The 144,179-nt window shown below is 51.1% G+C and overlaps 2 protein-coding genes and 2 long non-coding RNA genes across 5 annotated transcripts; 2 read left to right on the top strand and 2 right to left on the bottom strand.

The window, feature by feature from the left end:
• Positions 1-2,784: 2,784 nt before the first annotated feature.
• LOC144947039 (zinc finger protein ZIC 1-like) lies at positions 2,785-17,843 on the bottom strand. The gene is made up of 3 exons (XM_078876187.1): positions 15,285-17,843; positions 6,625-6,788; positions 2,785-4,105 (listed from the first exon to the last, which is right to left on the bottom strand). Exons 1-3 carry the CDS (start codon positions 16,411-16,413, stop codon positions 3,791-3,793), a joined length of 1,608 nt encoding a protein of 535 aa, XP_078732313.1. The 5' UTR covers positions 16,414-17,843; the 3' UTR covers positions 2,785-3,790.
• Positions 17,844-31,722: 13,879 nt separating this feature from the next.
• Positions 31,723-58,615, bottom strand: LOC144947044 (uncharacterized). 2 transcript variants are annotated; one of them, XR_013639967.1, is made up of 5 exons: positions 58,513-58,615; positions 43,175-43,320; positions 39,771-39,808; positions 37,040-37,210; positions 31,723-33,384 (listed from the first exon to the last, which is right to left on the bottom strand). It is a non-coding gene; the product is annotated as an uncharacterized LOC144947044 (long non-coding RNA). The 2 variants fall into 2 exon arrangements; XR_013639968.1 differs by lacking the exon at positions 58,513-58,615 and adding an exon at positions 43,511-43,549.
• A 19,011-nt stretch (positions 58,616-77,626) lies between these two features.
• On the top strand, positions 77,627-79,641 carry LOC144947040 (uncharacterized). The gene is made up of 2 exons (XR_013639964.1): positions 77,627-77,883; positions 78,753-79,641. It is a non-coding gene; the product is annotated as an uncharacterized LOC144947040 (long non-coding RNA).
• Positions 79,642-84,099: 4,458 nt separating this feature from the next.
• LOC144947041 (zinc finger protein ZIC 5-like) lies at positions 84,100-115,200 on the top strand. Its single transcript, XM_078876188.1, has 2 exons — positions 84,100-85,542; positions 107,933-115,200. Exons 1-2 carry the CDS (start codon positions 84,330-84,332, stop codon positions 108,451-108,453), a joined length of 1,734 nt encoding a protein of 577 aa, XP_078732314.1. The 5' UTR covers positions 84,100-84,329; the 3' UTR covers positions 108,454-115,200.
• Positions 115,201-144,179: the final 28,979 nt, after the last annotated feature.

Raw genomic sequence — 144,179 nt, forward strand, 5'->3', positions numbered from 1 at the left:
TACATATCACGCCAGGTTACTCGTTTAAGACTGAGTCGACATTGCGGATGACCATGACTCTTTCAAATATTCGCCACTGACATGGGTCCTGAAACACACACATGTACACAGCATAGCATACACCTACCCTATGTAGAGAAAACAGCATCAGTATTTTCACACACCATGTACAAAGCAGAAATCATGCATAGTGTTTACACAACACATAATGGCGTATACACACAGCATGCACACAGCACAGCATATACACACACAGCATGCACACAGCACTGCACACGTACCACCGGTGATATTGTTGCAATGAAACGGCTATGTGTACATCTAACACGGTTAGCATCGTACATACACACACACCACGTCCACACACACACCACGTCCACACGCGCGCGCGATTTCGTATTCAGCTGTTGAACGCGACGGCCAGCTATTGTAGAACAGTTCTCTGTACCCCGTTCTGTATTCGTACACAAATTAAACAAATTTAACATTTACTCCAATTGCGAAATGGCGTGTTTTGTTTGACGCGACAAACCTTAAGAACGGGCCGTGTCGGGTGGTGGCGGGTTTCACGATACATTTACATCTCGGAGGTCACATTGTGGTCCATTAAACCTATTCGTTTTTGTGGGACACGATTTGATCAAGTGGCATTATTTGATCAGGCGAGGTCACTCTGGACCGGCTTCGGCCTTCTGGGTCTCATCAATAGAACCAGACCCTTTAAAGAAACGCCGCCGGATGAACACGGGTTGTTGGTGAGAGCACTCCATATACACCGCGGGGAGCCACCGGTTCAACGCAATAACGCAATGAATGGCGTGCAAACGCACCCTCAACCTCGTTATACGTTTGGTGGGTGAGCACGAGGGGGTGGGTGGCCAGTACCACGGCCGGCCGCCTTTGTCTCCCCCAGTGGCGATGTTTACACGCGGCACAAGGGTACTCATTTGAGGCCGAGTCGACCTAGGAGAGGCCCGGAACCGATTCAGATAACATTGGCCGTGAGCGGGAATGGAACTCGGCTCGCAGGGTTCGGAGCGCAGCGCGTTAACCTTTTTGCACTAAACGCGCCACCCCCCCCCCCCCCCACCATAAGCACATATATTTGTATTGTAGAATAGAACATATATGGTGTATAGGTAACCCATTGCAGCCTGACACTCCCCACAACTCAACACCAACAAATCTCGTAAAGACAAAGGCGGCGGGTGGGGGGGGGGAAGGGGTTGGCGAAATAACACGATCATGTCACGGGTGATGCATCTGGCCCTTAAGGTTTTGAGTGCGGGACAAGTGAATTAAAAATTACGGGTGAATAGGGTAATGCCGATGTCAACGCTAACCAAATCCCAGATGCATTCTCAACCCACAACCCCCCCCCCTTCCAATCCGCTGCGGTGTCGCATGAACGGGATTGATACGAACCGGTCGATGTACTCGGCCGAGACCATTCGCAACTCGCAACTCGCGTTTATGATTTTTTTTCAAAAGAACGACGGATAAATTTTCGGAAATAATTAATGCCACAAGGTAATTGACTGGCTAAAGACGGCAGGCAATTTAAGCGACTGCAATATGGAATTGCTTGGAGGTACAATGTACTTAGCAGGGCGATTAATCATAGCTAGACCCCCCCCACCCCCCCACTTGGCTTCTCAAGGCAACTCAACGCAACCCATTCCGTTTCCCTCCTCCTCTGGCCTGCCCGCCCGCCCTCCTCCCCCCCTCAATACATTACAGCGGTAATTAATGTGATGCCTCCTGTAAATGCTTCCGAATTAAGCGACGATACGAGCGGTACATAGTTAACGTAATTGTAAACACGTGTTTCCGTGCGCGAGGTGGCGGTCGTTTGTTGATTCATTTTTCCAGCCCTCCTCCTCCTCCTCTCTCTGTCTCGCGTGAACGGCCGAGGCCCTGGGATTGAAAATTTGGTCGGTGCGCGTTCACGTGGCCTCCCCAGGTTTGGAGGAGGAGGGGGGGTGGGCGGGACACTGCCAACACAAGTATTATAAATGTTGTTGTTGTTGTTTGTTTGCAATCGTCAGCGTTGTGTTTATATAGCAGGGAGGAGGGAGAGAAGCGTGATCGTACACGGGAAACAATGAGCAAAGCGAAAGCAAACTGTAAACCAGCTTCCAGGACGGTGCGTTTGATAGTACGATGTTTATTGACATGTAGACTAAAGACTACCAATTACAATGCACCTCTTTTTGTGATGAAGACAATTAATACTGCACACGTCGTTCAAGACCCACCCCTCCCCCAAACCCCCCCCACACACACACCGCCCTTAAAAACATATAAATATTGACTGACCTATTGTGATGACTAATACCAGCTAATAAGTTACATTCCAATAAATAGGATAACCGTGTAATGTATTTTTTTCTTCACATTTAAAAGTTATTCACGAACAATGACGCCTACGATAATGTCCGCTATTCCATGACAATCACTATGCCTATATATATATAAAAATGTTACCAGACAATGAAAGGAGATATTTTTTTTCCAACATCTAAATATATACATTACAATATACTCTGACATGTGGTACTGAGAATGACTTTGGCACGATGTAAATTTGTTTGTGTTGTGTTTTTTTTGTTGTTTCCTTTAACATTACAGTTATATAGTTATCTTTTACAAAACAAGGAACAATAAAATGTCAAGATCCATTCCTGGGGGAAAAGTATACCCATCCGCCCCCCACCCACCCACCCACCCACCCCACCACCCCCCCCCCCCCAAAAAAGCACATCAAATATTCACATCCGCACGTGAAAATAATATTAATAATTATTATAGCAACATGAACATCAACAGCAACATCAACAATCGACAGCGACACACAACAGCGACATTAACGACGTTTGAAATCAAACTCTGCACCCTCTAAACGTCAAATTAAACCATCTCCGTACCCCCCCCCCACCCAAATAAAAAGAAAACAATCCTTAGTATAACAAACAAATTGTGTCACTGCAATAGTATATAGGGCGTTATGCCCATCGCGGACAATTTACAGCACAGTTATGTACACTCGAAAAAATAAATACTCCAGTCGATTAAATTAATACGTTCCAGTGTTCCGTGTGAAGGGAGAGAGGTGGTGGGGGTGTTGGGGGTGGTGGTGAAAATTCGGGGGCAGGGAGGGGGGGCTCATGAAGTTGAGCGGATGAGTTTGGAGAGAGGCGGGGGGGGGTATGATGGGGTGGCAGAGATGAATTTCCTCGTTTAATCACCGCCACTGTGCCACCATCCTTGCCCACAACCCCATCGCGCACCGCATCACTGCCCGACGGCGTGCTTGCCCCCCTCTCTCCTCCTACCGCGTCTCTCTCTCTCTCTCTTCCCAATATCTCTCTCTCTCTCTCACTTGGCTCGTAAAATGAAAAATCATAATAGTAATCGCAACAACTGCGGCGAAGGACTCATTGCAAACGTAATCAGGCAGGAGGCAGCCTTAGTAGCGGTAATTGCAGAGCGCCGGGCATGTTTGCAAATGATCATTACGTGCGCGTTCCCAGTCCAATTCCCAGAGCCCTTGTTAAAGCAAATATCGGGGGTAGGGAAGGAGAACGGGGGGGGGGGATGGCGGAGGAGCGTGATGGGGGGGGGGGGTGATGGTTATGAAGGAGAGAAAAGAAAGCCGGAGCGAAGCAGAACAGGGGAACAGCGCGTTGGTGTCTCGGGGCCAACCCCACGGCAAGCGATGCCGGGTGCCCGCGAGTCTCCGCGTCTCTCTCTCTCTCTCTCCCGTTGGGCGGCGGCGTCGGCGTCGGCATCAGACGTACCACTCGCTAAAGTTGGCCGAAAAGAAGGGGGTGGCGGGACAAGGGGGTACGCCCGTGTGGGCGCCAGGGACCTGGGTGGGCTGCGACGACTGGTGGGAGGGGGGCGGCCCCCCTCCTACACCTCCTCCTCCTCCCCCCACGACTGCCCCTGGAGGTTGCTGCTGCTGCTGCTGCTGAACCCCGGCGTTTGCGGTGGCTGCCCCTTCGCCGCCGGCGGGGGAGACGAGGGAGGTCGGCGTGGATGACTCGTAGCCCGAGCTGGTGGCTGGGGAAGGTTGCGAGCCCTGCGGGGTTGATTCGTGAACCTGGAAAGAAAGAGCGAGGACCGTATTCGTTGTTATTTGAATGCTCGTTGTCATCATTTGGCGTATTGCAGTTTGGTGAATGCTAATGATGTCATTTGAGTCTCGAGGTTGTATTCTTGAAGAGGGGCGATTGCCAGAAACGTCGCCTATATATGGTTACACACACCACGAGGCACTCATTTGACGGCTGAGTCGATCTAGCGGAGGCCCAGGGCTGGTTCAAATAATCGTCAATGGTTGTCGGTGACCGTGAGCTGGATTCGAACTTGGGTCGCCAGGTTCGTAGCGCAGCGTGCAAACAACTATACTTCCGCTCCCCCATCATCCCCCCACACACACACACACATTTGTAAGTATTTGACTATGTACACAATATAAATTCGTACTCATTTAAGGCTGAGTAGCTGGTGTGGGTGTGTGAACATCATCACTACAGGGGAGACAAAGGCGGCCGAGTGTTGGTTGCTGACCCCCCCCCACCCAACCTCCGTCGTGTGCCGTGTCGGCCTTCATAGGTTCTCGCAAACAACACTTGCCCCCAAAATCCCGTGCGGACTATACGGGGGACCTTTGTCTGTGCACCTACATATATGTGTGTAACACGTGGAGCGGTGGGCGCAGTGGCTAAATCACTGCGACTTGGAACCCGCGCCCGACCTGATTTCCGTTTCATGGCCAATGGCACAACGTTAGTGGCGCTTGGATATCAGAAGCGGTGCCGAGGCCTCCCTCCCCTAGGTCGACTCCGCCCTAAACAAAACACGAGCGGAGACATCGGGGGTTGTAATGTTTGAAACCGGCCGCACCCACCCACGAACCCTCGTGCAGGCCTCCGTGACGGCCTCAATAGGCGCTCGCAAACTAGCGCGCCCTTGCCCCCGCAGGCTACACACGGGGGATATTTGCGTGCGCGTGCGTGCGCGTGCGTGCGCGTGCGTGCGCGTGCGTGCGCGTGCGTGCGCGTGCGTGCGCGTGCGTGCGCGTGCGTGCGCGTGCGTGCGCGTGCGTGCGCGTGCGTGCGCGTGCGTGCGCGTGCGTGCGCGTGCGTGCGCGTGCGTGCGCGTGCGTGCTGCACCGCAGTGGAAGAAGACTCAGAGCGGCAACACGCGAATCTCTTTTCATTGCAAAATGGCCACGCTGCTGAGCTGCGCGATCAGCAACAGCAGCAACTTTTAGGGTGTCGGGGGGGGAGGAGGAGGGGGGAGGAGCGGGCAGGAGGGGGGGGAGGTACCCCCCCCATACCCCCACCACCACCCCTCAACCCCCACCACCACTCCCCTTCACTCCCATCCCAATCACCCGTCCCCTCCATCTTCCCCAACCTCATCGACTGTTCCCCGCGTCTCAGACCTCCCCCACCCCTCCCCTCGCTTCCTCGCCTGGCCCCCTCGCTCTCGTGCGTGTGAGTACACGTGTGTGTGGGCACGTGTGTACACATGTGTGTACGCATGTATGTGTGTGTGTGTAGCGGTTAGCGCGCTGCGCTACGAACCCGGCGACACGGGTTCGATTCCCGCTCACGGCCAACACCAGTGACGATTATCTGAACCGGTCCTGGGCCTCCCCTAGGTCGACTCAGCCTCAAATGAGTACCTGGTTCGGTGTGTAAACATCACCACTGGAAAGACAAAGGCGGTCGGGCGTGGTGCTGGCCACCCACCCCCTCGTGTACCGTTCCGGCCTTCATAGGTGCTACTCGCTAACGGCACTTGCCCCAACAGTCTGTTAAGGCTATACGGTGGATCTTTATCTTTGTCCACAACGTGTGTATCCGCGTGGTTGTGTGTTCGTGTACCGCGGCATTGTTCGACCGGAAAGCCAATGTCGGCTACACGGGGGATATTTGTCTTTGTGTACACGTGAATTGCGCGGGGAGCTGGGGGTCTTTGTGTACACGCGTGGGTTTGTGTGTGTACAGACGTCTGCGTTTACACGACACTATACACGTGGCGTGGGTGTTCGTGAGTGTGTACGCGTGTTATGTATCCGTGTGTGTGTGTGTGTGTGCGCACGTATGTACACACACCGGTGGCGATTATCTGAACCGGTCCTGGGCCTAGCCTAGGTCGACTCAGTCTTAAAATAGTACCTAGGGAGATCAAGGCGGCTGGGCGTGGTGCTGACCACCCACCAACTCGTGTACCGTGCCGGCCTTCATAGGTGCTCGCTGACAGGACTTGCCCCCCCCCTCCCCCCTCCCCCCAAGGTTTGTTAAAGGCTATACGGGGGCTCTTTATCTTTGTGCTTGCACACCGCGCCAGGCACTCGTTGAAGGCTGAGTGGACCTCAGGACCGGTTCAGTAGCATGCGTGTGTGTACGGACACGTGTGTGTACGTGTGCATACGTACACACACGTGTACGTACGCACACGTGTGTATATGTCTGTACACACGTGCATGCGCACACACATACGCACGTGTGTGTACACGTGTGTATGTGTGTGCGCACATGTGTGTGCGTGCGTACACACACATGTACACGTGCGTGTGTGTGCGAGCGCGCGCGTGCGTAAATTAACCTTGAGGTGCTTGCGCAGGGAGCTGGGGTGCGTGTACGACTTGTCGCACACTTTGCAGAAGTAGGGCTTGTCCGACGTGTGCACGTGCATGTGCTTCTTGCGGTCGCTGCTGTTGGCGAAGCGGCGGTCGCAGCCCTCGAACTCGCACTTGAACGGCTTCTCGCCTGCATCGGTGGGGAAGGGGGGGGGGGCGTCAGCGGAGGGGGTTGAGGTGCACCACTCGAGTTACGCACCAGATGAAGGTTCTCCCGTGTAGCCTCAACAGGCCTTCGGGGGTGGGGGGCAAGTGCTGGGAGTAGCAGGGACCAGTGAAGCACCGCAAAGACACAAAGACTACACACACGCGTACAAAGACTCCAGTCGGAAAGCCTTCAGACTGTTGGGGCAAGTGCTGTTAGCGAGCGCCTTTGAATGCCCGAACGGCACACGAGGGGGTGGGGTGGCCGGCACCAGGCTCGGCCGTCTTTATATCCCTCGCGGCGATGTTTACACGGCGCACCGGGTACTCATTTGAGGCCGAGTCGACCTACGGGAGGCCCAGCATCGGTTCAGATGATCGCCGCTGGTGTTGGCCGTGAGCGGGAATCGAAATCGGATAAGCCGTTGCTCTTGGCATCGGGCGCTAACCACAACACCACAGCTTGGCACACTCATGCATGTACACACATATACACAGTATACACATTCATAGACACGCACACGCACACATACAGGACAATACAACTAATTACGGACGGGCAAGTGCTCTGAGCGAGCGCCTTTGCCTCCCAAGTTCCGTTTGCTGGTGGTGGCCGTGAGTTTGACTCGATCTCGGACCACCGAAATCTGTTGCAGCTGTGCCGCCCCCCCCCCCCCCCCCCAAGCTCTCACACTCACCACGACACTGCCGCTCGCGACAATCTGCACAAAGGTCGCCCTTCATCGCTTCACGAGACCTTTGCGGCAAGCGCCGTTCGCGAGTGCGACTGTGAAGGTGGCACGGCGCACGATGGTGCACGTGTAGCCAGCAACCGCACCAGCTATACCCACTTCAGGCTGAGTCGATATAGGGGAGGCCCAGCACCGGTTCTAGTCGATCGAGCGCCAGTTACGCGGCCGCTCGCGTCAATGTGGTTCAGGTTGTCGCCACTGATGTTTACTGTGAGCGGGAATCGAACTCGGGTTTTCTGGGTTCGTGGCATAGTGCGCTCATCACGCACAACTACCCCCCCTCTCCGCGTTACACACACACACACACACGTATATATATATACTCGTACACATATATCCTGATGAGCACACGTATAGTACTGTACTGTACACGAAGACGTACATACATGAGTATTACTCACATGTAGGCAAATTCAAAAATAATAAATCCGCTAACATAGGTTCGCACGACGTGCATACGCAAATCAACAGCGTCTCTTATTTCAACACGCGCATACATGCATGCATGCGCACATGTATACCTACATACAAAATACAAACATCACCCCGTATAGACTTTAAAACTGTTGCTGCAAGTGCTGGGAGCGAGCACTTATACAACAAAGAAAGAAGACCCCCGGATAGCCTTAGCGTACTGTTGGGGCAAGTGCTGTTAGCGAGCGCCTATGAAGGCCGGCACGGCACACGAGGGGGTGGGTGGCCTGCACCACGCCCGTCACACGCACGCACGTATACACGGACACAAATGTTCAAGCACCGATTCTATTTTTCGATTTCAGAAACGTGTAGGGGATGTTGATTAAGTTCGATCTCTATTTTTTTTTATTCTTCAAAGTTCGCTAAAATAACGTTCAGAAACTTGCATTTCAATCTAAATAAATAGACACAAATCGTATGATTGACAGATACGTCTGAGCGAAACCAATACACACAAAGACAAATTTCCCTCCTTATAGCCTTAGCAGGTTATTGGGGCAAGAGCTGTTATTGGCGAGCACCTATGAGGGCCGGCACTGTGGCACACGAGTTACCAGCACTACGCCCGGCCGCCTTTGTCTCCCTAATGGCGATGTTTACTGCACACGCGCAATTCGGGATGATTCGACGCACACACACACTCGTTAATAATATTATAAACATAAATTACATCGCCTTTCCGACCCAAGATCAAAGCCTCCCCCCACCCTCTCAATCGCGATGAACCGAACCACAACCGGCGGTACGCTGCGCGTCTATTGCCACTCATCAGCAAGCCCCGTGTACGCATTGCTGTGTCGATGAGCGGTATTCTGTGCGCCGTTCCCGGGTAGGCCGGGAAAGAGTTGAGAGAAGCAGTTTGAGTGGAGAGTTCACAACGTGTCAGTACTTAGTCCGACTTGGCGTTCTCTCTCTCTCTCTCCTACGGGAAGGGTCAATAATGCGTCTTCATTCATGGCACCTGGGGTCTGTCCCCGTGACCTCTTACCGTGACGTCCTCAAACTGAACCTCAAGCTAAACTGTATATTTTTTATATATTTTTCCTTCATATTTTATCAGGTAATGCCCCACTGAGCTGTATAGCTCTTTTTTAGAAACCACCTGGCCACAAACGATAGCTCGACGAAGTGGCTTATCACGTGGAAAACGCGATGTATAGCAGCCAAAACCTCTGAACGCGTGATGTTTGATTTCATATACAGAGGTTAAACCCGGAGGACCCGGAGAACATTTCACGCCACCACTGCGAGAGACACGCAAAGTCCAAATATACAGCAGCAGGCATCGTCAGGGTCGGGATGGAACCCACGACCTCCTGCATACCAGGCGAGGTAGTTAACATCTCCTAGCCACCGTGATGGTGATGAGAGAGACACGCAAAGTCCAAATGTACAGCAGCAGGCATCGTCAGGGTCGGGATGGAACCCACGACCTCCTGCATACCAGGCGAGGTAGTTAACATCTCCTAGCCACCGTGATGGTGATGAGAGAGACACGCAAAGTCCAAATATACAGCAGGCATCGCCAGGGTCGGGATCGAACCCACGACCTCCTGTGTACCAGGCGAGGTAGTTAACATCTCCTAGCCACCGTGATGGTGATGAGAGACACACGCAAAGTCCAAATATGCAACAGCAGGCATCGTCAGGGTCGGGATAGAACCCACGACCTCCTGTGTACCAGGCGAGGTAGTTAACATCTCCGAACCATCTTGCTCCCCCCATCCCGTCACGAGCGCCGTGGTGACGTCACCGCCACTTAGTGGCGAACGGCATGGCGTTGTTTGTTGTTGTTGTTGTTTACGCACTGCGTACGTTGTCTTTGTGTATTGATGCCCCAGCTAGTCGGCTCAGGTTAAACGTGGGTGTATTGGCGTGTCTCTATTATCGATGCTCGCATACAGCACTTGCCCCAACAGTCCGTTCAAAGGCGATGCGTGGGTGTCTTTTTGTCTGTGCGCATGCATGTGCGTCTGCGTGTGCCCACGTGTGTGTGTGTGCATGTATGTACGCAATGATGTATGCGTTGGGGCGTGTGTACGTTGTGTGCGTTTGTGTGTTTATCGGTCAGTACGCATTGTTTTTTCTTTAATGTGACTCAGTATGTGTGAGTGTGATTGCAACGATTGTATGTATATCTCTGTCTTTGTGTGCGTGTATAGGTTTGTGAATGTGCGTGTGTGTGCACGGTATCTTCTACACTGCTGTGTGTATGTGTGAGTGTGTGGGTGCGTGTATCGGTGCGAGTGTCTGAGAATGCGTGTGTTTGTGTACGTGTGCTCGCGAATCGGTGGACATGCGTACATCAGTGGACATGCGTGTGCGAGCGTGGAGGGAGTTTGCGCAGTGGTCTGGCGCTACGCTGCGCTACAAACCCGCTGAACCGAGTTCGATTCCCGCTCACGGCCACCAAACCAGCGATTATCTGAACCGGTCCTGGGCCTCCTCTAGGTCGATTCAGCCTCAAATGAGTATCTGGTTCGCTGTGTAAACAATCGCCACTGGGGAGACAAAGGCTGCCGGGCGTGGTGCTGGCCACCCACCCCGTTGTGTGCTGTGCTGGCATTCAGAGGTGCTCGCTAACAGCACTTGCCCCTACAGTCTGTTAAGGCTACACGGGGGATTCCCGCCGATACCAGTGACGATTTTCTGTACCGGTTCTGGGCCGAGGTCGACTTTGGCTCGTTAACCAGCGTGGTGAAATATAGTTAAACAGACCCCCGTGTGTATGCGCGTATGTATATGTGTGGAACGACAGTGTAGCGGTTAGCGCTACGCTGCGCTTCGAACCCGGCGACCCCAGTTCGATTCCAGCTCACGGCCAACACTGGTGACGGATATCTAAACCGGTCCTGGGCCTCCCCTACGTAGACTTAGCCTCAAATGAGTACGGTGCGCTGCGTAAACATCGTCACTGGGGAGACAAAGGTGGCCGGGCGTGGTGCTGGCTACTCACCCCCAGGTGTGCCGTGCCGGCCTTCATAGGTCCTCGCTAACAGCACTTGCCCCAAAAGTATGCTCGAGCTATACGGGTGATCTTTGTCTTTGGAGGCGGACAGTTTCTAACACATCCCCTAACAAAGTTTAAGCCTACTGTATATACATAAATGTAATTTGACATAAGCTGTTACTGCTATATAATACAACGAATCGGTGCGCGGTAACGTCTCTTAACTGTGAAACATTTGCGCTCATTAAAAAAACTGTTGCGGTTGAAAAACGTTAATTGAGTTTTCCCTTTCGATTACCGTATCCCCCCTTAATTGGATCTCATTTATCGGAGCGTCTGCACAACAAGACACGGAACGGCCATTTCAGCCCCCCATCTCGCCAACTTTAAGCAAACTCGCTCGCCATGTGTGTTTTTTTAATCATGCGCACACACACTTACGGAGGATAGGATAATGTGATTATTAATAAGACGAACAATCTATGCGCTGCGATGGTGTACCGTGCAACGTGTAAACATCGTCACTAGGGGAGACAAAGGCGGCCGGGCGTGGTGCTAGCCACCCGCCCTGCCTTCATCGCTGCTACTCGCTTGCATCACTTGCCCGCAACGTCTGTTGATGCTATACGGGGAAGGGGGTGGTCTTCGTGTCCACGCGCGCTCTCAATTAATTATCGAACGGCTAATTATAATTCAGATAATAATTACTATGATAATCAATTGTCATTTCAAATGTTGTAAAATACAAGCCACACAAGGCAGTCCGTCATGGTATTATTGTTATTAGTGTATTGACATTCAAAAGCACAAGCATCGGCCGGGGCGATAAAGCAGCTACTCAAGAGTGGTCAAACGGCAGACTTTAAAGTTGGCTGTCTTGTCCAACGCGATATCTAACGCAGCCCTTGAGAATGCGTTGTTACGGACTAAAATTAAATAACATGATTACTCGTTTCATGGTTACCGTTTAAAATTAAACCAAGGTGTTAGGTTAATATACGTATGCGCATTTCGCATGTACTTGCATGTACAGAGTAGTAGTATATTGTGAATTATGTACGCAGTGCATATGCGTAATTATTATATTGCCCTTATATATTGCGTTTGTTTTTAATTTGTCGAAATTATACGATGTTACATTGGCAATAGTTGTGAAATTATCATGGATTAATATTCTTCAAATATCCGCTATATACTAAATACACGAAATTCACGGTCCAAAAATACAAGCGATTTAATTGCGTCAATAAATAATATAACGCCTATTTCTTTTTTCTTTCAGAGTGCAAACTTAATACACAATTACGCAAAATATATATCTGTATTTCGTACAATTTATTAGCAATTTTTTTAAATATCTAAATAAACTTAAAATACAACACGGTCCTAATCACGAAAACAAATAATTCCAAAAATAAATATTACCACTTCGATAATATATACATATATATTAGAGCATGCTGCAATTTCATCACTACATTCTCGCTAAATAATGCCCCCCCACCCCGACGTCCAAAACAAAACAATTGTCATTCACAAATAGGGGGGGGGGGGGGGCTCGTGCTTACAGAGTCTACTCACGGATGCCCTGGCCCCCACAGTGGACCAGCCCGCCCCTTGCCACCACCTCGTTAGTCCAAAGATAAAGACATCAGCTACCCCCAATTACGGCTGCCTACGAGTGCACGTCTTGAGATGCAGCCCTGCGCTGTGTTACGTTAGCGCCAGGGGTTAGCGGAACGCGAACCCCGATCGAGCCAGCCTCGTGCCCTTCACATCCCCCCCCCCCAACGTTATCGTCTCGCTTCCGCGCTCACTCGCTACGTGCCTAGCCTGAGTTGAACACCAGTCCCAGCTCTTACCCCCCCACAACACCTCCACCCTGAACCCACCAAATCATCCCTCAATAACAAGTCGCTACCCCCCTCGACTTGCGCACGATAGCTAAGGTTCGTTGTCGACACGAGGCACGCCTTGTACTTCGAGCGGGTCGCCATCATGGCTTCGACGGAGCTGATAAAAAGGACGCAAGCCCTGCAATGGTTCGCGTGTGTTGTCCACGACTTCTCACATCCCAACACACCCCCGCCCTACTTCCTCCACTTCTCTACCCTTCTCCCACCCAAACCCATGCGCCCAACAACCTATCGGCAGCATCTGCTTTCCATTTCGACGCCGTAAATTCATCCAGAACGGCAAATCTCGGCACGCTTCGTGAGCGTGCCGAGAGATACCAGCCACTCGAATCCCCGCCTCCTCTACAAGCATCCAACAACCATCTGCTACACGCAGACACGCAACTCAGCCGAGATCCCTTCTCTAACTCAACCCCCCCCTCCCTCGACACACACACACACAAACTCCCCTCCTCTCACGCCTCTCTGAGTGTCCGTCACCCGGGGACCCCAACTCGAACCGTGGCCCACGGCCCAGAGGAACGCAAAAGGCATCCCGACCCCAGCACCGCGTCGGTTCGGGCCCATGTTATTGTTGTTGTTTTTGTTGTTGTTGGAAGTTCTCGCAGGCGACTCGCTTATTTACGTCCCGCGGTCAGTTTGTAGGCAATGCGAGCGAGCAGCCGATTTTCTTTCTTCAACAATAACAACTACGAAAATAGGGATTTATCGGCGGCGGTGACGAATAACCCGAAGTGACACATTGAGGGCTGGTGCAGCAGCAGCGGCTCACACTCGACCACGCGTGCCCACGTCGCCACGTTGTGTACACTCGTGCTTGTGTCTCTCTCTCTCTCTCTGTGTATATACACACAGAGAGAGAGAGAGAGACACAGACACATAAACAGGTGCTACTCGCCAACAGCACTTGGCCCAACAGTCTGTTACACGCGCGATCTCCGTATTTGCATTATAATCGGGGGGTGTGATACACATTCGCGCCGCGCTGTGTACACAACTAGGGAGCGGGGGGGGGGTCTAGGCTATAGGCTAGCAGTAGAGAGTGTGGCGGTGGTGCCTGCTGACCGTGGGTGGATCGTGAAGCGCGACATTGTACCAATGGGACGAGCACAAATCGACGACGACTTCACCGCGCAAAGATTGCCGGGGAAGCAGCAGCAGTAGACGATGACGCCGCCGCCACCGAAAGAGCCGCAAACGCGCGTTTCCAGATTGTTTGTAAACAAGAACACAGCAATACAACCCCAACCACCACCACGGCCGTAGACTTTCTCCCGCCCCCACAAACCACAAACAACCAAAAAGTTTGACAGCGCACTAGCTGAAAGCAAAGCGCATAAGGAAATTTAAATAATTGTACAAATTATTTTTTTGTTTCTGCTCGATGATAACAGGACGGCGAACGTAACAGCAAAGAGCATTCCAATAATTATAATTTAAATAATAATTGTTGTAATTTTAAGCCAACAAAATAATGTTTGTCTCAAACGTGAAAACGTCATTTCTATGTCTGTACATCACTACGTATGTATTATGTGTGGTTTGTCTACTTGTGTATGTTATGTATATGAGTACGAATGTGTATGTTTACATTATTTTTGTGTGTATCTGTGTGCACGTACGTATGATTGTGTGCATTTATGTACGTATGTTTGTGTGTATGCATGTGCGTGCGATTGTTTGTGCCTGTTTGCGTGTGCGTGTGTGTATGTAATGTGTGTGTGTGTATGTGTGTACATGTGTATGTTAACACATTGACTTAAAAGCTGTGCGCACACCGCCAATTCCGCTTGTACTCGCTAAGTACTTTTGCACATTTCTCGTGAGCACGTGTACACACACTCACACACCCGTAAATACACAGACGTGAGCGCACGTACACACGCGTGCACACACGCACATCTCGTAAACAATCGCGTACGAGTTGCAACTGCGAGAAAACACATTATACATTGCACGCACGCCCACACACTTGTAAACAAACACACACACACATGCAAATAATGTACGTACACACTGGTAAAGACACACACAAACACATGCGTTATCACGCTTAAAAACACGCACACATAGGCGTGTGTTAACACTCAAAACACGGCTCGCACACATTCACACTCAAACGCACGCATGCTTACACACACGTACGCATAAACGTGTCCACACACGTGTGCACACGCTCACACCTAAATACACACACGTGTGCACACACACACTCGAGTGTACACACGATTAAAAAAACACGTTTAAAAACACACGTGTACACACACACGTGTACACACACACGTGTACACATACACACACGTGTACACACACACGTGTACACACACACACGTGTACATACACACACACACGTGTACACACACTCTCGCAAGCGGAGTGCCGTTTACCTGTGTGCGTCCTCTTGTGGATCTTGAGGTTCTCGGAGCGAGCGAACACCTTGCCGCAGGCGGGGAAGGGGCACGGGAAGGGCTTCTCGCCCGTGTGCACCCTGATGTGGTTCACCAGCTTGTACTTGGCCTTGAAGGGCTTCCCCTCGCGGGGACACTCGTCCCAGTGGCACACGTGGTTGGCCTGCTCGGGCCCACCCACGTGTTCCACGCTCAGGTGCGTCACCAGCTCGTGCATGGTGCTGAACACGCGGTTGCAGGGCTGCTTCTTCACCAGCTCCGGCTCTATCCACTTGCACACGAGCTCCTGCTTCAGCTGAGGGCGCAGGTAGCGGAAGAAGGCGCCCGCTCCGGCCGCCGGGTGATGATGATGGTGGTGGTGATGCGCGGCCATATTCACGTAGCCGTGCAGCGGCGCCCCAGCCGCAGCCGCGTAGGGGTCTCCTCGTCCGCCGGCCACTTGTCCGAAGCGATCAGCCCGTCCGTAGGAGTCATTGGCGAGGCCGAGGCGCAATTGCCCGCCGAGCAAGTGCGCGTTCGAGGAGTGGTGGTGCGCGTGGTGGTGCGGGTGGTGGTGCGGATGGTGGTGGTGGTGCGGGTGGTGGTGCGGGTGGTGGGGATGCTGAGCCGCGCTCGCTTGCTCGTGCAGTCCCGGGAAGAGGAGGTGTCCGGCTGCGGCCGCGGCCGCGTCCAGAGCCTGCTGCCCGGAGAAGCTGCCCGTGGGGGCGAAGACGCCGTGCTGAGCGGGACCGCCCGCCGCAGCCGCAGCAGCGTCTCCGAAGCCGCAGTTGCGGAAGAGAAAGTCGGAGCGATTGGCGGCCGAGGCGCCGAAGCCCGCAGCGGCAGCCGCCGCGGCCGCTCCGTACGAGCCCACGGGCGCCGGGTGCGCGTGGGGTCCGTGAGCGCCGATGGCCGCGGAGTAGCCGGCCGACGCTTGCGACACGAACGCCGACGGCTGCCCGGCGCCGAGCTCCGAGCCCAGCTTGAGCGCCGCGGTGTCTCCGTAGCCGTCCATCGCCGCCGAGTCGCGCTCGCACGACTCGCCGGACGCAGCTGCGTAATGGCGCACGGACGCCGGCCCGAAGCCGAGACCCAAGGACGGGTACTGGGGCGCCGCCTCGAGAAGCATCGCGTGCGGTGGCGCTCGATCGGCGCCGCTCGGGAGAAGCCCGAGTGAGTGCGGGTGCTGGCGTGTGCGCTGCGTCGTGGGTGTGTGTGTGTGTGCTGTGGCGAGAGAGCAGCGTGAGTGTGTGTGTGTGCTGGCGTGTGAGCGCGTGTGAGTGTCTGCAGCGTTCGCGTGCGTGTGGTGCGTAAGGGGCGGGCGGCGGGGGGGGGGTGTCTCTTATGGTCGTGCGGTTCGTTCGCTGGCTGTCGATGCTGGCTGGCTGCGTGTCGTGCGCCGCGCACTCGATATATATCTTCTGTTTGAACCTTCCGTCGATGCGAACAGACGGGAGAGGAGAGTGGAGAGAGAGAGAGGACGGGAGGTGGGTGGAGAGGGGGGGGGGAGATACGGGAGCTGTCGCTTTGAGGCTATCCGCTACCTTCGGAGCGGTGCGAGAAGGGAGAGAGATCGCGGCGTCTCGCAGTCACTTTAAGTCGACGCTTCGGTAAGTTCCCTCTCGCGGCTTCTTCATCAACTACGCCGACTTTACACCGCCGCGGTGTTGTTCTCGCGATCTCTCTAACGCTTTACCCTCTCCCCCCCCCCACCAGCACCTTCTTTATATCTCTAAATAATAATAAGAATACACCTTCTGTCGTTACGGAGACGCGCAAACGTCTGTTGAGCGCGTTCGCAAAATAAAAACAACAACTACGAATGAAGATCGATTCTAGAAAAAAATAGAATAACTTGAGAATAGTAAACAACAATAACAACGACGACGATCTGCTATGAATTCGCGACGAGAGCGCGGAGGAGATGGTGAGAAAGACGCGGAGGAGAGACGAGAGAACGGGACAACGGAAATAAAAAGGCAGCCTCCGTTCGCAGAATAGTTTTTGTTGTTGTTGCAACAAACCGAATAACAGTAAGTAAACAAAAATTAAAAATAATATATTCCTACTGCCTATCTAATAATGCCCCCCCCCCTCTCCCCGTTTTTTTTGTCGATGGGTTAACCGAGTCCGACGCTCGCCCCGTTAAGTGCGGGCGGAGTGAAGAAGCCGCCGCCGAGAAGTCTCTGCGATGGATGGGATGGCGAGAGAGCGCTGAGCCTTGTGCAGAGAGAGAGAGCGCACGAACGAGAGAGAGCGAGCGAGCGCGCACACTGCACGAGAGAGTAAGAAGAAGAGGCAGAGGCAGAGAGCGTAGAAAGAGTAGCGGGAGAGGAGAAGCGGGGGGAGATGCGAGCCGTGGTTTGCTCGACGGCTAGGGGATGATCGCCTTTGACGCTTCCAACAGATAAATGCGCGCGACAGATAGGCGCCTCCCGCTGATGTATGCCACTTCAAAGCGGTTTCCGCCGCGACACGTGACTCGCTCCCCGCTTTCCCATTGGCGCACTTCGTCCAAAAAACGTGGCGAGAGAGAGGGGGGCGAGAGGGAGAGAGAGAGAGAGAAAAAAACGAGGACGCGGAGGAGTGGAGGGGGGGAGAGAAAGAGGAGGGAGGAGGAGGGAGCGAGCGAGCGGGTGATGGGGGGAGTTGGATGGAGAGGCGAGGCAGGGTGAGGAGGGAGTGAGGCGGGCTAGGGCTGGGTGCCTGCGAAAGTGGGCGTTGGGGTTTGTGGAGCTTTTTTTGTGTTTTTTTTTGGGGCGGGCGGGCGGGTGTATTGAGGGAGGGAGCAGAGGGGAGGGGGAGGAGGGGGACGTGAGGATGAGGATGAGGGGATTGGGAGGAGATTGGGGGAGAGAGGTGGGGGGGGTGATTCGAAGAGCGGTGGTGGGTGGTGTTGGTGGGGGGGGGGGACTAAGGGGGGGGGGGGTGGTGGGCTTCAACATGCAGTTTGGTCGCCGCTTCTGATTGGCCGTCGCTGACAGGTATACACCGTCTAGAACGCGCTCGAGGAGCGAGCCTGCGCGCGGGGTGTGCACGCGCGGGGGTGTGTGCACGTGGGGTGTGTGCACGTGGTGTGTGTGCACGCGTGGTGTGTGTGCACGCGTGGTGTGTGTGCACGTGGTGTGTGTGCACGCGTGGTGTGTGTGCACGCGTGGTGTGTGTGCACGCGTGGTGTGTGTGCACGCGGGCGGGTGTGCACGCGCGTTCGTACACAACACATGATTTTATATCATGGTGATGCATTTACATCGCCGCCGTTAGCGATACGGGATTTGTCGTGGGGATTTTTGTTTGTTTGTTAGTATTTTGAAATATTCCTCGTCTTTCAATTACAATCTGATGATGATAATGATGATCGTGAATAGTCCACTAAATAACACGCACGCGCACCCAACGACGGCTTGCCAGTAGAAGTTGCCCGGTTGCCCTGCGCAGGTTTGGTTCGGTTTGAACGTTCCCGGCACGCACGAAAGTTTGCATCACTGCTCTACTGCTGCCCCCCTCGCCCTCCCTCGCTCCCTTGCAGCGAAGTCGCCCGGGCTTTTGCGGCGACACGATTTGGAACGTCGCGGGCAACAACAAAACATTTGCATCGCCCGTTGCTCGGTGGAAGGAGACATCTCGAAAGTGATGATGATGTTTTTTCTTTCCATGTTGTACTCAACGCAGTATGCGGGTCCTGCCCGCTCGCTCGCTCGCCCGCCCTTTCGAGACGCGAAATGCCCCGAGCGAGAAATGCCCCCATCGAGAAATACCCCCATCGATAAATGCCCCCATCGAGAAATGCCCCTTATCGATAAATGCCCCCATCGAGAAATGCACCTATCGATAAATACCCCTATCGATAAATGTCCCTATCGAGAAATGCCCCTATCGAGAAATGCCCCTATCGTGGAGACGGGCAAAGCCGATTTGCTCAGCGGAAGAAATCGTCGCTCGCTTAGCGCGTTGGCAGGGCGCTCAGGAGTGGCCGCTGTTGCCGCCGCCGCTCTCCGCCTCCGTCGTTGTGAATTCGCTGAACGCGGTCGTGTCGGTTGGAGATGCACGCAGAGCGAAACACAGCCGCGTCCGTGTGTGGGCGCGGTGCTATACGAAGACGACCTTCGATGGCTTCCGACCACTTAGCCTGGCACCACGGGTAATGAATGTAGCTCCAGTCTACCACCATCATCATCAATGCATCATCAGCCATGATCAATCCCGCTCTCTCTCTCCCCCATCACCACTACTCGCACCAAACAAAAACCTTCCCCGTCTCTTCGCGATCTTGCACTTCGGGTTGAGCGTAAATTTAGTAGCAGCGACGGGTACACGTCCCAGCGTATTTACGTACGCGCACATCCATACCGTACATACAATCGGCAACAAACGTGCGCACATTACGAAGCGAGCATGTATGTATATATATATGTGTGTGTGTGTGTGTTGCGTACTGACATACGCAAATGCGTGGCACGTTGAAGAACGCGTGGGAGCGTCGCAAGCGAGTGGACGTCCCGTTGCATTGCGGAGGGCAACGTGAAATGCATTGCGACGTTAGATTTATAGAGCGGCGTCTCGTGTTGTGTTGTGTTGTTGTTATAAATGCGTGTGCGGGGGAGCGGTCGCGTAGCTGCGCTCTGTCGGTTCCGGGACAGCCCCCTTAGGTCGACTGAGCCTCAAATGACCACGTGGTGCGGTGTGTAAACAGCGGGAGACAAAGGCGGCCGGGCGTGGTTCTGGCCACCCGCCGCCTCGTGTGCCGTGCCGGCCTTCATAGGTGCTCGCTAACAGCACTTGCCCCAACAGTCTGTAAAGGCTATCCGGAGTGGGGGGGGGGTCTTTGTGTTTGTGCGTGTGTATGTCACGCTACCCATAATGCAGTGTACAATACAGAGACAGACCGGTGGTACCCGGTGTGTAAAAAAAGGTACGTGGGGAGGACGCAGCTCTGAGGTTGGCAATTTTTTTAATTTCAATTCCAAACGTTTGTTTTTCAACTACGAACCAATGTTGTGCCGTTCAGAAAAAAATCTCACTGGAAATTAGAATTAGCCCCCGCTGTCAAAAAAAATCAGTTCACTCCGAGGCGAAATCTTCTCATTCTGCCCGATGTGTGCGGCTCCCGTAGAATGTTTCGTATTTTTCTCAGTGATGCTAAAGATACGAAAAAAAACCGACAACAACAACAACAAACACCATCGCGCACATTTTCTCGAAAGTAGCCACAAATAGGATGATGCTAATTGTCCGCAAATGCTAAACATAGAGAGACAGGCACTGGCTAAAAAATATTCGCACGTGCCGAGAGCGTGGGCGCCTTGCAATGTAGAATAAGGTGAATCTGATGTGTGTGGTTTGTGTGTGTGTGTGTGTGTTTTACGTGTGTGCCGGCCTTCATTGGTGCTCGCTAACAGCACTTGCCCCAACAGTCTGTCAAGGCTATACGAGGCATCTTTGTCTTTGTGGTATGTGCGTGGTGTGTGTGTGATGCATCTGCCAGTCTTCTCAAGCTAGCCAACCCGTAGCACCTAGGTCTGTTCCGTGACCTCCTGCTGACAGCTACGCTGTGCGTGCACCTAGCCTGGCACAATCACTGCGGTGGCGTCACCTCCACTCAGTGGCGAGCTGGAGAGAGGTACGTGCCGATTGACGCGTACTCAGTGCTTCGTGGTGTGTCCTGGGTGGCGCGTATCGCGTGAGCGCTGCGCTGCGCTACGAACCCGGCTCCCCGGAGTTCGATTCCCGATCACGGCCACCCACACCAGTAACGATTATCCGAACGGGGTTTCGTGGGCCCCTCCCCTAGCTCGACTCGGCCTTCAAACGAGTACCTGGTTGCGGCGTGCAAACATCGCCACGGGGGAGACAAAGGCGGCCCGGGCGTTATGCCGTTCAAGCCACCGAGTCGTGTTCTGTGCCGGCTTTGCTCGCAAAACAACACTTGCCCCCCAAAAAGTATGCCGAAGGCGATTGCTGCGGGAGCTTTTGTGTTTTCATTTTGTCGCGCCGGCCAACATCGTCGCCGTGTCGGCGATTAAACACGGAGCGACTTTGCCGCGCTTAGCGTCAAACGCCGCCGGTAACCCCACCCCACCCCCGTGAGTTATCGTTCCACTTAAAGTCGTGACATTCACATTTGCGTAACCTATTACAAGTCTAATGCATTTTGAGTAATGCCCAACGTCGGCCCCGTGTAAGCACGGGTGGACGTGCGCGCGTACGCGCGTGCGTGTGTGTCTCCGTGAGAGATGTGTGGAGAGCGGTGGCGCAGCGGTTAGCGCATTGCGCTACGAACCCTGCGAACATTTTTTTTTTTATAATTTCCCCCACCCCGGCTCACGAGCAAAAACAGTGACGAATATTTTGAACCGGTCCTGGGACCACCTCCCCACACCCCCTCTAGGTCGACTCAGCCTCAAATTAATACCTGTTGCGATGTGTAAGCGTCATTATTGGGGAGACAAAGGCGGTCGGGCGCGGTGTTGGCCATCCACCCCTTCGTGTGCCGTGCCCATGTTCATAGCTGCTCGCTAACACACTCGCCCCAACACGGGGGATCTTCGTCTTCATGCGTGTAATGTCCGTGACTAATACTACGTACAGATACATTATTATATTGCACGTGCGTTGCACACACACACAGGGTACGCGTATACGTACGCGTGTACGAATGTATGTGGTGTTCATGTATCTTAAATTTTCTATGTGCGTGCATGTATGCATGCACACGTGTACGTACGAACGTACGTGTCGTATTTATGCCTGTGCCCATGAATGTGTGCATGCATGAATGTGTGCACGCACGCTTACCTACTCGGCGATGAACTAGTTCCCGTTCTCCGAGGAGGCCTTGTTAATAGGTGCTCGCTAACAGCACTCGCACCCAACGGGAGGATGGCATTGTTGCCTTGTTGTGTGTCCCACCGTGGGTATGCAAGGCAGTGTGGGGAGTGGGTGGCGCGGTGGTTAGCGCACGGGGCTACGAAGCCGGCTACCCAGGTTCAATTATCGCTCACAGGTGACAATTTATCTGCAGCCGGTCCTGGGCCACCCCGAGGTCGACTCAGCCTCAAATGAGTAGCCGTTGCGGCATGTAAACATCGCCACTTGGGGAGACAAAAGCGGTCGGGCGTGGTGCTGGCCAACCACCCCCATCCCCTTTCGTGTGCCGTTCCAGCCTTCAGAGGTGCTCGCTAACAGCACTTGCCACAACAATCTGTTAAAGGCTATACAGGGGGGTGGAGGCTTTGTCTTTGTGTATGTATTGATGTGTATATGTTTTTATCTGTAGGCTTCTGCAATTGTGTTTCTTGTTGCGTGCATTCGTGCGTGGACGTATCTGCGCATGTAAGTTTGCGTGCGTGTGCACGTTTGGATGAGTACGTTGCGTACGCGTGCTCGCTAACAGCACTTGCCCCAACAGTCTGCTAGGGCTATACGGGGGGGGGGGGGATCTTTGTCGCAATGTTCACGGATGCATACAATACCATTACCGTGTACACCACTACACCACGCACGCGTACCATAGACCTGCGTGCCTACAAAGCCCTCCACGTGTGCGCGCGCGTGTGTATATGTCTATGTGTGTGAACTGGTCCGGAGTAACGCGCGTTTGACGCACGATTTATTTACTGCGCACATTGAAGGCCGTAACAGTTCCACACGATAGCGATATGCGGAGTCGTAATATAGAATTATAGCTCGGTCGTAAAATGCAACAACCGCTTATGTGTGTAATTTATACTGGCGTGCGAGTGTGTTTTATATCGGTGTATAAGCGTGTGTGTGTGTGGGGAGTGGTAGTGTAGCGGTTTGCGCGCTGCGCTATGAATCCCGGCAAACCCGAGTTCGATTCCGACTCACGGCCAACACCGGTGACGATTATCTGAACCGGTCCTGGGCCTCCCATAGATCGACTCAGCCTCAAATTGAGTCCCTGGGTGCGGTGTGTAAACATCGCTGCGTGGGAGACAAAGGCGGCCGGGCGTGGTGCTGGCCACCCACCCCCTCGTGTGCCATGCCGGCCTTCATAGGCGCTCGCAAACAGCACTTGCCCCAACAGTCTGTTAAGGCTGTAAGTATGAACTTTTGCCTCTATATCGTAGGGAGCGGTGGCGAAGCGGTGAGTGCACGGCGCTTACCAAACCGGGCACCACGCGAGTTCAATGCCCGGCCACAACATCGCCTCCCACAACTAGGTCGACTCAGCCTTAAAAAATAAATGTTGCACCTCGACATCGGGCGTCGTTCTCGCATCACCCCGCAGCCACCACCACGTGTACCGTGTCAACCTTCACTTCAATATGTGCTCGCAAACAACGCGCACGCACACAGTCTGACGGGGGGGGTGGGGGGGGGTGGTGGTGGATCTGTGTTGTGGTTTTTGTCGTCGTGAATACGTAAATCGCGACATGGCACGAGTCGCGATCGGTGGGCTGCTGTCGATCTCTTCGGACCCGCGGATTGCCGAGCCACGCGGCCTTCGCCGTCTCTGTCGTCGTTAACATCGCCGAACTGTGGCGGCGAAATCGATGGTAGGCCGTCGCAGAAGGCGATCGTCCCCTACACGCAGAGACACCGCGCGCGGAACCCCACAGGACCCCACAGGACCCTACAGGATCCCACAGGACCCCACAGACTTCACGCGCGCGCATTTGCCGACACTGTCGCCTCGCCGATGCGCACCGTAGCGCGTGTACTATTAGTCGTGTACTATAAGCCGTGTACTATAAGCCGTGTACTATAAGCCGTGTACTATAAGTCGTGTACTATAAGCCGTGTACTATAAGTCGTGTACTATAAGTCGTGTACTATAAGCCGTGTTCTATAAGCCGTGTACTATAAGCCGTGTACTATAATCCGTGTACTATAAGCCGTGTACTATAAGCCGTGTACTATACCCGTGTACTATAACGGTGTGCCATTACCCAATGCACCTAAAAATAAAGACGCGAATCTGCAGCGAGGCGTCGCGACTCTGGGTACAGATGTTGCCTTCTGACTTGGCGGTCTTTGCTTGATATTTTGGGATCTCTGTCCTCATCGAAAGTTCCCGTGCTGTTGGGATGTTCGTGTGTGTGTGTCAGTGTGTTTGTGTGTGTGTGTCAGTATGTGTGTGTCAGTGTGTGTGTGTATCAGTGTGTTTGCGTGTGTGTGTCAGTATGTGTGGGTCAGTGTGTGTGTCAGTGTGTTTGTGTGTGTGTGTCAGTGTGTGTGTGTATCAGTGTGTTTGTGTGTGTGTGTGTCACAGTGTGTCGCGTGTGTGTGTGTCAGTGTGTGTGTGTGTCAGTGTGTTTGCGTGTGTGTGTGTCAGTATGTGTGGGTCAGTGTGTGTGTGTATCAGTGTGTTTGCGTGTGTGTGTCAGTATGTGTGTGTGTCAGTGTGTTTGCGTGTGTGTGTGTCACAGTGTGTCGCGTGTGTGTGTGTCAGTGTGTGTGTGTGACAGTGTGTTTGCGTGTGTGTGTGTCAGTATGTGTGGGTCAGTGTGTGTGTGTCAGTGTGTTTGTGTGTGTGTGTCAGTGTGTGTGTGTATCAGTGTGTGTGTGTGTCACAGTGTATCGCGTGTGTGTGTGTCAATGTGTGTGTCAGTGTGTTTGCGTGTGTGTGTGTCAGTATGTGTGGGTCAGTGTGTGTGTGTATCAGTGTGTTTGCGTGTGTGTGTCAGTATGTGTGTGTGTCAGTGTGTTTGCGTGTGTGTGTCAGTGTGTTTGCGTGTGTGTGTGTCAGTATGTGTGGGTTAGTGTGTGTGTCAGTGTGTTTGTGTGTGTGTCAGTATGTGTAGGTCGGTGTGTGTGTTCGGATGTTCGCGTGTGTATGTTTGTGCGTGTGTATCAGTGTGTTTGTGTGTGTTTGTCAGTATGTCAGTGTTCGCGTGTGTATGTGTGTGTGTGTCAGTGTGTTTGCGTGTGTGTGTTAGTGTGTTTGCGTGTGTGTCAGTGTTCGCGTGTGTCAGTGTGTGTCAGTGTATTTGTCAGTGTGTTTGCGTGTGTGTGTGTCAGTGTGTTTGCGTGTGTGTCAGTGTTCGCATGTCAGTGTGTCTATTCGCTTGTGTCAGTGTGTTTGCGTGTGTGTGTGTCAGTGTGTTTGCGTGTCACTGTGTATGCGTGTGTGTCAGTATGTCAGCGTGTCTGTATATTTGGGTGCGTGTCAGTGTGCGTCTGTGTGTTGTCTGTATGTGTGTGTGGCTGTGTGTGTGTCTGTGTGTGTGTGTGGCTGTGTGTGTCTGTGTGTGTGTCTGTGTGTGTCTGTGTGTGTGTCTGTGTGTGTGTCTGTGTGTGTGTGTGTGGGGAGCGGTGGTGTAGCGGTTAGCGCTACGCTGAGCTACGAACCCACGAACCCAGCAACCCGAGTTCGATTCCCGCTCACGGCCACCAACACCGGTGACGATTATCTGAACCGGTTCTGAGCCTCCCCTGGGTCGACTCAGCCTCAAATGAGTACCTGATGCGGTGTGTAAAAACATCGCCACTGGGGAGACAAAGGCGGTCGGGCGTGGTGCTGGCCACCCACCCCCTCGTGTACCGTTACGGCCTTCATAGGTGCTCGCGAACAGCACTTGCCCCCTGCCCCCCAAACATCCCGCTATGGCTCTACGGGGGATCTTTGTCTTTGTGCGCGGCCACGCGCGTGCACCGCTCCGCGCGTGCACGCGTACGTAACAAAGACAAAGATGGTCCGTATAAGCTTCGTCGTGCTGCGGGGAAAGTGCGACGAGCGAGCGAGCGAGCGAGCGGGCGGCGGCGTTGACGCGGCCGACAATCACGCCCGGCCGCCTTTGTCTCCCCCGGATATTTACGCAACGAACCAGATGCTAATGCGACGTCGAGTCGATGGAGACGGAGAGACGCCGGGACCGGCTTAAGATTATTCGCTACTGATGTTGGCTGTGAGCGCGAATCGAGTTTGCGGTTGTGTCGTGTTCGAGGCGCAGAAGCGCTAACCACTGCACGACTCCGCTCTGCATAGAAATAAAGACAAAGATCCCCCATATAGCCCGCATAGAATTGCAGGGGCAAGGGTCGTTAGCGAGTACCTATAAAAGGCCGGTACGGCGCACGAATGCGGTGATGTGGCTGACACCCCTTACACACAAGCGCGTGTGTAAGTGTGTGTGCGCACGTGTGTGGGGAGCGGTGGCGCAGCGGTTAGCGCTGCGCTGCGCTACGAACCCGGCGAGCCGAGTTCGATTCCAGCTCACGGCCACCAACACCCAGTGACGATTATCTGAACCGGTCATGGGCCTCCTCTAGGTCGACTCAGCCTCGAATGAGTACCTGGTGCGGTGTGAAAACATCGTCACTGGGGAGACAAAGGCGGCCGGACGTGGTGTTGACCACCCACCCCCTCGTGTGCCGTGCCGGCCTTCGTAGGTGCTCGCTAAGAGCACTTGCCCCAACAGCTTGTTAATGCTGTACGGGGGATCTTTGTCATAGTAATAATGCTGCTGCTGAAGATGAAGCTGGTGATGGTGCTGCTGATGATGAAGCTGGTGATGGTGCTGCTGCTGATGATGGTGGTGCTGATGATAATTGTGTTGAAGATGATGATGCAAGATGATGGTGGTGGTGCTGATGATGATGCTGATTATGCTGACGGTGATGATGATGGTGGTGCTGATGATTGTGCTGATGACGGTGGTTGTGGTGCTGATGATGATGGTGCTGATGATAATGATGCAGATGATGGTGGTGGTGCTGATTGATTCTGCTGGTGGTGCTGATGATGATGGTGCTGATGTTACTGATGATGGTGGTGCTGATGACAATGATGCAGATGATGATTATGGTGGTGCTGATGGTGGTGCTGATGATGCTGATGGTGCTGATGTTGCTGATGATGGTGGTGCTGATGACAATGATGCAGATGATGATGGTGGTGGTGCTGATGGTGGTGCTGCTGATGGTGGTGCTGATGATGCTGATGGTGGTGCTGATGATGCTGATGGTGGTGCTGCTGCTGATGATGATGGTGGTGCTGATGATAATGATGCAGATGATGATGGTGGTGGTGCTGATGATGCTGATGGTGGTGCTGATGATGATGGTAGCGAGGAGAGCGCGGCTCGCTAAAGGACGTGCTGTGGATGAGCGAGCTGCGTGCGTCGCTCGGATTTTGCTGATTTCGTCTCCGGCTTCGGGCAGCAGAAAAAGTTCAGCGGCTCCTTCGCACGCAACACTCGTGTAAACACACAACACTCGTGTACACACACACAACACTCACACACACACCACTCACACACACAACACTCACACACACAACACTCACACACAACACTCGTGTACACACACAACACTCACACACACAACACTCATACACACACACCACTCACACACACAACACTCACACAGACACAACACTCAGACAGACAACACTCACACACACACAACACTCACACACACAACACTCACACACACTCACCACTCACACACACACAACACTCACACACACACAACACTCACACACACAACACTCGTGTACACACTAAGACTCGTGTACCCAGCTAGAATCTGTCGAGCCACGGGGAAAGTCGGGCGCTTCGATCGTCTTGAGCCCACGTGGTGTGAGTGTGTGTACGTGTGTGTGTGTACGTGAGTGTGTGTAGGTGTGTACGTGAGTGTGTGTACGTGTGAGTGTACGTGAGTGTGTGTACGTGAGTGTGTAGGTGTGTACGTGAGTGTGTGTGAGTGTACGTGAGTGTGTGTACGTGTGTGTGTGTACGTGAGTGTGCGTAGGTGTGTACGTGAGTGTGTGTACGTGTGAGTGTACGTGAGTGTGTGTACGTGTGTGTGTGTACGTGAGTGTGTGTAGGTGTGTACGTGAGTGTGTGTACGTGTGAGTGTACGTGAGTGTGTGTACGTGTGAGTGTACGTGAGTGTGTGTACGTGAGTGTGTGTAGGTGTGTACGTGAGTGTGTGTACGTGTGTGTGTGTACGTGAGTGTGTGTAGGTGTGTACGTGTGAGTGTGTACGTGTACGTGTGTGTGTGTGTACGTGTGTTTGTGTGTGTACGTGTGTGTGTACGTGTGTTTGTGTGTGTACGTGTGTGTGTGTACGTGTGTTGCTGATGATGGTGGTGCGGTAGTGCAGCGGTTAGCGCGCTGCGCTATGAACCCGGCGACCCGGGTTCGATTCCCGCTCACGGCCAACACCGGTGGCGATTATCTGAACCGATCCTGGGCCTCCCCTAGGTCGACTCAGCCTCAAATGAGTACGGCACTTTGTGCGGTGTGTCGTAAACATCGCCACTGGGGAGACAAAGGCGGTCGCGCGTGGTACTGACCAACCACCGCCCTTCGTCTACAGTCCGGGGCTTTCATAGGTGCTCGCCCTTCGACCCAAGTTCGAATCTCGCCCAAGGTCAACATCACAGAGCCCCGCCCCCCTGGCATCACACCGAGTGATGTGTGGGATACAAAGGCGGTCGGGCGTAGTGCCACATCACCCACGTGTTACGTTCGCCATTCCCCGGTCTTAATAGGTGCTCGCCAACAATCTGTGCAGTTCTACGGATATCTCTGCGTTTGTCGTTGTGTCGCGCGCGTGTCCGTTTGCGAGTGTCTGTGTGTGTGCTGTGTATAGTCCGTGTCTGTGTGTCTGTGTGTGTGTGTCTGTGTATAACCCGTGTCTGTGTGTGTCTGTGTGTCTGTGTGTGTGTCTGTGTGTGTGTCTGTGTGTGTGTCTGTGTATAACCCGTGTCTGTGTGTGTGTCTGTGTATAACCCGTGCGTGTGTGTTTGTGTGTGTGTGTGTCTGTGTCTGTGTATAACCCATGTCTGTGTGTCTATGTCTGTGTGTCTGTGTGTGTCTGTGTGTGTCTGTGTATAATCCATGTCTGTGCGTGTGTCTGTGTATCTGTGTGTGTGTCTGTGTGTCTGTGTGTGTGTATAACCCGTGTCTGTGTGTCTGTGTGTGTGTCTGTGTATAACCCGTGTGTGTGTGTGTCTGTGTGTGTGTCTGTGTGTCTGTGTGCGTGTCTGTCTGTGTGTGTGTCTGTGTGTGTGTCTGTGTGTGTCTGTGTCTAACCCGTGTGTGTTTGTGTGTGTCTGTGTGTGTGTCTGTGTGTGTGTCTGTGTGTGTGTGTGTCTCTGTGTGTGTCTGTGTGTGTGTCTGTGTGTGTGTGTGCTGTGGAGAGCGGTGGTGTAGTGGTTAGCGCGTCGCGCTACGAACCCGGCGACCCCCGTTCGAGTCCCGCTCACACCCAACACAGGCGGCGATTAGCTAAATCGGTCCTGAGCCTCCTCTAGGTCGACTCAGCCTCTAATGAGTACCCGGTGCGGTGTGTAAACATCGCCACTGGGTAGACCTTTGTTGGTCACCCACCCCCCTCGTGTTGCCGTGCAGGCCCTCATAGGTGCTCGCTAACAGCACTTGCCCCAACAGTCTGTTACAGGCCATACGGGGGATCTTTGCCTTGGTATGTGTTTGCAGCTGTTCACCCGAGCATTGAAGGGGTGCTGGCCTACAGTTCACAGAGCCCTGGGCCCGTGGAATAGATTCCACATTCCTATGACGGGGATGGAGTCTGAACAGAGCAACAACGACTGTTGATGCTCCCCACAAAGTGGTACTCATTTAACGACCCCCAACACCCTCGTTGCTGTGCGTGTGAGTGTGTATCTGCGTCTATGTACGTGCGTGTGCACGTCACGTGTGTTTCTCTATCGCTGGTTATGCGTGTCATTTGTGTGTGCATGCGTCTATGTGTGTACGCGTGTGTGTCTATATACAGCTGTGTGGATGCGTATACGCGTATGCGTATATGTGTAAACATATGTGTGCACATGCGTGTAACGTACACATGTCTGTGTGTATATGAGTGTCCGTCTAGGTGTTCGCTAACAGCACTTGCCCAAAAAGGTTGTTAAGTCTATACGGCTGATCTTTGTCTTTGTGTATGTGTATATACACACGCGCGCGTATACGGGGATTGTATACGCATTTGTGCGTGCATATCCATGCACACAATGGTTCACATCTGCACGTGTGCACACACGACACAGACACACAAACACAAAGACCCCCCCCCCCACCCGTGTAGACTTAACAGACTTTTGGGGCAAGCGCTGTTCGCGAGGGGGTGTGAGTAACCAGCACCACGCCCGGCCGCCTTTGTCTCCCCAGTAGCGATGTTTACTACACACCGCACAAAGTGCAGTACTCATTTGAGGCTGAGTCGACCTAGGGATAGGCCCAGGAACGGATCAGATACCCGTCACTAGGTGTTGGTGGCCGTGAGCGGGAATCGAACTCGGGTTTGCCGGGTTCGTAGCGCAGCGCGCTCACCGCCATACTACCGCTCACACACACAAAGACAAAGATCCCCCGTATAGCCTCATTAACAGGGGCAAGTGCTGTTAGCGAGCACCTATGAAGGCCGGAACGGTACACGAGGGGCTGGGGAAGCCAGCCACACACACACAAGGCGCGTGGAGCTGACGCTTTTTATATATATAGAATTATACCAATACTCGCATACTCTGTATCAACATTAGCATTCGTGCCCACACGCGCCAAATCTTTTGTTTCCGAAACACAAACACAGCCAGGAGAGAGAGAGAGAGAAGAGAGAGAGGGAAGAGAGAGAGAGGGGGAGACTCTCTCTCTATTGACGGACTTCCAGAAAATCTCTCTCCTGTGCGTCTGGGTTGCGGATCGGGGAGTTTTTCACTCGGGATCTCTCATTTCCTCTTAGCCCCCTTTTTGCCGCACCGTAAGTCGCGGGTCCCGTATGCCTCCCCACCACCACCCCCCCTCTCCGCCGAGCGAGAGGGTACAGAGGGAGAAAAGGACGATGTATGTTTTGCAACAACAACAACAACACAAATATTAATCGTAAAAGTAAAACGTTGGGGGGGCGGGGTGGGCATCGTTCGGTTGAGCGGACCGAAGATGAATAATAATAATAATCACGCGACACGATCGAGTCCACATCTCATCGTGCGTAAACTCACACCGCGCGCGCATCACGACAATTCGCGGCCCACATCTGCATAATCACCGCGACGATGTGTGCCCGCGCGCGTGCGTTATTGTGTATGTGGACGTGTGCGTTCGCGTGCGTTCGCGTGCGCGCGCGCGCGCGCGCGCGTGTGTGTATGTCGAAGAGGCTCTCGCAATGTACGTACGAAATGTCGTACTTAATTTGTCGCGCGATGTTATTTAAGCGATCGTTCGTCAATCACGTATCGTCATACAGTACGGCGCTGTGTGTCTGGTTGGTGCACACTTGGGGAGACAAAGGCGGACGGGCGTGGTGTTGGCTGCCCAGCCCTCTCGTGTGCCGTGCCGGCCTTCATAGGTACTGCTCGTCAACAGCCCTTGCCCCAACAGTCTGTTACAGGCTATAGGGTGGGGGGGGGGTATTCATATCTGTTCGCCGTCATCTGAGTTTGAATATCTGACAGCGCTAACATCATTGGCGAACGCATCCTCTTTAGGAAACTCCCAGCCACCCTCCCACCCTCCCTTCCACCCTTCCGCCCTCCCACCCTTCACCATCCCCGCAATGACCAGAGTGGTGAAGTATGCTCAAGCAACTACTTCGTCTACTCGCCCTGTCAAAGCCTCCCCCACGCCCTGGCAGTGATTGCGAGAGGCCTTCATCCAGCGGTGGATTGGCATTGATTTACATGTGTATATCAATCTGTCACTTATGTAGATTTTAGTTAATTGAGATATTGAAATACGTGGTCCTAATTAATTCTATTACCGATCCTCCTTGAGCTGCGGCAGTTGTTAAAACTGCTCCGGTAAATATTTAATTTCATGCAATTAACAGCGCGTCTTCTTCACATATCTCTAGAATTTTTTGGCGTTTTTATCTATAAAACCGTACACACACACACTAAAGACAGCATTTCTCGGCATTGTTATTTAATGGCAACATTTATGGAAAACCACGGACGGCTCAGACGCTGATTTTGTCGTAAATAATATTTGAACAATAACTTGCTACATATATGTGTGTGTGTGTTTTACGTGTTGCATTGTATCACCACGGACAGGCCCGTTTGATATCGCTATCCGAATAAAACTAAGCGCTCACACACACATACACACACGCGTGTTCACGGATACGTACACCCCCCCCCCCCGCTCCCCCACGTACCCAACCAACACGCATAGCCATTACAGACTGTTGGGGTGCCCGCAAGTTAGCGGAAACAGCACACGCGCATATGCCGTAATACGCACACGCATACATATGCGCGAATAACCCCTTCACACGCAGAGACACAAGCGTGTGTTGGACAGGTGTTGCGAATTCACACTCAAAGCACGCACACACACACACACGAAGACAAAGATCCCCCTTACAGCCTTAACAGAGACTGTTGGGGCAGGCGCTGTTGTTGGCGAGCACCTGTGAAGGCCGACACGGCACACGAAGGGGTGGCTGGCCAACACCACGCCCGGCCGCCTTTGTCTTCCTAGTGCTGATGTTCCCACACACTGCGCCGGTGTACTCATTTAAGGCTGAGTCGGCCTTCGGGGATTCCCAGAAACAGTTCAAAAATGTTGTCACAATTTATTGGACGCGAGCGGGAATCGAACTGCGTGTATTCGTAGCGCGGCGCGCTAATCACTGCGCCACCGCTCCCCGCAGTTGCACGCGATGTGGCCACCAGACCCCGGCTCCCTCGTTCCTCGCCGCGCCCTGGGAACGGAGAGCGGGGGGGGGGGGAGGAAGAAAGGAGAATAGCGGAACGAAAAGGGGGGGGGGAAGCGGTGAAAGCTGGGAGAGAGGATAGCAAGGAGCGGATATGGAATGGGCATCGAAGAGCGGCAGAAAGCGGAGAGTGTAGAGCAGAGTGGAGAGTAGAGTGTAGGGCTGATGAGAGAGAGAGAGGGGAGCTCTGCATGCAGATATGAGCTACCCGTCGGAGGCCGTCGGACTGCGAGAAGGGCTGTGTGCAGAACGAGAGAGTGAGCGAGAGAATGAGCGAGAGAGTGAGCGAGAGAGTGAGCGAGAGAGTGAGCGAGAGAGTGAGCGAGAGAATGAGCGAGAGAGTGAGCGAGAGGTGGGGGTTTACATAAGCAAAGTTATTATTAAAAAAAAATTACGAAATGATGAACGAAGCAAAGTGCCGACTACACCGAGCATCTTCTTGTTTCCACTGATCGTAAAAAAAAGAGAGCAGAGTGGAGAGGAGAGTGTAGGGCTGATGAGAGAGAGAGAGAGGAGATGGAACGGAGCGAGGGGAGATGCGAGAGAGAGAGAGGGGTAGAGAGTGAGATACTTTTAAACTAATTTTATTGCCGCCAGCAGCAGCAGCAACAGCTCTGAAGCCAATTTGGACACGGGGTCACTAACATCGAGTACAGCAACGTCGCCATTGCCACAACCGCGGCACGCGCATCGCCCGCTTCAAGTCGACCGGTCAAAACGTGAAAGGTTGCACTGTTTGTGTAGTGAGAGAGAGAGAGAGAGCGCGAAGTTGGGAGTGAGTGCGGGAGGTGACCCCTGACCCGAGTGACCCCCCCCCCCTCTCTCCGGGAGCCTCTCACCTACGAGTCTCCACGCCTCGATCGACAGCGATCGCGATAATTACCTCCGGCGAGTGAGCGCACCGAACAGCGTGGCCCATTTGTTTAAGCGTGGCAGGCCAGCGTGGCCCACGTGGATGATGGAACGGGGCTTCCCCCTTCACCGTGTTTCAGTCGCCCGGCTACGCGCGTCCCCCCCCCCCCCCCGATGTTGAAGTTCGTTGTGCGTCGCCGCAACTCCGATTGGCTACGTGCGGTGCGAAAGAAGTTCACCAAACGGGCGTACCGTAAACAACTACGTGTCGCTTTGTAACGGGCTGTTGGGGGAAGTGCAGTCAGCGAGCACATGTGAAGGCCGAGGGGGTGGATGGCCAGCACCACGCCCGGCCGCCTTTGTCTCCACAGTAGCGATGTTTACACACCGCACCAGGTACTCATTTCAGGTTGAGTCGACCTAGAGTAGGTGCAGGATCGGGTTCAAATAGTCGCCGCTGGTATTGGCCGTGAGCGGGAATGGAACTCGCATCGCTGGGTTCGGAGCGCAATGCCCTTGACACGGCATGGGCGCGATCTCAGAGGTTACAACACCCAGTGACACACACACGTGCTATAGGTTACACACACAGCCACGTACATACACCCGCACACCTGCGCTATAGATTACACAAAAGGCAAATGCAAAGATCCCCCATATAGCCTTTAACAGACTGTAGGGGCAAGTGCTGTTCGCGAGCACCTATGAAGGCCGGCGCGGCACACGAGGGGGTTGGGTGGCCAGCACCACGCCCGACCGCCTTTGTCTCCCCAGTGACGATGTTTACACACCGCACCAGGCGCTCATTTGAGGCTGAGCCGACCTAGGAGAGCCCCAGGACCGGTTCAGATAATCGTCACCAATGTTGACCGTGAGCGGGAATCGAACCCGGCATTCGTAGCGCAGCGCGCTAACCGCTACGCTACCGTTCCCCACATGGGTTACAAAGACAAAGGCCCCCCGTATAGCCTCAACAGACTGTTGGGGCAAGTGCTCACACAGCTACACACGCGCACTGTGAGTTACAGGCGAATTCAAATCCAATCGCAATTGCGACTTATCCACTTTCCAATCATATGCCGTGCCGTTTTAATATAACTTCCTTTTTGCTGCTACTGCTGTTGTCAAATCTGTACGATGGTGATGATCATTTAAATTTTGTTCTTTCTGAACTTTGCCGATTTTTGTATTTCCACGCGTGTCTGTTTTAACCGCAACCGTGTGTACACGCGGCGTGTACTCATGCGCCTATAAGTGTACACGCACGCACGTGTACACGCAGCTCATTGTGCGATTTGAAGAATAAAGAGCAAATTACAGACGATGAGAATTTGCACCGGTTGAATGGCACATTTTGATGATGATGTAACAATAATATAATAATCGCGCACTAATATTTTGCTCGTACTTAATTTTTAGCCTGAATGTAAGATTAAAAAAATACATGTTTTAACACGAAAAAAAATAGAAACCTTGCATATATTTATTTTTACTGTGGTTATCTTGACGGTCGTCATTTATGCTTAAATGAATATTGCGGTGGTACGTGTTGCGGTGCACGTAACAGCGAATCTGACTGTGAACCACGTAATTTACGATTCCTAATGTACGTGACTTTTTTTTTTAAACGCACTGCGGGATCAAGGTCTAACAGAACGCCGTGTTTTTCCATGGGAGGTGGGTGGGGGTTATTTGACCATACTTCACCATGCTGGTCGGTGCATGTTGGTGAAGGGGGGCGGGGGAAGGAACAGTTCACCACCGATATGAGCCATGACCTCGGATTTGAACTCAGATGCCGGGGCTGTAGAGCAGTGCGCTAACCACTGCACCACCGCTCGTCGCGAGCCTGTTATTTTTTTTTTCCTTGAACAAAGACAAAGATCTCCGGTATAACCTCGACAGACTGTTGGGCCAAGTGCTGTTAGTGAGCACCTATGAATAAGGGCACGGCACACGAGATAGGGCGCAACACCACGCTTGGCCGCCTTTGTCTCCCTCGTGGCGATGTTTACACACCGCACCAGGTACTCATTTGAGGCTGAGTCGATCTATGGGAGGCCCAGGACCGGTTCAGATAAGCGCTGGTGTTGGTGGCCGTGAGCGGGAATCGAACTCGGGTCGCCGGATTTGTAGCGCAGCGTAGCCCTAACCTCTGTACCACCGCTCCCCACACACACACACCCACACTGCCACCCCAACAACCTTGGATATTGTATGTAATATAGCTGGCACGAATTTTCTTGACAAACTGTATGCAATATGGTCAAGAAGTATGTTAAGCATTCGCCTTTTTTTTTATTAGCTCCGCGAAAATTAATTGCATTCCGTAAATAATGCAACGTTTCAACGTGTCTCTATTAATTAATCAAACGCTGCAAATGTTTGCGTGTTTTTATTAATTAATGCGGAAATTAATATATTACGATGAAGAATATTAAGATTGATATCTTTGAAAGCCTATTTTAGTTAATCCGTGTGTCTGTATGTGGCTGTGTGTTTGTGCGTCACTTTAATAGGCGCTCGCTAACAGTACTTGCCCCAAAAGACTATTAGGGTTATACGGGGGATCTTTGTCTTGTACGTCTATGTTGTTTATATCCGTGTCTATGTAATGTGTCTTCTTGTGTCTGTGTGTGTAAGGCCAATATCGGTGACGATTATCTGAACCGGTCATGGGCCTCCCCTAGGTCGACTCAGCCTCAAATGAGTACCTGGTGTAATGTGTAGCAAACATCGCCACTGGGGAGACAAAGGCGGTCGGGCGTGGTCCTGGCCACCCACCCCCTCGTGGTGCCGTGCCGGCCTTCATAGGTGCTCGCTAACAGCACTTGCCCCAACAGTATATGAAGGCTATACGGGGGATCTTTGTCTTTGTGTATGTTCATGAATGTGTGCTTGCGTGTAATCTGTCCGCGGGGAGCGGTGGCGCAGTGGTTAGCGCGCTGTGCTCCGAACCGGTCCATGACCCGAGTTCGATTCCCGCTCGTGCGATGTGTAAACATCGCCGACAGGGAGACAAAGGCGGCCGGGCGTTGTGCTGACCCATCGTGTGCCGGACCGCCCTTAGCAGTGCTTGGCCCGGCATTCTGTTTAAAAGGCTACACTGGGGATCTTTGTCTTTGTGATGTGTCCCGCTGTGTCTATGGACGCGCGCACACGTGTGTGTGTGTGTGTGTCCGTGCAGGTGCTTCTAACTTACTAGATCTCCATGCGCGTGTGTGTGTATATATATACACACAAAATTTCACCGTTATCTACACGTACAAATCATCATCAGCCATGATCGATCCACTGCTGAATGAACCCCCCCCCCCTCTTCCAAGGCGCCACCGCCTCTCACGATCTGGCGATTCGAAGATCCACTCATCATCAGCTGCACACCGAGATGGCTTCACCTCTCCATCGCTCACATCCTCTCTCTGACGACATCGCATACACGCGCACACACACATATATATAGTCGCGTGAAAATAAAATCGAAATGTGAAAACGCGCACGTTGTAATGACTGGAGAATCTCCGTTCTTTACTCGTGAAAGCGCGCACATATATATGTGCAGTATATTGCAGTATATTGAATGCAACGCGTTGCATGTATGTGTGTGCGTGTGTAAGCGTGGGGAGCGGCAGTGTAGAGGTTATTGCGCTGCGCTATAAACTCGACGACCCGAGTTCGATTCCCGCTCACGGCCAACGCCAGCGACGATTATTTGAACCGGTCCTGGGCCTCCCCTAGGTCGACTCAGCCTCAAGTGAGTACCTGGTGCGGTGTGTAGTCATCGCCACTTGGGAGTCTGTTACGGCTATACGGGGGATCTTTGTCTTGTATATAGGCGTTCGTAAACGTTGCATACTAAATACAAATACGAAAGATCCACCGTGTGACCTCTAGGAGCTCCTGCGGACAAGTGCTGTTAGCGAGCACCTAGGAGGGCACACGAGGGGGTGGGTGGTCTTCTTCTTGGCGTCGGTGTGTATAAGTCCTTAAACGTCCACGTGTGTGTGCGGGTTACGGTGTGTCTGTACACGTGCGGCACACTACACAATCCTCCATTCGTACACCATTCCGGCCTTCATAGGTACTCGCTGACAGCACCTACCCCAGCAGCCTCTTGAAGGCTATCCGGGGAACTTCTGTATTTCGTGCGCGCGCACCACGCGGCGTGGTGGTCGCCTGCGACTCGCAGCCGACACCTGCGCGCTCACCCACACAGGTGAGCCCTTGCACGCGCTCACCCAGACAGGTGAGGCCTTGCACGCGCTCACCCACACAGGTGAGCCCTTGCACCCGCTCACCCAGACGGTGTGGCAGCGTGACGCGCTGTATCGGCGATGTCTTTGTGCCGCTGTGTGTCTGCGTGCTAGCGTGCCACTTGCCCCAACAGTCTTGTTGGAGGCTACACGGGGGATCTTTGTCTTTGCGCGCGACTGAGCTCATGGCGAACATCGAACCGTTCCTGGGCACTCACCTAAGTCGACTCAGCCTTAAATTAGTAACTTGGTGTGGCGGTGTGGTTAAACAAAAACACATCAGTACTGGGAGACACACCCCCTCGTGTACCGTTCAGGCCTTAATAGGTGCTCACTAACAGCACTCGCCCCAACAGTCTGTTACAAACTACATTGGGGATATTTGCCTCTGTGTATTCGTGACTCACAAGTTGCATCGATATACACACGCGACACGTGCGCGCGTAAATACCCAGGCAGGCACGCACGCACAATTGCACAACCGCGCAGACACATGCCCGCGTATACACACACACACACGCACACACGGACTCGTACTCGTACGCACATACACACACGCACATATACCCATACATAGACACGCAACGTACAAAGACAAGACCCACCCCCACCCCCCCACCCTCGGCGTTAAGCTATCACAGACTTTGTACTGATGATTTGTTTTTTTATTAAGCACATCCAGCGAGTACTCTTTGCAGGCTGAGTCGACCTCGGGGAGGCCCTGTGCCCGGTTTGGATATCGCCTGTCACTGATGTCAGCCGGGGGACTTGCAATCGAACGAAAGTTAATATCAGGCTGCGTAGAGCCACCGCTGCCCCAAAGACAAAGATCACCCGTATAGCCTTAACAGACTGCGGGGGCAAGTGCTGTTAGCAAGCCCCTATGGAAGCCGGAACGGCACACGAGAGGGTGGGTGGGTGGCCAGCACCACTTCCGGCCGCCTTTGTCTCCCCAGTGGTGATGTTTACACATTGCACCAGCTACCCATTTGAGGCTGAGTCGACTTAACACACAGACACACACACGCACGCACCACCAATACGTCAGGACTGGTGCAGTTGCATGCGTTGCCTGGGCATCATCATCATCATCATCTCGAAGGGCTATTACCAATGTAAACAATTAAGGCGGCTTTACGATCCCAAGCACCATGGGGTCATTTACCGCAGCATAATACCGCGATTTATGCCACAATCAGCGCGCAGCGATATTTGCAATGGGAAGAGACGCTCATGCTCCTGCTGCTGCTGCTGCTGCTGTTGTTGTTGTTATTGTTGTAGCTGTTAAATAATGAACGCTGTCTCGAAATTGGGTTTTGTTCCACGCGCGTTCTCACCCTCAAGCACTCACTCGCTCCAAGACAAAGATCCCCCGTATAGCCTTAACAGCCTGTTGGGGGCAAGTGCTGTTCGCGGCACAGCACGCATGGCGGTCCGTCTTCAAGCGCCACGCCTGACCGCCTTTGTCTCCCCAGTGGCGACGTTTACACACCGCACGGGGGTACACATTTGAGGCTGAGTCGACTCTAGGCGGAGGCCCAGGTCCGGTTCAGATAATCGTCACCGGTGTTGATGGCCGTGAGCGGGAATCGAACTCGGGTGGCCGGGTCCGTAGCGCGACGCGCCAACTGCTACGCCACCGCTCCCCCAGAGTGGACGCACACGGACACAGGCAGAATTCATTTTCTTCGGCTTCAACATTGAGACGAGAACAGTGAAACATCCTCACATCCCCACCCCCTTCTCTCTTCTTCTGTGCTGTCAGTCCTACAACAACAACATTACACAAGCCCCCGCGAGCGAGTTTACGCATTAGTCCGATCTGCATAAATGTAACTTAATTAGTCTCCCTCCCACCGTACGAGTCTCGAGCATGACACACGCAAACACACCCCGTTAACACACAAAACGCAAAAGATCCACCGTATAGCCTTCAACAGAATGTGTCGGGGGGGGGCGAGCGCTGTTAGCCGATGAAGGCCGGTCACGGTGGTTCACGATGGGGTGGGTGGCCCAACACCACGCCCGGCCGCCTTTGTCTCCCCCCGTGACGATGTTTCTACACAGCAGCAACCAGGTACCCATTTGAGGCTGCTCCCCGCCTCCTCCCCCCCCAGGTGTGACCGGCTTCGATAACACTGGTCAAAAAAAAAAATGTTTTTCTGGCCTGGACTTTTGCAGCTGTTTTAAACTAATTTCAGGGTGCTGATTCCAAATCTGATCTCAGATTTGCTGTATCACATCTCCTTTTTATGCTATCGGCATACCACATTTTCATTGATTTTACCCGAAATTAACTCTGTTACTTATGATTGCAAGTTGTTGCCAGTCAGTGACTGCTTTAGTGTTAAAATATGGTGCTGTATTTTTAGGATAGTGTGTTTATAATATAATTTTATGTAGATATCCACATTTATTTAATCTTTTTCTTCTGCAGTTTTTATTAAAAATGCAATATTTGATATCTCAAAAACCTGATGTGATAGACAAAAACTGATGCCAGATTTGGAATCAGCACCCCAAAATTACCTTAAAACCGTTGGAATACATTATGCCAGAAAAAGTGTGTTGACCAGTGTAATCGTCACGGATGTCGATAATCCTGATCGGGAATCGAACTGGGGTTCTCTTTCCCGACTCGTGCCGTTCACGAGGCGTAGTCCAGCCACGCATCCGTTGCGCCAAACCGCGTGGACCTCTCACGAGAGCGTTGATCGCACGAACTTCCTCTTGACTGCCGGCCATACACCGGCATCTACGAGTTTATTTGTTTGGTTCGCGTTTCCACACAACTCCGCTAACCGCTACGCTACCGTTTCCCCCCCCACCACCCACACACCCTACACATATGGGACATGTATGCATACGCGCAGATATACAACGGCAATCGACGTTCACAACGAAGTGGCGGTGACGTCACCACGACGCTTGTGCCAGGCTAGGTGCACGTTGAGGCCACGTGAAGTGTCGAACGCCCGCTGGCAGGAGGTCACGGGGCAGACCCAGCAGGTGCCATGGGTCGACTGACTGAGATGACTGAGATGACTGGCCGATGCACCACCTGTGCCCACGTATATACTACAAATACCAACCAATACCCCAGCCATTCGCCACTAAGTGACGGCGACGTCACCACGGCGCCTGTGCCAGGCTAGGTACACTTTGAGGCCACGTGAAGTGTCGAAGGCTTTTTATACAGGAGGAGGTCTCGGGACAGACCCAGCAGGTGCCATGGGTTGGCTGACTGAGATGACTGGTAGATGCACCACTAGCTGTACCCCCTACTGTGCCAGGCTAGGTGCAGGAGGAGGTCTCGGGACAGACCCAGCAGGTGCCATGGGTTGGCTGACTGAGATGACCGGTAGATGCACCACCAGCTGTACCCCCTACTGTGCCAGGCTAGGTGCAGGAGGAGGTCTCTGGACAGACCCAGCAGGTGCCATGGGTTGGCTGACTGAGATGACCGGTAGATGCACCACCAGCTGTACCCCCTATTGTGCCAGGCTAGGTGCAGGAGGAGGTCTGGGGACAGACACAGCAGTTGTCATGGGTTGGCTGACTGAGATGACCGGTAGATGCACCACCAGCTGTACCCTCTACTGTGCCAGGCTAGGTGCAGGAGGAGGTCTCGGGACAGACCCAGCAGGTGCCATGGGTTGGCTGACTTAGATGACCGGTAGATGCACCACCAGCTGTACCCCCTATTGTGCCAGGCTAGGTGCAGGAGGAGGTCTCGGGACAGACCCAGCAGGTGCCATGGGTTGGCTGACTGAGATGACCGGTAGATGCACCACCAGCTGTACCCTCTACTGTGCCAGGCTAGGTGCAGGAGGATGTCTCGGGACAGACCCAGCAGGTGCCATGGGTTGGCTGACTGAGATGACCGGGAGATGCACCACCAGCTGTACCCCCCCTACCGTGCCAACTTGCTGTGTGCCGTGCCGGCCTTTATAGGTGCTCGCTAACAGCACTTGCCCCTACAGTCTGTCAAGGCTATACGGGTGATCTTTGTCTTTGGGGCAGCGGTGGCGCTACGCAGCCTGATATTAACTTTCGTTCGATTGCAAGTCCCCCGGCTGACATCAGTGGCAGGCGATATCCGAACCGGGCACAGGGCCTCTCCGAGGTCGACTCAGCCTGCAAAGTGTACCCGCTGGAGGTGCTTAATGAAAACCAAATCATCAGTACCGGTGGGGAGACAAAGGCGGCCTCGTACGTGCTCGCTAATTACCCCCCCCCCCCCCCAAAAAAAAAAGTCTGTGATAACTAACAGCACTTGCCCCTACAGTCTGTTTAAGGCTATACGGGAGATCTTTGTCTTTGTTGTAAGTATAAGTCGCGTATGTACTCGTGCGTGTGTGTTGCGTGTGAATGTGCGTGTGGATTGTGTGTGTGAGTGTAAATGCGTATCATGCGTGCCGGTGTGCACTTTGGCGTGTGTTATGTGCGTCTGTGTAATATTCATGCATGCGTCTGTGTTAAATGAGCCTTGTGGCGGTACCCCGGTGTTCCGTAGGACCCCGGCTCTCGCACGATGTCCGTGATGCAGTCACTTTTAGTCCGCCGATGATCGGCGATGCGGCAATGGACTCATCTCGACGAGCTATACAGGATGCGCTATTCAAAGTTGACATTTTCGATGACGGATTGTGTTATGCTGATGTGTGGCGTTTCGACATCGCGAAGTAGCACCGATTGCGGATTGATTGGTACTCAGTCGCAGAGTTAACTACACCCCTGGGAAAAATAGTGTCCCAGAAATAACATCTTTAATTGCCTCGGCCCATTTTGTATTATTTCGTACCCCGGGTTACCGCCCTAAGGATCAAATATGCAAGTGTCTGAACGTGGACGGACATATGTTTATATATGTGTGTGTGTTTGTATGTATCACACGTGCATAGGTGCGTGTGCATATACCTACATATGTGTATGTGTGCGTGTAACAACGACCGCCGTTCGCTATTAAGTGGTGATGACGTTACAGGTCGCTTGTGCAAGGCTAGGTGCACTTTTAAGCCACGTGGAGTGTCAAATACTCTGGCAGGGAGTCACGGGACAGACGCGGGTGCCATGGGTTGATTGACTGAGATGACCGGCAGATGCACCACCTGTGCTCTCCACTGTACTAACTTGCTGCGTTTTATCCGCCCGGCGCGCCGCTCGTTGTTGTGAGAATCGCTCCTCCGTCTCCGTTGTTGCTGGAGGGCGACTGCCTCCAACTGCCAAGCGGCGTCCTTCACGAGCCTCCTCCTCCACAGAGGCCGACCTCGACACCGCTGGTAGCAGTCCATACAAGTCATCACAAAAGATACAAAGATCACCCGTATAGCCTTAGCAGACTGTTGGGGCAAGCGCTGTTAGCGAGCACCTATGAAGGCCGACACGGCACACGAAGCAGTCGGTGGCCAGCAGCACGCCCGGCCGCCTTTGTCTCCCTCGTGGTGATATTTCACGCACCGCACTCACCCTCTGACTCACCACACCTGCAAGTTGCAGCAACACCCCTCACCCCCACTCGCCCCCCCCCCCCCCACTCACCGACCCACTCGCCGACACCGCAGCTAAACTCACCTCCCTTTGCGCATCTTCCGTTCCAAATCGGCTCGTTCCCCACCTTCCCACTCCAACAACCCTCAAGCACGTTCGGTGCAGCTTGTTGCTGGCGCTCTGCGATGCTGTGTTCGGAGCCTCTGCTCCGTAACCCATGATAATAATAATAATTATCGTAATAAAAACAGCATTATCTATACGGCCCGTTATCTTTCACTTTCTCCCAAGCGGGCACGGAGCTTGTATACGCACATGCAACCACGCGGGGTGCAACAGAATTGCTGGACAACAAACTCTGCAAGGTGCACTCACGCTCGTGTGATGTTATCTCTGCGGACGGGTTCGTTGTCATAGCGCACGCACACCTTCGCAGTGTGCACGTGTGCGTGTTGTAATAGGCGACGTTTCGGGCACTGGACCTTCTTCATAGCGCGTGTTAGGCGTCGGGCACTGGCACGTCTTCGTAGCGTGAGCATCCAGCAGTGGATTGGACATGGCTGATGATGATGACGAGAGTAATCGCGCGTGACTGTGATTCTAGCCAGTGAATGTGGGTGTACGTGTGTGTGTACCTGTGTGTACATGTGTGTGTGCGTGTATGTGTGTACGTGTGTGTGTACGTGTGTGTGTGTGTTTTTGTGTACGTGTGTGTGTACGTGTGGGTGTGTAAGTGTGTGTGTGTTTGTGTACGTGTGTGTGTGCGTGTGTGTGCGTGTGTGCGTGTGTGTGTACGTGTGTGTGTGTGCGTGTGTGTGTTTGTGTACGTGTGTGTACGTGTGTGCGTGTGTGATGTGTGTGAGGAATGTGCTGAGTGTGGTGGTCATCCATAATAGAGGGTGTTTTTTGGGGGGTTAGATGGCCTAAATAAATAAACGTGTCGTTAAACCCGCCACCACCCGACACAGCCAACTAGTAAGGTTTGTCACGTGAACGACACGTGCCCATTCGTCACGACCACAGCACACCGGAGTGTTGGAGAGCAAATCCACAACATTTGCAATTCAAGTACGACGTTTCGCCAGCAATTACACCGGGCATCATCAGGCGGCAGGCAGATTTGTGGTGGGGTATTGATGATGGTCACGATGGAGAGTCGATTGCCGATGGTTTTGTGCGTGAGCTCACGGCCAATGACGGTGGTGAATATTTGAACCGGTTCTGGGCCGCCCCTAGGTCGACTCGGCCTTAAATTAGTAACTGCTGCTGGTGGAGACAAAGGCGAATGTGCGTGTGCCGTTCCGGCCTTCGTCGTCTGTTGAAGGCTACACGTTTGCACTAATTTACGTGTTTATATATGTCTATATATAGTACAATGAACAGCACTATTCAAGATGTATGTGTGTTGAACTTCTTTCGCACCGTACACAGCCAACCGTGCGAATCGGAGGTGTGGTAGAAGGACAGCAAACTAAACACGCGAACAAAAAACTGTTCTGAAGATGCAGTAATGGATAAGAGTTGCCGCGTGTATTGAATTGGAGCGTTGTCATGATTATTATCGTCATCATCATCATCATCAGATACTTGCGAATGGAACGGCAGCGTATCGGTTAGCGCACTGCGCCACGAACCCAGTCACCCGAGTTCGACTCCTTCTCACGGCCACCAACACCAACGACTCATTATCTGACCCATGTCGCGAGCCTCCCCTAGGTCGACTCAGCCTCAAAAACGAGTACCTGTTTGCTGTGTGCAGACGTATGTTTGTTGTTCATATATGAACGATGGCTTGGGAAGGCCTTCATCCAGCGGTGGATAGACCCTGGATGATGTTGACGATACATCGATTAGACTCAATATCCCGTTAAGTTGCTCTTCTCAAAGCATACCAATGGTGCATTTCGAATGACATCTCTCTGTATATATGATCCACGACCATCTCTCACTGTTCTGCGATGCATTTAAAACAAACCTGAAATCCAGCGAAGTGCTTTAATCGCTCCATCTCCCAGGCGGGCGTCCTCTCTCTCTCTCTCTCAGACGCGCTCCATTCCTCGCCTGCACTCCGCTATTAATCTTGAACATTGGCCATCATCATCGATCATCATTATCATGATACACCATCAATCATTCATTATCGATCATTATCATCATCAATCATCATCAATAATCACCAATCATCATCATCAATCATACATCAATCTTCATTAATTATCAATCATAATGACCATACATCCATCATCATCATCATATGTCATCAATCATTAATTATCAATCATCATCATTAATAATCATTAATAATCATCAATCATCAGCATCCATCATCATCATCATCATATGTCATCAATCATTCATTATCAATCATTATCATTAATAATCGTTAATCATCATCAATCATACATCATTCATTATCAATCATCAACATCATGCATCCATGATCATCAATCGTCATCATCCATCATTATTATCATCAATCATCATTAATAATCATCAATCATCATCAATCACCATTATTAATAATCATCAATCATCATCAATCATCATCCATCATTATCATCAATCAGCATCATCAATCATCATTATTAATAATCATCAATCATCATCAATCATCATCCATCATTATCATCAATCAGCATCATCAATCATCATTATTAATAATCATCAATCATCATCAATCATCATCCATCATTATCATCAATCAGCATCATCAATCATCATTATTAATAATCATCAATCATCATCAATCATCATCCATCATTATCATCAATCAGCATCATCAATCATCATCATCATCTCTTCCAAGTCACGACTCGTGCCCTTGTCCAAGCCCGGCCGACTTTTCTTTATGGATGACTTCACCAAAGTCTGGCTATCGTCTTGTCATCCACGTGCTTCTTCCTTTGCTGTCGCTTGATGTCGTTTTAAACGCGTCTCTCTCGATCTCGATCTCTCGATCTCTTTCAAAGCTCCTTTGCGCACTTCTCAGCTTGTCTTTATAAACAGGTTCCCATCACTTCGCCCGATTTCGGTCCGTGCGATCTCGCGCTGTTTATGCGCCTAACATATTTCGACCCAGAAAGTATCTGCAGTACGCGGTTTCAATTGACTCTACATGCGGCTCTGTGGTGTACTGCGTGTGCAACTGTGTGTGTGCTACTGTGTGTGTGTACTGTGTGTGTACTGTGTGTGTGCTGCTGTGTGTGTACTGCGTGTGCTACTGTGTGTGTGTACTGTGTGTGTACTGTGTGTGTACTGTGTGTGTACTGTGTGTGTGTACTGTGTGTGTTTACTGTGTGTGTGTATTGTGTGTGTACTGTGTGTGTGCTGCTGTGTGTGTGTACTGTGTGTGTGCTACTGTGTGTGTGTACTGTGTGTGTACTGTGTGTGTACTGTGTGTTTACTGTGTGTGTGTATTGTGTGTGTACTGTGTGTGCTACTGTGTGTGTGTACTGTGTGTGTGCTACTGTGTGTGTGTACTGTGTGTGTACTGTGTGTGTACTGTGTGTTTACTGTGTGTGTGTATTGTGTGTGTACTGTGTGTGCTACTGTGTGTGTGTACTGTGTGTGTGCTACTGTGTGTGTGTACTGTGTGTGTACTGTGTGTGTACTGTGTGTGTACTGTGTGTGTACTGTGTGTGTGTACTGTGTGTGTGCTGCTGTGTACTGTGTGTGCTACTGTGTGTGTGTACTGTGTGTGTACTGTGTGTGTACTGTGTGTGTGCTACTGTGTACTGTGTGTGTACTGTGTGTGTGTACTGTGTGTGTACTGTGTGTGTGTACTGTGTGTGTACTGTGTGTGTACTGTGTGTGTGCTACTGTGTACTGTGTGTGTACTGTGTGTGTACTGTGTGTGTGTACTGTGTGTGTGCTACTGTGTGTGTACTGTGTGTGTGCTACTGTGTACTGTGTGTGTACTGTGTGTGTACTGTGTGTGTACTGTGTGTGTACTGTGTGTGTGCTACTGTGTGTGTACTGTGTGTGTGTACTGTGTGTGTGCTACTGTGTACTGTGTGTGTACTGTGTGTGTACTGTGTGTGTACTGTGTGTGTGTACTGTGTGTGTGCTACTGTGTACTGTGTGTGTACTGTGTGTGTGTACTGTGTGTGTACTGTGTGTGTACTGTGTGTGTACTGTGTGTGTACTGTGTGTGTACTGTGTGTGTGCTGTGTGTGTGTACTGTGTGTGTACTGTGTGTGTGCTGTGTGTGTGTACTGTGTGTGTACTGTGTGTGTACTGTGTGTGTATTGTGTCTGTGTACTGTGTGTGTACTGTGTGTGTGCTACTGTGTGTGTACTGTGTGTGTACTGTGTGTGTGCTGTGTGTGTGTACTGTGTGTGTGTACTGTGTGTGTACTGTGTGTGTGCTGCTGTGTACTGTGTGTGTGCTACTGTGTGTGTACTGTGTGTGTACTGTGTGTGTGCTACTGTGTGTGTACTGTGTGTGTACTGTGTGTGTACTGTGTGTGTGCTACTGTGTGTGTACTGTGTGTGTACTGTGTGTGTACTGTGTGTGTGCTGTGTGTGTACTGTGTGTGTGTACTGTGTGTGTACTGTGTGTGTGCTGTGTGTGTGTACTGTGTGTGTACTGTGTGTGTGCTGTGTGTGTGTACTGTGTGTGTGCTGTGTGTGTGTACTGTGTGTGTACTGTGTGTGTGTACTGTGTGTGTACTGTGTGTGTGCTACTGTGTGTGTACTGTGTGTGTACTGTGTGTGTACTGTGTGTGTGTACTGTGTGTGTACTGTGTGTGTGCTGTGTGTGTGTACTGTGTGTGTACTGTGTGTGTGCTGTGTGTGTGTACTGTGTGTGTGTACTGTGTGTGTACTGTGTGTGTACTGTGTGTGTGTACTGTGTGTGTACTGTGTGTGTGCTACTGTGTACTGTGTGTGTGCTACTGTGTGTGTACTGTGTGTGTACTGTGTGTGTGCTACTGTGTGTGTACTGTGTGTGTACTGTGTGTGTACTGTGTGTGTACTGTGTGTGTGCTGTGTACTGTGTGTGTACTGTGTGTGTGTACTGTGTGTGTACTGTGTGTGTACTGTGTGTGTGCTACTGTGTGTGTACTGTGTGTGTGCTACTGTGTACTGTGTGTGTACTGTGTGTGTACTGTGTGTGTGTACTGTGTGTGTACTGTGTGTGTACTGTGTGTGTGTACTGTGTGTGTACTGTGTTGTACTGTGTGTGTGTACTGTGTGTGTACTGTGTGTGTACTGTGTGTGTGTACTGTGTGTGTGCTACTGTGTGTGTGTACTGTGTGTGTGTACTGTGTGTGTGTACTGTGTGTGTACTGTGTGTGTGTACTGTGTGTGTATTGTGTGTGTGTACTGTGTGTGTGCTGTGTGTGTACTGTGTGTGTGCTACTGTGTACTGTGTGTGTACTGTGTGTGTACTGTGTGTGTACTGTGTGTGTGCTACTGTGTGTGTGTACTGTGTGTGTACTGTGTGTGTACTGTGTGTGTGTACTGTGTGTGTACTGTGTGTGTACTGTGTGTGTGCTACTGTGTACTGTGTGTGTACTGTGTGTGTACTGTGTGTGTACTGTGTGTGTGCTACTGTGTACTGTGTGTGTACTGTGTGTGTACTGTGTGTGTACTGTGTGTGTGTACTGTGTGTGTGCTACTGTGTACTGTGTGTGTACTGTGTGTGTACTGTGTGTGTACTGTGTGTGTGTGTACTGTGTGTGTGTACTGTGTACTGTGTGTGTACTGTGTGTGTACTGTGTGTGTGTACTGTGTACTGTGTGTGTACTGTGTGTGTACTGTGTGTGTACTGTGTGTGTGTGTACTGTGTGTGTGTACTGTGTACTGTGTGTGTACTGTGTGTGTACTGTGTGTGTGCTACTGTGTGCTGTGTGTGTACTGTGTGTGTGCTACTGTGGGGAGTGGTAGTGTAGCGGTTATGGCGCTGCGCTGCGAACCTGGCGACACGAGTTCGATTCCCGCTCACGGCAAACGCCAGTGACGATTATCTGAACCGGTCTTGGGCCTCCCCTAGGTCGACTCAGCCTCAAACGAGTACCTGGTGCGGTGTGTAAACATCGCCGCTGGGGAGACAAAGGCGGCCGGGCGTGGTGCTGGGCACCCAAACCCCCTCATGTGCCGTTCTGGCCTTTATAGGTGCTCGCTAACAGCACTTGCCCCAACAGTCTGTTACAGGCTATACGGGGGATCTTTGTATTTGTCTTTGTACTGTGTGTGTGTACTGTATGTACTGTGTGTACTGTGTGCGCTACTCGGCAAGCAGCCGTCTCGTGCGATTTCGCTTTGTTCGCCCCTTGTTTTTGGAACGCATCTACCACTTCTGCTGCCCGCATGAAGCGAGCAATATCTACATCATGCATATATTTAAAAACAACACGTACTTTTCCAACGTCATATCGCAAGGCGCCCGTACACATTGCTTATATATATGTCGTCAATTTATGTGTCACTATTTATACACACGCAACACACGTTCGTTGCTTTTGTACATATCGAGTGCGAGCCGAACGTGGATCGCCAAAAAAAACTGAACGATAAATTTGATTGTTTCACTTATAGAACCGCGGCTGAGATTGTTCCAGGAGGGACATGGGGGGGGGGAGGGGGGGCTGGCGGGGGGGGGGGGGCTGGCGGGGGGGGGGGTGCTGGTGGGGGGGGGCTGGTTCTGTATGGGAGCCGGCTCCTTTCATCATCATCATCAAGGAACAGCAGCAGCTTTTTAAACCGCGTGTGGCCATCTCAACAATGCGCGCTCCTAATTGTCGTAATGAACTCATATCCCTTTACATGACTTTAGCCTCTCACTGATCCGGTCCATTGATTGAGACGCGCGCCTCGAAGTTGTTTAGAGGAGCAGGGTGGAGTGGAGGGTGGAGGAGGGTGGAGTGTGAGAGATGGTGGAGTGTGAGAGATGGTGGAGTGGAGTGTGAGAGATGGTGGAGTGGAATGTGAGTGATGGTGGAGTGTGATAGATGGTGGAGTGTGAGAGATGGTGGAGTGTGAGAGATGGTGGAGTGTGAGAGATGGTGGAGTGTGAGAGATGGTGGAGTGTGAGAGATGGTGGAGTGTGAGAGCTGGTGGAGTGGAGGGTGGAGTGGAGTGTGATAGATGGTGGATTGGAATGTGAGCGATGGTGGCGTGTGAGAGATGGTAGAGTGATGGTTGAGTGTGAGAGATGGTGGAGTGTGAGAGATGGTGGAATGTAAGCGATGGTGGAGTGTGAGAGATGGTGGAGAGAGGGTGGAGTGTGAGAGATGGTGGAGTGTGAGAGATGGTGGAGAGAGGGTGGAGTGTGAGACATGGTGGAGTGGAGTGTGAGAGATGGTGGAGTGGAATGTGAGTGATGGTGGAGTGTGATAGATGGTGGAGTGTGAGAGATGGTGGAGTGTGAGAGATGGTGGAGTGTGAGAGCTGGTGGAGTGGAGGGTGGAGTGGAGTGTGATAGATGGTGGATTGGAATGTGAGCGATGGTGGCGTGTGAGAGATGGTGGAGTGTGAGAGATGGTGGAATGTAAGCGATGGTGGAGTGTGAGAGATGGTGGAGAGAGGGTGGAGTGTGAGAGATGGTGGAGTGTGAGAGATGGTGGAGAGAGGGTGGAGTGTGAGACATGGTGGAATGATGGTGGAGTGTGAGAGATGGTGGAGTGTGAGAGATGGTGGAGTGTGAGAGATGGTGGAGTGATGGTGGAGTGTGAGAGATGGTAGAGTGGAATGTGAGTGATGGTGGCGTGTGAGAGATGGTGGATTGATGGTGGAATGTGAGAGATGGTGGAGTGTGAGAGATGGTGGAGAGAGGGTGGAGTGTGAAAGATGGTGGAGTATGAGAGATGGTGGAGTGATGGTGGAGTGTGCACTACGGGCAGTGAGTGAGTTGTTAAGTCAATTCGAGTGAGTGATTGTTGGGGCAGCTGCTGGTAGCGAACACCGAGAGAGTGGGTGGCCAACACCCCGCCCGGCCGCCTTTGTCTTCCCAGTAGCGATGTTTACACACCGCACCAGGTGCTAATTTGAGGCTGAGTAGACTTAGAGGAGGATCTGTATAGATAATCGTCACTGGTGTCGATGTCTTTGAGCGGGAATCGAACTCGAGTCGGCCGTTGTTAGTACACAGCGCACGAACTAACCACGTTACCGCTTCCCACACACAACAAAAAGACAAAGATCCCCCATATAGCCTTAACAGCCTGTAGGGGCAAGTGCTGTTAGCGAGCACCTATGAAGGCCGGAACGGTACACGAGGGGGTGGGTGGCCAGCACCACGCCCGACCGCCTTTTTCTCCACCAGTGGCAATGTTTACACACCGCACCAGGTACTAATTTGAGGCTGAGTCGACCTAGGGGAGGCCCGGGACCGGTTCAGATAATCGTTACTGGGTGTTTGGCCGTGAGCGTGAATCGAACCCGTGTCGCCGGGTTCATAGCGCAGCGCGCTAACCGCTACACCACCGCTCCCCAACTACTATCGCCCACACACAACAGACACACACGTGTACACATGTACACGCGCTAGAGACACGCGTTTAGAGCATTTGGTTGCTCTAAATGTCCACGTGTTGATGAGCCGCTTCGTTCAGCTATCATCTGTGATGGCGTTGTCGCTACTGTGGACGAGCTCAGGTAAAATAAAATAATAAAACACAGTTGCAAGTGCCGCACGCTCAACGTCTTGAGTTCAATTCCAAACACCGATCACAGATCACAGATGTTCATCTCCTCGGTGTGGGAGCTTCTAGGTACGGTGCGAAAGAAGTTTGACGTACAGTGTCACCATCACACCACCGATTAGTAGGGTTGACTACGTACGGCGCGAAAGAAATTCAACGTCCATACTTCATTAGCGCGCCTCGGCACATGGGCGAGAGAATTGCCGGAGAGGCATGGAGGTTGCAGCACCCAGGTGCCCGAGATGATCGTTTCAACCAAGATCTCTCCCGTGTATCCTGAACAGACTGTTGGGGCAAGCGCTGTTAGCGAGCACCTATGAAGGCCCGCACGGCGCCCCAGGGGTTGGGTGGACTACACTGCACCGGCCGCCTTTGTCTCCCGAGTGGGAACGTTGACGCGCCACGCCAGCTACTCATTCGAGGCCGAGTCGACCTTGGGGTGGCCCAGGACCGGCCCGAATATTATTGGGTGGCGATCGAGACATCGAACCGCGGCTCGCCGGTGTTGTCGGTGTTGTAGCGCAGAGCACGAACCCATCGCGCCACCACAACCCTCGTCACACACACACTTGCTACACACACTTGCTACACACACTTGCTACACACACTTGCTGTACACACTTGCTACACACACTTGCTACACACACTTGCTACACACACTTGCTGTACACACTCGCTACACACACTCGCTACACACACTTGCTGTACACACTCGCTACACACACTTGCTACACACACTTGCTACACACACTTGTTGTACACACTCGCTACACACACTCGCTACACACATATGCTACACACACTTGCTGTACACACTTGCTACACACACTTGCTACACACACTTGCTGTACACACTCGCTACACACACTTGCTACACACACTTGTTGTACACACTCGCTACACACACTTGCTGTACACACTCGCTACACACACTTGCTACACACACTCGCTACACACACTTGCTACACACACTTGTTGTACACACTCGCTACACACACTTGCAGTACACACTCGCTACACACACTTGCTGTACACACTCGCTACACACACTTGCTACACACACTCGCTACACACACTTGTTGTACACACTCGCTACACACACTTGCTACACACACTTGTTGTACACACTCGCTACACACACTTGCAGTACACACTCGCTACACACACTTGCTGTACACACTCGCTACACACACTTGCTACACACACTTGTTGTACACACTCGCTACACACACTCGCTACACACACTTGCTACACACACTCGCTACACACACTTGCTACACACACTCGCTACACACACTTGCTACACACACTTGCTACACACACTTGCTGTACACACTCGCTACACACACTTGCAGTACACACTCGCTACACACACTTGCTGTACACACTCGCTACACACACTTGCTACACACACTTGCTGTACACACTCGCTACACACACTTGCTACACACACTTGTTGTACACACTCGCTACACACACTTGCTACACACACTTGCTGTACACACTCGCTACACACACTTGCTACACACACTTGCTACACACACTTGCTACACACACTTGCTGTACACACTCGCTACACACACTCGCTACACACACTTGTTGTACACACTCGCTACACACACTCGCTACACACACTTGCTACACACACTCGCTACACACACTTGCTACACACACTTGCTACACACACTCGCTACACACACTCGCTACACACACTCGCTACACACACTTGCTACACACACTCGCTACACACACTTGCTACACACACTTGCTACACACACTTGCTGTACACACTCGCTACACACACTTGCTACACACACTTGTTGTACACACTCGCTACACACACTCGCTACACACACTTGCTACACACACTCGCTACACACACTTGCTACACACACTTGTTGTACACACTCGCTACACACACTTGCAGTACACACTCGCTACACACACTTGCTGTACACACTCGCTACACACACTTGCTACACACACTTGCTACACACACTTGCTGTACACACTCGCTACACACACTTGCTACACACACTTGTTGTACACACTCGCTACACACTCGCTACACACACTTGCTACACACACTCGCTACACACACTTGCTACACACACTTGCTGTACACACTCGCTACACACACTTGCTACACACACTTGCTACACACACTTGCTACACACACTTGCTGTACACACTCGCTATACACACTCGCTACACACACTTGTTGTACACACTCGCTACACACACTTGCTACACACACTTGCTACACACACTTGCTGTACACACTCGCTACACACACTTGCTACACACACTTGTTGTACACACTCGCTACACACACTTGCTACACACACTTGGTGTACACACTTGCTACACACACTTGCTACACACACTTGCTGTACACACTCGCTACACACACTTGCTGTACACACTCGCTACACACACTTGCTACACACACTCGCTACACACACTTGCTACACACACTTGCTACACACACTTGCTACACACACTCGCTACACACACTTGCTGTACAAACTTGCTACACACACTCGCTACACACACTTGCTACACACACTTGCTACACACACTTGCTACACACACTCGCTACACACACTTGCTACACACACTCGCTACACACACTTGCTACACACACTTGCTGTACACACTCGCTACACACACTTGCTACACACACTCGCTACACACACTTGCTGTACACACTCGCTACACACACTTGCTGTACACACTCGCTACACACACTTGCTACACACACTCGCTACACACACTCGCTACACACACTTGCTGTACACACTCGCTACACACACTTGCTACACACACTCGCTACACACACTCGCTACACACACTTGCTGTACACACTCGCTACACACACTTGCTACACACACTCGCTACACACACTCGCTACACACACTTGCTGTACACACTCGCTACACACACTTGCTACACACACTCGCTACACACACTTGCTACACACACTTGCTGTACACACTCGCTACACACACTTGCTGTACACACTCGCTACACACACTTGCTGTACACACTCGCTACACACACTTGCTACACACACTCGCTACACACACTTGCTGTACAAACTTGCTACACACACGTGGCACATCGACTGCACATTTTGCTGCATCTTAGCACGGCGCGGCACGCGAATGGCATTGTCTGACCTCGATTCCATCATCCGTGGATGTAATCGTACACGTGTCTGTGTGTTTGTGTGTTGGGGTTTTGTGTTGTTGTTGTTGTTGTTAGCGGGTGCATTCGTGATGATTGTCACTTCGATACAGACACGACGTGTGACTGCTACTCTCTTGGTGTCGTTGTTGTTACGAAATGTCGGTTGGCTTTGTGATTCAGTGAGAACTTTTTGTTCAAGTTGCCATCGGTGGAAGGGGCTTGCGGGGAGGGTTGGGTTATGTTGTTTTAAGACCACTGCGACATCTGCAGGGACTGTCACTGCCAATACTAAGCCGTCATCGACTCCAAACTCGAGGACCCTCTCCATGCAGACGACGATCTGGAGCCTTAATTAAGTGTTTTTTTTACGAGAGAAATAAAATCTAAATGTGTGTATACACATAGATAATTTTCATAATAGTTACGTTACGATGAGTATCAGAGTTTAATCAGTTCAGGTCAGAGGCGGGAGTTTGACTTGCATATATGTGGGGGGGGGGGGGGGGGGGGTCTGGGGGGTGAGGCTGAGGTTCGCTTTGTACTTCACATTAAGAATCTGGGGTGCATCTAATTGATTGATTTTAAATCTCAATTATAAACTACTGATTTTTTTTATAGGTGTCCAGTTTGGGTGGAGCGTTGCTCCCCTCCCCTCGTGACCCCCTCGTGACCCCCCTCGTGCCCCCCTTCGTGACCCCCCTCGTGCCCCCCCTCGTGACCCCCCTCGTGCCCCCCCTCGTGCCCCCCCCTCGTGACCCCCCCTCGTGACCCCCCCTCGTGCCCCCCCTCGTGACCCCCTCGTGATCCCCCTCGTGCCCCCCCTCGTGACCCCCCTCGTGATCCCCCTCGTGACCCCCCTCGTGCCCCCCCTCGTGACCCCCCTCGTGACCCCCTTCGTGACCCCCCTCGTGACCCCCCCTCGTGACCCCCCTCGTCACCCCCCCTCGTGCCCCCCCTCGTGACCCCCCCCTCGTGCCCCCCCTCGTGACCCCCCCTCGTGACCCCCCCTCCCAAACTGCGGCCATGCTTCAGGTGGCTTCGTGCGTGTGTCCATTGCAGCAGAGTGAACGCTGAGCGGCAGCCTTGGAAGGCCGTCATCATCCAGCAGTGGATTGACCATGTCCGATGACGATTGGTAGAAGCATTTGGTATATATGTATGTAATATCGATGCAATTGTTGTTAGAGTTCTAGGAAATAACAACAAACATTTAAATTACACTACTAATCACCATCAGGCCTGAGTGACCAAAATTAATATGAAGTCTGTTTTAATCACGAACATTATGGGTTCTCACGATGAATATAAAAATAAAGGCATTTTTCATATATTTCTGTGCAGCTTTTAAACGTATACTACAATTGGGCAGTAGTCTAGTCCTTCTAGAACATCGTTAGAATGTACGTCGTTGAGTCAGTAAGGTCACTAAAACCCGGTCTATACCCGTTAACAAAAATAATCAACACATTCGTCAATAACAAAAGCGCCGCGCGCGTGCGCGTGTGGCCTTAAAAGGAATAACTATGAAAATGAAATATACGGTAATAGGCGACGTTTCGGGCAACCGTCCTTGTTCAGCAGCACATAAATCACTGTGCGTATTAGATCGCCACATCCCACTCACTGGACGAGGCCTACGCATCCGCATCAGCAGCAGCAGTCTGCGTGTGAGAAAAATACCGACGACAAACCACCATGTACCCCAAGCCGTAATGTAATCAACCCACAGAAAGTATTACGGTAAGAACAACAACAACAACAACAAACAACGTAATTGCATCGGCACTTTGTTGATCAGTAATTAAGACGCGGAATTGTGCCCGCCGCTAAAATACAAAACCCACAATGACGTCTCGCCGCTCATTGCTTCGTCCCCTTTGCAAATTCTCTCTCCCCCCCCCCCCCCTTCGTCGTTGCTTCTGTGGCCGAGTTCCGAGGTCACAAAACCCGTGCAGGCGCGTCCCGTCCTCATCCGCTGCCGAGTAACAAAACCCCGACGAGCCATCCGAACGTTGCCGGCCTTGCGCTCAGCTTGAAACGCGACGGCGCAACAGAAGCCGATGAACGAACTGAATAAACAAACAAAACACACGATACGAATCTCACTTCCCCGATGAACTTCACCGCTGCTGGTCACTGTGGGTCGGAGGTGAGCACCGTTAGGGGGGTGGTGGTGGTGTCAGATGCGCGCGGTGCCCCACGTCTCGCCACGTGCGTCATCCACACACACCCAGCTGACGCCACGGCGCTTCGCTTGACGGGAATTGATTGCGCGTTGTGTTCCTAATTAGCGGTTGACAACTCCCATTTGCTGATAATTCAATTTAACGAGTCGCAATCGTCCTTCATTAACCCCGCTGACCCAACCGGGGCCACGACGATTTATGTTGTAATTTTGTACCGCCACCGCCACCATCATCATCATGGCTGCCACTCTGATCACCCATGATTATCTTCATCATCATCATGCCGGCTATAATCGTCGTCGTCATCACCACCACTATCATCATTATCATCATCACCGTCACTAAATTCATTGTCATCAACATAATCATCATTGCCACTAAGATGTTCACTAAAATCATTATCATCAACGTCATCACCACGATCATCACCACCATCGTCCTCATCATCCTTGATATCATCGTTATCACCACCATCGCCACAACCATATTCATCACCACTATCGTAACCAACATCATCATCAATCAACATCACCACCACCACCACAATTGACATCAACCCTTATTGACATCATCACCATCGAGGGCACGAGTTCCGATGTCAAAACACCGCGAGATCCCCAATCCACTCTTAAGCAAGCGCGTTTCCAGCGCAAAACCCCCCACCCCGTAGCTCCTCCACCTCCTCCTCCTCGCTAAACCCTCGCTCACGGCCCGAGTCAAATATAATTGTTGAGTCAGGCGTAATGGATGGAGCTATTGTGAGCGATGCAACTTGAACTTCTACAAAGCGCCGTTCGGTTGAGCACGCGTAATAGCCAAGCCACCGACAGACCCCCACACACCCCCCTCGGGAGGGGGGGGGGTAGGGGGGGGGGGGTGCGTGGGGGTGGTGTGCGACCTCAAAATAAAAAAAAACCTCGACCTTGAACCCCGAGGAGCCAGAGGTCGGATAAACTTACCCGACTCGCACAATCGTCGCCGCCACCGCTATTGATTACGGCGGACATTTTTATTGTAGCGATCAATTGATGTTCAACTGATCCCTGTCGCTCCCGCATAAAGGACAGCGCCGATTCAACTGTGTGGGTGGATGTGGCTGGGGGGGGGGGGGGATGCTGGGATGGCAGGGGGGTGGTGCGTGGGGAGGGGGTGGAGATGGGGCGGTGGTTCGGCTGGAATTCCCCACACGGACAGGAAACTATTAAAACAAAAGTCAAAAAAGCAACGCATTCTTGGCCTGTGAGTAATTTCTCCCAGGCTCAAACGGACATTGGTTGCTCATCTCTTGTTTATAGGCCCCCGCAGAGCCAGTTGCATGCAAAGGACACCCGCTGTTGACTAACCCACGACGTGGTACTAATTTTATCGACCCGGGTGAGATGATGATGATGGTGGGCTGAGTCAAGCAGGATTTGAACTCGCGACTTTGGGCTGACGTGGACAATTTATCGAGGGCAATAAAATAGTACAGCCTCGTTGCTAACGTTTCAGGCGACGATGCCTTTTCCATTTATACGCTACGTAAAATGTCCCAATTATAATGGTGCGTTATGATGATGATGATGATGATAATTTGTCAATCAACTGTTGGATAAAGTTCTCACCCACGCCACGTCACGGGGGTTGCGTGTCCACACAACACAAAGATCCCCCTTTATAAGCTGCTGTTGGTGGCTCTGTGCGAGCGTACGTTGTCACAGGGCGAGTAGAACAATCCAGTCGGCATCACACCCGGCCGCCTTTGTCTTCCCCAGTGGCGATTTTGACTCATAGCGTCACGTACTCATTTGAGGCCGAGTCGACCTACGCGAGGCACAGGACCGGCACACACACATACATGTTACACACACACATAAACGTTACACACACACTTTACACACACACTTTACACACACACACTTTACAAACACGCACGTTACACACACACACACACACGTTACACACACACACGTTACACACACACACACGTTACACACACACACGTTACACACACACACACGTTACACACACATACGTTACACACACACACACGTTACACACACACACGTTACACACACACACACGTTACACACACATACGTTACACACACACACACGTTACACACACACACGTTACACACACACACACGTTACACACACACACGTTACACACACACACACGTTACACACACATACGTTACACACACACACACGTTACACACACACACGTTACACACACACACGTTACACACACACACACGTTACACACACACACGTTACACACACATACGTTACACACACACACACGTTACACACACACACGGTACACACACACACACGTTACACACACACACACGTTACACACACACACGGTACACACACACACACGCACATTACACACACACACGTTACACACACATACGTTACACACACACACACGTTACACACACACACGGTACACACACACACACGTTACACACACACACACGTTACACACACACACGGTACACACACACACACGCACGTTACACACACACGCACATTACACACACACGCGTTACACACACACACACCCACGTTACACACACGCATTACACACACACACGCACGTTTCACACACGCGCGCGTTACACACACACACACACAGACGCGCATGCGGTACAGCTCTGCACACTCGAACTTGTTGGCTGTGGAGGATGATGATGGATTTAACACCAAACTTGTTCGCGATGTTCACGGGTGTTAATTGCCCGCGCGTGCATAATTAACGACGCGACAAACTGCGACAAACACCGTCATTCATTCGCCACTAATGCCGCATGGCCACTCCAGGTGATGCCTCTCTGCTGCTTGTTGTTGTTGTTGTTGCCGCCATCGATCGTTTTGCACCGCGCGATATTTAAACAATTAAAGGAGAACGCAGTTTGAAAGTCTTCCGTTCGATCACACACCACGCGTCCGTAAGCGCGTGTCTGTGTCTGTACGGAGCGGTTCGAGTGGGGAGCGGTGGCGCAGCGGTTAGCGCTACGCTGCGCGACGAACCCTGCGAGCCGAGTTCGATTCCCGCTCACGGCCACCAACACCAGCGATGATTATTTGAACCGGTCCTGGGCCCCCCCTCCCCGCGCCGCCAGCCTCTAGGTATGCTCAGCCTCAACTGAGTACCTGGTGCGGTGTGTAAACGTTGAGCGAACTGGGTAGTGATAAGGCGACGAAACCATCCCCATACTGCGACCTTTCGTAGGTGCTCGCGAACAGCACTTGCTGCCCCCCCCTTCCTTGGCAGCCTTTGCAGGCTACACGGGGGATCTTTGTCTTTGTGTACACAGCCACCGCGTCCAGACAATGTCACCTCCACGCCTGCGTGGAGGTAGGGGATGGGTCTTTAACGTCGGCTTTTGCCGGGGAAGCTTTGTTCTCCGTGTTTGAACACGTGGTATAAGCTTTTGCGTAAATATATAAATGTGTCGTTAAACCCGCCACCACCCGACACAGGCGATTAGTGCGCCGGTGTGTGTTGGCGAGCATTAACAATGTTGCGGCTTGGCTCTCCAACACACGCGGTTAGTGCTGCGCCGGTAACGAATTGGCCACCTTCTGTTTACGTGACAAACCTTACTAATTGGCTGTGTCGGGTGGTGCTGGGTTTAACGACACACTGATATATTTATGCGATCTAACGCAAACACCCCCGCCCCCCACCCCTGTACCCTCTGTTATTGTTGTTGGTGTTGGTGTACGAGAGTGATTAGGCACAACACTGGTTGAGATCAATACGCGCGGTCGAGGTTTTGACAGTCGTGGAGCAGACGCAAACGTCTCCCTCCCTTGTCATCTCGAGGTGTCTTCACGTCGTGCCCCTTGACGTCTTCGTCCGAAGACGCACGATCATGAGACAAAGATCCCCCGTATAGCCTGTAACAGACTGTAGGGGCAAGTGCTGTTAGCGAGCAGCACCTATGAAGGCCGGCACAGCACACGAGGGGGTGGGTGTGCCAGAACCACGCCCGGCCGCCTTTCTCTCCCCAGTGGCGATGGTTGCGCATCGCACCAGGCTACGCATGTGAGGCTGAGCCGACCTAAGGGCAGGCCCAAGACTGCGACTCGTTCAGATAATCGCCACTGGGGTTGGCCTTGAGCGGGAATTGAACTCAGGTCGCCGGGTGCTGAGCACAGCGCACTCACCACCGCACTATCGCTCCCGAGCCATACCACGCACACGCACTGCGACTGGGTGTGGTCATTGCGTTTATATCTATACATATGATTGAGGTCGTTTTGCTGGTAACTTTATTATCGATCTGGTGAGAGCCTGTTGATACTTGTCCCGATACTTAGTCTGTTAATGTGTGTGTGTCTGTGTAGCGGTTAGCGCGCTGCGTTACAAACCTGGTGACCCGGGTTCGATTCCCGCTCACGGCCAACCCGAGTGACGATTATCTGAACCGGTCCTGGGCCTCTCCTAGGTGGACTCAGCCTCAAATGAGTATCTGGTGCGGTGTGTAAACATCGCCACTGGGGAGACAAAAGCGGTCGGGCGTGGTGCTGGTCACCCATTCCATTCTGTATCTTAGCGGCTTTCGTAGGTGCTCGCTAACAGCCCTTTCCCCAAAAGTATGTAAAGGCTATACGGGGGATCTGTGTCCATGGTGTGACGGTCATGGTCTGCAGATGATCACGCGATCTTTGAATAATCTCGAATGTATTTGTAGAATTTCTTTTTGTTTCCCATTTTCAGTGAAACATTGAGAGCAGCCTTGAACTATCTTACCTTTTTGGTTATCTCGTAAGGAGCATGAACCACCATCACGCGAAATCCGGTTATGGTTGTCCTTGCAGCAGAAGCTGCTGCTGCTTTGGTCACTGCATAGCGCGGCGTTTTCAGATGCGCTTCTGCGGCCGTCTGGAACGCTCTTTCCTTCCGATATCAGGAAGCTACAGGAGCTATGCACTTTTAAATCATCATCTAGATTCACAAACTCATCTCTTGCGAACTGCTTTTTTGTGTGTTTAGTTTGTTGTCCTTCCCTCGCAACCTCCGATTTGCACGGTTGGGTACGTACGGTGCGAAAGAAGTTCAAAATACGTACGTGCATTTGTCGGGCAAACGTGTGCGAGTGAGTGTCTATCGTGGTGGTGTTTTGATATTAAGGCTACACGGGTGATCTTTGTCTTTGGTATGTAGCTGCAGTGCCGGATTAAGCTAGTGCGGGGCCTGCAGCATATGTTGTTATAAAGGGCCCCTAAATAAATAAATAAACACTTAAATTTATATATTTTTAAAAATACTTGCATGATAAAGTAATTGTATTTTCATTTGCTATGCAGCCAGATAATACGACACATCGCTAACCTTAAACACTCGGTCGTTCATAAAAGTTGAAGGCAGTATAGTACTATAGTAATAGAGCAAGTGCAGAATCACTGAACCGGAATTTATAGCTTGAAAGCGTTTAGCGCGGGGCCCGTAGCTGCATGTGTAGCTACTTGTGTAGCTACTTGTGCTCCTACGATAATCCGGCACTGTGTTGCTGTCGATTTCTCTCGGCGTTCCCATATCCGACACATTCACGAATCCGCCTGCAGGCTCGGCAAAGCCGGGCATGCGACCGTTGTGCTTGCAAACGACTCGCTACCCGCATCACACACGAGCAGAAGGAGTGGATTTGCCAGCATTCACAGTCACCGTTACAGTCTGCGTACTGTGGTCAAGTTTAAAGTGCGTGTGTGCAAGACGTTGCTTGGTACATTCGTGTTAAAACGACAACAAGTACATCTCTTTGCCGAAAACTATATAAACTAAGAAAACTACATATTCTTGGTGCTTTCGGTAAAGTCACGTAGAAGAGAAATAATAAAATAATAAAAATATAAAATAATAAAAATGCTCACGACGTTTCGACTGCAACACAAGCAATCATCATCAGGTGTGAAATCCACAGCAAGAAAATTTGAAATCCGCTATGAAAGCGGATTTCGCACCTGATGATGATTGCTTGTGTTGCAGTCGAAACGTCGTGAGCATTTTATTGTTTTAAAATTGTATTATGTTATTATTTCCCTTCTACGTGACTTTACCGAAAGAACCAAGAATATGGATCCCTGCAGTCCAGAGGCGTAGCTAGGATATTTTGCCCCCGGGGACGAACTATAAAATTGGCGCCCCCCCCCCCCCGCCCCGTTTAATCACATTTTCCTATTACATCGAATAAGGAATAACAATTTTAATGAAACATTGTATTTAAAGGAGCAAATTTATAGAAATTATATTACATGGCTCACTCAGTCACTGTCGTAGACTGGTTGACATGGTCTACAACAGATACATTTTTCTTGATTTCACTGTCGCAAACTGGTCAATCACGTAATCAAAATCAGTTTTTTCCAATGTTTCTCTTTCAACGCTAAGTAGAGCAAGATAGCTGAGACGATCTTGTCCCATTGAAGCCGCAAATACGACAAAATAAGTTTCAATTTGCTGAACGACCGCTCACAGCTTGCAATTGAAACTGCTATTGTTAATAAAATTTGCAGTGAAATTCGCAAATTCGGAAATATGTCGTCTCCATAAAACACAATAAAACCAAGAAGATCCAAAGGAGTTTCTGGTAGAACTTTATTCTGGTTACTGAGCAGCATTTTGCAATCTCCAATTTCTGTGAAAAGTTCGTGGCCATTGATGTCGGTGTCATAGAAATTTCCAAAATCTGTGCAATTTCGACGAATTGCATCGACATCTGTGTCGGATAGAAGAGTTTTGACGTCCAGCAGAAATCCAAATTTTGTGTCCAGGTCTTTTAGTCGTAAAAACCGTGTTGACATCTCCTGTTGAAGTCGATAAAATACACTTCATAACGCGCACAATTTCTTCTTCTGCTGAAAGTCCTGCATCTCTTGCCAGTTCTCCTGGCATCTTCCGACGTCGCCTAATTCGTCTGTCCACATCGATCCCCCAGGCTGTGCATCTTGTTTTGGCGTTTTCTACAGCAACTTGGCTCAAATCATCACGAAGCTTGACAAATTCATGCTCCAAAGATTTAAGATCAGTTGCTGCTTCCTTAAAATTCATAGTAGGATCCTGTAAGCGCTTCTGAACACGATCAATTTATCCAAGAATGACATTCCAGAAATGTAATAAAACTATGAAGTTAAAATTTAATACGCATGCTTGTGTAGTGAGTTACACCTGTAACTGTTCTGCATCACTTCTGGTTTCAGGCGTCATAGTTACGTCCTCCGATAATTTGTCTAGCAGCCCTACTAGTTCATCCAGTCCTTCATAGATAGCTTTACCAGCTTCTGATCGTGCACTCCAGCGTGTTTAAGATTCCCGCTTTACTGTGATGGGCACAGCTTTTTTTAACTCTTCCCAACGAATTGTTGAACGAGAGAAAAACAAATATATACTTTCAACTGTTACAAAAAATGTGACGACAAGTGGATCCTGTTAAGCTGAGTGTACTCCTGCTAAGTTTAAGCTGTGGTTGTCACAGTTGACAAACAATGCTCTGTGATTTTTGTCACATATTCGTTGTTGAAGGCCGGATATATGCCCAGTCATCACAGCAGCATTGTCATAACATTGTGCCCGACAGTCGGCTAGAGGTATGTTGTCAGATTTCAGTCTCTCGACGATGACTCTTTCTAGGCTTGCTGCATCTTTTGCATGTATCTCGATATAACCTAAAAATGATTCTTTGATAGTTACTTTTTTAGTTTGAAAATCCACATCCACAAATCTTACGACCTGAGAAAGCTGTTGCCGATGTCCTAGATCAGGAGTTGAGTCAAGTAAGATACCGTAGTACTTGTTTTTCCTGATATCACTCAACAATTGGTTCTTTACAGTCGACGCAAGTATGTGGATACATTCATTCTGGATTTCCGGTGACAAATAAGAAACTGATCCCGGATTTCCTCCTGCGTGCTGTACGTGTTTTGCTAACAATGGGTCACACTGAGCAACGAGTTTGATCAGCGCGAGAAAGTTTCCAACATTTTTATCCTCATCCGTATTCAAATTTTCCGCGTACCAAAATGTAATTACATGACATGTAGGCTGTGTGTGGCGGGATATATACACTTTTAGGTTGAGGTGTAGATTTGTGCAGTAGTTTCAGGCTGCCGCGCCCGCCGCAATAAGTTATAATGTAAAGTTGTAAGCCTTATTTTGGCGCCCCTTTACCTTGGCGCCCGGGGACATATGTACCCCCTGCCCCCCCCCCCCTAGCTACGCCTCTGCTGCAGTCACGAAAGCTTTAAATCTAAATTTAAAAAAACCACGTTACGTGCAGTATGTAAAATAATAAATTCACAATTCGTAATTACATTTCACGAGCATTTTAGCTTGCGCTCTGCAATGCGCATACACAACTCAACGAATATGTATGCACACTGGAGGAATCCGATGAGCTGTAAAGCTCTTTCACCGATATCCATTCCCGAGCCTACAGAGGTTGGAAGCTGTTCTGGTGTCACGGCCAACACACTCGATCTCTCGGCGCGGCAGGAAGGACATTGTGGACATTTTCCTTCAAATCCACCGCGCACACCCCCATCTCTGCCCCCCCTCCTCTTCCGCGTCGATACTCCCACCCGTATTCACCAACCCACGCCGACCAGAGTGGTGAAGTATGGTCACACAACCTCCGCGAGCCTCACGGCGTGGGGAGGCCCTCATCCAACCAGTGGATTTACAAAGGAGCTGCGTGGCGTGCGTATGTGTTGAACTTCTTTCGCACCGTACGTTATCGGAGGGAGTGTTGGTATAGCCCGTGTCGTGATCTGCGTGTTCGGGGTGGTGGGCGGGGGGGGCAGGGATTGGCGTAGTGGCGACACACTTGCCACACAACAAGGAGGGCCTGGGTTCGATTCGAGAGTCGGGGCTGCCTCTCCACGATAAGTGTGTCTGTTATGGAGCCCGAAACGGCTTTCCTCAATCTTTCATTATTTCACGTACCAATGTCGCCCTCAATAAAGTAGTGCCTCGGTGCGCAACACTACAACGGGACGGGAGCGGCGCAGGAGGGGGGACACGGGGCAACGGGAAGAGAGAAACCCCCGTCACGACCTCGGCGGCTAACACCGCGAACGAAAAAAATATATACGCACAGAAAGAAATAAAACACACAGAGTAACTGACATTGGCCAAACAAATATCCATGCATCGTTCGAACATTCCCTTCAAGTGTCTCAATTGATGCTGTTCGTTGGCTCGGCACACAGTGAAAACCTTAATAATAATAATAATACATTGGGAATTACACGCAGCATTATCGACATCTTGCCCCAACTGCAAAAAAAAAAACCTGGCAAGGACCTTCTTGAAAAGTAGTCCTGAGGCTCAGCGAGGTTGTCCCGGGCAATCGAGGGTAGTAGCGATGAGAATCAAAATTACAACCATGCATTGTGTGTATGATGAATCATCGATCTGTGCCATCGTCGAATTCAATATCAGTGTTCAGACAGCGCCTAGGTGTTGTGATAGACAACAGCAGGTGGGTAGGGATACATCACATCATCGATTCATTTTCTTTAATGTTTGATGCCAACGACTCACGCAATCACCTGTCGAATCGCTTGTGTAAGAATCACATATGCTGCTGTTATATTTAGGCCGAGATTGCGAACACGTTATTCCTCGTCTGCCTCTCCCGTCAGTCATCGACGTTACCCTCTCGTCCAGTCGCCCGTGCTGCTAATTCCCTGTCCCAGAATTCCCGTTCACTGCCTCTGCCTCGCCTGCTATGCAGGAGGTCGTAGGTTCGATCCCGATCCTGATACCTGCTGCATATATTTGGATGATGTGATTGTTCTCCCCGTGGTCGCTGGGAGTTTCCCCCCGGGTCCTCCGGGTTTTCCCTCCACATTTAGAATCAACGTCACGCGTTTAGAGTATTTGGTTGCTATAACATTTCCACACGATGGAGAGCCACTTGGTTGAGCTATCATTTGTGGCCAGGTGGCTTCTAAAAAAGCGCTACATAGCTCAGTGGGCCTTACCTGGTTAAATAATAAATAGCTTACTTTAATAGTCTCCTCCAGCATCTACAGATGCGGTCGCATCTTTAGACGATACATTTACAGCTGCATATTAAATACTGCACAAGGCGTGGGCTGTTAAGTAGCCAGTGCGGATATTTGATGGTCGGATATGCGACGTTGCAATGTATATACAAAACCCACACTTGAAGCGTAATAAAACGAACGTAACAAAAGGCTGCCTCTCCACGTGGACATAAACATATAATTATTGTATCGCCTCGACAGCAATGATTGGTCCTCTGAGTCATTGATATCCAGTAGCACGTGGGTTTCCCATTGGTCCTCTGAGCCATTGCTATCCAGTAGCACGTGGCCCTCCCATTGGCTGTCTGAGCCATTGCTATCCAGTAGCACGTGGCCCTCCCATTGGCTGTCTGAGCCATTGCTATCCAGTAGCACGTGGCCCTCCCATTGGCTGTCTGAGCCATTGCTATCCAGTAGCACGTGGCCCTCCCATTGGCCCTCTGAGCCATTGCTATCCGGCAGCACGTGGCCCTCCCATTGGCTGTCTGAGCCATTGCTATCCAGTAGCACGTGGCCCTCCCATTGGCCCTCTGAGCCATTGCTATCCGGCAGCACGTGGCCCTCCCATTGGCTGTCCGAGCCATTGCTATCCGGCAGCACGTGGCCCTCCCATTGGCCCTCTGAGCCATTGCTATCCGGCAGCACGTGGCCCTCCCATTGGCCCTCTGAGCCATTGCTATCCAGTAGCACGTGGCCCTCCCATTGGCCTTCTGAGCCATTGCTATCCAGTAGCACGTGGCCCTCCCATTGGCCCTCTGAGCCATTGCTATCCGGCAGCACGTGGCCCTCCCATTGGCCCTCTGAGCCATTGCTATCCAGTAGCACGTGGCCCTCCCATTGGCCCTCTGAGCCATTGCTATCCGGCAGCACGTGGCCCTCCCATTGGCCCTCTGAGCCATTGCTATCCGGCAGCACGTGGCCCTCCCATTGGCCCTCTGAGCCATTGCTATCCAGTAGCACGTGGCCCTCCCATTGGCCCTCTGAGCCATTGCTATCCGGCAGCACGTGGCCCTCCCATTGGCCCTCTGAGCCATTGCTATCCGGCAGCACGTGGCCCTCCCATTGGCCCTCTGAGCCATTGCTATCCAGTAGCACGTGGCCCTCCCATTGGCCCTCTGAGCCATTGCTATCCGGCAGCACGTGGCCCTCCCATTGGCTGTCTGAGCCATTGCTATCCAGTAGCACGTGGGCCTCTGATTGGTCCTCTGAGCCATTGCTATCCGGCAGCACGTGGCCCTCCCATTGGCTGTCTGAGCCATTGCTATCCGGCAGCACGTGGCCCTCCCATTGGCTGTCTGAGCCATTGCTATCCAGTAGCACGTGGGCCTCTGATTGGTCCTCTGAGCCATTGCTATCCGGCAGCACGTGGCCCTCCCATTGGCTGTCTGAGCCATTGATATCCAGTAGCACGTGGGCCTACGATTGGCCATAAGAGCCATTGCTATCCAACAGCGCGTATTTGCTTATATCTACCAAACTCAAGACCCGTTTTGACCTTTGAAGGGCTCATCAGAATATCTATCCTGAAGCAGAAGATTCGTGCCGGATACGGTCGTCACATTTGCAAATGTCACTTGTAACTTTGATCATTACCTGTATATCGATAGTTCAATGTTGATGTGAAATCTTATTGAGGGACTACGACTGTGTGGTGTCATCTTGGTGTGGTCTGTGAATGGGTTGTTGTTGTTGTTGTTTTTGCTGCCTTGCCCAATCTTGAAATAATCAATACATATAAAATATAACGTAATTCTATTTTTAGTGACTCGCTCACCATTTTATCAACTTTTGCACTCCTATAGGTTATTTTGAATTTTTCGCTGCTGTAACTTGCTGACCCGCCCCGACTGGACATATGTGGAAAAGAGCTTCATAGCTCATCGGATTCCTCCTCCTCCTCTTCTTCCTCCAGTCTAAATCAAGAGTCTAACTCGGATACGTGTGCCCTGAACCGTGTTCGCCCGTGGCTGATCAATGGCATGCGCGGCTTGTCCCCCACACAATTGAGTGCTCTGCAAGTAAATAAAAAAAATAACAGGCGACGTTTTGGGCAATGCCCCTTCTTCAGAGGAGAGAGGAGAATAATGAGCATTGACCGAAAAGTCGCCAATTATATCAATACTTTCGTTTTCCTTTCAGCGCTTTGTATGTGAGTTGTGTTTGGGTGATAATTTGTATCCGATAGTTGTGCGTTCGTGTGCGTGTTGAACTTCTTGCGCTACGAACCCGGCGAGCCGAGTTCGATTCCCTCTCACGACCAACACCAGTACACGATTATCTGAACTGGCACTGGGCATCATCTAGGTCGACTCAGCCTCAAATCAGTGTGTAAAAACATCGCCATTGGGGAGACAAAATTCGGCTGGGCGTGGTGCTGACCACTCGTGTGCCGTGTCGGCCTTCATAGGTGTTCGCTCACAGCACTTGCCCCAACATCACATAAGGCTATGCAGGGGATCTTTGTCTTTGTGTTGCGTGTGAGCGGGGGATTGTGTGCGGTTAATTGACTACATCGTAATGACGCAAGATATGAGTAACGTTGTGAGTGCATCGTCAGATTACCTGTCATGGATGCGTGAACTCACCTGATTATCTTCTTGGTTCTTTCGGTAAAGTCACGTAGAAGGGAATTAATAAGATAATAAAAATAAAACATAATAAAATAAAATTCTCACGACGTTTCGGCCACAACACAAGCAGCCGTCATCATTGGAGCGCTGTCTTTCAGACAGGTCTGTCTTCACCTGAGGACGGCTGCTTGTGTTGTGGCCGAAACGTCGTGAGAATTTTTTTTTTTTATGTTTTTTTTTTTCTTCCATTCTACGTAACTTCACCTGATTATTTCTAGATTTGAAGTTTTCGTGACTGCAAAGAAATAACAACACAAGCTACCGTCTGCAGTAATTCTGCTGTGACGGTTCCACCTGAAGACGGAAGCTTGTGTTGCCTCCGAAACGTCGTGATTTAATTTAGTTGTTTCATCATTTTTTTTTTACCTACGTCACCTGATTATATCCACCAATGACATCGTCTCTCCCGTCGTTAAACTCGTGCGATGTAGCAGCAACGCAGTCTCTCCCACGGGCTCTTCGTATTGTTGAAAAAGTGAGTTCCACTTCAACTGATCATCTCTTGTTAAATCATCATCGTCATCACGATCCATGGGAAGATAGTCCCGTAGGTGTCCGCTGCAACATTTCGCCGTTTGTCTATTGCACTTTCCACTGTCTTGTGCCAATAGGCTCAAATGGTGCGAGACGTATTTCTGGCACCATATCTTGTTCACAGCCCCGCGATGCCAATGGTAGCAATTCCACGTTCCTATGACGGGGGAGGGGGGGGGGGTAGCAAGTGTGGCCATATGTACTGCCGGGTGTTCGGATCATTGCTGTTGTGACTTTTTCTTGCTTGCCAATTTTGGTGACCCAATGTGACTCTCGAAAATTAGACTTTGGTGCCCAATTTTATCAACCACGCGAGGTATGATGGGCCGAGTCAACACCCCCTACCCCCCACAGAAAAAAAAACTCGCAACTTTTCCGATCGAACAAACCTTCTCGCTCAATATCGTTTGTTGCATTTTTTTTTTATCATTATCTTTAAATCTACGCTCAACATGAAATGTGGGGAAACGTGAGCCCGTGATGCCCTCTCGCCGAAAACTGAAACTTACATCCCAGCTGATCGCCTCTGCGTTATAACCCACGGTGACCTCCCCATCGTGCGGATCACACAACACTCTGTCCGATGAAAAATATAAGAATTTAAGCTTTGCCCATTCTGGCAATAAAAAAAGGTGTTAAGATGTTCAAACACCGCGTTTCTAACCCCCCAAATGTTAAAATATAAATAATCGGTCAATAAAAAAACAACCTATCTGATTCTTACCTCTGAGAGATTTTCTGATATTTCAGTGCCGTTAGTTACTGGCCGCTTGGCCTTCTGTTTGTGCGTTTTAGATCTCTGCGCTCAGCAATCGCGATGTCAAAAAAACTCCATGCAAATCGCATTTTTATTTCGCTTGAAAAGTAGTTACATTTAACATGTTTTATTGTGCGTGTGTATATATATACTGCTACATAATCAGCGCAAGTACATATATTTATTCCTGCTACACACACGCTGTAATAAATCCCCCCCCCCCGCTCCAAACGTTCCGCTTACGACCAAAATAAATACGCCACAATCCCCCGTGTAACGTTTTTATACTTCACCGTAATTTACGGCTAAAACGTCGCGCCTAAACGTTAGCACGACCACGACTACTGCTGCTGCTGCTTCTTACGGGGAGTTACCTATCAGTCTGGCAGGGCACTAACTCGTGATGAGTGACTCACAACGGCACTCTGTGATGTAATTGCACACTCGGGTCCACGCACATTTACACACAAAGACAAAGACCCCCCGTATAGCCTTAACGGACTTTTGGAGCAAGTGCTGTTAAGTGAGCACCTATGCAGGCCGGCACGGCATGCGAGGCGGTGGGTGAGTGGCCGGCACCACGCCCGGCCGCCTTTGTCACCCCATTGCTGTTGTTTAAACACCGCACGAGGTACACATTTGAGGCTGAGTCGACCTAGGGGAGGCCCATGACCGGCTCGGATAACTGTCAATGCTATTGGAAGTGAGTGGGAATCGAACTCGGGTAGCCCGGTTCAGCGCTGCGCTACCGCTCCCCATATCTACACACATATACACACACACACGCGCGCATTTACACACACACATACACACATACAATTAAGACAAATACCCCTCGTATCGCCTTCAACAGGCGGTTGTATCCCCTTTGTTGGCTGCGTCGACCGTACGGGGGAGAAGGCCCAGGACAGGTTAAATATTCGCTGTAACTGTGAGCTGGAATCGAACTCGGGTGTCTCCCAGGTTCGCATCTTAATCCGCTAAATACATAATTTACACATACACACACATGGACACACGTGTAGATTTACACACACACGGACACACACACACACACACGGACACAAACACACACGGACACAAACACACATGGACACACACACACGGACACACACACAGATGGACACAAGTGTAGATTCACTCACGCACATACGAACGCACACACGGACGCACGGACGCACGGACACACACACACACGGACACACAAAGACAAAGGTTCCTCGTATAGCCTTAACAGTCCGGCACAGTACACGAGGGGGTGGGTGGCAAGTCCCACGCCCGGCCGCCTTTGTCTCCCCAGTGGCGATAATCATACACTGCACCAGGTTACTCATTTAGGACTGAGTCGACCTAAGGGAGGCCCATGACCGGTTCAGATAATCGTCACCGGTGTTGGCCGTGAGCGGGACTCGAACCCGAGTTACTGGGTTCGTGGCGCAGTGCGCTAACCGCTACACCACCGCTCCCCACTACAAACACACAGACACACACACACGGACAAACACACACGGACACACACACACGCGCGCCTTCATACAGCAGCACGCGTGTAAATGCCACTATAAGTAAAACTGCCGGCGCGCGTGATTTACGATTAAAGTTTGCAGTGAATTTCTAAAATCCTGCAGCAAAACACAAAGGGGGCAGAGAGCAGCAAAGACAAAGGTCCCCCGTATAGCCTTAACAGACTGTAGGGGCAAGTGCTGTTAGCGAGCACCTATGAAGGCCGGAACGGTACACGAGGGGGTGGGTGGCCAGCACCACGCCCGACCGCCTTTGTCTCCCCAGTGGCGATGTTTACACACCGCACCAGGTACTCATTTAAGGCTGAGTCGACCTAGGGGAGGCCCAGGACCGGTTCAGATAATCGTCACTGGTGTTAGCCGTGAGCGGGAATCGAACCCGGGTCGCCAGGATTCATAGCGCAGCGCGCTAACCGCTACACTACCGCAACACACACACAGACACACACATTCACAGACATACACACAGACATACACACACACATACACACACAGACACACACATGCACAGACATACACACAGACATACACACACAGACACACACATTCACAGACATACACACAGACATACACACACAGACACACACAGAGGCCGACCGGCAGTTTCCAAAAGTTGTAAAAGATGTAAGTAATATACGCCGTATAATTCTAGGGCTTGTCGTAAATATTCCCGTTTGCACATTTTTGTCTAGATGATATATCGACATTTATACACGGGTCGACGTATTTATGGGATGGCGCACACGGTTTTCGCTCTTGGGTGAAAGTTTGTTCATATTCCTACTCACACGCGTGTTTATAAATGTACGTGAATATAAACGTTTCACACGTATATATTTTTATACACGGGACGCGGGGTGCGGTGATATTTGATCTAGGCTCGTCGTCCGGGGAGATATTTTCGCGACCGTTAAATAGAAAGTGTAACTTTGCAGAGCTCTTGTACGTTTATTTTTTGTTTAACGTCTTCTCAACGTGTACGCATTCAGCATATACGGCAATACCTCGGTTTGCGTCGGGGATGCGTTCCTGAAAGGTGAGACGAGTAATTGTTCAAAACGACGTAAAACGAAGCAATCCACAGGGTGCTGTGGTGATTGAGGCGAAGTTCTGAGAGGCGACGGATAACGGGAAAGGAAGGCCAACGATGATGCCGTCAGCGACGTAAGTGTGGGGCTTGAGGCGACACAAATCTGCTAGCGATGTTAATGATAACAGTGACGACGTATATCGAAACCACGTAAACGGGGGATAACGTAAATCGGGGTTTTACTGTGCGTATAAACACACACCCACACGCGCGCACACATCGTTAAGTGGCTGCTTTCTCTCGGCTTCACCGTCACACTCGGCGGCGTGGCGAATTACTCGGTCCACCGATAACAAGGGACGGACTCCAGTGGAGGGGTGTTGAGCGTGAGACTCGGACGGAGCAGCCATCGTGGGTCTGTCTGCTGAACCCTCCTCCCCCCACCCCCCAACTCTCGAATGCATTGAACCCCGATCGCCCACGGCTACCAAAAGTTTGAGGGTGTGAGCCTTCGAAAGGGAATTCGTTACAGATGTTTGTATTCGAGCGTTCGTTTTTTTTTGCCGGTGTAGAACGTCGTGATATTTGAAGCAAGTTACTCGTTAACGAGAAAACTTAAGCACACACGTCAATAAAACTGCCTTGAAAGGGAAAATAATAAAATAGGCGACGTTTCGGGTAAAGGTCCTTTTTCATAGCACGTAAATATAGAGTCGATGACAACCGTTCACTACCAATCATATTATTGGATGCCGTTCCGGCCTTCATAGATGCTCGCTAACAGCACTTGCCCCAACAGCATGTGAAGGTTACACGGGGGATCTTTGCTTTGTTGTCTTCGTCTGTACGTGGGGAGCGGCAGTGTGGTGGTTAGCGCACCGCGCTACGAACCGCTGCTACTCAAGTTCAATTCCCACTCACGGCCAACACCAGTGACGATTATCTGAACCGGTCTTGAAGCCTCCCTTAGGTCGACTCAGTCTTAAGTGAGTAAGTATGCTGGTTGCGGTGTGTATTGAACATCAGCTCTGGGGAGACAAAGGTGGCCAGGCGTGGTGCTGGCCACCCACCCCCTCGTGTGCACTTCTGACCTTCATGGGTGCTTGCTAACAGCACTTGCCCCAACAGTCTATGTAGGCTATGCATGACATCTCTATGTGTATCATTGATTATGTTTATATATGACTGTCTTTATGTATGCATGTATGTATGTGTGCGCACACACTATACACATATAGTTACGAATATTCCGTACATGTGTGTGGCTGTGAAGAATATACATGCAAATGCGCATGCATACAAGTGTAACGATGCCTCGTATAGATATTCAAATGCCGTATATCGTATTCGTCGCCATCATGCTCAATACATATTTGTCACACGGAAAGTCGCGCGTAGCCAGTTACCCGGCTAGCTTCCAAGGGAGATCCGTGGTGTGCATCGGCACAGAACGGGCCGTGGGGAGAGATCGATGGAGCGTTGCTGTAAAGGAATCACGTGGCGAGGCAGAACAGCGAAATCACCCCGGCGTGTTGAGGTTGTGATGTCTCGATACCACTTAGAAAACACCACAACCACCAGCACCACCAGCACCACGCAGCCACGCGTCACCGTTATTGTGGCTGTATTTGCGTGTTGTTGTCTTCGTCACTGTTGATCAGTGATGTAAGGACGAGAAGTCACAAACAACAATTACCTCCTCCTTCGCCCCCCCCCCCACCATCCTTCTCAAAGACCAGACGACGTCGCTTAAGATCCCTGGCTCCGATCTCTAGTCGTGAATCTCGTGGATCACAGTCCCTGACTCTATCGCATCATCCGCACTCAAACCACGACAGCGGCAGCAGCAGCAGTTAGCAAACGTGGACTCGTGATGACGAGGATGATGATGAGAGACAAATGGGAGATTAAGAATCTCATCGGGCAGTGTGCGGCCACTGTGGTCGCCACCCAGAACGGACAGCACCGTGGCACAAAGAACGTCGGACTCAATGCCCGACTCACAGACACGGAAGGAGGATGCATCGTCATCATCGTCAGCATCATCAACATCATCATCGTCATCATCATCAGGCATCATCATCGTCAGCATCATCATCATCGTCAGCATCATCATCATCATCATCGTCAGCATCATCATCGTAATCATCGTCAGTATCATCATCATCATCATCATCGTCAGCATCATCATCATCATCGTCAGCATCATCATCGTCAGCATCATCATCGTAATCATCGTCAGCATCATCATCATCGTCAGCATCATCATCATCTGTAATCATCGTCAGCATCATCATCGTAATCATCGTCAGCATCATCATCATCGTCAGCATCATCATCGTAATCATCGTCAGCATCATCATCATCGTCAGCATCATCATCATCTGTAATCATCGTCAGCATCATCATCGTCACAGCAGCGATGATTAACCTCTCCGCTGACTCCTCACTCGGCATTCCTCCGGCTCAGCCACCACCTCGATGCCACGTCACAATTGTTGCCCTCCACCGACATCAACCACGTGGCCCACACGCAGCAGGTCGGCGGAGAAGCGAGGTAGCGTTGGATGATCGTGATGATCGTGATGATCTTCATGATGTTGGTTCGTGGTGGTCGTGGTGGTCGTGGTGGTCGTGGTCGTCGTGGTGGTGGTCGTGGTGGTGGTCGTGGTGGTGGTTGTGGTGATCGTGGTCGTCGTGGTGGTGGTCGTGGTGGTGGTCGTGGTGGTCGTGGTGGTGGTTGTAGTGATCGTGGTGGTGGTCGTGTGGTGGTCGTTGTGGTGGTCATAGTGGTGGTCATAGTGGTGGTCGTGGTGGTGGTCGTGGTGGTGGTCGTGGTGGTGGTTGTGGTGATCGTGGTGGTGGTCGTTGTGGTGGTCATTGTGGTGGTCATAGTGGTGGTCGTGGTGGTGGTCGTGGTGCTGGTTCGTGGTGCTTGTGGTGGTGGTCGTGGTGGTCGTGGTGGTGGTCGTGGTGGTGGCTGAGCGAGATGGTGGTCGTGGTTGTCGTGGTGGTGGTCGTGGTGGTGGTCGTGGTGGTAGTCGTTGTGGTGGTCATAGTGGTGGTCATAGTGGTGGTCGTGGTGGTCATCGTGGTTGTGGTCGTGGTGGTGGCTGAGCGAGATGGTGGTACACGTGGGGAGCGGTAGTGCGGTGGTCAGCGCGCGCTGCGCTACGAATCCCGGCGACCCGAGTTCAATTCCCCCTCACCACGAAACACCATTTGGGCCTCCTTCTACGTCGACTCAGCCTCAATTGCGTACCTGGTGTGAGATGTAAACACATTGCCACGAGGGAGACAAAGGCGGATGGGCGTGGTGTTGATCACCCCCCCCCCCCCACCTGTGCCATTCCGGCCTTCATATTTGCTTCTCGCAAACAGCACTTGCCCCAACAGCCCGTCAAGGCTACACTGGGGGGGGGGGGGGTGATCTTTGTCTTTGGTGCGCGTCTACGCGATGCCCCCCCCCCCGTGACAGCGCCGTTTGCGATCTCAAATCAAGGGCGGCGACCGTCGTCGGCTCGATGACCGCTCATTTTACGCGCGTGTTTGCAAAACCTCCGTCTCGCGTGCTTAGCTTCATCTATTTATTATGATTTGTATTGACGTTGTTGTTGTTGTTGTTCTTCTTGTTGTTGTTCTTGTTGTCCGAGCGGGTCGCGCGCCTGCCCGAGAGGTTCGATCGGCCTCGAACGAGTGCCCGGCGCGGTGTGTGGACATCGCCGCTCACGGAGATACAAAGGCGGCGTGGGACACCGCGTGGTTCGCTGCCCACACAGCCCCCTTCGTGTGCCCTGCCGGCCGTCGGAGGTGCTGCTCGCTAACAGCACTTGCCCACCCCACACCCTCGCCCCCCGACACTCTGTTGAGGCTATAGGGGGGGTGGGTCGTTGTCTTTGTCCGTGTGTAGGGAGCGGTGGTGCAATGGTTAGCGCACTGGGTTGCGAACCCGGTAATGATCGTGATGATGGTGATGATCGTGATGATCGTGATGATGGTCGTGATGATCGTAATTATCGTGATGATCGTGATGATCGTGATGATGGTGATGATCGTGATGATCGTAATGATACTGATGATCGTGATGATCGTGATGATCGTGATGATTGTGATTATCGTGATGATCGTGATGATCGTGATGATGGTGATGATCGTGATGGCAACGCGAGTTCGATTCCCTGCTCAGCGCCTCGACGGTGAATATTTTAATCGGTCTTGGACATCCCCTAAGTCGGCTCAGCCTCAAATAGGTTACCTGAGGCGGTGTGTAATAATCGGCAGTGGGAAGACAAAGGCGGTCGGGCGTTGTTCTGGCCACACCCACCTCGTCGTTTGCCGTTCCGGAACTTTGTCTTTATTGTCGTGCGCGTATATCATCATCAGCCATGGCCAATCCACTGCTGGATGAAGGCCGTCCCAATCCTCTAAAATATTTCACAATCCTTCGCTGCAATTGATAATCCACCCGCACATTCGAACGATCTTCCTTGCTCCATCTCCTCGGCGCGCGTCCTCTCTCTCGACTCGTTGCATCGCGGTTTAATGCTCTCAACACATTCGTGACATGAACAACAAAACCCCGGGCTGGAACGTGCCCCTGCTCATTTGCGCGTATCGATCACTGGAGTAATTACGTCCGAGAGTAATTGGTCGTCCTCGTTTCTGTCTCCTCTCTCCAGCTCCACCAGGTCCCCCCCCCCGAGATGAAAATGGAACTTTCCCGTGCAGCAGGAGATGCTCTGGTTGTGTCGTCGTCACCGCCACCACTACCACCACCCGACCGCGTGCCATCACTCGCGCGGTCACTGCTGCGTGGTGACCCTCTGTGACAGACGTGATGCTGTACGTCTAAAGAAGCAATTAACTTAAACCAAAAATTACCAGTCGCCCAGCCAGCAAACCAGTCAACCAGCTAACCAACAAATTCACCAACCAGTCGACTAACAACTAACTAACTAGGTAACACATCGACCATCCAATCAACCAACTGCTCAGCCAATCAACTGAAACATCAACAATTCAACCAATTCACCACCCAACGAGTGAGCCAACTAACCAACCTCCCAACCAACCAGTAGACCAATCAACCAGTTAACCAACTAACCAACCAGTAAACCAGTTAACCAACCGGTCAACCAGTTAACCAACCATTACAACCAATCAGCCAAACAACTTTCCAAACAACCAAGACCGCGAATGAGATAGCTGCTCGTGGTTCACGGCGATCCACTACTCATCCAACCAGTGTCACCGCAGTCGCGATTTGACGACTCTTCGTCGACCCAAATGTCGCCGCGCATGCCGGAAATAGTTACCCGGGGCCAGATTTGAGTCCATCCCTCGACAATGATGTGAGCCACTGTCCACGCAACTATGCCGAGGCTAAGCTCCGCGAACCGTCGCGCCTGCCACTCCACCGTGGTCTCGTTGCGCTCCCGTGAAATGTGTACAGGATGCATGCTAAAGTTAGCGTCTGGGCTGGAGAAAATAAAAAAAACAGAGCGTGAATTACTCTACGGCAGTGTTGTAAACACACGTCGGATTGTAAGACGCACAACCCCCCCCCCCCACACACACACAAACTTGTGTTGTGTGTGTCAATAAAGTTATACGGCTCTGGTCATCCACACACGTGCGCGCACAACTACCGGATTATAAGACGCACCACCCCTCCACACAAACTCGTGCCGTGTGTGTCAATAAAGTTATACGGCTCTGGTGATCCACACACGCGCGCGCACAACTACCGGATTATAAGACGCACCCCCCCCCCCAACTCCTCATCATCGTTTTAAAATAGAGGGGGGTGAGGCGAGGGGAGAGAGCGCGTCTTATATTCCGGAAAATACTGCAGCTACGAAAAAAAACCTCACAATTATGAATCAATTGTTTTCATCATTGACGCCGGTTTGCAAAGCAGTGCGGAAGGTTCCACCATCAACCACATTCTACTCGGACACAAATCGCAGTGTGATGCTACTGCTGCGTTGGGGGCAGTGGCGTACAAGCACAATTAATAACAACAACAACAACAACAAATTCAACACGTCTCGTGTTAATAACAACACAGTGTGTGTGTGTGTGTCTGGGGGGGGGGGGGTGTCCTTAAAATAATATATAAATATAATCCGCGACGTTTTGAACTACGGCTCCCTTCTTGAGCGTGAATTTTCTATGGGCATAACCCAGCTGGCATCAATTGCCCAATAATCGTCGCTCAATTCACCGTGGTTTTGTCAAGCGCAGGAGACGGAACGGCGAAAGTGAAATCGTCCACCTAGCGTGCCACCGGTCGGGACTCGTGGCGTTCCAGGATTACGCAGATAGAACACTTTGGGGCTCACTTCTTTTTGTTATTTGATTTACAGTTACCAGCTCGAAATGCGAATGCACTCGACACGTGCGTGAATTTGCGGCGGAACGAGGCGTTTAAAATAATGGCGATTCGAAAGCCTCCTGGGTAAATGAATTGATAGAGATGCGCCTCAATAACTAAATAATGCTAGATTTGAAACGTTCGTGACTGCAAGGATTCATACTCCGAAACGTCGTGATCTTTATTTTTATTTTATTTTTATTTTTTTTTATTAATTTTGATGTTTTACCTACGTGACTTTACCGAAAAGACCTAAGAATATGAACTAAATAATGGTTGCGACCATTTTAATGCACCGATGAGCTACGCTGGAGAGTGTGAATATATTTGACAAGACACTACGTTTGTTTTTATTCATTTTAACCGTCGTACTGTACGGTGTCAAATATGACGTAATTTTCAATGAACCACTTCTTTGTTTGCAATATTAATGGCGAGTTATGAAGTTGTTTTAGTATGAAATGGCAGTCGCGAAGGCTGCGAACGGCATCTACGTAGTCGTAATGTTATAAGTTATTCAGTAAACGAAGTTTAAATATGTGAACGAAGCTCCAGAAACCGATTTACTTCGTATATCGAGGTATTTACTGTATCTGCAGAGACTGAATTTTGTTTGTGTATATATATTTACGTTATGTCATGTGCGATGGGTTTGTTTTTGTGTGTTTCAATTGTGCAGGAATTTTAATTTGGCTGTAAACGTGGGACAGATACTGTATATACGCACGAGCGAACACACACACACACACACACGTGCACACGCCCGTGTTTTATTTATTAATACGTACATTGCGTGTGAATGGAAATGCAACTCCAAACAGCATTGTATTGTAACGAATGCTGCAATAGTGTAGTCACACCAACATTGTAGTACGATTTACAAACACAACCTGTGCGCCTGACCCTGCAATGGATACGCTATTGAGTGTTAATAATTGGGATGATGAGATTTGCGTTGTAAAAAAACCAAAGATAGTCATAGATTTTTAGCTTTTGACCTCTTCTGGATTTTCGGACCATGTTTAAATGTGCGTCTTATTTTCGTCTTCTTTGAGCGTGCGCCTCACGTGATCACAAAGGTGACGTCACACCGCACGCCTGGGGGTCACGCATCCCATACGCGACACTAAGTCACCGCCATCTCCCGTGGCGTCAGACATTTGGGATCGATCCTAAACGCAACAACAACAAAAAATGTAAAATAAACAAAAATTATGTTTATTTTTTAATTAATAAATAATACCCGCGAATAAGAGCGCGCTATAACGAATCAGCGTTGTAGGGAACTGCGCTCAGAGATTTACACAGCATTAAGATCATTCGTAAATGTCGTAGATTGCAGGCCTCGATTTCCGATTCTTCTTTTTGTCATCCTGACATTAGTGACGAATTGTCCACGTTCTGTTTACGTGACAACCCTTACTCGTTGGCTGTGTCGGCTGGTGGCGGGTTTTAACGACACATTTATATATTTACGCGATTTAACCCACAAAAGAACCTCTCTATTGTGGATGATATTCGTCGCGAAAGCCTCCTGCGTGCTAAACTGTACAGATTAACTCGGGGAACCCGTGTCGAGGTTAATACCAAGTTGCTCTTTGCGTTGCTGCTGCTGTTGGTCACTTGGGGATATGCGTCTTGTCGACTAAGCGCTGACGTCTGACAGAGCAACGTGACCTTGTGTGACAAAGCCTGGCTCTGCTGATGAGACTCAGAGGCGGAAATGGGGGTGGGGAACCCGCTTCTGAGTTTTAATTTTGTAAACAATGCTGCTGCTGCTGGATAATGTTAATACGACAGGCTTGTAGGCTAATGACCAAAGAATGAGAGACGCACTTTGCATGCGTGTGTGTGTTGTATACATAGTTGGTGAGCGGTGGTGTAGCGGTTAGCGCTACGCTGCGCTGCGAACCTGGCGACCCGAGTTCGATTCTCCGCTCACGGCCAACACCGGTGACGATTATCTGAACCGGTCCCGGGCCTCCTCTAGGTCGACTCGGCCTCAAATGAGTACCTTATTCTGTGTGTAAACATCGCCGCTAGGGAGACAAAGGCGGCCGGGCGTGGTGTTGGCCACCCACCCCCTCGTGTGCCGTGCCGGCCTTTATAGGTGCTCGCTAACAGCACTTGCCCCTACAGTCTGTTACAGGCTATACGGGGGATATGTTTGCTAATCTTTGTTGTATACATCGCTACTGGGGAGACAAAGGCGGCCGGGCGTGATGCTGGCCCACTCACCCCACTCGTAATGACGTGCCGGCCTTCATAGGCGCTGCTACTCGCTGCTAACGGCGCCAGCCCCAAAACAGCCTGCGAACAGGCTACACGGGGGACCTTTGCCGTTGTTTTGTGTTTTACGATGCCGCTTTAAAGGCACGCGTGCTGCGCTTTGCGCGTGGGTGCGCGAGCTTCAAATAGCAGGCGCAATAGGCGACGTTTCGGGCAAGGGGGCCCCCCTTTCTTTAGTCGCTTGTTGTTGTTGTTATTGTTGTTGTCGTCCTTGTTTCGTTTGGCCAAACTTCTTCTCGCTCGACGTGTGGGCCACGTCTCCCCTCCTTTCCCCCTCCCTACGCGCGCGTCTTCTCGTCTCGTGCGCGCGAGTTTCTGTGAGCGCGCGAATGAATTCCCCCACGAACGATGTGTTTGTTTGTCTGTCTGTTGTTGCTGTTGTTGTGATTACACATTTGTACTTACTGTACGTGGTGAATCACGTACAGTCGTAGAGCGTTTCACGCACGCACACACACACAACGTACACGCGGAATACTGTACTTAGCGTGTTGGCGGCGAGTGCGAGGCTGGAACGCGGAGAGTGAAAGGGGTAAGGGAGGAGGTTGAGGAGGAGGTGGAGGAGGGAGGGAGGGAGGGTGGCGATGGGGGGGGGAGGGTGCCGAGTTGGGGGAGTAGGAGGAGAGGACGGGACAGCGGGAGGAGGTAAGAGGGAGGTGGTTGGGCCGAGGGAGCCGTGTGGAGATTGTGATGAGGACAAGGGGGGTGCTGGGTGGGGTGGGGTGGGGGGGTTGGGGTGATGAACGGGGTGGGTGCAGGGTTGCAGAGGGAGGTGATAGCAGGGGGTTGAGGTTGGGTAGGGTAGGAGAGGGGTCTGTATGGTGGAGGGGGGGGGGTGGTTGGTTGGGTGAGTGGAAAGAGATGGGGGGGGGGGGGGTCACAGGGTGGGGGCGGGGGGGGGGCGAGAGAGAAGCTGTCAATCACCGAGCCGCTGCCCAATCGCGTGCGTCCATCGAGCAGAAGTGAATGTTGGTGCGGTGACGTCACGCGCGCCAGGTGTCGCGCGCGCGCGCGCGCGGCCGCCGTCCCCGCTCGGATCGGGCGCTCCTATTAAGATTGGGGCGAACCTCGTGGAGTGGGAGAGAGTCGGGAACCACAGCGGAGGAGGAGGAGAGAGAGAGAGCTCCAACGCTCTCTCCACTCCTCTCTCTCTCTTCCGATCTCTCTCTCTCACCGCTTTGCGTCTCGCGCTCCGAGCCGCCCGTTGGCTGTTCACTCCATCCGGCTCAATGATGCGCTCCGTAACTTTTCTTGTCGTTGGTTAGGTGACTTAACGGGGTATTGCAACGCGAGTTGGTGGGGGCGGGGGGGTGCAAGGGGGTGGTGGTGGGTGTGTGGAAGAGGGTGTGGTGGGGGGAGAGATTTGTGGGTGGGTGGGTGGTGGGGTTTAGGAGGAGAGAAAACTCAAAAAGGAGGGGGGTGGTGGACATCACCCCCCTCCCCTCCTCCACCAAAAAAAAAAGACGCGAACGAGAGTTGAGCCGCGGAAAGAAAGCAAGAAGACAGCGGCTAACCCAAAAAAATTCCTCGAAAGTGTGCAGAGAAGGCTACGAACATCATCAACAACAAACTACATCCTTCTCCGCGCGAAATGGAATCGTCGGCCGCGGCGGTTAAACGAAACCAGGCGCTGAGGTTGGTGGACCTTGCCGTGAGCCACCAGCACGCGTGCCAGACCCTCGCCGGCTCGGCCTTCAGCGACTTCGCCGGCTACCCGCAGTCGCAGCCGCTCACTCACCCCTCCGTCGAGGGCACTGCGGGGGGGTCCCAGGCGGCGTCGCACGCATTCGGACCGCCCGGGGAAGTCTCAGGATCCGCCCTTAAATTAAGCCCCCCTCCCCATCTGCCGGGACACGCCGATCTCCTGGCGGGGTCCCACCACCACCACCACCAGCACCACCACGCCACCACCACCACCGCCACCACCGCGGGTGGCTTTAGTGCTTCTGTCGCGGGCGGGGTGGACTATGGGAGTCCCGTTGCGCGTGCCAACTACTCCGGCGGACGAGACTTCATCATACGCCAGAACATCACGGCAGCGGCGGCGGTGGCTGCCACAACAGCGATGCCCGGCCTCAACGACCCGCTCGGAGACGCCGTGAGCAGCGGAGGAGGAGGAGGAGGAGTTGGTGGCGGTGGCCAAGGGCACAGGGAGCAGGTTCCGCACGGAGGCGGTCACGGACTCAACGGGCAGATGCGTCTCGCACTGCCGCTCGACGTTTACGCGCGGCACCACCATCACCATCACCACCACCACCACGCAGAGTACGCAGCTCAGCTCGGTCGCACCCCGGACCCCTTCTCGGCTGCGGCGGCCGCGGCGGCCGCGGCTGCCGCAGCTGCTGCAGCTGCCGCGGCCGCGGGCTCGTCGCTCCACGGATTCAGTTCTGGCGCTTTCTTCCGCTACATGCGCCAGTCCGTGAAACAGGAGCTGCTGTGCCGCTGGGCAGAGAGGGGTCCTGTCCAGTCCCTGCAGCAGCATCACCATCACCATCATCAGCAGCATCAGCAGCAGCAGCAGCAGCAGGGAGGAGCGCCCAAAGCATGCGGACACACGTTCGCGAGCATGCACGAGTTGGTGGCGCACGTCACGGGAGAGCACGTGGGTGGGCCCGAGCAGGCCCACCACGTGTGCCACTGGGACGAGTGTCCCCGCGAGGGGAAGCCCTTCAAGGCCAAGTACAAGCTGGTGAACCACATCAGGGTGCACACGGGCGAGAAGCCCTTCCCGTGCCCCTTCCCCGCCTGCGGCAAGGTGTTCGCTCGCTCCGAGAACCTCAAGATCCACAAGAGGACGCACACAGGTAAACGGCACTCCGCTTGCGAGAGTGTGTGTACACGTGTGTGTGTGCACGTGTGTGTACACGTGTGTGTGTACATGTGTGTGTGTGTGTACAGATGTGTGTGCACGAGTGTGTGTACACGTGTGTGTATGTACACGCGAGAGTGTGTGTACACGTGTGTGTACACGTGTGTGTGTGTGCACGTATGTGTGTACACGTGTGTGTGTACACGTTTGTGTGTGTACATGTGTGTTTTTAAACGTGTGTGTACACGTGAGTGTATGTACACGTGTGTTTTTAAACGTGTGTGTACACGCGAGTGGGTGTGTGCACACGTGTGCGTGTACACGTGTGTGTGTACACGTGTGTGTGTGTGTACACGCGAGAGTGTGTGTACACGTGTGTGTGTGTACACGCGTGTGTGTACACGTGTGTGTGCACGAGTGTGTGTCCACGTGTGTGTGTGTATGTACACGCGAGAGTGTGTGTACACGTGTGTGTACACGTGTGTGTGTATGTGCACGTATGTGTGTACACGTGTGTGTGTACACGTTTGTGTGTGTACACGTGTGTTTTTTAATATGTGTGTACACGTGTGTGTGTACACGTGTGTGTACATGTGTGTGTGTACACGAGTGTGTACACGTGTGTATCTACACGTGTGTGTGTGTACACGCGAGAGTGTGTGTACACGTGTGTGTGTGCACGTGTGTTTGTACACGTGTGTGTGTACATAGGTAGGTGGGGCGGTTGATGGGATGGGATGTGATGTGTGGGAGGATGAGGGGGGGGTTATGGTTGGGTCTACGGGAGGGAGAGTGTGTGTGTACACGTCTGTGTGTACACGCGTGTGTGTGTACACGTGTGTGTGTGTACACGTGTGTGTGTACGTGTGTGTGTGTGTACACGTGTGTGTGTACACGTGTGTGTGTACACGCGAAAGTGCTTGCTGGACGGATTTTCTGGATGCGTTTGGGATGGGGTTGCTGCTGCGTTCGCGAAAGTAACGCGTCCCAAAGTAACGTCAAAGTAACGCGCCCCAAAGTAACGTGCCACAAAGTAACGTGTTGTTGCGCGAAAAACGGACTCGAGCGCGCGTTGAGCGAGAGTTAGATATCCGCCTCGGGTTTCCAGCTCTCGTCTCGAACATCATCGTCGTCATCATCATCATCGTCGTCACCGTCGTCATCGTCATCGTCGTCATCATCATCATCGTCGTCATCGTCACCGTCGTCATCATCGTCATCATGACGACGATGATGATGACGGCGTGCGACAACGCATATATTAACAAACACATAACGTTAAGTATCCCAATGTGGAACGGCAAACTGCTCGTCCATCCATTATCGTGAAACAATCATAGCAAGGCACGGCCGAGCGTGCTTCGTTTGCCCATCGGAGGCAAGGAGGAGACTCACTCGACGCTCTTGCTAATACGGTAGTTTCGGAAGGGTCGCGTCACACCGGAATTGATTGGCCGGTTGGATGCAATCAATAGAATGAAAAATGAGAGACCGGATGAATCACAAACCACCCCTCCAGCCCCCCTCCTTCTCCAGCACCGCGGATGTCTGTGCGGTCCCCGTGTTTGCTTGACCGTCTCCGCATGTTGGGAACCCGGCTTTGGGCTCATCTCGAGGTAGGGGTGGTGGGGATGGCGGGGAGGGGGGGGGGCAAGGAGTGGGGGAGTGGTGGTGGTGGTGGAGAAGGGGGCATTATCGGTGGTACTCGTTTCAACTCGTCACGTCGTCTGTACTGGAGCCGCTGTTGGGTCGGAAGGGGCTCACGGTGGGGTTGGGAGGCTCATGGGAAGGTTTCAAGAAATAATAGAAATAAAATAATAAATCACGACGTTTCGGAGGCCACACAAGCCTCCGTCTTCAGATGGAACAGTCACAGCACAATTGCTGTATCAAGTATTATTTTTATTATTTATTTTTATTATTTATTTTTTACCTACGTGACTTTACCGAAAAGACCTAAGAGTATGAATCCTTGCAGTCACGAAAGCTTCAAATCTAGAATTAATGGTTCAAGAGTCACGTCTTCCCTTCTCGCGACCGCTAGAGTGACCGCCTACCTGCTAGAGTGACGGTCTTCTCCCCAGTAGAGCGACTCGCTACCCAGTATAACGACTTTCTTCCCAGTATAATGACTCTCTACCCAGTATCACGACTTTCTACCCAGTATCACGACTCTCTACTCAGTATCACGACTATCTACCCAGTATCACGACTATCTACCCAGTATCACGACTCTCTACTCAGTATCACGACTATCTACCCAGTATCACGACTATCTACCCGGTATCACAACTCTCTACCCAGTATCACGACTATCTACCCAGTATCACAACTCTCTACCCGGATTCACGACTCTCTACCCGTTATAACGACTCTCTACCCAGTATCACGACTTTTTACCCAGTATCACGACTCTCTACCCAGTATCACGACTCTCTACCCAGTATCACGACTCTCTACCCAGTATCACGACTCTCTACCCAGTATCACGACTATCTACCCAGTATCACGACTCTCTACCCAGTATCACGACTATCTACCCAGTATCACGACTATCTACCCAGTATCACGACTTTCTACCAAGTATCACGACTCTCTACCCAGTATCACGACTCTCTACCCAGTATCACGACTCTCTACCCGATATCACGACTCTCTACCGAGTATCACGACTCTCTACCCAGTATCACGACTCTCTACCCAGTATCACAACTCTCTACCCGGTATAACTACTCTCTACCCAGTATCACGACTCTCTACCCAGTATCACGACTCTCTACCCAGTATCCCGACTCTCTACCCGGTATAACCACTCTCTACCCAGTATCACGACTCTCTACCCAGTATCACAACTCTCTACCCGGTATAACGACTCTCTACCCAGTATCATGACTCTCTACCCAGTATCACGACTCTCTACCCAGTATCACGACTCTCTACCCGGTATCACGACTCTCTACCCAGTATCACAACTCTCTACCCGGTATCACGACTCTCTACCCAGTATCACGACTCTCTACCCAGTATCACGACTCTCTACCCGGTATAACTACTCTCTACCCAGTATCACGACTCTCTACCCAGTATCACGACTCTCTACCCAGTATCACGACTCTCTACCCAGTATCACAACTCTCTACCCGGTATAACGACTCTCTACCCAGTATCACGACTCTCTACCCAGTATCACGACTCTCTACCCAGTATCACGACTCTCTACCCGGTATCACGACTCTCTACCCAGTATCACAACTCTCTACCCGGTATCACGACTCTCTACCCAGTATCACGACTCTCTACCCAGTATCACGACTCTCTACCCGGTATAACTACTCTCTACCCAGTACCACAACTCTCTACCCGGTATCACGACTCTCTACCCAGTATCACGACTCTCTACCCAGTATCACGACTCTCTACCCAGTATAACGACTGTCTTCTATCCCCGTAAGTCATCCACATACCGTCAGCTTTTAGCCTTGCGTACTGCTAGCTCCAAGTACTGCTAAATCTAAGTACTGCTCGCTCTAGGTACTGCTAAATCTAAGCACTGTTAGCTTTAGGTACTGCTAAATCTAAGCAGTGCTCGCTCCAAGTACCGTTATCCATGGGGGCTGTTAGCCCTACGTTCTGTTAGCTTCCCGCGAGGTTAGCCCAAGTACTGTTCGCCTCACACGCTGTTTAGCCCTCTGTACTGTTCGTCATACGTACCGTGATTATTATTATTGTTGTTAAGGAGCACACGAGTCAGGAGTTGCGTGACTCTTCGCCTCAGCTGAAACACAAAGCGCGGACTTTTACCGGCCCTGTATTTCTTTTTTAAAAGCAGAGAGGTGGGTGGGGTGGGGGGGACGACGACTGCGTCTTATAATCCGGTGGGTACGTGTAAGTAAGTGTGTCTGTGTGTAAGAACAGATTTTTTGCTGTTGTTGTTGTTGTTGCGTGGACCCGTAATTGAAACTGCGTAAACAAAAAAAACCGGAGCGGCGTCTTTAATTCCGGAAAGGTTTTTAATCTGGGGAATGCGGTACCGATATTTTTAGGGTCGTGTCCGCGCACGGTTTGCAGTTCGTTCCTGTCTGTTTTATTGAATCTATCTGTGCGGCGTTTTGGATATCGCCCCCCCCTTGTGTGTACCGCGCGTATCGTCAAAACTCTCACCGTGTAATGGAATTGGCCGAACAGCCCAATGGTTAGCAGCAACCTCCTGTACATGTAGTCTTGAGACTCAGTGGGGCGTTCCCGAGTTAATCAATGGCATTATATGTTAATGTGCCATTTTTATTTCGTGATAATTTCAGTGCCCCTTAATTAAAGATATGATGTCGTGTAGAAAGTCCACTCGCACTCAAGAAAAGTCGGTGTGTGATGATTTTAATGATTCAATTTAACCACCCACTCACCAACCCACTCACTCACCACACTGCACGTCACAACAACACACTCACTCACCAGTCACTCACACACAAACTCACCCTCTCACTCACCACACTGCAGGTGACAACAACACACTCACCCACCCACTCACTCACCCACTCACCCTCTCGCCCACTCACTCACCCACTCACTCACCCTCTCGCCCAATCACTCACCCACTCACCCTCTCACTCACCACACTGCAGGTGACAACAACACATTCACCCTCTCACTCACTCACTCACCCACTTACTCACCCACTGACCCACTCGCTCAATCACTCACCCACTCACCCCCTCGCTCACCACACTGCAGGTCACAACAACACATTCACCCTCTCACTCACTCACCCACTCACTCACCCACTGACCCACTCGCTCAATCACTCAACCCCTCGCTCACCACAGTGCAGGTCACAACAACACACTCACCCTCTCGCCCACTCACTCACCCACTCACTCACCCTCTCGCCCAATCACTCACTCACTCACCACACCACAGGCCATCACCACTCCCTCTCTGCTTCTTTCCCGTGCACCGATCCACTCTAGAATTCGATGCCCTCCCATCATCGTCGCCTCTTCCCTCCAAGATTTCTATTACACGGTCAAAAAACACAACCTTGCTCATGATTTCAAGAATCATACACCGAGCTATTACAACCTGTTTGTCGCTGGCCGTTTGGCGTATTTAATCGCTTATTTCGGCCTGTGGCTCGGCAAAAACCCCGGGATACTGTATCACGACACAAGATTGTCTGTCTGTCTATCACTCGCCAGCAAAGTTGGGTTCTACTGCGGATCACAGCTGCTACCCTTGCCAGCAACTCGTGGCGCTGTAACCCTAACCCAGGAGGTCGCCAACGAAACTAACAATAAGATAATTTTTTTGTAGTTGTTCGAGGTGAGATGGTCTCCTTAATAAGTAACTGTCACGAAGAAGCAACAGTCCTTCAACAATCAGAGAGCCGCGTGTGTCGCTGCTCCGTCGAAGGTTGCCGACCCCGGAAACCTCCCAAGCATGTAGACCCACGTGAGCGCACGCATTGCACAATAGCGGTGGCGAGCCGGGAGATCGGCCCCGAACAATAAAACAAAAATTATTGTTATCAAGGACAGCAAAAAAAAATATTACGCGGACGAAGTGACTTTTTTTTTTTTGCTCGTTCACTCGCTCGCTCGAGTTCACAGTACCCCCCGTCCAGTTTAACATAAACATCATCGACACAATCGACACACGGAGAGGCTCACAACACTTGAGCGTACGGAGGTGCACGCGTGAACGTCAAACTCCTTTCGTTACCGTGCCGAGCCAATCGCGCTAATGGGAAGGCAACGTGAGTCTTGTTCGTCGAACAATCGTCGCTTGATTGCGTAGAGACGGGGAGAGTGGGGCACGAGTATCAGACGCGAATGACGTGAAAAGTAAAGCTCTCACGTGTTCTTTGTTGATATACTCAAAAACGCAACTCTACGACCCACATATGCATGCACGCTTGCGTAGTACATTGCATACTGTACTGCATGTGCAGTGTGTACGCGTGCAGTTCCTCCCGTTAATCCACTGCTGGATTAGGGGTTGTCCGCCTTCAACTTCCCAACTCACTGACCTCCGCGTCCGTGGGGGTCGTGCGGATTCTTTGAACATATTTCACCCGCCTTGGTGAATCAGTGGTGGTTGGTCACCAATGTAGAATATCATTATCATCATCAGATATCACCTGTCATGGTCAATCCACTGCTGGATGAACGTCACGATCCAGAGATGTAAATATCCACTTGGACGCCGGCTGATGTGTGTATATTCTGTTCGAGATCAAATACAAAGATCCCCCGTATAGCACACGTTAGGGTTAGCGCGCCAGCACCACGCCCAATCGACTTTGTTTCCCCAATGCTGATCTTTACACACCGCAGCAGATACTGATTCGATGTTTACACAACCGCATCTGGTACTCATTTGAGGCTGAGTCGACCTAGGGGAGGCCCAGGACCGGTTCAGATAATCGTCACCGGTGTTGGCTGTGAGCGATAACCGAACTCGGATCGCCGGGTTCGGAGCGCAGCGCGCTAACCGCTATACTACCGCTTGTATATGTACACACACACACAATTACACATATAACTAGAACGCACAATATATGTATTTTTAAAGTGCACGGCTTTGCGTTCAAATAATGTTTTTTTGCCACGGATTTATGTCCGTAACAACTGTCTCCCGTAAGTCGAGGGTGCCGTCAGCGCACCATACTTTGGAAGTGAAACGTGAAACCAATGCTGCTGAAGCCATTAACGCAAAACACGCGGTGGATTTTCATGAGCATCTGTCTCGGATTCCGGAGTTATATATATATTTTTTTATTTTTACGGAGGTTCCTTTTCGTAAAAATGTTTGAGATACAATTGAAAACACGCCGCGGTGTTTTCCACGACCTCTGCTGTTGAAACGGTTTACGATTTTAGTTGGTTTTGGTGTTGTCTATAAATGTGTAAAATAAACACGAATTATTTATGGTGCAATTGTGTATCATTGCAAACGACTAGTTGTCTGTCCGTGCCCGCGACTCCGATTAGCACGGTCAACGATGTCCTCTGCGAATAAAGTTCGAGTTACACATGTGCATAGCATTCATAATTATTATGTCGCGAATTCTTAAAAAAAATCCGCATATTTTTACGACTATTATCATTGTGATACGTCATGAATAAAATATTTTGAGAAATTAAATTTACAGCGCTTTAATTAACGAACCAATATATATTTAAAAAATATATTATTTTATGTACGGATGCGTACTTTGTATAATACTCTATTGTAATGAAAAGTGTAATAATATATAATGCAAGTAAATTAAAATATAATAAACCTATAACTTTTTCAATATGAAAAAAAATTAAAGCACTAAATTCATAATATATATTGTAGTCTATTTTACAATATATTAAATACAGTGACGTTTCGGGCAATGACCCTCTTGCAAACTTAGATTTTTTTTTTACAGATAATGGCCAATGCACGCATCAATAACCTATTTAAAAAATTTTAAAGGGTTATTCGCGTACGTGAAATTACAAACACAACAGAAAAGATTTTATATATATATATATTGTGTATTTGATTAAAGTTGAGAGTTTTTATTTGAATAAATTATACGTTGAGACGGCCACAATAATTTACATGCTTTTGCCAAACTCACTTCGGAATTAGCCTTTAATTTATTATTGAACAATTCGCACTGACCAGCATGGTGAAGTATGGCCATATGACCATCACGATCACCATTGCAATCGATCGACAACACGGCATACTTTACAATAGACAAAGATCCCCCGTATAGCCTTTAACGGACTGTTGGGGCAAGTGCTGTTCACGAGCACCTATGAATGCCGGCACGGCGCACTAGGGGGTGTGGTGGACAGAACTACGCCCGGCCGCCTTTGTCTCCACGGTGGTGACGTTTGCCCACCGCTCCTCGTAATAATTTGAGGCTGAGTCGACCAAGCAGAGGCTCAGGACTGGTTGAGGTCGTGGCCACTGGCGGCGTTGGGAACTCGGCTCGCCGGGTTCGTAGCGCAGTGCGCCAACCACTGCACCACCGCTTTCAACACAGACACAAAACAAAGATCACCCGTATAGCCTTAACATAGTGTTATAGGGCAAGTGCTGTTAGCGAGCAGCTATGAAGGCCCGAACCGTACACGAGGGGGTGGGTGACTAGCACCACGCCCGACCGCCTTTGTCTCCCCAGTGGCGATGTTTACACACCCGCACCAGGTACTCATTTGAGGCTGAGCCGACCGAGGGGAGGCCCTGGACCGGTTCAGATAATCGTCACTGATGTTGGCCGTGAGAGGGAATTGAACCCGGGTCGCCTGGTTCACAGCGCAACGCGCTAACCGATACACTACCGCTCCCCACACAGACACACACACGCACACACACAGACACACACACACACACAGACACACACACAGACACACACAGACACAGACACACACAGACACGCACACACACACAGACACACACACGAACACACACAGACACACACACGCACACACACAGACACACACACACACGCACACACACACGCACACACACAGTCACGTACAACACACGCACACACACACAGACGCACACACAGACACACGCGTGGGCAGATACTGATTTTGCTAATTCTCACTTTCAACAAACTACATATCCGGCAATTAAATCGCTGGCAACTTTTACCTATTCCAACATTGCTCGTCTATTTTATCTCCGCGCGGGTAAAACATACATATATACACTCTCACGCTCGTAATATTGTTCCCAGGAGCAGTTGGCAGAAAGAGAAACAGTTGCCATATGAAAGGGGAGACTCACTGCCTGTGCGCACACACAGATGGGGCCCCTGTCCCTCGCGAAGACTTCCGATGTGTGGGGTGTGTGTGTATGGGGTGTGTGTGAGTGTGTGTGGGGTGTGTGTGTGTGTGTAGGGTGTGTGTGGGGTGTGTCAGTGTGTGTGGGGTGTGTGTGTGTGGGGTGTGTGTGTGGGGAGTGTGTGTGTGGGGTGTGTGTGAGTGTTTCTGGGGTGTGTGTGTGTGTGTGTGGGGAGAGTGTGTGTGTGTGGGGTGTGTGTGTGGGGTGTGTGTGTGTGGGGTGTGTGTGAGGGTGTGTATGTGTGGGGTGTGTAGTGTGTGCGCGTGTGTGTATGTGTGGGGTGTGGGGTATGTGTGTGAGGGGTGTGTGTGGGGTGTGTGTGTGGGGGGGGGGGTGTGTGTGTGGGGGGGGGTGTAGTGTGTGTGTGTGTTGTGTGTGAGTGTGTGTGGAGTGTGGTGGGGGTGTGTGGGTGGAGTGTGTGTGTGAGGGGTGTGTGTGTGTGGGGTGTGTGTATGTGGGGTCTGTGTGAGTGTGTGTGGGGTGTGTGTGAGTGTGTGTGAGTGTGTGTGGGGTGTGTGTGTGTGGGGTGTGAGTGTGTGTGTAGTGTGTGTGTAGTGTGTGTAGGGTGTGAGTGTGTGTGTAGTGTGTGGGGTGTATGTGAGTGGGGTGTGTGTGTGTGGGGTGTGTGTGTGTGGAGTGTGTGTGTGTGGGGGTGTGTGTGTGTGTGGGGTGTGCGTGAGGGTGTGTGGGGTGTGTGTGTGTGGGGTGTGTGTGTGTGGGGTGTGTGCGTGGGGGGTGTGTGTAGTGTGTGTGTGTTGTGTGTGTGTAGAGTGTGAGTGTGTGTAGATTGTGCGTGGGGGGTGTGTGTGTGGTGTGTGTAGGGTGTTAGTGTGTGTGTGTGAGTGTGTGTGGTGGGGTGTGTGTGTGGGGAGTGTGTGAAGAATGTGAGTGTGGGGTGAGTGTGGGGTGTGTGTGGTATGTATGTGAGTGTGTGTAGTGTGGGTGTGGAGTGTGTGTGAGTGGGGGCGTGTGTGGTATGTGTGTGTGTGGTGTGTGTGTGGGATGTGTGTGGTATGTATGTGAGTGTGTGCAGTGTGGAGTGTGTGTGAGTGGGGTGTGTGTGCGGTATGTGTGTGTGGGATGTGTGAGTATGGTATGTGTGTGAGGTGTGTATGGTATGTGTGTGTGTGTGGGGTGTGTGTGTGGTTTGTTTGTGGGGTGTGTGAGTATGGTATGTGTGTGAGTGTGTGTGGGGTGTGTGTGTGTGTGTGGTATATGTGTGAGTGTGTGGGGTGTCTGTGTGTAGTGTGTGTGTTGTGTGTGTGTGGGGAGCGGTAGTGTAGCGGTTAGCGCTACGAACCTTGCGACCCGGGTTCGATTCCCGCTCACGGCCAATACCGGTGACGATTATCTGAACCGGGCTCCCCTAGGTCAACTCAGCCTCAAATAAGTACCTGGTGCGTTGTGTAAGCATCGCCACTGGAGAGACAAAGGCGGCCGGGCGTGGTGCTGGCCACCCACCCCTCGTATACAGTGCCGGTCTTCATAGGTGCTCGCTAACAGCACTTGCCCTTACAGTCTGTTAAGGCTATACGGGGGATCTTTGTCTACGTGGCGCGTGTGTGTGTAGTGTGTGTGGTGTGTATATAGTGTGGTGTGTGTGTGGCGTGTGTGAAGTGTGTTTAGTGTGTGTGCAGTGTTTAGTGTGTAGTTTGTGTGCAGCGTGTGTGTGTAGTGTTTGGTGTGTGTGTTTAGTGTGTAGTGTGTATGTGGTGTGTATGTAGTGTTTAGTGTGTGTGTAGTGTGTGTGGTGTGTATTTAGTGTTTAGTGTGTGTGTAGTGTGTAGTGTGTGTAGTGTGTGGTGTGTGTAGTGTGTGTGTGTAGTGTGTGTAGCGTGTGTTGTGTGTGTAGTGTGTGTAGTGTGTGTGTAGTGTGTGGTGTGTGTGTGTAGTGTTTAGTGTGTGTGTAGTGTGTGCGTGTAGTGTTTAGTGTGTGTGTGCAGTGTGTGTGTAGTGTTTGGTGTGTGTGTGTAGTGTATGTGTGGTGTGTGTGTAGTGTGTGTAGTGTGTGTAGTGTGTGTGTAGTGTGTGTAATGTGTGCAGTGTGTGTGTAGTGTGTGTGTAGTGTGTGTGTAGTGTGTGTGTGTAGTGTGTGTGTAGTGTGTGTAGTGTGTGTGTAGTGTGTGTAATGTGTGCAGTGTGTGTGTAGTGTGTGCAGTGTGTGTGTAGTGTGTGTGTAGTGTGTGTGTGTAGTGTGTGTGTGTAGTGTGTGTGTGTAGTGTGTGTGTGTAGTGTGTGTGTGTAGTGTGTGTGTGTAGTGTGTGTGTAGAGTTTAGTGTGTGTGTGGGGTGTGTGTAGTGTGTGTGTGTAGTGTTTAGTGTGTGTGTAGTGTGTGTTTAGTGTGTGTGCAGTCTGTGTGTGTGTGAAGCGTGTGTGTGTGTTGCTGATGTAGACGTGAACAGAGCGGCATGTAGACTGCTCGCGACAGATGCGATTCCAATCACGAGTCGTCCCATCGCCAACTCATCTCTCCCACAACCGCTGTTCATGACTCCTCTCTGTCTCTCTTCTTTGCTGCTGCGGCTGCGGGGCCTCCCCTAGGTCGACTCAGCCTCAAGTACAATCGACAGCAACAAACGCAAACACATTCGTCAATAAACAACGCTGTTTATTGAGCGGTGGTTGTTGCCGTGAGCGCGCCTCGCTGCGAACCCGGCGACCCGTGTTCGATTCCCGCTCACGGCCAACACCGGTGACGATTATCTGAACGCGGTTCTGGGCCTCCCCTAGGTCGACTCGGCCTCAAATGAGTACCTGGTGCGGTGCGTAAACATCGACCGCTAGGGTGACAAAGGTGGCCGGGCGTGATGCTGGCCACCCACCCTTAACAGCACTTTCCCCGACAGCCTGATGAAGGCTATACGGCGGAATCGTTGTATTTGTCTTTGTGTGGCCTTTACAAGGAGAAAAACAGAGATTTAATAGGCGACGTTTCGGGCAATGCCCCTTCTTGACAGCACGTGTCTTGTGTTCAAACACCGCACTGTATTCTTCCCTTCCGAAGCGCTCGTGTACCACATTGCTACGTTTATCTGTGAGCACAACTTAAGCAGTGCTGCTTGTTACTGGTCGCTTTGCGTATTGGGCCTTTGGGCCCGTGCTCAGCAAGGATTACCTATACGTCACAGACATATATATAACAATAATGTGTGTGCGTATTCATATTCACTGACACGTTTTAATTAAATACAGAATTACGCATTCTGCTACGTTTTTTTTTATTAAGTGCATAATTAGCGTAATGATGAACCACCGTTTTGGGACCGGTGGCTTAGCATTAACCCGGCGACCTGAGTTCGATTCCTGGCCACGGAAAACTGGGATCAGAGGCGAGTGATGTTGTGATTCTGTTCTGTCCCGACGTGGGGGTGGTGCAAGGGAGGCTTAATGCAGCAGTGAATTAACAATGCGTTATACCGAGATCATCATCATCATTATTATTGTTGTTGCTGTTGCGTCACTAAATGATGATCAAATTGCACGCACACCCATGTGGATAGGATGAACAGCGGACGCCTCGTGCTACGCGATGAACTCTTATCAGAGGAATGAGACAACTTGCGACGTTAATCTCGTGCGTTGCCGTGATCGATAGAACGTCAACACAGAAAAAATATATAGTTGACGTGACTGGCAATGGACCTTTCTCGTAGCAGGGAGATCGAGGGGACAGAGAGACGCAGTAACAGTGAATAATAATTGGAGAGTGCAATATCAATTGCTTTGGCCTCGGTACCTTTCTACCACGAGGGTCCGTTGCCCGACACGTCGCAAAGTAACGTTTTCTTCTCAGTGGCAGTGCTGTTGACGAATTGGTTGAGTGGTTTGTTGACTGAGTTTGTGGCAGCATCAGTCGACGAACTTTGTTTCAAGGATCGGGTTGGTTGACTTCAGAGACGACTTACTGATAACAACAATGACGATAAGGGATGGGTCATTTACTTTGTAATTAACATTCTGCACCACCACTCCCGACTGGGTGTTTTGTATGCTGTATGATGCATCTGCGTTTGTCGAATACGCACCCGAATGATTTAATCTGGCCTTAAAAGGAGCAGTATATGATCGGCAACGTTTCTGGCGATGACCCTTATTCATGGCACAGTGAAGGACCTTGCCCAGAGAAATGTTGTCCACCCCCCGCACCTCTGATGAGCACGTTTGGCTACGTACTGTGCGACAGAAATGCAACATGCATATACATATACACCTTGCATATAGCACATCTGGCAATTCACCAGCATTGTTCAGGCTTTGCCTGATTGCTGCTGATGAAAACACTGAGTGTCGAAACGGGTCCAGCGTTGTCTTTAAAATGACATCAATGCTGCTGCTGCTGCTGAAAAACATACTCTCAGAAGATCGTATTTCTGATGGAATGCGTAAAAAATTTACTGACGTGGAGAGAGAGAGAGAGTTTATTACAGTATTTGCTTAAGAATAATAACAACATAAAAAAAAAACTATTTGTTGCCAAATTCGATTGAATGTTCTTCATTCTCAAAACGTTTTCGCGATGAACGCTTTAGCCAGGACTCACGGCTAACATCAGCGGCGGTCCTCGGATGGCCCACCAATCCCTCGCTAACCAGCGTGGTGAAGTATGGTCAAACAACCCCCGCCCCCCCCCCACGATCAACACGGCGAGGAAAGTCCTTCATCCAGCAGTGGAATGACAAAGGGTCTATGCATTGTAGACGCGTTGGTAGTAAAACTTTTTAATTAAATACCTTCCATAGAGTGGCTCTTTGGAACTCCCTCTAGTGGAGGTCCTTCCACCAGCAGTGTCAGGAGCGAGCACTTCCAGGGCTACGCCTCTACCCAAGCAAACGTAGCAATTAACATTGGCGGGCAGTCGCGAGGCAACTGTTCTAGGGATGTACATGGCCCCGTCATAGAGACGTGGAATTCAAACCACCGATTCAGCACCGCTAAACGCAGCGTCGCACCGCGCAAGAGTGTGATTGTCATATCCACTGCTGGATGAAGGCTACCCCGAACTTTGTCGGTCATGGGGCAGTGGGGGGGGGATGTTTGACCATACTTCACCATGCTGGCTGGTGTGTGTGTGTTGAACAGGGTGGGGAGCGGAGTGGGGGGCAGGATTGGTACAGATCAGAATATTGATTTAGACTGGAGGTGGAATCCGATGAGCTGTGAAACTCTTTCACGCAGCTGTCAAGTTCGGGCGGGTCAGCAGGTCACAACAACAAACGGTGCAACACATACACGATACGAGTGCAACATAGAGAAAAGTCACTAAATATAATTCACCAATTTTATAAGGCAGCACAATCAACAACAAACTGATGTCACGAACCGCTGTTGATGTTAGCCCTGGCCTGGAAATCGAACTCATAGCACAGTGCGCTAACCACTGGGCCACCGCTCCACCCTGGGTCGGAGAATGATGGTATTTGTGATTTGGGGACTGCGGGAATAATAATCGGACTGAAGAGCAATATTCGTTACCACCACCACCACCAACATCTCAATCAGGCCTTGTATGCATGTGTGTGTGTGTGGAGAGCGGTGGTGCAGTGGTTAGCGAACTGCGCTTCGAATCCGGCGACCCGAGATCGAATCCCGCTCACCAACAATAACAGTGGCGGTTATTTTAATCGGGCATGGGCCTCCCCTAGGTCGACTCAGCCTAAAATGTGTACCTGGTGCGGTGTGTAAACAACTCGGGAGACGAAGGCGGCCGGGCGTGGTGCTGGCCACCCACTCCCTCGCGTGACGTGCCGGTCTTCATTATGCGTTCGCTGACAGCACTTGCCCCAAAAAAGTCTGTGAAGGCTATACGGGGCACCTTTGTCTTTTGTGTGCGTGTGTGCACGTGTCTGTGTGGAGCGGCGGAGGGGGGGTTGGTGGGTGCAGTGGTTAGCGCACCGCTCTACGAACCCAGGGACCTACATTCGATTGACGGTCACGGATAATGTCAGTGGCGACTGATATCTGAACCTGTCCCGAGCCTCGCCTACCCGAGGTCGGCTCCCCTTTGAATCAGTACCCGGTGCGGTGTGTAAGTATCAGCAATAGAGAGAGAGAGAGAGAGACAAAGGTGGGTTGGTAACCGGGCACGTCGCCTTAGCCCGTCGTGCACCGTGCGGGTCTTAATAGGCGCTCGCTAACAGCACTTATACCAACAGTGGGTTCAAGGCTATATGGGGGGATCTTTGTCTTTTGTTGTATGTATCTGTGTGTATCACGTGTGTCTGTATATATATGTGTGTGTATGTGTATGTGGGGAGCGGTGGTGCAGCGGTTAGCGCTACGCTGCGTTACGAACCTGGCGACCCGGGTTCGATTCCCGCTCACGGCCAACACCGGTGACGATTATCGGAACCAGTGGTGGGCCTCCCCTAGGTCAACTCAGCCTCACATGAGTACTTGGTGTAATGTGTAAACATCGCCACTGGGGAGACAAAGGCGGCCGGGCGTTGTGTTGGCCACCCACCTCCGTTGTGTGCCGTGCCGGCTTTAATAGGCGCACGCAAACAGCACTTGCCCCTACAATCTGTTGAGGCTATACAGGCGGTCTTTGTCTTGTGTGTCACGGGCAGCGAATCGTAACCCACCCATCCTGAGTTCGGTTCCCCGGGCCACGCCTAACATCAGTGGCCAGTTGCATTCGAACTTCTCGTCCCGGACCTACCCTAGGTCGACTCAGCCTTAAATGGGTACCTTGGTGCAGCGTGGGTGTAAACATTAGCACTGGTGTAGAGACAACAACAACAACAAGGGAGAGTCTAAACCAGTCGTGGAACCAAGCCACACGATAGGACACCGCAGCCTTAACAGGTGCTCGCTAACAGCTCTACTCCTGCACACCCCCCCCCCCCGCACGTGCTAAGTGCGAGACGGCGTTGCACGCGTTCGACGCGCGCGTCTTTTATATTTTTTTAAAAATCCGAGTGCCCATTGGCTACGAGCAGTTCGGCCGTGCTTTCGGCGCGCCCATCGGAGTCTCGACAGAGGGAGTCCTCGATCGCCTAAACAACCCCCCCGGATCATCCCGCGGCGCACTGCGGCTCGTGATGGATAATTAAGCAAATAAATATTGGCGACATTAGGCTCTACGCGTTTTTGTAAGAATTAAAAAAAAATGTTTTTTTCGACGAAAAAAAATATATGTGAATAAAAATATAAACAAACTTGCTTTTTTATTTACCGGCTAAGGCCCATTGAGCTATATAGTTCGTTTTCATGAGCGATAGCTCAACGAAGTGGCTTATCGCGTGGAAATGTATAGCAGCCGAATACTCTAAACGCGTGATGTTGATTTCAAATGCGGAGAGAAAACCCCGGATGATCCTGAGAAAAATCCACGCGACCACGTGCAGAAAGACACACAAACTCCAAATATACAGCAGCAGGCGTCAGGGTCGGCATCGAACCCACGACCTCCTGTATACCAGGCGAGGTAGTTAACATCTCGCCAACGTGGGGCCCGATTTGGTTATGAATGCTGCCGCGGTTGAATGAACGACTGGCAATCGTAGAGGTTACGAGTTCAAATCCTGGTCGGGGTGGGGTGTGGTGGTGTCCACTCGGCTCCATCAACAAAATCGAGCATCACCTTGTGGGCAAGTCGACAGCAGTTGTCGAATGCATGACACTGTCCTCGCACCCGCCATAGGAACGTGGAATTTTCGCCCGGGCCTGTGAACGGGATATTGCGCACCAATGCCTCGATGTTTATTTCGAGCGAGAATTCCCATTGACTTAAAAATAAATAAATGTAGCCCATCGGCGTGAAACAATCATATTTGTACAGTAATATCTGCGAAATAATGTTAAAGCCACTGCTGGATGAAGACCTCCCCCGCTCCTCGGTCTTATGAGTGGTCTCTTGACCATACTTCACCACCGTGGTGAGTGCGGGTTGGTGGAACGCGTTGGGGTGGTGGGGTTAGGGGGTGGGGTAGTAAGATGGATTATAAGCGATTGAGATATCATTCGCCGTAGCCGGAATCAAACCTCAGCGTGTAGGTTCAGAGCGCAGTGCGTTAAGCACCGCGCAACTGCACCATGTAAACCCGAAACACAAGACAAAGATCCCCCGGATAGCCTTAACGGACTGCTGGGGCAAGTGCTGTTAGCGAGCACCTATGAAGGCCGGCACGAGTTAGCGGACGGTCGTAAGTTCCGATTCTCATACACGCCGCTCGAGCTGGCGGGTCGAGGCTCGTGATCTCTTCAAATATTCGTCACCGTCGTTGGCCTTGAGCGGCTCATCGATCTCGAGGTCCGGTGGGCGACTCTCCCTCCGCTCGAGGAGGGCTGCTGCTACGCAGGACGTTCAGTGTGTCAAGCACGGGGGGGGGGGGGGGGGTAAGCGCACGCCGTCAAAATTACAGGAGAACAAACAAGACACACACACGCGCTCAACACATTCGTCAATAACACCGTGGCCTCGACAAGGAGACGTACGAATAGGCGACAACGCAGGCAATGGTCCTTTTTTTTCTAAGCACGTAAAAAGCAGGGGGAACGTTTCCCAAAACGTTGCCTTGTATATACGTGTCGTTTCCTCTTCAGGTGTTATTGACGAACGTGCTGGATTGTTGTTATTGTTGTTGTCTTGGTAATTGTGCTTTGTGCGCCACTCACTTGCTGACTGCCAAACGAGACGCAGCAGCGGCGGGAATCACCAGAAAACTGGGAGCAAGGGGCGATCGAGGCGAGGCATCGTGGCGATTACACACAGACAGTGGCGCCACGGTGGCTAGGAGATGTTAACTACCTCGCCTGGTGTACAGGAGGTCGTGGGTTCAATCCCGACCCTGAGCCCTGCTGTTGTATATTTGGAGTTTGCGTCTCTCTCTCTCTCTCATCATCATCACGGTGGCTAGGAGATGTTAACTACCTCGCCTGGTGTACAGGATGTCGTGGGTTCGATCCCGACCTTGACCCCTGCTGCTGTATATTTGGAGTTTGCGTGTCTCTCTCTCTCATCATCGTGGTTGCTAGATGTTAACTACCTCGCCTGGTGTACAGGAGGTCCTGGGTTCGATCCCGACTCTGACGCCTGCTGTATATTTGTAGTTTGCGTGTCTCTCTCTCTCATCATCGTGGTTTCTAGATGTTAACTACCTCGCCTGGTATACAGGAGGTCCTGGGTTCGATCCCGACCCTGACGCCTGCTGCTGTATATTTGGAGTTTGCGTGTCTCTCTCTCTCCCCGTGATCGCGTGGATTTTTTTCCGGGTCCTCCGGTTTTTTGCCCTCCACATTCAGAATCGACGTCACGCGTTTAGAGTATTTGTCTGCTGCACATTTGCACGTGATGATGATCAGCTACTTCGTTGAGCTGTCATTTGTGGTGGCCAGGTCACTTCTGAATAAGAGCTGTATTGCTCAGTGGACATTACCTGGAACACGACAATAGTTGATCTCACATGAGCATCACTCTGCAACATCAACAACAACCACATCAACAACAACAACTATCAACAACTCGTGAATTAATGTCACATCCAGGTGGTGTCACGTGTAACCCAGTCACGTGTCACGTCCCCTCGAAGTCCAACGTTGTTCAAGTCCCACTAATATCTTAATTAACGATTTAAATTAATTCGGCTGTTTTTTTGTCTTTTTTGGGGCAGGACAACTGCAGGATTTTAACATTTTTATTTTTAAAACGCGAGTTGAGAGAGAGGCGACCGTCTTGAGCAACAGCTTTCTTGCAATTGTAACGAAAGTCCCGTTGTATAAGCAGAACTCGATCCTGTATCTATACGTGTGTCTAATTACCGTATATGTAGAATAAAAACAATTACACGCATTCGTCAATAACACTGTGACCTTCTTGAAAGAAAAGCATCGTATCAGAGGCGACGTTCAGGGTGATGGTCATACTTCCTAGCGCATCAATGAATGGCCTTTTCCCGAAACGTCGCCTATTTTTATTTATTTTTATTTAAAGGCCACAGTGCGATTGACGAATAGGTTGAGCGTTATTAATTGTGCTTGTACACCGCAGGAAACGCGAAGTCACAAAACAACAAAGGCACGATAGCGTGGCTTTGTAATTTTACAATTCACACACCGTGTCGATTTAAACAAAAAAACACATTTATGGCTGAGTCGACGTAAGGGTGGCCCAGGCCAGGTTCAAATATCTCTTCCTGTTGATGTTGCGTTTAGCCAGGAGAAAAAAAAAACAACTCACCATCTTACCGCCAACCATAATAGCTGCTCGCTAACCACCCCTGTCCCTCAATCACACCAGGGCTGACGGGTTTTTTTTTGTTGGCGTGTGCCTGAGCAATTGTGTTGCGCGTGTTTACGATTGTGTGTGTGTCTGTGCACGATTCGGTGTGGTCGCGTCTGATTGTGTGGCTGCGTATGCTTGTGTGTGTGTTTGTACACGCTTGAGTACGTGTGTGGCTACGTGTGTGGGTGTCTGACAGTGTGATTGTGCATTCGGCTGTGTGCGTGTGATGTTGTGTGGCTTGTATCGTTGTGCGTCTCTGTGTGTGGTTGTGTGTGTCTGTATGTGCATGCGTGTGCTTTTGAGATTGTGTATATGTGTGTGTGTGTGTGTTACAGCGTGTAATATTATATCACACGCATGCACATAGAGACACGAGTTCGATTTCCACTCACGGCCAACACCGGTGATGATTATCTGAACCAGTGGTGGGCCTCCCCTAGGTCGACTCAGTCTCGAATGAGTATTTAGCGCGGTGTGCAGTAAACATCACCACTGGGGGAAACAAAGGCGGTCGGGCGTGGTGCTGGCTACCCATCACCTCGTGTGCCGTGCCGGCCTTCATAGGTGCTCGCTAACAGCACTTGCCCCTACAGTCTGTTAAGGCTATACGGGGGATCTTTGTCTATGTGGTGTGTGTGTGTGGTGTGTGCTACTCGCAGCACCTGCCCCAAAAGTCTGTGAAGGCTATACGGGGTATCTTTGTCTTTGACGTGACTCCGCGTGATTGCACGTGTGATTGTGGTAAATGGGTGTGTGTGTGTGGCTGATTGTGTGTGTGTGTATGTGTGTCTGTGTGGGGGTGTAGCGGTTAGCGCTACGCTGCGCTACGAACCTGGCGGCGACCCGGGTTCGATTCCCGCTCACGGCCAACACCGGTGGTGACGATTAACAGAAGCGGTCCTGGGCCTCCCCTAGGTCGACTCAGCCTCAAATGACTACCTGGTGCGATGCGTAAACATCGCCACGAGGGAGACAAAGGCGGCCGGGCGTGGTGTTGGCCACCCACCCCCTCGTGTGCCGTGCCGGCCTTTATAGGTGCTCGCTAACAGCACTTGCCCCTACAGCCTGTCACAGGCTATACGGGGGATCTTTGTCTTTGTGCTACTGTGTTTATTTGACGGCGTATGCATCTGAGTAAAGGTCAACCCGTTGCGATACGAACCCAACGCGTTCTAATCAAACGTTCGTTACACATTTTTTTTTGGTTACCAGTTGCTACGAAGCGCTTAATTTATTTAAGTGCGTCGTAATTACGATACGTGTGTGTGTGCGTGTGTGGTTGGTTGGTTGGGGGTGGCCTTTCGGAGCGGTGCAGTGGATCAGCTTGAATCCCGGCGAGTCGAGTTCGATCCCTGCTCACAGATAACATCAGTGGCGACTAACTATTATTGCCGTGTATACATATCAGTACAAGAAAGACAAAGGCGGCCGGGTGTGGTTCTGGTTCACGCTAGCCAGTCGTGCGCCTATTCTGACATTAGGCATAGATGCTCATTAACAGCGCTTGCCCGAATAGCTTTATGAAGGCTACACGGGAGAGCTTTGCCTTTGAATAGGTGTGTGTCAACGTTAGATTGTATGTATGTATCTGTGCAGGTGCGTGTGTGTGTGATTGTGTACGTGGCCGTGCATGTGTATTTGCGTGCGTGTGATTGTGGTGGCTTTTTGTTTCTGTGTATAGTTGTGTAGATGTGTGTGTGATTGTGTACGTGGCTGTGTGATTATATGTGTCTTTGTGTGTGTGTGTGCGGGCGATTGTACCTTTCTGTGGGTCCGTGTCTGTTTTTGTGTGATTGTGGGTACATAATTGGGTGATTTCATGTGTAAATGTGTGATTGTGTGGCTGTGTTTGCAATGGGTCTGTGTGTGTGATACCGTGGGTGTGTGTGACTGTGGGTGTGGGTGACTGTATTTGCAATGGGTCTGTGTGTGTGTGATACTGTGTGTGTGTGAGACTGTGTGTGACTGTGTTTGTAATGGGTATGTGTGTGTGTGAGACTGTGTGTGTGTGAGATTGTGGGTGTCTGTGTGTGTGAGACTGTGTGTGTCTGTGTGTGTGAGCCTTCAGAGGTGTTTTCCAACAGCACTTGCCCCAGCAGTCTATCAAAGGCTATACGGGGGATCGTTGTCTTTAATTGTATGATCTTCTATATCGGTATGTAATTGTCCGTGTAGGTGTGTGGATGCTTTGTGTGTATCTCAACCTGTGCATGCATGTCCATCTGTACAACTGCAGCGAGTCACATGTTTATTTTAATTGGAGTTGTAATGCGATATTACATATACTATGAGTGTCTATCTTTTATAATTGTCTATATTCTACTGTATGCTATGCTCGCCCCCCCCCCCCCCTTTAAAGTTCTATACAGTAATGCGTTAGCTTCCTTAAAAAGGAAAAACAATATATATATGCGATAGGTGACATTTCGGGTAAAGAGCATTCTTCAAAGCACGCGTCATCTGTATTTGCGTGCTAAGAAGGGCAATGGTTATAATCTTTTCCTTTCAAGGTCACACGTTGATGTTGATGCTGTTATTGACGAGCGCGTTGAGTGCTGTTGTTGTTGACTGTGCCTGTGCACCGCTGCCAAAGCAGCAGCACCACCACCACCATGATTTCGTGAAAGTGCGAGATCGATTTGCTTGGTCCACGCTTCGTTGAGATGAAGCAAGGAGAGGAGTGACGTCACAATCGTCGCAGACTGACGATGCATGGGTTGGCCCAGTGACGTCACAATCGATTGTGCACAGGCGGTGCAACTGCACAGGTGGGGCCACGTGGCCCCCCCACGGTTTCAACACCTAAGCCTCACCTCCCTCACCTCCCTCCCTCACCTCCCTACCTCCTTCCCTCACCTCCCTCCCTCACCTCCCTCACCCCCCTCCCTCACCTCCCTCCCTCCCTCACCTCCCTCCATTACCTCCCTCACCTCCCTCACCTCCCTCCCTCACCTCCCTCCCTCACCCCCCTCACCTCCCTCCCTCACCCCCCTCCCTCACCTCCCTCCCTCCCTCATTTCCCTCCATTACCTATCACCTCCCTCCCTCACCTCCCTCCCTCACCCCCCTCACGTCCCTCCCTCCCTCACCTCCCTCCCTCACCTCCCACCCTCACCCCCCTCCCTCACCCCCTCACCTCCCACCCTCTCCTCCCTCCCTCCCTCCCTCCCTCACCTCCCTCCCTCCCTTACCTCCCACCCTCTCCTCCCTCCCTCCCTCACCTCCCTCCCTCACCTCCCACCCTCACCTCCCTCCCCTCCTTCCCTCACATCCCTCACCTCCCTCACCTCCCCGTGCACCCCACCCTGCCCCCCCCCCACCGACGCAGGCGAGAAGCCGTTCAAGTGCGAGGTGGAGGGCTGCGACCGCCGCTTCGCCAACAGCAGCGACCGCAAGAAGCACATGCACGTGCACACGTCGGACAAGCCCTACCTGTGCCGCGTGCGCGGCTGCGGCAAGTCGTACACGCACCCCAGCTCGCTGCGCAAGCACATGAAGGTGCACTGCCGCCCCTCGGGACACTGCAGCGACACGGAGCCATCGAGTCCTCCCAAGGGCTCGTCTGGTGGTGGTGGCGGTGGCGATGGTGGTGGTGGTGGTGGCCGTAACCACCACCACCACCACCAGCAAGACCAGCAGCAGCAGCACTCGCTGCTCGGGCGAGTGCTGCACGCACACAAGCAGCAGGAGCTGAGTCTGCAGCGCCAGCTGCACTCGCTTGCGCAGCCGCAGCCGCAGCACGCTGCTCGCGCCGCTAACATGAATGAGTGGTACGTGTGTCAGAGCGCCGGCGGCGGGGTCGGGTCGCCGTCTCCACGGCAGCCTTCGTCTTCACCGGACCTTCAGTGAAGGCCATCCACCCAACACCCCCCCCCCCCCACGTCCTACCAACACAGCCGCTCCCCCCCCCCAAACCCCCCACATACTCATACACACACACACCCGCAGACACCCACACACACCCACCCACACAGACACACACACCCACACACACACACACCCACACACACACCTACCCATACACACACACCCGCACACACACCCACACACCTACCCACACACACACACCTACCCACACACACACACCCACACACCCACACACACACCTACCCACACACACACCTACCCACACACACACACCCGCACACACACATACACACCCACACACACCCCTCCACACACACACACACATCCACACACCCACACACATCCATACACACACACCCACCCACACACACACACACACCTACACACACACACACCCCTGCCCCCCACCTTTTCCACACTCACCACGACTGCTCCACTGAACTGAAGCTCCGCACGAATCATTAAAACAGAAACCCCGACCGCTTCAGTGTCGCGGCAACGATCGTCTGTGGTGGTTGTGGTGGTGGTGGTGGCGGTGGTGGTGGTGCCGTGATGGTTGGTTTGGTGGGGTTCGGGTGATATTTATTTTGCTGGTTCATTGCTTTGTTTCGTTTCTGGGGCGAAGTACATTGATAATTGAAGACTGTCTCGTGACGAAGCGGGGCTGGTTGGTTGATTAGACGGTCCGCTTTTGGGTTGTTTGGTTGACAAATCGGGTGGCCGTAATGGCAGGCAGGCTGGTTGATGTATTGTCAGCCGCTAGACTGCCTCACTGAGTTGTTTGACTGGTTGGGATGGTGAACAGATTGCAGGCTGGATGGCTGGTGAGCTGATAGTGTCTTTGGTTGGCTGTGTGCGTTTGTCTGACTGTTGGGTCGCTTGGCTGACTGATTGACTGGCAGGCCGGCTGGCTGGCTGTCGGCTTGGTACCGCTGTGTGGACGTGTGGCTGCCGGATTGACGAGCTGGTAAGTCGGCGAGTTTGTTTGTTTGGGGGAGGGCGTAAGAGGAGGTGGAGAGACAGAGAGAGAACGATGAGCAGGAGGAACGTGCGGGACCAGTACGCATCATCATCATCACCACTATCATCATCACCATCATCACCACCACCATCATCATCACCACCACCATTATCATCATCACCATCACCACCACTATCACCACCACCACCACTATCATCATCACCACCATCACCACCACCATCTTCATCACCACGGTCACCACCATCATCTTCACCACCATCACTATCACCATCATCACCACCATCATCACCACCACCACCATCACTATCATCATCACCATCATCATCACCACCATCATCATCACCACCACCACTATCATCATCACCGCCATTATCACCACCATCATCACCATCATCACCACCACTATCATTATCACCATCATCATCATTACAATCATCATCAACACCATCATCATCACCACCACCACTATCATCATCATCGCCATTATCACCACCATCATCACCATCATCACCACCACTATCATCATCACTATCATCATCATCATCACCACCATCACCACCATCACCACCATCATCATTGATCCGTGTGTTTGATATCACTAAACGGCGGCGGCGCAGGAAGTGCACGGTGCCCCCCCCCGCCCGCCACCTCGCTCGCCACCTCGCTCGTTAATTCATTAATTTCGTTCCTCGAGTCCCACCCCGCTCGTTAATTCATTAATTTCGTTCCTCGAGTCCCACCCCGCTCGTTAATTCATTAATTTCGTTCCTCGAGTCCCACCCCCCGCTCGTTAATTCATTAATTTCAATCCTCGAGTCCCACCCCGCTCGTTAATTCATTAATTTCGTTCCTCGAGTCCCACCCCCCGCTCGTTAATTCATTAATTTCAATCCTCGAGTCCCACCCCCCGCTCGTTAATTCATTAATTTCGTTCCTCGAGTCCCACCCCCCGCTCGTTAATTCAATTAATTTCATTCCTCGAGCCGCCCCCCCCCCCCCACTGTTCATTAAATCATTTCGTTCATTAAGCCCCCACCCCCGCTCCATAATTCATTCATTTCGTTCCTCGAGCCCTCTGCCCTCCTCCGCGCGTTGCCATTGAGGAGTGTAGTAGAACAACATCGATGTGTGGGGGTCGCCCACACCTGAGCGATCAGTTGAGCAACTGTGGTTGCATGCAACTGCATTGCGCAATGTAATCACGTCAATAAATGTTTCGTTTTGCCAGTGGTGGCGTTCTCATCGCCGAGGAGTGAGCACAGGAAGGCAGCAGTAGCAGCAGTAGCCAGGCGGTGAACCGGCGTGACCAACTATTTCCCAAGCTCTGCTGTCCTCTACAAACACACACACATATATAGAATGTGTTCAGCCGTTCAATGAGTGTTTATACATTTCAGAATGAAGCCGGAGCACACCGCGCGTGTGATAGGGCAACCACTCTATTCCATGCAGAGGGGAGAGATGGGGAGCAGTCTGCACATCGCTGTACCGCCTTCTCCTGGCGAGCCAGGGTACAGCACTTCGTCGACATGAAGGGGGGTGAGATTTGGGGGGGGGGGGGGGGGGATCACAACATTTTTGTTGCGGTGATCTATCAACCCTCACTGCTTCACACAGCGCTGGATTGCAAGCCACGTGCATCACAGCCACTACCCGCCCAGCAAAATTGGCGCGTCTCCGCAACCGGTTGCGAGCGACCTGCGCGACCGGTTGCGAGCGACTTGCGCAACCGGTTGCGAGCGACTTGGGCAACCGGTTGCGAGCGACTTGCGCAACCAGTTGCGAGCGACCTGCGCAACCGGTTGCGAGCGACTTGGGCAACCGGTTGCGAGCGACTTGCGCGACCGGTTGCAGACTCAGCTTTCAAGCATCGATGCGACCGGCGATTTGACGCGTTTCACGATCACGTGGCTGCGAATGCGCATGGCACTCTGGGAGGTCGTGAAGCAATCCTGACCGTCGCTGTTTAATGTCCTTGTTGCGCAACTGTTCGCTCGGACGTGGGCAAAGCAGTGCGGCGGGCGACGATCGATTGAGTTGCGCGATTTCTAAAGAGGTGATTTTAAAACTCGCGTGCCCGAATCGCTTTGGGGGTTTGTTGGACCCGGCGTACCGGACAGGTGTGAGCGTGTGAGCGTGTTTACATTTGTATCTATAAATAGTGTAACTATTCACGTTCGTGAACACGTGTGTTTGCGTGTGCGTGAATGTATAGCGTCGCAACGGACGTGATTTTGTCTTCTAAAATTCATCTTCGCGACTTTCAATATTTGACCGAGCATATGTGTACATAATACCGTGTTTGCTGTGGTGTGATTTTACGAAATAAAACTAAAAGAGTGGGCAAAAAAACGAACTCAAACATATTCTTCAATAACACTGTGTGACCTTACAATCAAGAAAACATATAATTGGCGACGTTTCGGGCAATGGTCCTGCTTCATAGCACGTTAAAGGAGAGTCAGCAGAGACACAGAGTGAACGATACGAGTTGGAGACGGCACTTGATTAATATCATTTTTTACTTTTTTTTTCTCCCGATTAAATAGGCAATGTGTGAATAGTTACCCGATTCGTAGCTATTAAGTAACGGACAACCTTCCCAGCAATCGCGAAAGCGTGACGGCTGAAGAAACGCTTTCATATTAAAAAGGTTTAATTATAAAACACTCTTAGGTTTTGTCGGTAAAGTCACGTAGGTAAAACATATATATTAAATGAAAATAAATCAATTAAATCACGACGTTTCGGAGGCAACACAAGCTTCCTTCACCTGATGATTTTTTACCTACGTGACTTTACCGCAAAAACCTAAGAGTATGAATCCTTGCAGTCACGAAAGCTTCAAATCTAGAATTAATTATAAAATGTTGGTGACACGTTGATATTGATGAACGTGTGTTGAGTTTGTCTTCTTGTTGTTGTTAATTACTTATTGCGCTCTGTGCACCACTGCCAACACCAGCATCATCACCGACATTTGTTTAGGTTTCATAAAATAGAGAGTTCGATTGCCAGCCTTTACTTAAACGTATTGCGATATGACCAACCCACCCCACCCACCCGCATTTGAATCGGTTCGGTCTATAAACCGCAAGTACATGAACTTAGCAGCGACCAACACTCCCACGTGACCGCACTTTTCACTGCTAGATGAAGGGACCTCTCAGGCGACGCAAACGTTGATTCGTCTCGGCGCACACGTCCGAACTTAGCGCTACATCATCCCCTGGACGGGCGCGCTCCGTTCCGCGTTTAGCCTCGGACCGCCGACCATCCCCGCTGTTAAGGGATGCGTCATGCCCGCGTCCACTTGACAGAATGAGAAGAATCAGAGGTGTCTTTCCAGAGTAAAGCCCATTGAGAGCATCATCGTCGTCGTCATCGTAACGGTCCATGGGCAAGAGAGTCTGTAGGTGTCCAATGCACATATTGCCATTTGTCTCCACTTTTCTCCGTCTCGTGGCAATATGCTCAAAAGTAGCGGCCACATCTTTCTGGCGTCAATCCCTTGACGTCGTCTTCAAGCCATTCTCTGGAAGGTCTTCCTCTCTTTCCCGTTCCTTACATTGTGACGAACAACTGCACACTTTTAATTTCCCTGTTGTACATCCCATATTGAGCGAAGCAGCTATTTTTCAAGGGGTGGGGGGGTCACTCGCTCGGCTCGCAGACAACACCAAAGCATTCCACAATTATGCACCCACCAAAACACTATTCATTGGCCCACTCACACAGTCACTCACCCACACACTCACACACACGCTCACTCACTCACTCACACACTCACACACGCTCACTCACTCACCCACACACTCATTCACTCGCTCGTCCACTCACTCACCCACCCACACACTCGTCCACTCACACACAAACTCACTCACTCATCCACCCACTCAACCAATCACCCACCCACTCTTCTACATACACCGCACTCATCCACGCACTTAAGGACCTGAATCAGAAGTTTATTTCCCAAGCAAAGCCTGTTGAGCTAAGAAAGATATTTTTTAAAAGTGCGACTCGGTTGGAAGACGCCATCATTTTATTCAAGCCAATAGGATGTCTCTAATTTGCGCGCGTCCCTCCAATTCATTGGCTGCTGTTCTGTCCCAGCATGCACCTCTCCCCCATGGGTCTCACTCACGTGAACTTCTCACTTCTTTGTTCCGTTTTCGCTTTTGCGAGTGTCCCGTGTTTCTGGCCCGCGTGTCATACATATATCACGCGATTATATAGACACGGTAAGGCCTCGCTTAACGCGTGTTCACACAACACGGTTCTTGCATTAGGGAACACTTTTCGCACAACGCCCCCGTTATAACGCGACAAAGAACTACTTTATTGAGCTGTGCGGCTGAACGGTACGATACAAGACGCGGACTGATACAGTAACGCGGCGGTTTACCCTCCGTTATTTGTCCCGCCGTCTCACTGTGTGCGTGTACAGCGTAGCTCGCCGCAAACTCTGTCGTTACTTTATTTATGGGGATATTGTCCTCGCTGAACGGGGCACTTTTTTGGATCGCATCTACCGCCACTTAATTAAATTGCAATCCAAACTCCGACTCAATCTGAGCTCTTTGTTGATATTATTATAGTCGTGTGCCGCTGTGGGAAAATTAATACAATAAACGTCCATGTTTAGGAATATTTTCTACATATTACGAATCTGTGTTATGTACGTATAAATCGTTAAGCTAACTGTGGCTGTACAGGTCTCAAAGGCCAAATGATCAATTATTAACAAGTATTTTCGCCTTGCGCAAAATAACAAAACCTGAACAAACATCCCTCAGTAGCACTGCTCTAAAAGTAAAAAAAAAACTATATTATATGTGACGTTTCGGGTAATGGCCCTTGTTCATGAATGGTTGATTGCCATAACATTATGTTTAGTTTACCGTATACAGTAATTCATTAGCGGTGAAATCAATGAAGACACAATGCTGTTCTGAAAAAAAATATATCAACACGGCCAATCAGAACTGGCTTCAAGACACCGTGAATGCGGTAATGGGAGAGTTAAATGAACGGGTCATAATTTAATTTTGAAGATGGACATCTGTGAAAAAGAGCTTTATAGCTCATCGGATTCCTCCAGTAGAAATATTCTGATTCCAAGGTCCTGATCGGGGCTAACTCAGCCCATCATCCACTGAGTGGTCACCCTCCAACGTCGTGGTTAAAGTCAACAACGATGTCTCATGGATAGACTCGCCCTCGCCATAGGAATGTGGACTTTCCCCCCACTGGCTAAGCCACCGCCTGGACGCTCATTTTGAACGAGGGGATTACGTTGCCTTTGGACGGACTGGGTCCGAGTCGCAATATTTGTTCCACCAGCAAAGCCGACATTTGCACGGAAGACTTTACGGTGGCGTGGGTTTATCTGTCGATTGGTATCGATAACGAATGCTAACGGCACACGTATCCAATCACTTCGGTCAGGTTCGATCATTTTCAACGGATGCACGTGGTTTTCCGAGGCTATATGTATATTTTACACCGCTTGAGCGAAACGAAGGGGGGAGGGGGGCACACGAGGCATGGAAATGAGACACACTAAAAGCGAGGCGGTGAAAACGACAACACAGATCGGGGGGGGGGGGGGGGTGGCGTGGGAGGGGCGGTTAATAGAATCGAGACGATTAATCGAGAGGTTGAGTCGTGGACTTGTTGAATTCCCTCTGACGCTGTTGCGCGCGTGATCTCAACTTAGCGCGAGTTCCGGCCTAGAAATCCTCCACCCCCCCCCCCCAATTACCTTCCCCACCTCCTCTACGATCTTTGACCTCAATATCTGAGCTATTCACTTCCGCGTCCTTCTAAAACTCTCACAAGTCACCGCAACGCCCTCTCCCATCGCCCCCCCCCCCCCCCCGTCATCACTCCACACCACTTACATCACCCCACACCACTCCCCTTTTCTCATAAGTACATATCACCCCCTGCCATCACTCCACACCACTCTCTCTTCTCAACACTGAACACCGACCACTCCTTCCCCCAATCACTCCACACCACTCTCCCAGCCCCCTACACATCCACTCCGCCACACCCGCCTGCTCCAGCCATTTCACAGTCATCCCATCACCAACCCACGTGTCCCCATCACTCCAAACCTCCCCATCGCTCTCTTTAAAGTTTATAAACACGAGGCAGCGTCGTCACGATTGTGAGACAACCAATCAGGTGCTAGCGAATGCACGAGCACGTGGCCGAAACACGTGCAGTAGATCGACGCGAGGACGTCGACGCCGCCTCTACGCCGAGCCAACTGCTTGCAACTCGTTGCAGACGTCCACACGCGCGCGATTTCAGTTGCACGCAACCAAAGTTGCGCGACCCATCGCTCAGGTGTGCAACCCCCCAGCGACATCGTCGCCTTGCCACTGCACCCCGTTCACCACCCCGCATGGCCGCCTTCATCGCTGCTTTTCACCAGGTGATCCAGCCATGCGCGTTCGTACAGGCTACGCCTTTGCTGGTGACACTCCGAACGGTCGAAACCAGGCCAGGGATAACAAATAGCTCCCTTGAAAACAAACACCGCTGGGTGGACGGTGATAGAATAATGAATCTTAACGTTTTTTTTGTAACCGGTCTCGTTTGTATTTGTTTTTGACTTGGGATCCGTCTCATGCTTTGTTGCCATACACGTTAAGGCGAACTGAGCCTTATATAGAGCCTGCATATTGCTTTCATGTTATTTTAATAATTCGAAACAAAACCGGAGCGATGAGATCGGCTCGTGTGCGGGTGCTATAGGTAATTGTGGGCTTTCCGTGTGCTGTGAGGAAGAAGGGCCATTGCCCGAAACGTCGACTATAGTTTTCTTTTTTAAGGCCGCATTATTATGGAAGAATGTGTTGGGTTTGTTGCTGGTTGTGCGACCACTGCCAACGAACGCAGCAGCAGCAGCAGTATCGCCACCAAATGTATTTGTTTAATTTACACTCGGGATAAGAGGTTCAAGTCAACGCCTTCATCCAGCAGTGGATTGACAAACGACTAAGTTATATTATTTAATACCCATCAGGCATCTCATGTTTGTCATTGTATATCACTGACAAAGCAGTCTCCTGATCTTTCGTCTAAGGTGATTTCGTGTTTACAAAATCCCATCTCGATCCTGAATTCCATGCCATTTATTTACATCATGCATCCCATCCTTAAAACACATATATATATACACCCCGAATAATCCCTGTAATTTCCTTCGAAGTTGTGATATCGTGGGATTGTATCCATTCAGAACCATCATCACCACCACCACGTGTTAGCGGACAACGTCCCGCGGAATCAGCTGTGACAGAACTACTGCCGAGATCCATGTGGTATAGATGATTTCCACACACGAGCATGGGCACACTTACCCACACGCTCTGCTACAGAAAAACATATTTTAGTCGCATGCCATATTTTTAAATGGTTAGCCTACTGAAGTGACACAACACACATTGATCGATCTTCCTCATCGTGTTGTCTAATGTGACCTAGACCATCGAATGGTCTAGGTCAGGGGTCGGCAACCTACGGCTCCGGAGCCGCATGCGGCTCTTTACGGGCTGCTTCTTGACGATATGTACGTATGTACAGTATGTACTCAGATGCATTGCGGCTCTTGAAATACTGAATTTTGTACCGAATTGGAAAGAAATGGCTCTTCTTGTTATTTTGGTTGCCGACCCCTGGTCTAGGTCGTGATTTGTGGGTCTCTAACCTCACATATCTAAACCTATAAGGCTCACAGAGACCCGTAGGCTCACATAGAGACGCCCGCAGGCTCGCATTGATACCCACAGACTCAGACAGAAGAGGGAGATACCCAGACAAATAAATCACGTCGGTATCCCACATTCCGCTCTCAAGGTGGTCTCTTCCCGTTCACCCATCGGTGTTCGCCCACGCGGAGGCCACTCCAATCAATGCCTTGGTCACGGTAGCCAGTCCGATGTTGGCAACGCGCATCACCGTTTGATGCTCTTGCCCGATGCGAACCCACAATCTCTCAATATTGGCGGCCGAAATATCTCGTTGGTGTCTCAGCCACCGGGGCGCCCTATCCGAAATGTTGTACTGTACTGACCGAATCCCTCCTCGCCCCCACCCCCCCCCCCCCGTCATTGCCGTGTATGAGAAGTGCCGCGCGCGAAGCGTGCATAGCCCATTGTGTCGCGTCGGGCGTGGCTGCTTCCGATTGGTTGGTTCGGAGGCATCGAGAGGAATGTCCACGTTACCATGGCGAGTTCGATGGCTGACCAACCGTGGCTTTAAAAGGGAACTACTTTTTTTTTGCTCTCCCTCCGCCTCTGCGATTCCCCGGCTGAAAATAATTGTAACGCAGCTGCCTTCCACGACGGACTACTTCTTTGACATCGGCGTATGTCTTTCTCCTCGTCCGTCCCACGGCGGTGTTGGTCCAAACCTGCGCTGCGATTACAGATTTAGTTTTGGGATTGTCGGTCATACATTGGCAATTGCCAAACTTGACGATACAACAATGCATTGATTGAACGTGATGAATACATGCGCGGGTGCGAGTGAGTGGGGGTTGGAGGGGGGTCAGGTTCGGGGGGGGGGGGTGATTAAAACAATATCGGTATTCAGTGTCCGTAGCTGATGTCTTTTGTCAACCCCTCCTCGATCGACTAAAATTGTAACAATATAAAAAAAACCACGGCGGAACGTTTGAGACACGCGGACCGTGTAATGAATAATAATAATAGGTGCTCGCATACAGCGCACGATACTTCACGTTCGTCCACCGAGCATGCTGTGAATTCAGCCTCGAAAACCATGTCAGTGCACGCGCGTGTGCGCATATGTGCGCGCGCGTGTGTGCACGTGTCCGTGCGCGCGTGTGAACATGTGTGTGCGCGTGTCCGCGCGCGCGTGTGAACATATGTGTGCGCGCGCCCGTGTGTGCACGCGTGTGTGTGTTCACACGTGTGTGTGTGTGTGCCACACGCACGCGATGACATTTGGTAAATTACAGCCGGCGTTTTTTGACAGTAAAAATTTAAACGGCGCCTTTGATAAAACGTAACTAACCGCCGCAGCAACGACAATAACAACAGCGAAACGACACGAACACACACACACACACACTCGAATAGCAGCAACACCAATAATAACCTCGTAATTTGCACTTCCCCATACGCGTACTCACCCATGTGCAAAGGCGTATACGGTATAGGTGTGCATGTCAGTCGATAGCATACGTGCAGGTGCGTGTGTGTGTTGTACATGTGTTTTCCACGTGTGTTAGTAACAAGGATAGCGACAATTGTGATCCACGTGTCTTCTCGACGTATTCCTCATCCTGCATGCAAGAACGCGTGTGTATGCACTCACACGCGCGCGCGTGTGTGTCTGTGTGTGTGCGTCTTTGGGTGTAACGTGGAGCGGTGGGGTAGCGGTTAGCGCAACGCTGCGCTACGAACCCGGCGACCCGAGTTCGATTCCCGCTCACGGCCAACGCCAGTGACGAGTATCTGAATTGGTTCCGGGCCTCCCCTAGGTCGACTCAGCCTCAAATAAGTACCTGGTGCGATTTGTAAACATCGACACTGGGGAGAGAAAGGCGGTCGGGCGTAGCGCTGGCCACCCACCCCCTCGTGTGCCGTGCCGGCCTTCGTAGGTGCTCGCTAACAGCACTTGCCCCAACAGTATGTTAAGGTTATACGGGGGACCTTTGTCTTTAATGTTGACACCTCCCCCACTCGACCCCCCCTCCCCCCGGACATTTGAACGGATCTCAGAATAGGACATTTACAAATGCATATTGTATACACCAGATGGTGGTCTGTATCGGAATCGGTTGTTGTACATGTATAGAATTCTAAATGTGCGTGTGTCTCATTTGTTAACGCGCCTTTCTAGTGGCTTGCGGGTGTTTCTTGGCATGCGTAATATTTGTATAAATTTGTTCTGCTCATCGATTGGAACAAATAAAAAAAAGGGGGTCTTGTGTGTATTTTTTACATTATTTATTTCGGACACGATATATATATAAAACACTTACAAACAACAACTAGAACGTTCGAGCCTTTGTATTGGGGTTTTTTTTTGTACGGGAAAACCAAAGAGGTGTTCTGTATTATAAACGAGACGGAGGAAAAAAAAACACGTGGGGTATAGATTTGTAATTGATGTGCAACTGATTTGTGCCGTTCTGTTTAGCTAAATAAATGAGACGCCTCTTAAACGTACATATTGCACAAGTGTGGTTATTATTTGCAATGTCTCGCACGTCTTGGCGTTGCTTCCGCGGTGCGTCTGCGTCAGTCGAAACTACGTGCAAAAGACAAAGATTCCGCGCCCCCCGTGTAGCCTCAACAGACTGCTGGGGCAAGTGCAGTTAACGAGTAGCACCACCTACGAATGTGGTGGGTGGCCAGCACCATACCCCGTCACTTTTGTATCCAGAGTTGGTGATGTTTACACACCGTACTCATTTGAGGCAGAGTCCACCAAGGGGAGGCCCAAGACCGGCTCAGATAATCGTCTCCGGTGTTGTTGGCCGTGAGCGGGAATCGAACTCGGGTCACTGGGTTCGTAGCGCAGCGTAGCGCTAACCGCTGCGCCACCGCTCCCCACGGGGAGCGAGTCTCCTCACCTCTCTTGCCACCACCACGATGGTCAGGATTAGCGGATTATAGAACGCTCGAGAAAGTAAGATTCACTCCAAACATGTCAGTGACCTCTTACAATACAAATTTCGAAATGTGGTCAAAGGCAAAGACCCCCCCCCCCACCCCCGCCCTCCCCGAATGTCCTGAAAATATGTTTGGGGTAAGTGCTGTTAGCGAGTAGCAACTATGAAGGCAGGCACGTGTCACACGTGGGGGTGCGTGGCCATCATCACGCACGTTTGGTGATGTTTACACACAGCACCAGGTTGTGATTTGAGGTTGAGTCGACCTATGTTACACACACACACACCTACCGAACCGATTACAAGACGCACTCCCAACGTTTACTTTAAGCTGCCGTGGGAAGGACGCATGCTTCTCCAGAATTATGGCGTTTTTCAATCTGTTGTGTTTTCAATGTTGTTGTTTTCATCATAGGGAAAACTAAATCAGTGGACGCAAGATTCGGTGATTGATGTTCATGAACGTGACATGTAGTTTTGCTCGGCAATTTTTTTGTTCCAGGGTGAAATGATTTTGTTATTATAATTATTATTGGTTTGTCAAAAAAATGTGCCAAAAGATTGATGTGTATTTGTTTTTTTGCAATACTGCCCACGTGAAAGAATGTTCACCTTCAATAGTGAACAATCATCGGAAGATAAAACACATTTTTTGTACAGATCCATGTTTTGTTCTATTCAACATCTGTACACTGTCTCTAATAGACATCTTGTATATGTAAAACTATATATATACATATATATCAAACCTCGTGGCATTTTATGAACAAAGTTAAATACATTATTTGCTGGTTCTATTTTAAAAAAACTAGTAATCGGAAAACATTTATAAAATGTAATTCCCATAGGGTCCCCATGCTGGCCTCCACGACTGGACACGTGTCAAGAAGAGCTTCATAGCTCATCTGATTCCTCCTCCAGTCCAAATACAGACTCTGATTCTGTAAATAAGTTTGAGTCTCCATCTCCTATTATCCACTTTCTCTCTGTTTACATACCATTAAGTCGGGCCTTTGCCCGAAACGTCTCCTATTAGCTATATATATTTTCTTTAAAGGCCACACAGTGTTGCACTAGTGTGTGCTGTGCTAGTAACGAATTGGCATGTTCTGTTTACGTGACAAACCTCACTAATTGGTTGTGTCGGGTGGGGGCGTGTTTAACGAACACATTTATATATTTACGAGATCTAACCCAAATAAACCTCTATTATGGATGACGGACGCTTGTGATGCACCCGAAACGTCGTGATTTCATTTAGTTTTCATTTTATTTATTTTCACCTCCGTGACTTTACCGAAAAAAACAAAGAGTATGAATCCTTGCAGTCACGAAAACTTCAAATCTAGAATTATGTTTAACTGACTTAAATTTGTAAACAACGCAGATCAGGGAGCGTTTTTTATTCTATCTTTCCCAAGATTTTACTTTGACAAATGTGGATGCGACGACTGTTTGTCGATTGACCATCGATCACGCTCGAGGGAAGCGAGTCCCTTTCCTGATGACGTCCACGTGTGCCGTTGCGCGTCATCGTTACGTCATTTGAGTCTCGCAACCACTAGAGGCGCTTCAGTAAAATGACGGAGAGTGAGCGGGAAAAAAATCCCTCTTAATTGTAATCTTCAATCTTGTGTAATGTAGCACTCCGAGACGCTGTCTTGCTCAAGTTATATTTTTATTATATATGACAGTCCACCCGACTCTATGACATGTTATCAGGTGAACGCAGGTTGACTATACACAACTGGGTGACTCTATGGAGCTTCTACGTGACGATCATTTACATAGCTGACTGACTATACAGGAGCTGTCGATGTAGTAGCCACGGCGAAGGTATATAACTTCTTCCCCAGCCTTCCAAGACGATGAGGGCGATCCACCATGATGACAGCGACGATGATCCGGACCCCGAATCCTCACAGCAGCCCCGAGCTCCGCTCCGCGCTGCCTTTTATTTCCCCTCGGCTCTGCCACGCCATTTTCCCGAACTCTCTGCTTGGCCTCACTCTAGCACCCCGGCGGTTCCATCTCTACCCCCGCGTTACCTCACCTGACCCTGCCTGTCCTCATCGCTGCAATCATTATTTACGGCCACTTAGGCCCCGTGCTGTCCTTACACATGCATTGAATCGTGTCAACGACAGTTCAACCGAATCAGAAGGGGTTTGCGGATTGGCGGAACCACGTCGCAAGTCAAATAAATCAGCGGTTGGGGAACGGGTCTCTCCGGCGAGAGGGGATTGAGGATTTGCAAATTCCATTGGCAGAGGGCAACCGCACGGTAACGTGCGGACAACTCGGAAAAACGGGGAGACGTGACATGCGTGTCGACCGAGTTTCAAGCGCCACTTTCGGCGGCGCGAGTGAGTGAGCGTGGCGCTGAGATTGCCAAACGCGGCGTTGTCGCCACGTTGAAAATATGCAACCCCTCTAGTTCCCCGGTTGGTGCGGCCGAGATGCTGGCAGCAGCGACGGATGAATGTCGTTGGGCGCCGTGTGAAAATAAGTTGTGGGTTGTATGAAGTGGAGTTGCCGGCCATGTGAATTTAAGTTTCGGGCCGTTGAAATGAATGCATTGACTGTGTAATTTGATTGCATGGACCATGTGAATTGAATGCATTGACTGTGTGAATTGAGTGCGTGGTCCATGTGAAACGAATGCATGGTCCTGGTGAAACGAATGCATGGACCATGTGAAATGAATGTTGAGGCTGCGTGCCACCGTGGCTTCCTCACCGCTGCTCTAAGTCGGCGTGCGTTTCAACTCTCTCGAGTGCCGCGTCCCCCCACCCCTCCAGCCGGGAGGCCCAGGCCTCGCCACGCACGACGCCACCAGCGCCACCATCGCCACCAGCGCCACCGCAATCACCAGCGACGACAAAAAACAAGGTGAGATGGGACGGCTGTGGTGTTCCGAAATAATGCCCGGAGCAGCATTCCGGACTCCTTCCAGTGGAAATTAAGCGCCGGTCGTGGAACGCTTGCTCGCTTCGTCCTTCGTGCGCGTGTCCGCGATGGTTAGACGAGACCCTTGTCGACGGAGCGTTGAGCCGCCACGTGCAGAGGCATCGGCAGGAGAAGGATCGAGGGTAGCAGGCGACCGCGATGCCAACGCTCGTTAACACCATCGCCGGTTCACCGTCTGGCCACTGCTCGGTGGACGCTATCTCCGAGCCTCTCACGGTGCCGCGAGCTTCGTCCGGCGCCGATTCGCACGAGACGGTTTTAATCGCTCCGTCCCCGCGGTCGATGGTGCTGTTTCGCCGCCTCCTTTGGCGACCGCCCCGTCGTTGGTCTCGGCCGCTGGCCATCCGTTACTTCTGGCCGCGGCGTGTCCTGCGCGCCGCCATATTACTTCGCCTGAGCGGTCAACATGGTGGTGTCAGTCGGACGACACATCACGTCCCTCGAGTGGAGAGCCATCACCCAGAAGGCGTTACGCCTTGCAGTGAGACACGCGGCGCACGGAGCGAGACGTGTGTAGAAATAAGTAAGTAAATAAATAAATATCACGCTCACGAAAAAATATGGTGGTTCGTTTACTTATTCTTGGGTCTTTCGGTAAAGTCACGTAGATAGGTTCAAAGAAAATAACAAAAAAACAACAAAAAAAATACGTTTGTGTTGCGATCGAAACGTCGTAGTTTTTTGTTGTTATTTTTTGTTATTTTCTTTGAACCTATCTACGTGACTTTACCGAAAGACCCAATAATATTAATTCCTACAGTCACTAAAGCTTTAAGTCAAGGTTCGTTTACTGTTGGGTTATTTTTAGAAGCTAAACATTTTTGTCATATTTCTATGTTTTATTCAGTTTATCCTTCACATCATCCAAAAGTTTAGCCGTTGGCAATTTGCGTCAAGAAAAAAAATATACCATATGGGGAAAAATCTGAAAATTTTGCTCAAGATTTATATATATATTTATAAAAAAAAGAGAGGCCTTTATCACCCATTTTTTCATCTTCTACATTCGACCTTTTTTTAAAAATTATAAATACTGGGTACCATCATTTCTTCGGTGTGATTAACCGACAGGGCTTTGCACGATTTGTCCGTGACGAACAAAAGTGAAGCCAACGAGAGCACGATTGGCAGTTGGTCTCAGTTGGGGACGATTCACGTTGAGTGTACGGCCGATATGTGTACACCACCACCACCGTGGTCACCACCAAAGACAAACATCCCCCGCGTAGCCTTCACAGACTTTTTGGGGCAAGTGCTGTTAACGAGTAGCACCTATACAGGCCGGCACGGGCACACGAGGGAGAAAGGGGGTTGGGTGGATCAGCATCAGGCCCGGCCGCCTTTGTCTCCCTCTTGGCGATGTTTACGCAAAGCACACCAGCTACTCATTCGAGGCTCGGTCGACCTAGGGGAGGGGGGAGGCCCATTACCAGTTCGTCTTATCGTCACCGGCGTTGGTGGCCTGCGATAGGGAAGATGTAATTGTTGCCCGGTGACTTAGAAACGCCTCCAACGTTACTACTTTTAGATAGAAGAAATACATCCGCGCTACGATGATTGTGACATCGGCATGAAAGTCCCCGGCATCGCTTGCTATGCAGTCGGTCGCGACCGCGTGTGTGCGGATGTAAGTGCTTGTTTGGTTCAGCTTCGATTTCGGTTTGTCCGCACGGTTTTGTCGACGTCGCATTGAATACACGGGAACTGAAATGACGTTTGGCGTCGTCTGCTGGTGGTAAAGCTGTCAAAGGGTAGGAATCGAACAGACAATGAGGGCCCCCCACCCCCAAATGATTGGAGACCCTCGCCCCCCGTGAAGTTTAAAATTATCCTGCTCTGTCCGTCATTAATTTGCAGTTTTCATGAACACGGCATTTTTTTTATGCCATTTTTTTGTTCTACATTTTTGTTCGGTTACAAATGGCTGAACGCTAAACGTCGGTCATTTTTGCCTCGTGGGCTTTGGTAGTTTTCATAAATATATAAAATTTGAAAGAAAAAAATTGTTGCTTTCAAAGAAAGAAAGCGTCGGTGAAATATTTATGGAACAACTGATTATTGGTTGTAAATTAAAAAAAAATCTTCAAACATTTTCAAGACACTTGTTTTGGTTAAAGCAGATGGCCATACCGTTATTTACACAAATATAAAATGGTTAGAGAGGGCAGAAAGAGCAGCGACTGAAGAATCAACGTGAGGTGGGGAGCGGTAGTGTAGCATATTCGCCACTGACCGATATCAGTGGCGAATATCCGAACTGGTGCAAGGTCAAGTCGGCCTCAACTGAGTGCCTGGTGCACTGTGTGTAAACATTCGCACACTGTGGAGACTTGGTCAGCCGGGCGTGGTGCTGTTCACCCACCCCCTCGTGTGCAGTGTTTTGCCTTCATAGGTGGTGCCCGCTAACAGCGCTTGCCCCGACAGTCTGTTTAAGCTATACGGAGTTGACGGCTGGAGGGGGGGAGGGTGTGAATTATGCATCTAATCTCATGGCCACCAAGTCAAATGCCCTTCCCGAGTCTACGACGGCTCTGCGTTGGCCAGACGGCGGTCAACACTAACCACGGAGTGGCAGCCAAAGGCGGGAGCGTGCCCCCGCTGGGAACGGGCCCACCGTGGAGATGGAGCGGTCACTGCGTATGCAGGAGCTCCGTGGAGTGTTTGGCATCGCACGACTGAGAGAGAGAGAGATGGCGGTGGCTTTTTGGAGGTCGTCATCCAGCAGTGGAGTGGTCATCCAGGAGTGGACGGATCATCCTGCATTGGAGAGATGGTGCGTGTCTCTGTGTGTATTATGTGTGTGTGTGTGCGCACGTGTTTGAGTGTGCATGTGTGTTTGCTTGTACGTATATGTGAGGGTGGTTGTAGGTGTTTAGTCTCTCTGTTAATGTGTTTGTGTGTTTCTGTAACTGTGTACATAATTGCGTATATGTATGTGCTTGTGTTTATATAATTTATGTTAATATTATGACTGTACGTATGTCGGTGTGCGTGTGTTTCAGTGTACCTGTGCGTTGTGTCTGTACACTTTACGTATCTATTTTATGTCGTTGCTGTGTGGGCACCTACCTACGTGTATGTTTGTGTGTACAGCATAGTCGTGTCTCTTTGTTGTGTGTATGTATAGATTGTGTGTATTTGTGCACATACGCGGCTGTATGTTGCGTGCGTGCGCCTGTGTGGATATTTGCATCGGTGTCGTGCACACGCACAGATGTTGTGTACGTGCCGTTGTGTACGCGCGTGTGTGTGTATGCACATAACTTTGTGTATACAGTACGTGTATATATTTGCCCTGTTCATGAACTGGCCACACATTTCCATTGAACCGCGAAACTAATTAGAACATTAAATTTTGCCATGAACAAATAACGTCACATTATTACATTTTCTTCGAAATGCATTAAATGTGTGATCTGTAGTTTTGGTATTTGCGGGTTGGGCCAATTGTGTAAGACACAATATATTGTCAATTTATTACTGCCATTATTTATTCAACATATTTGTTTTCATCGCCTTGTGTAGATCAGTAATTTTAAATTCACGTCAAAATATAAATCACAATTATTTTTTTACATTCCCACCCACAGTATGGTGCAAAATTTATGGTGCTTTTAAAAATTATTATCAATTTTTTGTCAAACATTCTGTGTCATCAAATCAAGATTATTCTGTGTCAATTAATTTAAGGATTTGGCAATTTGTGATATTTGTAAAAAAATAACAAAGTAACATTTTTTGTCCCAATTATGTTTAACTCCCCCTCCACCCCCGAAATGTGGAATATAATTAATGTTAACGTATGCTAATGTACTTTATTATATGCTTAATGTATGTTTCAAGTATTACTTACTACATATGTATATTATCCAAAAATATTCAGATATCACATTACACATATTAGGCTAGTTCGTAAAAAAAATATTCGTTAAAGATGTCAGAGCTACTTCTGGAAAATATTTAAGTAACATCCCTCCTTTTACGCGCTACATTCATTACATGACTGTGTGGGCGCATTAATTATGTATGGACTTGAGAAAAACAAACATTTAAACGAGAACATTTCAGTTTAACACGTAGGCTCTCCAACACACCGGCATGCTGAACCAGTAACAAATTGGCACGTTCTGTTTACGTGACAAACCTGACCAATTGGCTGTGGTGGCGTGTTTAAAAGACGCATTTGTGTTTACGTGATCTAACCCCAAAACATGTTTATCATTTGTAATATTTAAACCAAATGATGAATCTTAACTTAGCGACGGCGCTTGACGGAGCCCTGACACGTGCTCACTGGCCCTGCCGCGAGGGTCCTTCTGCAGCAGCAACGTGGGCCAAAACGTCGGACTTCGTGCCGATCGACCCGACGCGAAACCCGGGAGGTGTGTTGTACAGGAGGCCACCCCGCGAAAACCTACGCGACATGGTTAGTTGCGATTATCTACGGCGTGCATGCATCCGTCGTTTGAAGTTCACGTATATATATTTGTTTAGCTGATACAGCCCTATCGGTGCCACACTCAGTGGAATCAGAATATGTATTTATACTGGAGGCATCCGATGTCCAGTTATCCCAAAACACCACCATGGTGGGACATTTAAACATTGGCGCCAAATGAAATTATTTATATCGTTCAAACCGCACGCATGAATTGATGACGACGTGGTTATGCATTTGTAAAATTCTATTTGCATCTTTTTTTGTATTTAATATTGATTTAATATTTATTTGTTCTATCCCAACAGGTGTGTGCGTGTCTTTACCGTGCAGACTGTCTAACCATGCGACTCCCCCACTGCCCATTCCCTTCACCCGCACCCTCCCTCCTTTGTATTCTAATTTTGACCGTATTCACCTGATTACAGGGCATTCCAGAAAGTAAGACTAACTCCAACTTGTGCCCTGGTCGGTGTGACTTTACCGAAAGAACCAAAGATTCCTGCAGTCACGAAAACTTCAAATCAAGATTGGTGTCCATAAAGTTTTGCCAATCTAGTCGAAGACAAAAGATCCCCCGTGTATCATCATTCAGACTGTCGGGAGCAAGTGCTGTTAGCGAGCAGCACCTATGAAGGTGGGCACGGCACACGAGAGGGTGGGTGGCCAGCACCACGTCCGACTGCCTCTGTTTCCCCAGTGGTGTTACATCGTATTACGTGGTACACGCGCACACAGCCAGATATCTCCAGTTGTGTCACTCTGTCACATGTCCCTGGATGTGTCACTCCGCCAGATGTCTGCGGTTGTGTCACTCTGTCAGATGTCCCTGGATGTGTCACTCTGTCAGATGTCCCTGGTTGTGTCACTCTGCCAGATATCTGCGGTTGTGTCACTCTGTTGGATGTCTCCTATTGTGTCACTCTGCCAAAGTGTTGATGCAGTGCAACAGCTACAATTTCGCATTCAGGTGGTCAAGCCAGATAACCAATATAACCACAGCGTCAGGAGCAGTGGAGTGGTATCGCTGTGGTCTCCTTTGTATTTGTGGATCGGGCGTTGCGTCGTTATATGCTGTGTACGGTCTGTTCTGGACGACCACAATCGCACACGACTGGACAGTTTTTAATCTTCCATTTGTGCATCATCAGGTATCCGCATCTGCTGCCATGGTTTGTGCAGTGGATGCGGTTTAGGGTGGACCGTGAGCTTCATGGAAGATGAAACGCAGGAATCTACTGCGGTTTGGTCTTTCACAAAGTGTTTGCGAGTTCTTTTGAACTTCATTCAGCCGTCCAGGCTTCAGCGGTGCTAAACTCGCATTGTTGTAAGGTTAAGCGCAAGGGCCCAAAAGGGCGCTTGGGCGTGATTTCATGCGATGACGAAGGATGTTATTGAGTTCCTGATGAATGGGAAGGCGACTGTTTTCCTTGATCCGCAGGAGTTCCTGGAGGGTTGCAGCGTTGCGTCGGATGGGTGGGTGGGGGAGAGATGTGTGGCAGCACGGGTTAATCAGGGTGTTGGGGTCGACTTGAGGGTTCCAAGGATACACCGCATTTGTGGTGTTCAGTTGGACATCAACAAATCGACTTCTGGTCTGTACTGGTGCACAGTATTCGGCTAAAGACTACAAAAGGGTCATCGTTGATGGAAAAAAACACCACAAAGCGATCATTGCACACTGCGGAAACCCAGCAGGACTCTCCTGAAAACATTGCCATGAGGCTCCACCAAGGCCTTCTTGGGTGTAAACAAGCAGACTATAAATGATACGAATAAAACACATTCCGATGGGATGGGACTGCAACAACAACCGCCGCACGTCCAAGCATCGCGTGGAGGGACGAGACCACGGATCGTGGGACGAGACGGGCAAATCCCGGGGGATTAGGGGATCGCGAGGACAAGTACAGAGCAGCGCAGTGACGACGTTGGTGGGGGAAGGTCAAACGTGGAGGGCGTCTGCCGTGGAGATGGAGTCACGAAATCGATTGTCGCGTGGCAACGTCCCAAGACTTCGGTGGTGGCTTTGAGAGTTTGCGAAGCCTTCATCTAGCAGTGGATCGATGATTATCTCTCTTCCTCCCGCACCTCCGATTCCTTCCACCGCACCTCCAGTCGTCATGGGGCCCTCTGGCCTGTGTCGTCACGTGGCAGTTGTACCGCCTGCACACTCGGTGGCTGGCTGCGCTTCGATTCGTGTTGGGATTCCGAACGTTGGATGTGTGACGACAATTATGATGAAACATAGAAAAGGCTCTACCCCTTTCTGGCAATGATACAGGAGGTTGTTAGAGGTGTCCAAACACCAGATAGACGCAGTTATTGCAAGGCGTTATCAAGTCCGCATTGAGCACACGGTCATGCTTTGTGGTAAACCATGCAAATAAAACAAACTTGCTCGAATAATATATGCGTTGTCCTTGAAACGGATGGGCCTCCACCGTCGATTTTAAACGATGAAAATACTGCCGTGGGACGGAGGCGTTGTTTGTATTGACTTTGACAATGTTAATTTTGTGTTTAAAATGTTGGGTTTACTATGTCGGGGAGGGGGGGTGGGGGGGATTTGGATTTGAATAACTACAAATAAAACAAACCACCACAATCATCAGCATCATCGTCGTTATGAAGATTGTGCCACACACATTTTTTTCTGGCGTAAGCAGAGTTTCATTTGAGCTCCAACAGTCCGGAAATTCCTTTGGCCACACCACCAACACCCATCTCGCCTTACGTTCGTAGGATGATAGGAATAAAGATTACAATTGTGTATCGGAGTATTGTTATTATGCTGGTAGGAACCTCCTGGTTACACCAGCCCACAGGGGATTATTGTGTCCGTCCGTCGTGCAGGGAGGGGCTGGGTGGGGAGGGTGGGGAGGGGCTGGGTGGGGACGGTGGGGAGGAGCTGGGTGGGGAGGGGCTGGGTGGGGAGGGTGGGGCTGGGTGGGGGGTGGGAGGGGTGGGGCTGGGTGGGGAGGGGCTGGTCACCCCGTGGTGCCCTTATAAAACTCAACGTTTAACCTACTCACGCCGGCTTGTGCCCGCCCTCACAGTCGGGCATATTTGCGGAATACACCACGCCGCCGTTGACCCTGGCCATTGACCGAGCAACCCAACGTTCCTACCAGCTCCCTCCGCAGGAATGTGTTTGATAGGCATACGTTGCACTGCAGTGGTAGTGCCTTACGCCGACGATTGCTACTCGGAGCCAGCGTTCGAGTGACAATTTGAGCTTTGTAAAGCAGATAGAGAGAGAGAGTCTTCACGAACCACCGCAACGAAGACAAAGATACACCACCCCGACAGCCGAGTGGGTCTTCTTCACCTGAGGTGCACGCTGCACACACTGGGGGTGCGAGACGTAGCCAGATTTCATTTTTGAAGGTGAATCGTCGAAACGCCAATTAAGCACTGGCACGCAAGTACACAACTTACTTTGTTTCATCAAACCCCCATGTGTTCATTAACATCACCTTTTTTTGTTACGAGTCAGAACCAAGGCTGCAGTAAAGGTTAAGAAGCACTGCGGTATAGCCTCGACATGCTGTTGGGGCAAGTGCTGTTGGCGAGCACCTCCTAAAGAAGGCCAACAGGGTGCACAATATATAGCGTGGATGAGTTGATAGCGATGTGATTATGCGGTTGTTAAATTATCATTGCATATTTTTGTATTATATTAATATTGATTTAATATTTTACTTGTTCGTGTCTACGTCCGGCCGCGTTCGCCTCTCCCTATGGTCAGGTTCACACCCCGTGCCAGTGACTCTCACTCGAGGCTGAGTCGACCTCGAGGAGGTCCGGTTTAGATATTGCCCATTGATATCGTGAGAGGGAAGCGAACTGGGTCCCGCTGGGCTCGTGGCCTCGGCGTCGCGATTCACGACCACCCCCTCCCATTCCCATTCGCCCTCCGACACCATCACTACAGGATCAGTAGTAACCTCCCTTCGCTCTTCTCCACACAAACACACACGGTGTGTATACATCGAAGTCTGTAGGTTATACCCCCACCCCATCTCCCCTCCCTCCCCCCTCTGGATACGCAGTAACGTTGCTAATGGATTGCGCGACACGCGCCAGGAGCGCGCGCTGCGGAATAACGGATGCGACATCAAGGGAGGCTACACCATGCATTATTCACCACGTATGCCACTCACCACACACACACACACACCGCACACACACCACACACACACACACACCGCACACACACACCGCACACACACACCGCACACACACACCGCACACACACACACCGCGCACACACACCGCACACACCGCACACACACACACCGCGCACACACACACCGCGCACACACACACCGCGCACACACACCGCACATACACACACCGCACACACACACCGCACACACCGCACACACACACACCGCACACACACACACCGCGCACACACACCGCACATACACACACCGCACACACACAACGCACACACCGCACACACACCACACACACACCGCGCACACACACACCGCGCACACACACCGCACATACACACACCGCACACACACACCGCACACACCGCACACACACACACCGCACACACACACACCGCACACACACGCAAACACACACCGCACATACACACACCGCACACACACACCGCACACACCGCACACACACACACCGCACACACACACACCGCGCACACACACCGCACACACCGCACACACACACCGCGCACACACACACCGCGCACACACACACCGCGCACACACACACCGCGCACACACACACCGCGCACACACACACCGCGCACACACACACCGCGCACACACACACCGCGCACACACACACCGCGCACACACACACCGCGCACACACACACCGCGCACACACACACCGCGCACACACCGCACACACACACACCGCGCACACACACACCGCACACACACACACCGCGCACACACACACCGCACACAGACATCGCACACACAGACACCACACATACGCACACCGCACACACACACACCACACACACACCGCACACACACACACCGCGCACACACACACCGCGCACACACACACCGCACACACACACACCGCACACACACACACCGCACACAGACATCGCACACACAGACACCACACATACACACACCGCACACACACACACACACACACACCGCACACACACACCGCACACACACACACCGCACACACACACCGCACACACCGCACACACACACACCGCACACACACACACCGCGCACACACACACCGCGCACACACACAACGCGCACACACACACCGCGCACACACACACCGCGCACACACACACCGCGCACACACACACCGCGCACACACACACCGCGCACACACACACCGCGCACACACACACACACCACACACACACACCGCACACACACACACACACCGCGCACACACACACACCGCGCACACACACACCGCGCACACACACACCGCGCACACACACACCACACACACACACCGCACACACACACCGCACACACACACACCGCACACACACCGCACACACACACACCACACACACACACACCGCGCACACACACACCACACACACACCGCACACACACACACCGCACACACACACCGCGCACACACACACCGCACACACACACGACACACACACACACCGCGCACACACACACCGCGCACACACACACCACACACACACACCGCGCACACACACACCGCGCACACACACACCACACACACACCGCACACACACACACCGCACACACACCACACACACACCGCGCACACACACACCGCACACACACACCGCACACACACACGACACACACACCGCACACACACACACACACCACACACACACACCACACACACACACACACGACACACACACCGCACACATCTCCGCCCGCGTGCAGATGTATAAACCACAGGGCCAGTTGTTGCGCGTGGGAGCATGCTAAGGTCGGGCCGAATGGCCCAATGATGACGTTTTATTTTGTATGTGTGCTGAACTTCTTTCGCACCGTACGTAGCTAACCGTGTTAATCGGAGGTGCGGCTAGAATACAACCTCGGCCCGGCCGCCTTTGTCTCCCCTTGCCCCCTCTCCCCCAAGATTGATGGATACACACCTGAATCATCAATTGCTTGCTTGAACAGATGAGTTCAAGCAAACAGTAAAAGCAGCTTTTAGTGTTTAACGCATAGGCTTTCGCGACCAATATCATCCATAATAGAGGTTTTTGTGTTGTTGCTTGGCTCTCCAACACACCGGTGTGTTGTACTAGTACACTACACTATACACTACACAATACACTACACTATACACTACACACTAGTGCTGTGACGAATTGGCCACGTTCTGTTTACGTGACAACCCTTACTAGTTGGCTGTGTTGGGTGGTGGCGGGTTTTAACGACACATTTATATATTTACGCGATCTAACCCAAAAAAAACCTCTTGTGAGCTTTTAGTGTGTACAGGCCTCGCCTGTGTCACAGCCTGCCAGGGCATCTGAGGACTTCAGAATCGTTAAGCACTTTTAAAATAAATCTATAAACTGACTTTTTAAAAACTCGCTTTGAATGAGGATGTTCTCGACGTGTTATTTTATTATTATTATTATGTCTTTGCTACAAATTTGTTACAACGTGATTTTATTTTGCCTACAGTTTTACTGTTATTGTTCATGTCTGTAAGGCACTTTGTATTGCATTGTTTTGCACGAATATCGCTCTAAAAATAAAGTTTCATTAATTTAACTTAATAGGGGTGGGGGGGGGGGCACAGGATCAGTTCAGCTATCATCTCGCCACTGAATGTCGTGATGTTCACCGTGGCCAGTAACCCAGGTCGCCACGAGGTTCAAAGAGCATTGCGCTACCCAAGGGCGCACGAGGGCGTTTGCGGCCAACACCACGCCCGGCCGCCTTTGTCTCCCAAGTGGCGCTGTTGACACACCGCACCAGATGATGTACTCACTTCAAGCTACGTTCATCTAGGGGGGGGAGGGCCCTGGTTTTGGTCCGTATAATCGTCGCTGGTGTTGGCTGCGAGCGGGAATGGAACTCCCGTCACCGTGTCGGTAGCCCAGCGCGATCACCGCTGCCCCACCGCTCTCCACTGACCCACCGCCAAGTGATGGTGACGTTGTGTTCGGGAACACAACGAGCAAAAGCGGAGGGGCTCCCTAGCAGCTCAAGGGACCATGGAATCATAAAACATAGACGGGTGCTCGAATTGCTATCAACTCGGCTTCAAATGATCGTATCCGTCACAAGAAAACGAAATCATCTAACGAATATCCCGTATCTCTCTTAGTCTGCATCCCTCCTGTCCCATCTCGCTTCATCTCCACCCTTTGAATCTCTTTTGTATTCTCATCACACCTCGATATTTGATACTGTATCAACTGCCGATGTTGTCTATATCGCTTCTACTAAACCCACTGCATCTCATCTGACCAAACGCATTTGTCAACAATAGTTATGTTATCTCAACACATCCGTTATCTCACTCGGATTGCATTTATTGGAAGCATTTTCGATTTAAAGCTTTCGTGACTGCAGGGATTAATCTTCTTGGTTCTTTTGGTAAAGTCACGTAGAAGGGAAGTAATAAAATAATAAAAATAAAACATAATAAAATAAAATAATAAAACGTCGTGAGAATTATTTTATTATGTTTTAATTTTTATTATTTTATTACTTCCCTTCTACGTGACTTTACCGAAAGAACCAAGAAGATCATTGGAAGCAGTTGCGTGGAATTTGATCATAACACCACCACCACCACCAGCAGTAGCAGCAGCATCACTCGTGGTCGCGTCCCCGTGGCTCGATCTCCACCGAGCAGGGCTCGGAGCGGGGCTCACAGCGGCTCCCTCCTCAACACGAGAAGGAGGTGGAGGAGGAGGAAAGAAGGAAGGACATCTGAGACGTGGAACCTGGGAGCGACCTCGAGATGGCCTCCCGAGCGCTCACGTGGAGGCGACACGGGCGCGCCTCCCACGGGAACAACGTGAACACGGAGCGAGGCATGCAGCGGCATTAAGCCGATGAAATATCCCGAGCGGGGACCCGAGTAACCGCTCCCATATGCCCCCAATGGATGCTCGGGCAGATGCGAATTACTGTGGTCACGTGTGCGTCACTCTACGTCCACGCGATCGCGCGTGAACAAAGATAAAGGTCCCCCATATCAGAGTGCTCGGGGCAAGTGCTGTTGGAGCTAGCGAGCACCTATGCAGAGCATGCGCGGGCACACGAGGGGGTGGTATGGTCATTACCACGCCCGGCCGCCTTTGTCTTTCCTACTGGCGATGTTTGCGCACCGAACCAGGTTCCCGTTTGAGGCTGAGGCGACCTAGGGGAGGCCCATGGTTGGGTCAGATAATCGTGTTGTCAGTGAGCGGGAATCGAACCCGGGTCGCCGGGTTCAATTAAGAACGCTGTAACCTGTAGGACTGTGTGTGTCTTTGTATGTGTGTGTCTTTGTCTGTGTGTGTGTATTTGTCTGTGTGTGTCTGTCTTTGTGTGTGTGTATTTGTCTGTGTGTGTGTCTTTGCGTGTGTGTCTTTGCGTGTTTGTGTTTGTCTGTGTGTGTCTTTGTTTGTGTGTGTGAGTCAACGTGTGTGTGTGTTTGTCTGTGTGCGTGTATTTGTCTTTGTGTGTGTGTGGTTCGCGGTAGCACAGTGGTTAGCTCACTGCGCTACGAACCCGAGTTCGATCTCTGCTCACGACCATTAGCAGTCACAACGATATTTGAACCGGTCCTGGAACCCTCCTAGGTCGACTCAGCCTTAAACAAGTACGTGGTGCGGTGCGTGCACACATCGCCACTGGGGAGACAAAGGCGCCTTGGCGTGGCGCTGGCCACCCAACCCCTCGTGTGCAGCTCCGACTTTCACCGGTGCGACTCACTAACAGCACTTGCCCCGACAGTCTGTCAAGGCTATACGGGGGATCTTTACATTTGTAGGTGTCTGCAAGTGTGCGTCGATGTGTACACGTGTGGAGACTCAAGGCGGAGTTGTGTACACGTGTGGAGACACAATGTACACGAGAGTAACATAACGAGAGATAAGATACATCAACAACGACCACAACGATTCTACTTTTGCACCACGGTGACAGACGGTCATAGATATCGATGATGACGATCATGAACATTGATCAGATAATTATTATGACCGATTGCTATTGGTTAAATTATGCTAAATTGATTGCTATCGATTGGATGACAACGATTTATACAGATATATATATATCAATTATAAAATTATCACCGTTTATTGGCTAACGACGATTCCATTATTACTATTGATTTGACGATGACGTAATTAATTATGACAACGCTTACTATTGAGGCGATGGCGATCATTGATTGCGTGACGACGAATTGAACGGCCACCCTTGACTTGGATGATGATCATGACGATGACATTGTTTGTTCGTGGCGCTTCGGCGCTCGCCTAATGTGCACACTTAGTCTACGGCCTCTTCCTCGGGCCCATTAATTGGCTCCAACGCCCCCTCCTACGCTCCGTGGCTGGCGTCACGAGCGACCGCCCGTTTCCATGGAAACGCGGATGATCACATCGTCATCATCGTCATCATCATCGTCGTCGTTGTCATCGTCATCATCACCATCGTCATCGTCGTCGTCGTTGTCGTCGTCATCATCGTCGTCATCATCATCATCGTCATCGTCATCATCATCGTCGTCATCGTCATCATCATCATCGTCATCGTCGTCATCGTCGTCATCGTCATCATCGTCGTCGTCGTCATCATCCTCATCATCATCGTCGTCGTTGTCATCGTCATCATCACCATCGTCATCATTGTCGTCGTTGTCGTTGTCATCATCGTCGTCATCATCATCATCGTCATCGTCATCATCATCGTCGTCATCGTCATCGTCATCATCATCATCATCGTCATCATCATCGTCGTCATCGTCATCATCATCGTCGTCATCATTGTCATCGTCATCATCGTCGTCGTCGTCATCATCATCGTCATCATCATCATCGTCATCATCATCATCATCGTCGTCATCATCATCATCATCATCGTCGTCGTCGTCGTCGTCATCATCATCATCATCGTCATCATCATCTTCATCATCATCATCATCATCGTCGTCATCATCATCGTCGTCATCATCATCGTCATCATCATCATCGTCGTCATCATCATCATCATTTTCATCATCGTCGTCGTCGTCGTCGCGATGATCATCTTACCGATCCCCTCCGACGGCAATTATCACCGCCGAGTTTGTTTACCGGGAAGGGCTTTTGCGAGTGTCGCGATGCGTTTTCATGAGGGTCTTGCCACGTTGTTTTCGCAGTCGCAGGGCGATGGCGGCGGCGGCCGTGTTTAAAGAGCCCCAATAGATTTATTCAGGCAGATCTGGACTACCACGTCAGCCTCACGCAATGGCCTGCCGTGATTGCACGCGGTGTGTGGTTTTACGGCGAACGCACCCGCACCATTAATCAGCGCGGCCGCTGGGATTCGAACTGTGAACCTCTTGCGACAGAGCAAGCTGCGTCGTCTTCTGCCCCATTTCCGGTAAACCACGAGAATGTGAGAGATCGACACGAAGGGAGATGATCGCAAGTGGTGATCGTAAGCATCGAATATCGATGGGCACCCAATCACGCTCCCGATGTGAGATACAAATCAGCAAATAAAAAAAAGCACTACTCATTGGCCCCACGGTCTTCTGGGACGTTCATAAAACATTTTTGCGGCATTGCATTTGACCGCAAGCGATATCTGTACCGACCGGTTTCGGCATACAACTGTCTCATCAGCAGTGTCGGGATCGCTTCAATCAACGCTGGTTAACCGCCGCATGTCATCGTCATTGACCTTCCCTTTAACATGTCGGTCCTGGGTGACGCGTCTCTAAATGTACGTTGCCAAGCTTGGTGGTGTTCATTCAGACGCTGTCTTCCGACAGACCTGTTCTTCACCTGAGGACGGCTGCTTGCGTTGTGGCCGAAACGTCGTGAGAATTGTATTTTATTATGTATTATTATTATTATTTTATTATTTCCCCTCTACGTGACTTTACCGAAAGAACCAAGAAGATGAATCCCTGCAGTCACGAAAGCTTTAAATCGAAATAAATGTACGTTGTTGTTCGCATCAAAAAATCAACACACACGCACACACAACGCGCAATTGTGTGCTGCATTTTAATATTTTTTGTTTCAGCTCGCCGGTAAGTTGAAGAACAATTCTCGCGATGGCATTTAGCGATGAGATTCTTACTAAATGAGATCGATCCTTACTGAATACGCCTGCCTGGTCCGCTGGTGGACTCGGCACGTGTCTGGCAGCCAACAGCTACATCGAGAGTGGGACGAGGTTCAGGCGTGGAAGGCAGCCTTGCTTGCACATTCTCAACAGCTGCGAGTTCCGTATAGCCTCAGCAGGCTGGTGGGGCAAGTGCTGTTAGGGAGTAGCACCTAGGAAGGTCGTGGGGGAGGGGGGGCAACATCACGCCGGACCGCCTTTGTCTCCCCAATGCCGAAGTTTAAACACCGCAACATATACTCATTTTAAGGCTCAACAGCAACAACAACCAACCAACGTTCGCCACTAAGTGGCGGCGACGTCACCACGGCGCTCGTGCCAGGCTAGGTGCACCTTGAGGCCGTGACGTGAAGAGTCAAAGGCACGCTGGTAAGAGCTCGAGGGACAGACCCAGGTGGCGCGGGTTGGCCCACTGAAATGACTGGCAGATGCACCACCTGTGCTCCCCACTTGTGCCAACACACAAAAAATAACGCTCCACCCCCCCCCCATAGCCTTCATAGGCTGTTGGGGCAAGTGCTGTTAGCGAGTAGCATCTCCTAAGGCCGGCACGGCACGCGAGGCGATGTGTGGCCAGCACCACGCCCGGCCGCCTTTGTCTCGCTCGTGGCGATGTTTACACAGCGCACCACGTAACCACACACACACGCACACACACAAACACGCTCGCTGGCCGGACAACCGTGCAGTGGCACACACCGACAAAGATCCCCCGTATAGCTTCTCACAGACCGTCCGGGGCGCGACGCACGAGTGCGATGAGTAACACGTGCGCTGCTCGCCGCACGAGATTGAATGACCCTTTATTCGTTCCCGTCCCCTCGCTCTTTAGAGAGCGAGCGGGAGCTGTTCGGCAGCGTGTTTGGAGGCAGTGCGGCACCGCACAAAGGCGCTACAACACGATCGGTCACAGCCGCGAGTTCAAAGGAAACGCGCGGCGCCTCCGTAGCGCGCCCTGTGAACGCGCAGCGAGAACGGCGGAATTCGCTCAGACAGAATCCTCGCGTTATGGCTCTCCCTCACCCCCACCGCCGCCGCCTCCTCCCCCTCTGTCCATTAAGACAACACCGCAGAGTCATTGAGTATGTCCTGCACGCCTTATTAGCGCTGTCACCAGCCCCCCATCTCGCATTCCGGCGCTTCTCTCGGTCTCTCTCACTCGCTCGCTCGCTCGCCCCCTTTTTAATGGAAAAGTTATCCGCGACCCCTCTCTACTGCATAACCCCCCCCCACCTCCACTCCACTCTCCCACTCCACCTTTGGCCCTCTCTCATCCCTGCTCGCGTGTTCTACTCTCGACTGCCTCTCTCGCCTCTCTTCATCTCTCTCTATCGCTCGCTCTGTCTCCTATCTCTAAACCAGCGGTTCCTTTTAATCTGGGCCGATGCGAGAAGCTCTTTCTGGGGTTGTGCGAGACGCGGCCAGATGTTCTGAGAAGGTAAATGAGCGAAAACACACATTGAACACGGGCACGTAAGAACAACTACTTGTTCCATCAAACCTACGGATGTGTTCTCATCAAATATTCTTCACGACTGAGAAGCCAATGGATGCAAGGCCGCAGTGAAGGTTAAGAACCACTGCTCTCAACTCTCTCTCTCGCTCTCTCTTTTCTATTCTTTCTCGACTCTCTATCTCCCCCAATCTCTCCCCCCCCTCTCTGTCTGACTCTCTTCCCACGCTCTCCACTCTTCCCACTGTCTCTCTCTCTCTTTTTTTACGATCAGTGGAAACAAGAAGATGCTCGGTGTAGTCGGCACTTTGCTTCGTTCATCATTTCGTTTTTTTTATTTTTTTTATTTTTTTTATTTTTTAAAATTACTTTGCTTTATGTAAACCCCCACCTCTCGCTCACTCTCTTGGTCACTCTCTCGCTCACTATCTCTCTACTCTCGCTGCCCCAACCCCCTCTTATTCTCTTTCTCTCCCCAAACTCTCCACTCTCTTACACGACACTCTCCGTGCCCTCTGCACGCAGCTCTCGTAGTCACTGCATGCGCAAACCTCGGTGCCCTCCCATCCAGAGGCGTGTGGGAGACGTGGCGACACGCAATCGTCACACGCTGCCAGCGTGCAAGTGGCACACCACGACAAGTATTACCCCGTGAAGCCTCTCACAGACTGTTGGGGCATGGCACGCGAGGGAGCGGTGTGGCGAGCGCCACGCCCTGCCGCCTTTGTCTCCCCAGTGTGGCGATGTTTACACATCGCACCAGGTGCTCATTTGAGGCTGAGTCGATCTAGGGGAGGCCCAGGATGAGTTCAGATAATATTCGCTCGTGTTGGCCGTGAGCGAGAATCGAACTCGGGTGGCCGAGCTCGTCGGGCAGCGCGCTAACCACTGCACCACCGCTCCCCATACCCACACAAACCACTGCGCCACCCCTCCCATACGTACACAAACCAATGCACCACCGCTCCCCATACCCACACAAACCACTGCGCCACCCCTCCCATAGCCACACAAAGCAATGCACCACCGCTCCCCATACCCACACAAACCACTGCACCACCGCTCCCCATACCCACAGAAACAACTACACCACCGATCCCCATATCCACACAAACCAATGCACCACCGCTCCCCATACCCACACAAACCACTGCACCACCGCTCCCCATACCCACACAAACCACTGCACCACCGCTCCCCATACCCACAGAAACAACTACACCACCGCTCCCCATACCCACACAAACCACTGCACCACCGCTCCCCGTACCCACACAGAAACCACGACACCACCGCTCCCATACCCACACACACTAACCACTGCACCACCACTCCCCATACCCACACAGAAACTACTACACCACCTCTCCCCATACCCACACACACACACTAACCACTGCATCACCGCTCCCCATACCCACACACACACGAACACACGAACTCCCTCCCCGTGTCCCCGTGGCTCCCCTCTCCTCCCCTCGCTCCGTCTCTCTGCGCGCCGGCGCGCTGCTGTAATTCGCATTGTAAGCCGGACAGACGGAACAATGGCGAGGAACCAATCGAACACAAAGCCCGGCGCTTTCCGACTCGCTGGCGTCGCCGTGACCACGAGCGAAGCTGCCCCCCCAACCACCACCACTACACCCACAACTCTTGCTCCCCCCCCCCTCTCCACCCGCCAACCCGCACCAGCGCCGAGCCACACTTCAAAGGCCCCCCCCCACCACCACCACACACGGCAGACTCAAATGCGCGCGGGCACAATGCGCTCATTCCGCGTTCCCTTTCCAGGAGCCGTGTTTATTTTTGCCCCTTTCTTCGAGCCGACAGTTCATGATTGTTGCTACGTCGTCGTAGTCGTCGTGTGTGCGTGTTGGGGCGGCGGGCGGGGCGGGAGAGGGGGGTTACGTGAGTTGCTCGCTAACAGCACTTGCCCCCCGAAAGTATGGTAAGGCTACACGGGGGGATCTTTGTCTTTGTGTGAGTTGGCTGCGCGCGCGTGAATTGCGGTGGCTGTGACGGTTCGCGCGCTGCGCTGCGAAACAGGGACACCCGAGTTCGATTCCCGCTCATGGTCGACACCATTGACGGGTATTTTAACAGGTCCTGGGCCTCCCCTACGTCGACTCAGCCTCAAATGAGAACCCGGTGTGGCCTGTCAACATCACCACAAGGGAGACAAAGGCGGCCGGGCGTTTGCTGACGGTCTCCCCGTCCCCTGATTCAAGCAAGCCTGACACTGCTGATGCGACAGCGCATGTCGAAACCGGTCGGGACAGATGCCGCTTGCACTGAAATCACTGCCACAAAAATGATGAACTTCCAATAAATCCTTCAAAAAGATCGTCTAGGCACTAAGCTATCATTTTTTTTATCTTGCCAGGTAAGGCCCACTGAGCTATATAGCTCTTATTCAGTAGCGACCTGGCGACCACAAATGACAGCTCAACGAAGGGGCTTATCGTCACGTGGACGATGTGCAACATACTCTGAACGCGTGATGTTGATGCTACATGTGAAGAGAAAAAACCGGAGGATCCGGAGAAAAAAAAATCCACGTCACCACGAGGAAAGAAACACACAGACTCAAAATAGACAACTGGCGTCAGGGTCGGGATCGAACCCACAACTTCCTGTAGACCAGGTGAGGTAGTTAACATCTCCTAGCCACCGTGATGGCGTCAGGGTCGGGATCGGGATCGAACCCACAACCTCCTGTAGACCAGGTGAGGTAGTTAACGTCTCGCCACCGTGGGACCCAAAACTAATTATGAATAGCTTTGGTTTTGAATGTCATCGAGTGGCTCAGAGATTGAATGAACGTCTCGCAATCGGCGAAGTTACGAGTTCACATCCTGGTGGGGATGGGGGGGGGGGGTATCGACTCGGCTCCATCATCCCGAAGGGGGTGAACAAAATTGAGTACCACATTGTAGAGAGAGGGGGGGGAGGGTAACCGAAGGACCCGGAGAAAAATCGACAAGACCACGGGGCAGAGAGAGAGAGAGAGAGCGCGAGCGAGAACACGCAAACTCCAAATACACAGCAGGCACTACTTGGAAGCCATTGCAGGGCTGCGCCTCTATACCCCGTGGGGACGATTCGATCTCCCGTTACGCGCGACGTGAAGGCCTGCAATAAACAGTGGGGGCGGCTCGGCGCTCACATTTTAATTGACTCATTGGTGATTAGCGGCGCCTGTTTGCTCAGATACATTTAATAGCCAATTAAAACTCGTCTGCGCGCAATTAAAGCCATAAATAAAATGCGGCGGCGAAGTGGAAACGCGTCTTCTTGAAAGAGCGCACACTTCTCTTGAACGCGTAAACACTGGGGGAAGAAAAAAAAAGCACCCTGCATGCTTAATGTCTGTCTGTAGCATTGACAAAAAAATTCATGCCTTTTTTTAAGTATCCAACCGTAAGTTGATGACGGCGTTAATCTACGGCGCATTTTCAATCCACTGCCGGCTCTCGACAAAGATAACGATGACCCGTATAGCCTTCACAGGTTGTTGGGACAACTGCAGTTAGTGAGCACGTAAGGGGGTGCGATTGAGGGTACCCCACGCTGCACCAGGTGCTCGTTTAAGGCTGAATCGACCTAGGGGAGGCCCATAACCCGTGCAAGTGGTGAGCGGAAATCGAACGCCGTCTCGTCGAGATGGGAGCTGAGTGCGCTAACCACGACAACAACCACCCCCTACACAACAAAGACAAAGCTCCCCTGTGTAGCCTTAACATACTTTGTGCGGCTGGTTGCTGATAGCGAGTAGCACCACCTATGAAGGCCGGAACTGCACACGAAGGGGTGGGTGGCCAGCACCACGCTCGACCGCCTTTGTCTCCCTAGTAGCGATGTTTAAACACTTCACCAGGTAAT

This window comes from Lampetra fluviatilis, chromosome 43 (assembly GCF_964198595.1).
Source record: "Lampetra fluviatilis chromosome 43, kcLamFluv1.1, whole genome shotgun sequence".
NCBI classification, from domain to species: domain Eukaryota; kingdom Metazoa; phylum Chordata; class Hyperoartia; order Petromyzontiformes; family Petromyzontidae; genus Lampetra; species Lampetra fluviatilis.

Excerpts from the sequence above, each read along its gene's own strand:
- LOC144947041 (XM_078876188.1), top strand. The coding sequence starts at position 84,330 with ATGGAATCGTCGGCCGCGGCGGTTAAACGAAACCAGGCGCTGAGGTTG. Across the intron at positions 85,543-107,932 it reads CCACAAGAGGACGCACACAG|GCGAGAAGCCGTTCAAGTGC; the intron begins GTAAACGGCACT and ends CCACCGACGCAG.
- LOC144947039 (XM_078876187.1), bottom strand. The coding sequence starts at position 16,413 with ATGCTTCTCGAGGCGGCGCCCCAGTACCCGTCCTTGGGTCTCGGCTTC. Across the intron at positions 6,789-15,284 it reads CCACAAGAGGACGCACACAG|GCGAGAAGCCGTTCAAGTGC; the intron begins GTAAACGGCACT and ends CCACCGATGCAG. Across the intron at positions 4,106-6,624 it reads CCCTGCGCAAGCACCTCAAG|GTTCACGAATCAACCCCGCA; the intron begins GTTAATTTACGC and ends CTTTCTTTCCAG.